We start from the raw sequence: 116078 nt of genomic DNA, 5'->3' as shown, positions 1-116078 counted from the left end.
ATTAAGGATGCCTCTCTGGGCACTGAATGGGGGCCATCTTGTTTCCCTGATTATTTTCATTGGTGGGTTGCGGCGATCGTTCCCCATCTCACTTCCAGATGTCACCAGGCGGCTCTTTGTTCAGGCTTATATTTTCCGTACAGTCTTGGTTGACAACTGTTTCCTGTCAGCCATATTGTTTTTGTTTTCCCAATCCACACTTTTAATTTGCCTCTCGGCTGCACGGATTCTATGGCCCTGCCTGCTCTTTTTATAATATGTAGAGAACTTCTGGTTTGTGGTACAGATCTCAATCAACACTCCACAGGACTCCCCTTTTGTATTATCAAAAGTGGCAAAAAATGTACTGTATATAGATTTTTTTTCCTGTACAAAGATTAAAAACTATTTTATAGGAGATACGAGATTTATTAAAACTGATTTTAAGTAAGCTGGACTCTTTCTCTTTCATGCATGCTGCACCTACATACCTTTACTGCTGGAATTTGCATAGACAGAGGCCAGAATTTCCCCAGCTGTTCTACTCAACTGGCTGTGTGTCAGGACTGTGACTCAGCAAAGCCTTAATAGCTGCCCAGTTGAATTTGCGTCAGTTTGTAGAATACCACTCATGTTGCCTGCTTTGTACAGAAACTCTCATTTGTCAGGAAGGCAAATCCAGGTTGGGAAATTCCTGGAGATTTGGGGGTGGAGTCTGTGGAAGGAAGGGTTTAGGGAGGGGTAACATTAGCAGGGTATAACACCATAGAGTCCATCTTCTCCCAGGGGACTGATCCCTGTAGCCAGGAGATCAGTTGTAATTCCAGGAGATCTCCAGGTAGGACTGCCAACCTCCAGGTATTAGCTGGAGATCTCCTGGGATTGCAACTGATCTCCAGGCAACGGAGATCAGTTCACCTGGGGAAAATGGCTGCTTAGGAATGTGGACTCCATTGTACCCCAATGAATCCCCACCCCTCCCCAATCCCTGCCACCCCTCAGGCTCTGTCCTGAAAAACTCCAGGTATTTACGAAACCAGAGCTGGCAACCCTGTCTCCAGGCCCCACCCAGAGGTTAGCAAAACTACTCATTTGAGTTTGCTGGACCATTTGGATGGGAGGTGGGTAAGAAACAGGGCAACAGTGTGGTCAGGAAGCAGGATGGTTTTTAGGAAGGGTCACAGATGACCAAAGGCTCAGAGCTGGTTCTGTAATGAGGCAATCTGAAACAAATTGCCTTGGGTGGAGGGCAAACTGTGAGAGAGGATCTCTCACCCCACCCCACAATTCTGAGTGCATGCCCATGGTGAGGAATGGGGTCTAAGTCACAGGCAATCTCTGCAGGGTTCACGCAGCCATGGAAGTCTGTACCACACAGTCCCCCTTTTGATAGAGGCGTTTGCCACAACTGTCTGTACTTCATACCGAGATTTAAAAAAAATTCTGACAATGCATTTAGGTTAGAGTACTTTTTTAAAAAATTTCAGCCAATGCATTCTGAAGGAACAGGGTTTGAGTTCTACGGTTTGTTCCCCCTCAGCTTCCGTGGTAGCCAAGGTTGCCCCCAGACATCCACCCACCCCTTTACCCAAGCCCACAATCAAACTTTAATGACGTTTAGCTGCCCAGGAGTGTCTGAAGTTCACGCCCCACACCATCCCCTCACTTTCTGAAACAGAAGGCAGCTCCTTCCGATACAGCCACCCCCTTCCAATGCTTCCATTGTGCAAGTTTATCCCTTCTCTCCAACGTCTCTTGATCTTCAGGAGTCTTGAGATCAGGTGGGAGGGAGAAGAGACTGGCCTGAAACTGGGAAGAAGAAATAGTGTCAGGCCATTTGCAAATTCCCCCCAAAAATCTTTTCACAAAGAGTCCTTGACGAAGCTCCTACAAAAATAGCCTTGTTATGGACTAATAGGTTTGCCAATTGTTCTCTGATAACTGTTTTATAAAAAATTAATTAAAAGACTTCCAGAGGGACAGAAATGTTTGTGCTACAGCCAGGGTTGCCAGGTCCCTCTTTGTCACTGGCGGGAGGTTTTGGGGTGGAGCCTGAGGAGGGGAGTGACTTCAATGCCATAGAGTCCAATTGCCAAAGCGGCCATTTTCTCCAGGTGAACTCATCTTTATCAGCTGGATAATTTGTAATAGCAGGAGATTTCCAGCTAGTACCTGGAGGTTGGCAACCCTAGCTACAGCAGAGTTAAGAGTCCTGTGATATCATGAAGACTAACACATTTTGTGCCATAAAAATTGTCTATAGAAGCCACCTTTCTTCCCTTCAGGAACACAGGGCAGCTTGAATAGGTGGCCTGGGTCATCCCCCCATCCAGGCCCTGACCAGACCCTGGCTTCAGCAAGACTGCTGTGCCAAGTACCTTCCAGTCATAGCCTGGGACCATCAAAGCTTACAACACTATAAAATGGTGAGTCTTTGGAGTGTTAAAGGATTCTTTTGTTGGTAAGAGACACCCCAAGCAATAAATAGTTTCCATAATGGAGGGCAATGGGTATACCTGTACTAGAAACAACACCATGGCAGTTTCCCTCACGATCACCCCTCCGATTGCTTTGGGGCTTCATTTGGATTATGCATGCATTTCCCGACTGTCAGAGGTCACGTCACTCTTCTCGTACATTTCCACGCGTTTTGCCCCCCGTTTTCTGGATGCTGGCTAAAATAGCATCCAGAAAACATTGGCAAAACATGCGGAAATGCGCAGGGAGAGCGAAGTGCCCCCTGACCGCCTGGAAACGCATGCATAATCCAAACTAAGCCCCAAAGCAGTCAGAGGGGTGACCACAAGGGAAACAGCCATGCATAAAAGGCCTATTTCACAGATGGAGTCAGAGGTGAGCAGACCACTGAGTCAAGTGTGGGGAACACCACCACAGCATCTCAGAATAGCATGATTTCCTACAGACCTCATTTTCCCAGATGAATGGGGATCAGCAGCAGACAATATTAAGTGCAAGGGCCAAGAGAAACTCAATGGGACAAAAATCCAACCTTCATCTAAACACAGATGACTCTAAATTTGTTGTGGGGATCAGGAAAAGAAAGTCTTGGGGGCAACCAATTTCTCAGAGTTTTGCCACCCCCCAAAGCTTGCAAGTCATCCCACCCCAATTCTACTCTATGCTGACGATGCAGTTCTCCTGTCCCGCACAAGAATTGGTTTGAAAAGGTCTTTACAAACTTTTTCTGAGTACTGCTCTAGGGAAGGTCTTAAAATAAACCATCATAAATCTAAGATTATGATCTTCACGAAGAGGAGAAAAATGCCTTTTTTTCGCTGGGTATTAGATGGCTTTGAGGTTGACCAAGTCAAGGAGTTTGTTTACCTTGGCATTCTGTTTTCCCATAACCTAAATTGGAATGCCCATCAAAAAGCAGTGTCCAACAAAATTAAACCTGGGGTTGGTGCTATTGTCAACTTTTTTCACACCAAAGGTGGCAAATATATTCCAGGGGCTATTCAGGTTTTTAACCTGAAAATTACCCCAATTATCCTCTTTGGTGTTTCCAACTGGATAACAGTCATCAATGAATCTATAGATCGTCCACTGCTTCAGTTCTTACGAAAACTCCTAAATGCCCCTTGATGTGTTGCTGGCGTTACTCTTTGTTCCGAGTTTGGCCAAATGTCACTTGAAGCTAGGGCGTGGTTGGCCACCTTTAAACTACACATTAAACTGTGCTTTAGCACTGAGGGGTTCCTAGCTTCTCTGACGCATGACCCTTTTAAATCCTCATGGCAAAAGACCTTAGATGAGAAATTGTCATTGTTGGGCTTCTTCGCAGGATATGTTATTAGATCTTGGGAAAACTGAAGCTTTTACCAAAATTAAAAAGCGCATTAAAGAGCTCGATTATAACAGCACTACTTTTCGTGCTCGTCGTGTCTGTTCATCCCAGTTCTTTGGAATACCCCCTCCACGTGGTCTGCCTGCCTACACATATTATTTGACAACTCCTCATCTCTGTAGAGCTTTTTGCTTGGCTAGATTGAATGCTAACCCTTCTATGGTAATGCAGGGCAGAATTCTGAATATACCATACTCAGACAGGATCTGCCCTTGCTCTTCTGGCTCTATTGACTCGTTAGCCCATGCCCTTTTGGAATGCCGCTTTTACAAGGAACTTCGATCGCACTATATTTCCCCCCTTTTAATATACAAATCCAATGCCTCTGTGACTGACATAATGCCTTTTTTACTAAGCGATAGGGACCCCAAGGCTACATTGTCAGTGGCAAGATTTGTTTCAATCCTTATATCCCTCCAACACTAGACATATGCTGCTCAAGATCAATTGATCAAAGAGCTTCTAAGGGATAAAAGGAAAAAGGAAAGTCTTGGGGGTCACGATGGTCAAGCTTACTGAAAATCCTCTGTTCACTGGGCCATGGGAGAGGCAAATCCAGTGTTCCTTCTGAAGTGCCCCAAATAAAGGTATTTATAGACTGCCCCTGTGTACATAAACAGGTGCAGGAATTCCCCTTTTAGACGTGACACCCATGTAGATAAATGCATGTCAAGAACCGCCCCCCTTCCTCTCTTTCTTGCTTTTCACTCAGTCTGCATAAGCACTCACATACATTCCTTAATCTGCAACATTGCCAAATAGAGCCGGTTTCCTGTACCTTGCTACAGCGTTATCTATTACAAAGACCTTCGTGTCCCGGCAAAAGACTTTGCTTTGCAGAATTACTTGTTGATCTCAGTTGCCAAGCATGACATCCATGGGAACAGCAGGATTATATTGTATTGAAATCCATTGTTAGAAATGTATAAAACTTGATGCTTGGAGAACGGCAAGTGTGATTCTCTCTCTTTTTTTTGGCTGGAGAGATTTTGATCCCAGCTTTGTACTGTTAAACTGGTATACCATTAAAATTGCATAGCTGTAAAGTAATTTCCTGATCTCCAGTGCATTATTCTTGATCAGATCTATCTGAGTAACGTTTCTAGGCACAACACTTCCGGGGGGCGGGGAGAAGCCGTGGCTCGGGCAAAGAAGAGCCAGGTGCAAGGTTGAGAGTTTATTTAGCTCTTCTAGGTCGCTGTGTTTTTCACAATTTGCTTCATCTGGGGATCCTCTATAGAAATTTCTCAAGCTCCCGCCTCTCGATTTCTCAGGTTTCTACCTCTCTCACCTGAGACCCCCGAGAGCTATTGCCAGTCAGAATGGTCCCCCAAAGCTTTCTATGTTGCCACAGAGAGGTGCAGGGCAGCAGAGGTGGCATGGAATGGGCACCTCCCATCTTGGCTGCTGCCACTGGGGCCCACTGTCTGGCCTCTGCCCTGCACCTGAGTGACAGCAGTACAGGCAAGAAAAGACTCCCCCCACCCCCCCAAGAGGGCCCTGTATTCAAACATCCTCTAGGACAGGAATAGGCTTCCCTTTCCCCCCTCCCAATCTAAACCTCTGCCATTACCACAAGGAACCAAGGCATGATAGAGGCGAGAGCGTTGCCTTTTAAGAAGCCTCCCTCTGTGGCCTGCTTTCAGTCCTTTTGGTCAACTGCTCTGTTCTCTCTCACTCTCTCATAATACTAGAACAGAGGGTCATCTGCTGAAGCTGGAGAGATTCAAAACAGATAAAAGGAAGTATTTCTTCACACAACGCATAGTTAAATTGTGGAACTCCCTGCCCCAGGATGTGGCGATGGCTGCCAACTTGGAAGGCTTTAAGAGGGGGGTGGACATATTCATGAAGGATAGGGCTACTCATGGCTACTAGTCAAAATGGATACTAGTCATGAGCCATACCTATTCTCTCCAGGATTAGAGAATCATGCTGATTATATTAGATGCTTTGGATCACAGGCAGGATAATGCAAATGCAGCTGTCTTGTTTGCGGGCTTCCTAGAGGCCCCTGGTTGGCCACTGTGTGTACAGACTGCTGGACTCGATGGGCCTTGGTCTGACCCAGCATGGCCTTTCTTACGTTCTTATATGTTCTTATGTAGTCAGAAAAGGATTTGGTTATCCTCTGAAAGCACCGCTCTCTCCCTAACGGTCAGGATGGGGCACAGCTGTCCAGTTATGACTGGAAGAGAGGGAGGACAGACATCTGGCTAGGGACAGACAGGACCGCTGAAAAGCCAGTGACCCACAGGGAGAGAAGTGCAGCCCTCATTATCAAGCTGTGCCAAGTAGCTGGTTGTGTCACGAGCCAGCCCTGACAGAGCTGAGCTCGGCAGACCGATCGTCTTACTTAGAATAGGGCAGCTTCCTGCGCGGGCGCTGGACCCCATTCTATACCAACAAAATCAACAGTTTTTTCTTCCATTCTGCCAACTTTCTACTCATTCCCTACACACAACATTTGATTGGCTGCCTTTCCTCCTTCCTTGCCCCAGCCATTAAAACTTTGCTAACCATTTTCTTCTCTGTTGGTACAATGTAAAGCTCTTGCCACTCACCTCCACCATCCGCTTCATCCCAAGCTTGTGCCTGGGTCTACCCTCTTCAACCAGCACCCCTGCAGTTTCTGGAGAATCCGGTCCTTCTCCTCTGCCTCCCGCAGAACTTTCTGCCAGAGATTAAATAGAACACGTCAGGAAGGATAAGGTCTTTGTCCGAGACATCTTCTCCCACCCTTTAGTTTTATTAACATCCAGTCTAATGAAGAGTTATGATGAACTTGGAAAGCTTCAGGTTCTAAACTTTGAGGGGAGGTTTACTATTACTCTTCAACCCTCATCTTCTTTGGTGGTCTCCCATCCAATTACTAATCAGGGCCAACCCTGATTAGCTTCTGAGCTCTGACAAGAATGGGCTAGGGTGGGCTATCTAGGCTGCTATAGTGTAAATTTGGTTGGTTCTAATAAAAGGTATTACCCAGATTGTGCCCTAGCTAGCTTTCCAGAGATGCAAGTCACATTGCAGCCCCTAGATGGAAGCAAGGCGCTAACCACAGTCAAAAAGTGGGGAATGGTTTGCCAAAGATTAAATTTCAATTCAGACACTTAACCTGTCTTTCCTGCTCTGACCATAGGGGCTGCCAGCTTCCAGATGGGGCCTGGAGTTCTCCCAAAATTAAAACTGATCTCCAGACCACAAAAACCTGGAGAAAAATGGCAACTTTGGAGGGAGGACTCGGCTGAGCTCCCCTCAAACTCCACCCTATCAAGGCACTACCGCCAAATATTCTCCAGGAATTTCCCAAGCTGGAGCTGGCAAGCCTATCTGACCACAGCATAGCAAGGAAATCAGCTGGAGAAATTTTACGATTTCATTGCTACCTACTCCAGCTTCACTTTATTTTCAGAAAGCAGGCGATAGGAAAGATCTTACTTTGTGTTGTTCAATATCTTTATAAATGATTTGGATGAAGGAATAGAGGGGATGCTTATTAAATTTGCAGATGATACTAAATTGGGAGGGCTAGCAAATACGGTAGAAGACAGAGCCAAGATACAGGATAATCTTGACAGGCTGCAGAACTGGGCTAAAACCAATAAAATGCATTTCAACAGAGATAAATGTAAAGTTCTGCATTTAGATAGGAAAAATCAAATGCATAATTATAGGATGGGGGAAACTTCTTAGCAGCAGTGTGCGAAAAGGATCTTGGGGTCTTAGTAGAGCAAACACTGAACGTGAGTCAGCAGTGTGATGCGGTAACTAAAAAGGCAAATGTGATCTTGGGCTGCATCAACAGAAGTATAGTGTCCAGATAACATGAAGTGATGGTATTGCTTTATTGTGCTCTGGTTAGACCTCACCTAGAGTATTGTGTTCAATTTTGGGCACCACAATTTAAGAAAGATGTAGATAAGCTGGAACATGTCCAGAGGAGGGCAATAAAGATGGTGAGTGGTCTGGAGACCAAGTCCTATGAGGAAAGTTTGAAAGAGCTGGGAATGTTTAGCCTGAAGAGGAGAAGACTGAGAGGGGCTATGATAACCATCTTCAAGTACTTGAAGGGCTGTCATATAGAGGATGGCGCCGAGTTGTTTTCTGTTGCCCCAGAAGGTTGGACCAGAACCAACGGGTTAAAATTAAACCAGAAGAGTTTCCATCTAAACATTAGGAAGAATTTTCCAACAGAGCGGTTCCTCAGAGGAACAGGCTTTCTCAGGAGGTGGTAAGCTCTCCTTCCCTGGAGGTTTTTAAGCAAAGGCTAGATGGCCATCTGTCAGCAATGCTGATTCTATGACCTTGGACAGATGATGAGAGGGAAGACATCTTGGCCATCTTCAGGGCATGGAGTAGGGGTCACTGGGGGTGTGTGTGGGAGGTAGTTGTGAAATTCCTGCATTGTGCAGTGAGTTGGACTAGATGACCCTGGTGGTCCCTCCCAACTCTATGATTCTAAGGTCTCAAGTTCAGTCCCCAGTGTCTCTACTTTAAAAAAAACACTCAGTGCCTAAATACATTATGAAGTTATTTTAAAAATCAAACAATAACAATTTTCTCACTCTATTTTAGGAAGTAGAGTATATGAAAATGTTGCACACACTAAGAATGTGAAGGTTTCCCCCTTAGAAAAGAGCAAGAGTCCAGTAGCACCCTAGACTAACAAAATTTCTGGCAGCTCACGTCTTCAGATACAGCTAGAATGTGATTACATCCATCCTTAAGTAGAGGAGTGAGTTAGACACACAATGGCAATGTAAATGTCAAAAGCAAGTAAATGACATCAGCAGCGTGATTGGATTAGGTGTGATATGCAGTGGTAGTAGGCGTGGAGAAATTAGCATTGGTAATGAGACAGAAATCCCATATCTCTGTTCAATCCAGGAGATGCATTGTCTTGAGCTTCATTATTAGTTGTAATTCAGCAGTCTCTCTTTCTAATCTAAGGTTTCCCTTGTGAGAACACCCAGCTGAACACCTGGCAACACCATTCCAGCAAGTAGCAGGTTTTCCAGCTCTTTCACGGCCCCTTCCTAATCTCTCAGAGCCTCCTCAGAGTAGTCCTTCCTTCCTTGCTCACCTCCAGGATACAATCCTTCTCATCCCCCACAGCGTGAAGTCGAGCCAGTTCTGACTGACAGTCTTCTAGCACTGCGGCCCCCTTGGCCAGTTCTGCCTCTGCCTCAGCCAGGAGCCTGCGTAGCTTTTCAGTCTCCTGTGCCCGTTCTCGGGCCTCCTGGGAATGCCGACACAACTGTTCCTATAAGGATAGAGAAAGTTGGAAATGTTGGCCTCTGCGACAGTGTGAAGCAGAGGTTCAAAGCAAAAGAGATTGGCAACTGTTTGGGTCTCCTCTGGACTATCCGCTCTCCATCTTTAGTCCTGCCCAACCTTTGTCATTCGTGATAGCAATGCTGGCCTGCCTCACAGAGCTGTTGTTCAAATACTTGAGGGCAAGAGATGAGCTGTTCTTGGGACCTTCAGGAAAAGCATTGCCTAAAAGAATATTATTGCTAGAACCATGTTTCTGAATTGTCTGTGTCAAGGTGTGAATACATGAAGCTGCCTTATAACAAATCAGATCCTTGGTCCATCAAAGTCAGTATTGACTGCTCAGACTGGCAGTGGCTCTCCAGGGTCTCAGGCAGAGGTCTTTCACATCACCTACTTGCCTAGTCCCTTTAACTGGAGATGCTGGGGATTGAACCTGGAACCTTCTGCATGCCAAGCAAATGCTCTACCACTGAGCCACGGCTCGGCTTCTTGGCCCTTCTTGGCATTCTTTTTATGGGTGCAAAGTGACAGTGCTTGCAAGCAGCCCATGGCTGGCTTAACTCTCTCTCTTGTGTGTATGCTGGAAAGGCAGAAGAGCAGGCTTGAAACCTAGACTTGGCAGCTCTAAGCCCAAAGTCCCCAATCTTTTAGTGCCACCTTCTTTGTTGCTGATACAAAACAGCCCTACTCTTCTTGCTCGACTCCAATTTTTCTCTTCAACCCCCTCTCCTTCATTAGCTTCCAGGCCTCTACCACCATCTGCCTGCTTTGTCCCACTTAGAGTTGGCGTGACTCTGTCTCTTCCCCATGCCAATAGCATATAGCAGAAGTCCTAGAACCTCTAGCAGCAAATATTCCACAATCCGGAAAAAAAAAACCTTATCTGAAACACTTCTGGTCCCAAGCATTTTGGATAAAGGATACTCAACCAGCACCACCTACCCTGGTATTTCAGCACAGAGGGGTAAGGGGCTAGGGATTTGCTTCCTCACCTTGTTCCTCCAATGAAATGTGAAAATTCAGCCAAGAGGGCCAGGCTCCCACAGGCCCCCTCTTCACTCTCTCCCCCACACTCAATTTCTGTCATTACCTGCAGCTCCTTTTCCCTGTTGGCAGCTGCCTCTTCCACCACCTGCAGGCGCCTCTGCCACTGGGCTTGGATCTGTTCCTGGTCAGCTAAGGCCTGGGCCAGCAAGTCTTCCTTCTCCTGGATTCGCTGGAGCAGTCCTGGGGCAAAGTCTGAGCTGGTGAAGGAATTTGCAAGGGCCTTGATAGAGGAAAAAGAAACAAACAGATGTTGTAACTAACATGGCATGAGAATGTATCATGTGTCTGACTGTGTGTCTAGTGATCACAATGCCTGACTATGCTGGTTAGTGGTTAGAGTGTCAGATTTAGACTGGGGAGAACTGGGTTCAACCGACACTCTGTAGGGAATCTCATTAGGTAATGAAGAAGAGCTGGTTTTTATATCCCACTTTTCTCTTCCTTAAGGAGTCTCAAAGTGGCTTATGATCGCCTCCCCCTTCCCTCCCCATAATAGACACCTTGTGAGGTAGGTGAGGCTGAGAGAGTTCGGAGAGAACTGTGACTAGCCCAAGGTCACCCAGCAGGTTTCATGTAGAGGAGGGGGTCAATTAATCATGGGCCAATTAATTTCTCTCAGCCTAGCCTGCCTCAGAAGGTGACTGTGACAATATGACCAGGAGAGGGGGGACACTATGCACTCTGCCCTGAACACCTTGGACAAAAGGTGGAACAAAAATACAACAGTGCCAAATCTTTTTTAAGACAAATGCTCTGAGCAGTTTTTGTGCAGGGCAGATGCTGCACAGCCCAAGAGAGATCTTGTCACTGATATTACACAGAGGGTTTAAATACCCAGGACACTGTCCTTGGGTCTGTCCCCAGGGACTGTCAAATAGACATAACACTGGGAGTTCCCAGTTAAAACTTTATTCCCTAGTGCATGTAGACCTGATCTGGATCAGGCCCCCAGCACACAGATCTAAGCCTCTTCCACCATCCCTGATCGTAAATGGCACCAAAGGTCCTGCTATTTTCCCTGTTGGGTGTACCAATGGGGAGAGACCCGGGAACAAAACTCAACTCCTTTCCAGAAGGAAAATGCAGTGCCATTCTCCGATTTTAAAATTCTCCTGAGGAAGACTGCAGAAACACATCCAGGAAAGAGAAGGACATTCTTTTGAGCAGAACAAGGAATTTTTTAATTTAAAATGTTTTGCTGCACCAGAACAAGGAATTTCTTAATTTAAAAAGTCTATTCTGTTATCTTGGCTTTGCCCTTTCATCTTTTCCCCCCCTCCACAGCCAGGTTTTTCGCCCCAGTCTGGAACCCAGCTTGGGGGGAGGAGGGACACTAGAAGAGACCATTAAAAAACACCAAAAGAAACAAAAGAAAAGCTGTGGATTATTTACAGAGAACAATTTCTCTGGCAAATGCTCTCTCTGTACCTGCATTCTAATACAAAATACATTGTTCCCAGGTTCATACCCAGGTCTACTCTTGGGACCGTCAAGCTAAGGTTGCCAACCTCCAGGTACTGGTACAAAAATAGACACTTCTGTGTATATAATAGTTAAACCAAAATTCACACAGAAAACCTATGTTCCAAGCAATTTCAATATAATTGCAATATTACCATCATAATGCAAAAATAATATCAAAGCACTGGTCATAAATTACAAAGTCGCATGTATTGTTCACAAGTAGGTGCATACAAACAGGTAAGTGTACAATTCTGATTTATAAATATAGGTAAGTAAACACATCACCATGTATATAATAATTCCAACAATATTTTTTCTTCTAATGAATATATTATTGCTAAAGAAGAAGTCAGATAGGTGATGAAGATGGCCGTTTCATTCTTCATCAGTTCCTCAACCTTAATCTTTTCACTTGGTATGTATTTCTTTTTTTTAATCTTATAAGCACAAGTTTAAAGTCCCCATGGGTAGAAAACTGATCCTTCTGCCTAACCAGGCTAGTATATTCAGAAGAAGAAGCACTACACGTTGCTCCACACAGCATTAGGGGAAGTGTGTGTGTGTTCTAAGTGCCATCAAGTCGATTCCGACTCATGGCAACCCTATTTATTAATGTCCTCCAAAACGTCCTATCTTTAACAGGTCTTACAAATTGAGGGCCGCGGCTTCCTCTATAGAGTAAATCCATCTCTTGTTGGGTCTTCCTAAGGGGAAGCACACAGATCAGAAATAGGACTACCACGCCCCTGGTTGGGGCAGGGGAATCCCCCACCCCAAATTCTTGTTCCCTGCAACCACGTGGAGCGGGGTGGGGGGAATAAAAAATTAAATAAATAAAACATTTTAAAAATTACATTGCTGAAATATCATGACAGGGTGCCATTTGTCTGCTTTCAGAGGGCCAACCACCAACAAAGCACCTCTGTTCTGTGCTGGTGCTTAAATGAGTAGCAGGAAAATTGTGGGGGGGGGGATTGTCAGCATCACTTCCAGCTAAAACCCAGAAGTGATATCACTGACACTCTAGGATTTTGCTGATCTCTATTGTTTTCATAGCACTCGCTCACTCCAAGCGTGTACTTTTTACACAGAAAGTCCCAGATTCAATACCCTGGCCTCCCCAGTTCTAAGCTGTAAGTTCTGGGGGAAAGGCCTCTCCCTGCCAAATTTATATATTAATTTTATTCAACTTAAACCCCATTCTCTTTCTCTGGGTAGGGAGTCACTGCCAGTCAGAGAAGCAGTGGCGGACTGGCCAGGGTGTCAGTTTGCCCCATGGCAAGTGGGGCCCCCTTAAACATTAGACAATATGTTAAAAATGTTAATGGCCTTTTAGTAGCTTGAAAATATAATAGAAGTTCTAATACTATTACTGTATGCAACTAAAATTTTAATTGTACCTTTTTTCCACTTATGTATTTTTCCACGTGTATTTTTTGAAAATTGTATTTCTTATAAAACTTAAATGATAGCCTTATAGTTGTGGTTTGTCTCCTGGCAACCACCCAGTCCACCACTGCGGAGAAGTCAATACTAAGCTAGACAGCCTAAGGCAACTCCGAATGCTCGTATCCATGCCCCAGTGCAGTTTAAAGTGACGCAGTCCAGAAAGGGCTGAACTGTACAATATTTCCAAATGTGTTGTTCAGCTCTTATCCCAGCAGCCAAAGGAGGACCGATTTACCTCCACATCCTTATTGCTACTGGTCAGTGCCCCCTGCAGGGCTGTGACTAACGCTTCCTTCTCCTTCAAAGTCAGGAGTAAAGTCTGGTCATGCTGCTGCCAGCATTCACGGGTCGAGGCACAGAGGGATTCCAGGCGTCGGATCTCCTGATCTTTCTGGTGCAGCACCTCACGCAAAGCCTGGGAGGGGCAGGGGAGGAAGAGGGATTATTGGAGCGAGTAGTAAAGCTCACTTTTCACCATTTCTCACCCTTTTTCTCAAACCCAGGATTACTAGAAGATGAAGAGTTGGTTTTTATATGCCGACTTTCTCCACCGCTTAAGGAAGAATCAAACTGGCTTACAATTGCCTTCCCTTCCCCTCCCCACAACAGACACCATGTGAGGTAGGCGGGGCTGAAAGAACTCTATCAGAGCTGTGACTAGCCCAAGGTCACCCAGCTGGCTTCATGTGGAGGAGTGGGGAAACAAATCCAGTTCACCAGATTAGCCTCCGCCGCTCATGTGGAGGAGTGGGGAATCAAACCCGGTTCTCCAGATCAGAGCCCACCTCTCCAAACCACCACTCTTAACCACTACACCACGCTGGCTCTACCTGCTTCCCCCCTCCCCCCAGCATTACATATTTCTTCATCTATTGTTCTATTGATTTATTCTAGAACAGCTGATCCTGCACTGTTTTTAACACCAAGGAAGTATAAAAGAAAAGCATATCTGCCTGAAAAGCATACCCAAGAAGTCGCTGTCTAGGAACAGAAGAGTTAAGATCTCACGCAGTAGTTTGTTGACTTATTGAAAAGAAACTGAGGAAGGCATAGGCACAATGGGAGATATAAGCATAACACAAGCAAGGCCCAGAGCTCCAGTTAAGAGGGGACTACATTTCTCATGACCCGCATTAAAACATGAGGCACGCAGGCTTATCAGAACAACATGCCTATGTGGCCCCAGGGCTAGAGGCTTAGTGGGAAGGAAATGCTCAGATTCTGTTCTTGGTCTTCAGATTCTGCCCATAGTCTCCTGTGTATGGAAACACTGGCCAGACAAGTACCTGAATTACTTTCCCCACAATGCACCGTCAAGACAACCTGTCACGCACACTGTCCTTTATACAGGCCCCTTCCCACCCTGACCCCAGGATCCATTCTCACATGCAGGGTATCCTCCCCTGTGCGGAGGGCGGAATTGAGTCTCGCCAGGTCCGTGTCTTTATCCTTCATCGCCTCCTGAAGGTGCTGCAGCTCCCGCTGCTGAGACTCCAGCACCGAGAAGTGACTGGAAAGGGTTTTCTGTAGTGGGTGAGAAGACGAGACAGAGCCAGGAGTTGCCTTCTTTCACGTCAACCTTCCCAGACCAGTGGCTTCCTTAGGGTCATGAAAGTTACCTCTAAAGCCTGGTCTCTCTCCTTGAGGCGCTGGGCCATCTGCTTCACCAAGGCCTCCGACATGAAGGGCTGCCCCCCTGGGGAGCCCAGGGACTGCAGGAGGACCAGGCAATCCTGGGGGAAGAAGAAGAAGAGTTTGTTTTTATATGCCGATTTTCTCTAAAAGAGACAAGAGGCTTCACATCAGAGGGGCCAGAACACTTCCCTGCATTCCCCAGAATGTTTTATATCATTGCTTCCCTTCTGGGGTTGCCATGGGGGGGGGGGGTGAGCAACAGCGTCCCCCAACTAACAGCTTTTGTGACAAGCCAAAACTCAGCGGATGAAGCCTTCCCCAACACTACATTTCCAGCCAGAGGGGGGAAAGCCCTGCCGTTTAATTTTTGTTTGATGCACTTGTTAAAAGGCCAAAGAAACCTGCAGTGGGGGGAGAGGGAGAGGGTTGGCCAGGTCCTTCTTTGCCACCGGCGGGACGTTTTTGGGGCGGAGCCTGAGGAGGGCAAGGTTTGGGGAGGGACTGATCGCTACTGTCTGGAGATCAGTTGTAATAGCAGGAGATCTCCAGCTAGTACCTGGAGGTTGGCAACCCTAGAGAGGGAAGGTGCAGCAAAGGCCCTGACTGCCTCATTCGCCTATCTCATTTCTCACTGAGTCTCTTCACTCGGTCTTGTGTCCCTTTCTCTTCGCCAGAATTAAAAAAGAAAGTTTGCGCTCACACAAAACTAGCTGATTGCTGAGAAGGCTCCTCCCTGAGAGGCTAGCATTCCATAGGCGGGGTATTTATTTTTCCACATTGGTTACCCCTCATGAAGTCTCCCGCCTACAATCTGAACAGGTACAGTCCAGGAAAGGTAGTCCCATGCAGTGTTTCCTGAATGGGTTTATTCAGCTCTTGTTATACAAGCCAATGAAACAGAGTCATTACCTTTGGCCCTGCTGGTCAGAGCCCCCATGTGGTCTGTGGACAGCAAGGATGCTACCCTTGCCTCTCTTGCTGAGCAACCACAGAACTCAGACTGCTGACTTCAGGTGGAGTCTTCCCTTTGTCTTTGTTGGCCTGCAACCCTGTAGGTATTATCTTTTTGACTCACTTGCTGTACAGAGTCTAACCTTTGAGGTTCTCCATAAAAAGGTAAAGGTAGTCTCCTGAGCAAGCACTGGGTTATTACTGACCCATGGGGTGACGCCACATCCCAACATTTCCTAGGCAGACTATGTTTACAGGGTGGTTTCCCATTGCCTTCGCCAGTCGTCTTCCCTTTACCTCCAGCAAGCCGGGTACTCATTTTACCAACCTCAAAAGGATGGAAGGCTGAGTAAACCTTGAGCCGGCTACCTGAAGCCAACTTTCGTCAAGATCAAACTCAGGTCATGAACAGAGCTTGGACTGCAGTACTGCAGCTTACCACTCTGTGCCACAGGGCTCAAGGTTTTCTACAGATAATAAATATTAGCCACCTGCATCCTGTAATGCTCATTTGACTCCTCTCTCCCCCTCTCACCTGTAACACCCCTTCCTTGCTGTGCAGACTCCTTGTCAGCTGTTGGATCAGCCGCTCCTGGCTACTCATGGCCTTCTTAGGGGGAGTTCCAACCTCCTACACCACAGGCATAGAGAGAAAGACAATGACATATTTCAGAAAGTTCTCTCCCATCTTTGGAGTCAATAGCAGATCAAATGTAAGACTTGGAAGGTCAGAAGGGTACACGCTAGCTAGTAAGAGACATTGTGTGGCAGCACAATGGATAAGGCATCAGACTAAGATCTGGGAAACTCAGGTTCAAATCCTCATTCAGCCACCAAGTTCGCCTTGGGCCAGACGCTTCCACTCAGCATAGCCAACATCCCAGTACAGTTGTGAGGATGAGAGGAAGAGATGCCGCTATCTTAGATTAGCTCAGCCAATATGCCATCTGGAACTCTTTTGATGAATGGTAAAACAAGTGATAATTGTTGATAAAAATGTAAAGCACCATAGAAGTTAGATTTGAGCCCAGTAGCACCTTAAACCCACAAGATTTCAGGGTTAAAGCTTTCAAGTGTCGAATTTCCCTTCATCAGATATTTGAGGGAGATCAGATATCATCAGATATTTGAGGGAGATCTGATGAAGGGAGATTTGACTCTCAAAAGATGAGATTTTCACCATAGCAGCAAACAATACTAAGAACATAAGAACATAAGAAAGGCCCTGCTGGATCAGACCAAGGCCCATCAAGTCCAGCGGTCTGTTCACACAGTGGCCAACCAGGTGCCTCTAGGAAGCCACTAACAAGACGAGTGCAGCAGCACCATCCTGCCTGTGTTCCACCGCACCCAAAATAATAGGAATGCTCCTCTGATACTAGAGAGAATAGGTATGCAGCATGACTAGTATCCATTCTAACTAACAGCCATGAATACCCCTCTCCTCCATGAATATGTCCACTCCCCTCTTACAGCCCTCCAAGCTGGGGGCCATCACCACATCCTGGGGCAGGGAGTTCCACAATTTAACTATGCGTTGTGTGAAAAAATACTTCCTTTTATCTGTTTTGAATCTCTCACCCTCCAGCTTAAGCAGATGACCCCGTGTTCTAGTATTATGGGAGGGAGAAAAAGTACTGCAGGACGTGATGCTGGGGAAGGGCATGACCGCCCGAACAGAATGGATATTTTAGCCTCGTTTTGAGCCACCCTACAATGGAATATGAGTCCCATGGCGCAGTGGTAAGCTGCAGTACTGCAGTCCAAGCTCTGCTCACAACCCGAGTTCAATCCCAACGGAAGCCGGTTTCAGGGCAAAACAAAAGTCTGCCTAGGAAATGTCGGGATGTTAAGTTACCCCATGGATCAAGAATGACCCGGTGCTTGCACAGGGGACCTTTACCTTTTTACAATGGAATGGCTGGATGCAGCGCAAGATCAGGCAGAATGGAGGAATTTTGGCAGGTGTGGCTTGTCTCACTCATAAACTCATGGAATCATAGAGTTGGAAGGGACCACCAGGGTCATCTAGTCCAACCCCCTGCACAATGCAGGAAACTCACAACTACCTCCCCCCAAACGCACCCTGTGACCCCTACTCCATGCCCAGAAGATGCCCTCCCTCTCATGATCTGCCTAAGGTCATAGAATCAGCATTGCTGACAGATGGCCATCTAGCCTCTGCTTTTAAAACCTCCAGGGAAGGACAGCTTACCACAGGAAATAACAGAAAGCACCAAAGAAAGCAAATCTACCTGGCTCGAGTCCTCTCCCCGGTTCTCCCGAAAGCTTCTTAGCTCCTCCTCAGCTGCCTCCAGACGGGCCTTCAGGTTCCCAAAAGCATCTCCGAGGTCTTGGCACAGTGCTCGGTGAGCTTGGAGCTTCAGAAAGGAAGTGGGTTACAGAATTTACTGAGCTGGGAGACAAGACTTTGGAATTTGTCAGTTTACTGCTGGATTGCCAGGGATCAGGCATTGACAGGTTTTAGCTTTCACCTCTCACCGTGAAACCCACCAGAAGAGGAGGGTGCTACTGTTATGCACAAGGACTCAGCTTGCTCCTAGCCAACAGCGGCACAAGAGGTGACTAGCCTCACCTTCTGGGCCTGTACCACCCCCAGCTGGGTCCAAGTTAAGCCCCAAAATTGAACTGGATGGTGCTGGCATTGGCCCAGGAGTTGGTGGGTGCCCCTTGCTTGAAGCAACATAGACACCGTCTATGGCAGCAATACAGGAGACACAGGCTTTTAGGGTATATCGCTTATGTTTAGGGCTTCCTCCTGGCTTTCTTCCTTTTCCGGGTCTGGGTTAAATTTGGACCCATGACACAAAAAGCAGCCCTGCTCCTGTGTCTAATGCAGAGGATGTAAAAGTGAACAAACACGGTCTCTAAGGAGACCAAAGCTGTCCCAGCACTAAAACTCTGCCTGCTTTTGTGCCTCTTACCTTTGACTCTACCGGGATAAAATCATCCTCCATTTCTTCATACACCTCTTGTCCTGAAGGGCTCTCCCTCCGAGGTGTAGACACGTGCCTCCTCCCTATGAGCACTGGGATCTTGCTGCCCTCTGGCACTCTGAGAGGCTTTCTTCTAATGTCCTTCAGGGCCCTCAGAGCCTCCCAAATCAAATCCGACTCCGGCAAGGTATCCAACGATAGCATCGAGCACGACTCTGCATCCCCTAGACTCTGTGACCGGATGGAGACCCGAGATCCGGCGTAGCGTACTGTGGGCATACTCTGAGACTTGTCACGGCAAAGGGGGTAACCAGGAGACAACAAACCCAGCCTTCTTGGTGTCTGGCACACCCACTCATAATCCGAGTCCTCCACTCGGAGCCCGTGGCAACTGCGGCATTGGCGGTTCCGGCACGGCGTGCCCAGCTGGCTGCTGTCAGCATCACCGGCCCAGCACTCATATTCAGAGAGGGCCATGTCATCTTGAAGGAGGCGCTGGTAACGCACATGTGGCAAGTCTGCGATACTCGCCGATATCTCCTGCCCTGCGTAAGACACCGAGTCACTGTCATCCGGGAACCGCCGCGCATGGATGTAGCGCAGGGAGCGGGCCAGCTGGTCTTTTTCTGAGAGCAAGCGCTGAAGGCGGTCAATTGACAGGGCTTGCACCCGAGTGATGACGGTATCAAAACGGTATACCCGGCTCAGTGCCTGCGTGCATTTCCCACACAAGAACTCCCCACGCCCATCGCCACGACATGGAGCCTCTCGGCCGAGCACGTACGAGAGCACTACCAGCAGATCAGGGCGGGTGTTGCGTCCACTGCGACTGAACAGCCATCGCCGATGGTTCCCTCGAAGCACTGACCCGCAAAGGCGGCAGAAATTGTTGGGGCTATCCATGAATCCGGAAGGGTGCGGGAAGAGAAGGGAAGCCTAACTTCTCAGCCCTCCTCAGATTTCTGATTCCTCACGTAGTTCTAAGTTACTGCGAATTTTCACAGTCCTAGATATTCAAGAGTTCACTTGCTCTCAGCTAAAGTTTCTGGATCCGATTTACTGGCTAGTCAAACCTTGTATTTTTTTAATTGTCTAGAATTTGAAGATTAACAACCTGATTACAGGATCCTCATTGTTTGCCTGAATTCCTGTACCTAACAATTAATCCAAATTCTATTTCTATTTGAATTTGGCCTCTAAATTGGCTCCTGACTGAATCTAGAAACTAGATTGTTCTCTTGATGTCCCCCAATCAGCCTTTAGTGTGGGCAAATTCTTGGTTGTTTCTAATATCAGATTCTAGATACTCAAGGATACAAACGGAAAACAGCGGTCTTACCTTAGCAAGATTAGACCTGAGCGGCATCTACAGTCAACATATAAATAATGAGTTTAAAGCTTATTTTTTCAGCTCCTGCATGCCCACAGTGGATTGGCTCAAGTCTGAATTTTTGCTGTTTCCAAATGTTCTTTTTGTTTTAACTACCTGGATCTCAGAAATATCTGTTCCGTAACATTAATCATGACAGAATCTGACTCAATATCTATTTAAATTAGCTGTACTGGATACGAGTCTAGATGACTACTGAATGATAAACTCTGTTCTAGATTACTATTTAGACACCTGCCCTCCACTGATATATGCCATTAATCAAGAATATGACTCAAGGGGGAAAAAGTTAACTGGCATTTCAAGGAAATTAAAACCTAAATTTCTTTTCACCTAGTTTCTCCCTTTTTTGGTAGAATCCCAGGCTTGCAAAATGGGAGTTCTAGGCTTACAAAACAAGGAATTATACGGGTTCTAGAGTAGGTATGTTGGAATGTAGATAATTCTCTATAAGTAGTGCCCACTGCGAATCCTTCACATCATTAAAAACCATCAGAGCTGATCAACTGAAAACGTAGTTGGCTTTCTCCAGATCCCATCTTCTGGACGATTCCCTAAAAAATGTTGGAAAAAACTGCTTCAGATAAAGTAGGTTAACAGAAATCCTTCTGCCCAAACAATACATACTGCTCCTGGTGACAGACAAGAGTTGATGAGCCACAATACACCTATCTTGTTTCATGTGTTTTCACTATCTTGTTTCACGCGCTTCCACATGTTCCCTGAAGCTACCCGGCAGCTGCAGGAAGCTACTTTTTAAAACACAAAAGGAGAACTCAAACAGGCTCAGAACTGCCCTGTGGGGGGGGGGGGGAAGGCCCCTTGCTTTCCCCACACAAAAACCATGCCGGGGGTAGGGTTATCAACTCTGGGTTGGGAAATACCTGGAAATTTGGGGGTGGAACCTGGGAAGGGCACAGTTTGGGGAAGGAAGGGATCTCAGCAAGGTATAATTCCACAGAGTCAATCTCCAAAGTACTAGGGTTGACAGCTCCAGGCTGGGAGCTGGAGATTTTGGAGGCGAAGCCTGAGGAGGGTGGGGTTTAGAGAGGAGAGGGGCTTCAAGGCCATAGAGTCCAATTGCCAAAGCAGCCATTTTCTCCGGGGGAACTGATCTCTGTCGCCTGGAGATCAGTTGTAATAGCGGGAGATTTCCAGCCGCCGCCTGGAGGTTACAGGTAAGAACAGCACATGGGCTCAAATTATTACATTAAAGCATACAATATTTAAACATTTAAACATGAATGCAACCCGCTGTTTGCTCAATCTTCATTATATTCTATATTCAGAATTAAAACATACACTTATCTCAAACCCTATACAATATATTTCTAAAGTGACTAAGCCTCCCAACGCATAGACATACAACTACGATAATTAAACACCATTAGCAAAAATCATAACAAGTAACTTCTATAATAACACCAAGAGCAAAATTCTTAACAACTATAGAAATAACCTTAACAACTATAGAAATGTCCTAACCCATGTGAAAATAACACACCGCCTGTGGCTTAAGTAGTTCTTGCAAAAAAAGTCTCTACTTGCTCTGAGAACGCTTGTTCATATGATTCGATAACTAGAATAAGCGAGAAAAGCAGAGCCAGGGACGCTCACAGATTCCAAACACTCAAATGAGCGAAGAAGCGTGGAGTCAACAAACTTTCTTTAAATGGAGACAGCTGGATACACACCCACCCACCCCGCAGAGTTCACGATCAGCAAGATCCTGAGAAGAGAAGCCCAGCTTGGACGCCACCTCTAGGTTGGTATATGTTTCGATATCTTCATCAGCTGGTTGGTCGTCCTTTCTTTAGATTATTATGCTTACATGGGTAAATTGCCCACTATTTTATAAGGGCACACACAAGCCTCAATAACAATAAAAAATGGACCTCCGTGGGTTCCTTTCCGTTGGTTCATCTGATGAAGCGTTCCCCCGGCTTTGCTTTTCTTGCTTATTCTAGTTATCAAATCATATGGACAAGCATTCTCAGACCAAGAAGAGACGTTTTTTGCAAGAACTACTTAAGCCACAGGCGGCGTGTTATTTCCACATGGTTTAGGACATTTCTATAGTTGTTAAGGTTATTTCAATAGCGGTTAAGAATTTTGCTCTTGGTGTTATTATAGAAGTTACTTGTTAAGATTTTTGCTTATGGGGTTTAATTATCGTAGTTGTATGTCTATGCGTTGGGAGGCTTAGTCACTTTAGAAAAATATTGTATAGGGTTTGAGATAAGTGTATGTTGTAATTCTGAATATAGCATATAATGAAGATTGAGCAAACAGTGTGTTGCATTCATGTTTAAATATTGTATGCTTTAATGTAATAATTTGAGCCCACGTGCTGTTCTTACCTGTAACATAGTTATATTCAGCATAGGTTTATCAATTTCAGTAAACCAACTGAAGATTGGCAACCCTACAAAGCACACATTTTTTCCAGGGGAAATGATCCCCATAACCTGGAGATCAGCTCTAACTCATGGAGATCCTCAGGCCCCACCTGGGGAAGGGCAACTCTAGCCGGGAGTGAAGTTATTTTATTGTGAGGTAACATGTAGTTTGGCTCTATGACACCATTCTAGAGAGCCACTGGAGTACAGGGGCTAAAAACGAGATCCAGTAAAATCTTGGTTCAGATCTCACCTTAGGCATTACCTCACTGGGCAGACTTCAACAAGCCACAATTTTCTTTCAGCGTTAGCACCCCTTCCTGTCTGCAATATAGTAATTGTACAGGTCTGCCTTCCAGCCTTGTTGTGAGAACTTTTAAATCAATGTATGTAAAAACTAAACTGGACTAGGATATGGGAGACCCAGGTACAAATTATGTGATCCCTAGGGATGCCAGGTCCCTCTTTGCTACCGGCGGGAGGTTTTTGGGGCAGAGCCTGAGGAAGGTGGGGTTTGGGGAGGGGAGGGACTTCAATGCCATAGAGCCCAATTGCCAAAGCAGCTATTTTCTCCAGGGGAACTGATCTCTATTGGCTGGAGGTCAGGTGTAATAGCAGGAGATCTCCAGCTAGTACCTGGAGGTTGGCAAGCCTAGTGATCACAAAGCTTGCTGGGTCAGTTAGCCTAACTGACCTCACAGTGTTTCTGTGGTGATAAAATATGGGCAAGAAGACCATTTATGCCAGGGGTGTCAAACATAAGGCTCGAGAGTCGGATCCGGCCCCTTGAGAGCTCTTATCTGGTCCCCATCTCAATCTGGGCTGGCGAGGCATGGCCCAGCCTGACCAAGTGACATTTATGTCATATCCGGCCCTTGCAAAAATTGAGTTCGACACCCCTGTTCTATGCTATGCTGAAACCCTTGGAAGAAGGGCAGGAGAAATTGTAATGAAATCCTATTGTGTTAAAATTTGAGGACTATTGCTCGACACAGGGTAGCACCTACTGGCTGATCACTGTGGCTGCAGCATAACTTCCCTTCTTGCTTCAAAGGGCAGCTGTGTCGGGCTTCCATACAAGAACTAGATTAAAGTCCAATAGCGCCTTCGAGACTAACAATGTTTTTCCAGGTATGAGCTTTTGAGAGACAAAGCTCCCTTCATCTGATATCTGAGGAAGGCAGCTTTGACTCTCGAAAGCTCATCCCCCCACCAAATCTTGTTAGTCTCCAAGCTGATACTGGACTAAAATCTAGCTCTTCTCTTATAGAATATACTAACATCCCTCAGAGAATAAATTTGTCTTTTTGTTTTGCCATCAAGTCATAGCTGACTTATAGCGACTCCGTAGGGTTTTCAATGTTCAGAGGTGGTTTGCCATTGCTTGCCTCTGTGTCACGCCCCTGGCAGTCCTTGGAGGTCTCCCATCCAAATACTATTCAGGGTCAGGGCTGAGAGTGTGTGACTGGCCCAAGATCACCTAGCAAGCTTCCATGCAGCGAGTGGGGATTTGAACCTGGATTTTCCAGGTCCTAGTCCAACACCTTCACCACTATGCCAGCGTGGTGTAGTGGTAAAGAGCAATGGTTTGAAGGGGTGGACTTTAATCTAGAGAACCGGGTTTGATTCCCCACCCCTCCAAATGTGCGGCGGAGGCTAATTTGGTGAACCGGGTTGCTTCCCCCATTCCTACACATGAAGCCAGCTGGGTGACCTTGGGCTAGTCACAGCTCTCTTAGAGCTACCTCACAGGAAGTCTGTTGTGGGGAGGGGAAGGGAAGGTGATTGTAAGCCGGTTTGATTCTCCCTTAAGTAGTAGGGAAAGTCGGCATATAAAAACCAATTCTTCTCCGTCTACACCATGGTGGCTCCTAAGTCTGTCTAGAACACTTTTTTCCTACCCTACTCCATTCATGCGGCAACAATGGATTCCCTCCATTGTATTTTCACAACAATCCTGTGAGGTAAATTAAGCCAAGGGAAAATGACTGGCTCAAGGTCGCCCAGCAAGTTTCCATAGCAGTATGAGAATCCAGGACCTCTGTCTCTCCCAGGTCCTAATACACTGCATTTAATTTTGTCTTTAACTCAGAGGAACAACCAATCATGAAAACACACTGCACTGAAGATACCCGCAGGGCAAGAAATACATTTTCCCAAAAACAAAACACCCAGGTAGTACAAATAAGACCAGAAAGAGATTCTGGCATACACTAACTTCGGGGGAAATTCCAGCTTGCCTCCACCCAAGGCTGTACATGTTTAACAGGTTTAACTTGCAAGCATGCAGAAATTCTGAGCATCTCCACTCCCTTTAAAAAGCACTTTTCCAATCCAGGTGCTTGTTTGTTGTTTTTTAAGTACTTAAATCCTGCAACCTCCTTGAAGTCAAGCATGGCTGGGTCTTAGGCAGTGCCACATGAATGAGAGATCTCCAGGTCTACTTGTCTTGAATTCCATAATACCAAGGAGAGATATAAATTAAATAAAATTAAATCCTCTGGCCATGACCATTCCCTCTATTGAAGTACTCTAGTATAGGGGGAAGAGAACAGAGACATAACACTGATCAATTTGCTAAAGATATTTTGCGTAGAGGGCCAATGAGTACAGAAAAGAATGAAAACCTCACCGTATTTAAAAAGGTAAAGGTCCCCTGTGCAAGCACCGGGTCATTCCTGACCCATGGGGTGACATCACATCCCGACGTTTACTAGGCAGACTTTGTTTTGCGGGGTGGTTTGCCAGTGCCTTCCCCAGTCATCTTCCCACATTTATCCTGCCCTTCCTTCAAGAACTCACAGGAGAATACATTGTTCGACACTCCTCCATTTTATACTCACAACAGCCCTGCGAGGTAGGTTAGGCTGAGAGAGAGTGAGTGTAACAGGCCCAAGATCACGCACTGAGCTCCATGACAGCATGGGGATTTGAACCCAGATCTCCCCAGTCTGACATGCTAACCACTGTATCACACTGGGTCTCACATGGTATCCTATTTTTGTATGTTTTTCATTGCAAATGCACTGCTCTACTAGGTTGATACCTGCACACACAGAATATAACAGACATATACTAACCAGGATTACAACTAGAACCAATCTGACCAGATGTTTGAGTAATTGGTAATAGATTTTACTACCTATACACATGCCTGGTTGGGTTTGAACTGTTTGTATATGTATGTATTTATTTATTTCTGTAAATGTGTGCAGGCTAACATGGTTTTTAATTAACCACTGATGAAGGCCCAATAGGCCGAAACGCGTTTGGTTGTGGTTACAGATGTCAACCTTAGGATATGCCATTGTGCTATTTTAATGTTTTTAAAATATTTTTAACCTTTTCATAGCGCTTCCAATAAATTATATTTACATTGTGTTTGTGTGTATATTTACTTTAATTTTTTCTTCTTCCCCTTTTACCCAACCTCAGGTACCCAGCTACAGGTATAAAGTTGCCATGTGGGTCCAAAACAAAAGCCATGAATACCAAAAAGTGTGCAAGCTTTTTAGCTCTCCAGAAGTCTTCATTAGACTGGATACTGAAAAACAGGGTTGGTGGAGATGTTTCAGATCTTAATAAGGATGCCTATGGTGTTGTAGCTTAACATATGTGACATATTATATTGTTGTGTATAATAACGTACATGTCACTTTAACGCTTTCCCCCCACATTAGAAGTGGTCCCCCATGAAGGAAAAGCATGACAGACAAAAGCATCTGCAAGATACCAGGAAGAAGCCCCTTCCTCTCCCAAGTGCAACAGATGGGCTAGCAGCTATAAACCTACCCAGAGGACAGAAGGTGGCCAGGGTGGGCGAGAAAGCCCAAATTCCCTTCTAGGATCTGGATGAAGAAGTTCAAAAGGGAACTCTGAAAGGGCAGATGGTCCCTGCTTCCTGGGGAGGGGGCAGGAGACACATAACACACAGAAGCCTCTAGCGTAGGCATGAACTGAATGCTAGTCTCCAGAGAGGAATGCCTAATTGAGCGCCTTTAGTTTGCAAAGACAAAAAAAGGTGAACCAGTTTCCTTGGCACCTTGGACGACTGACATATTGGTTGTAGCAGAAGCCTTTGCACACCCCAATGTACCTGAACAGAGGAACTTGGAAAAGTGGATGTTAAGCCCATGAAAATTTATACCAGTATCAATTGCTTAGCCTTCCTAAATACCACAGGACTCTCTGTGGATTTTTCCCAGCCTAATCCAGATTGTGGGCATTCATTTGCAATGCCCACCCACATCTGGTACCAGAACATCCCAAAAGCCCAGGCTATTAAGTCCTCCCCCACCCACTTCTTGGAACCAGGAGCCTTAGTTAGCTGCATATTTCTCCACGGTAGACTCTTCCCCGCTTCCATTTTCTCCTGAGCTGTTTGCTCATTTATTGAACAACCCTTGAACAACCCTCCACCCTAGCATATTTAGCATCCTCTCCCCTTTCCCCTTCCAGATATAGGGCAGATGGACTCACCTTGGGCAGGTGGGGGCAGGAGAATCCCCCTCTCTTAAAGATAATAATCAACAAAACTCTCCCTCTTACCTGTTGCCCTTCCACTACTCCACCCAGAGCAAAGTGTACAGCACACCTGGCAGGATATCTGAGCCGGCAGCTCCGCCTCCTAGGGAGGGGCCCCCAGACAGTAATCCAGCTTGCCTTTGCCTGTCCCTTGCAGAAAGCCAGATCACTCTGGCTCCACCTCTGCCTTAAGCCAGGGGAGTGAAGATTACCGCCTTTTGTACCTGGCTTCTGTGTTCTTCGCAGGCAGAAATCCAGCAGGTGAATCTTTCCTCCTCAGGTTCCCCCAGGCCAGGTTTAAAGAGCTGCACCTGATGAGCAGTGTCAGGGTGCAGAAAACGGGGGGGGGGAGAGAGAGAGAGAGACAGGGATCGACATCCCCAAACTGATCAGCACATTCCCTTCTCTGTGGTTCTCAAACACCCCCCCCACCGCCTTCCCATGTCAGAGGTACCCAGGAGTCCCGCCCCTTGCTAGATTCCTCCACCTATTTCGCCCCCCGTGTCAGTCGTACTTACCTCCTCCTTAAACCCACTTCCCTTCGGGATTCCAGTTGCCCTACTCTAACAAAAACAAACAAACCAGACCCAAAAGAGAGAGGGGGGGGGAGCCCTGGTTCCCACTCATCAACAAGGGGAGTCCATCCCAGCCAGCAAACAACCCTCCCCTTCATTTTTTTTGTGTGCAGCTTACCGATCTGAATCATTCAAAAGAAACAAAAAAACTCCAGGACTCATTCCCGCCCTCCAGTGCCTCCAGTCCAGCCAGTTTTCCCTTTAAAGGGCATCCCCCCCCCTTCCCGCTGCTAATTGCCTTGCGAAGCGGTTTGCAGGCAACAAGCCACTTAAACGGGACATGTGATGTACCGCGGTAAAAGGATTTGCACAGGCTAATCCACACGTCGGCTAACCTTCCCCCGACCCCGGTCTGCTCGTCTGTCCTGCTGAGATGGCTGTTTCCCCCGACCTCTCCACTGGACGAGGGGAGCAACTAGGTTCTTTGGGGCAGTACGAACAACTTTGGATCCCCCAAAACGAAACAAAAAAATCTGGATTGCAGAGCGGTCGATAAATCGCGCCATTCCCATACCCGGCCACTAGAGGGGGGGGTAGCGCGAGCCTTTGCGCTTTCCCAGGGACTAGTCGCTGTACCTGTTGCAAGGTTGCCCAAGGCGTGGCCCTGCTGCTTGCTTGTGCCACGTCGCACTCCACCTGGGCTCTGTTGATTTTGGCTCCAGCAACGTCAACCACCGGTGCTACTTAGTTCTCACACCCCAAACCTTCCTCAGAAACGCACGCTCATCTGCAAAGGACAGAGCTGGGCTGCAAAGGAGAGGTGGTGTCAAGTTTGGTCTGGGGATTTAGGGCGGGGAGGGAGAGGGGCAATTTTCCCCTCTAGGAAATGTTCAGAGGGGCTGTTTGCAGCCAGGCGTTGCCTCCAGACGGCCCAGGAATCCTGGCTCCTTTTGATATTAAATAGATATGAATCTTGGTAATTTTTGCCATTTTTAACCATTTTAATAGCAAATCCGTTTTGTATTTGTCTGACCCTATACTATTTAACTATGTAAATTCGCCTTATTTGATGGTCTATATGACTACAAATAAATTACTGTTTGATTGAATCCTGGCTCCTGTCCTCCTCCTTCACCCTGAGTTTTAAGTAACCGGTGTGAATTCTGTTCTTGTTTACACACAAGGCCCCCCCCCTTTTAATGGGTGGCTTATTTTTATGGAATGTGACAAGCAAAAGGGCCATTGTTTTTTTGTTTTTGCTCTTACATCAGCAGGGAGAGATGCCAGAACTCCTGGGGGGAGCGGGCAAATTACCCCTGTGCAAAAAAACAACTCATTGGTCAGGTTTGGGGGGTTCCTCCTGGCCCCTAGCTGCTGCTCAGACCCTGCCCTCTACTTGCTTTCCCATATTGGAGTTGGAGAGTGAGGCTCAGGATGACAGACAGCAATCCTAAACTCAAAATCCTACTCAGGTCTATTCAGTAGGGCTTCCTTTTAGAAAAATATTCGTAAAATTTCTCTGTTCAAATACTTCCATCATTAAACACTGTATGGAACTGCATTTTGTATCATCTCGGCAAATGATTATAATAAAAAATACTCCCCATTTAAAAATATGTATTAATTTTTTGGAAGGCGGGGGAATCATCACCTGCAATCTGAAACGCGCTAACTAAGGAATAAAAAGGTAAAGGTAGTCCCCTGTGCAAGGACCGGGTCATTCCTGACCTATGGGGTGACGTCACATCCTGATGTTTACTAGGCAGACTACATGTTTATGGGGTGGTTTGCCAGTGCCTTCCCCAGTCATGTACGCTTTACCCCCAGCAAGCTGGGAACTCATTTTACCAATCAGGGAAGGATCGGGGAAGGTTGAGTAAACCTTGAGCCAGCTACCTGGAACCGACTTCCTTCAGGATCAAATATAGGTTATGAGCAGAGCTTTTGGCTGCAGTACTGCAGCTTACCAACTCTGCCCCACGGGGCTCTTGGTGACTAAGGAATAAACCCCCTTAAAAGTGATCCTGACTTTGGAGTAAATATGCTTAGCATTGCATCACTGATAACCATTGAAATTCAGCACATTTTCACCCTTCCACCAAGAGGGGTGTTCACATAGTTATCCCCTCCTTCATTTTGTGTTCACTACAGGCGCCTAAGGTAGGCTAGGCTGAGAGACAGCAAGAGAGCCAAGGCCACCTAATTAAGCTTCATGGCAGCGGGGGGATTAAACCCAGTTTAGGGAGAAATGGAGGACTTACAGAATAATAAATTTTTAATGGAAATGGAGAGAGGTGTAGGGGAAGTTAATATATCATTGATTACATATAATATTTTTAATAACGGTTCCTTTTTTATCTTTTATTGTTTTTGTCAATTGTTAAACTATGTTGGTTCTTGTGGGTTATCCGGGCTGTGTAACCGTGGTCTTGGTATTTTCTTCCCTGACGTTTCGCCAGCAGCTGTGGCAGGCATCTTCAGAGGAGTAACACTGAAGGACAGCCCGGATAACCTACAAGAACCAATGAACTCTGACCGTGAAAGCCTTCGACAATATGTTAAACTATGTGTTTAATATTTCTGGAAAAATTTAATTCTTAATGGGACCATTTAAAGGATACTCTTTGATCTAATCCCTTATCTACACTATTTATCAATTTTATATTAGGTAGTGATTTAATAATGTTAGGTAGGATAAGAATATATTAATTAAAATAGTATTGGGATTAGTTCCGTTAGCAAAAGTTTATACAATTTATTTTTAGATGGAAGAGGGAGAGGGGGAAGTCAATTTGTGATCAATTTAGCAATATTATTTGACTTTTTAGTTTTATTAGCATTTTTTAACATTGGATAAGTGTATTATATGTTGACATTTTAAATCAAGAAAATAAAAAAAAAATTCAAAAAAAACCAGCCACACAACACTGTACTTAAAAAAACCAACCCCTTCCTCTTCCCCTAAGGATGTCAGGACACCGCATGTGGTTCTCCCCTCCATTTCCCCCCCCCTTTCACAACCACCCTCTGAGGTAAATTAGGCCGTTTATAGACTGCAGGTGGAGAAATCTCCTGAAGCGTTCCCTTGCTTAAAAAGTCACCTGCTGGAAGAAAACAGGAGGAAGTGGAAAGAGCTGAAGCCCTGTATCTGTTTAAAGGGGGTGTGTGTGTGTCAGGCCCAGACTCCTCGTCTTGGCCTGACTTTGCTCCTGGCTCTGTCTGGTGACAAGGCCCCGATCACGTGCCTCTGGTTCTCATACATTTGTATATTATATAATAATATTTATATTATATTAATATAATATAATATATATTATATAATACATAATTATAATATATATTATATATAATATAAATATTATATATATTATAAATTATATAATATAAATTATAAATATAAATAATAAAATAAATTTATGAATTTATTATAAAATAATATATGTATATATAATATACATATATATTAATTATATTAATATACATTTTTATATTATCTCTCTCTGCCTAGTAGTGTGGTATGTGTGCCCATCCTGTTTACCACAGCTGCACACCCTTCTTGTGCCTTGCTATGCTTTGTTATGACTTCTACCCTGGAGAAAGCTCATCATGGATTTCACCGGCCCGTGTAACTCCCTGCAATGTATTTTTACCCTGTATGCTAGCCCTATTAGACTAACAAAGACAACATTCAACAATAGCCATGCAGATTAGCTTTGGATTACACACATTAACAGATCACTTCAGGATACAATGGTTCCATATTAACATACCATACCCTCATTAGCACATTATCTTGATACTTACAGGACAATGATTAGCACATTACTTTTGCAGGACAATACTCAGCTCAAACCCAACCCCTTTCTGACTATATATTACTCTTCCTACACCCTTGACACCGAGAGGCACCGTCCTTCATTGTTAATCCTCTGAAGATGCCTGCCACAGTTGCTGGCGAAACGTCAGGAAAGAAAATTCCAAGACCACGGTTACACAGCCCGGATAACCTACAAGAACCTACTTAGGGCACCCTTTGTTTTGCTTGGTATTTTTGAGCGCTCCACAGTATTATTATAAACGTTCACAGGGATTTTTTTTGCTCTTTTGTCTTTCTCATTCCTTGTTTTTCAGTGATGATATAAAGTGGCTGCACTAATTATTTCAATTCGTTTTTTATTAGTGCTATATGTCACATTGTTGAATTGTAGCCCTTAGCGGCTTGTTGATAGATTGTAGCCCCATGTGGCTTCTTATAGATGCTGTATGCGTTAATACTTATTTCATTTATTGACCCAGAGTGGTAACGTTGAATTAAGCCCCGCGAGGCATTCTCCGTGTGTGCTGTAACACATTACTCTCGAGTAAATTTCCTTTTTGCTTTATTTTTTGCTTGTTGATGAATGAACTTTGACTTCGGTCCTTCATTACTTACGAGCCTTGTGATGCCCTCTCTCTTAACCATCTGGAGGTTCGTGACCCTACTTAGGACGCCCTTGGTTTTGCTTGGTATTTTTGAGCGCTCCACAGTATTATTATGAATGTTCACGGGGATTTTTAATGGCCCACACCTGCTCCACACGAAGACTGGGAAAAAGGAAATTGCTGGAAGGGTGACGGAAGAGGCATATTTCTAGCCTCTGCCATTCCCAAATGGAAAATAGGGGGGTTACCGCACTTTATATTCCCAGCGATGTATTAAGAGTTTGAAAATGTTATAAAAAACATTGGGGGTTACCGCACTTTGTATTCCCAGCGATGTATTAGGAGTTTGAAAACGTTATAAAAAATACTGTTCACACTTTGTTTGGCCCCTTTAGCTGTGAAGACGTCTTCCAACCATTTATAAGCCGTGGTATCCAAAAACCCTTTTAAAGCAATGTTTTTAATAACATTTTCAAACTCTTAATACAATGCTGGGAATACCTAGTGCGGAAGCGCCATTGCTTTAAAAGGGTTTTTGGATACCGCGGCTTGTAAAGGGTTGGAAGACGTCTTCACAGCTAAAGGGGCCAAACAAAGTGCGAACAGTATTTTTTATAACGTTTCCAAACTCTTCATACATCGGTGGGAATACACAGAAAGTGCGAACAGTATTTTTTTTAATCACATTTTCAAACTCTTAATACATCGCTGGGAATACACGTGCGGTAACAGCTCAGAAGCGAGTGTCGGGCAGTCTGAGGTAAACTCTGAGGTAAAATTGGTGGTGGCTCAACACCACCATCTAGTGGCTAGGAGCAGCCACTGACAGACTCTTGTACTGTTTGTACTCAAAATGAACTATGAAGTGTTTGGGGTTGGAAGTAATTCTTTTTTTTTAATAAATATTTTTATTGGTTTCTAATATTGAATGGGAATATAGGAAAGGAAAAGAGGGTAAGGGAAAACATTAGCAAGAAAGTATATATTTTTACCCCCTTAACAAGGTTCAAATTGTCATCATTTGTTAACATGATATATTTAATCGTCAACTTCCCTTTCATAACATTTATAAGATTTTATTGCTGCTTTTTGGTTTTAATATATTCATAGAAGATGTGCCATTTGTCTTTATTTGATCTTTGAGTGTCTGTGTTTGAGGTTGGAGGTAATTCTTGACAGGCTGTAGCAAGATCCCAGTGTCCCCTGAAAGACTGACCACTTTTATTCTGCAATAATCTCCCATGATTTAGAGGTTACTAAATCAAATAAAGGTAATAGCCATGTTAGTGCCATAGGGAAAAGTCAAGGGGAAGGGCCGGAGGTCATTGGTAGAGTATCCGCTTGGCATGCAGAAGGTCCCAGGTTCAATCCCCGGCATCTCCAGTTAGAAGGACTAGGCAAGTAGGTGATGTGAAAGGCTGGAGAGCCCTGGAGAGCCGCTGCCAGTCAGAGTAGACAATACTGACTTCGATGGACTAACGATCGGGTTCAATATAAGGCAGGTTCATGTGTTCAAAACCAGTACTCTTTTGAAACCAGTTCGTTATGATCAAAAAATAGCACAAAATGCTGTGCAGAGTTCCCAAAAATTCTTTATCTCACAGGATGTTTAGTACCAAAAGGGGTGATGGTGAAAAAAAATAAAGATGTTTCAAAGCATGGTGGAACCCCTCCCCTGCTCCAAAGCTGCAGTTCGTAACCTTTAATAACTTCATTTATGTCCCAATTTCCTCCCACAGGGGCTCAAAGTTGTATGCAACATTCTCCTCCATTTTATCCTCACAACAAGCCTGTGAGGTAAGTTATGCTTAGTGTGGATGACTGGCTCAAGGTCACCCAGCAAGCGTGAGAGCCAGCGTGGTGTAGTGGTTAAGAGCAGTGGATTCTCATCTAGAGAACCAGATTTTATTCCCCACTCTTACACACGAGCGGTGGACTCTTAATCTGGGGAACCGGATTGGTTTCCCCACTCCTACACACGAAGCCAGCAGAGTGACCTTGGGCTAGTCACAGCTCTCTTTGAACTCTCTCAGCCCCACCTACCTCACAAGGTGTCTGTTGTGAGGACAGGAAGGGAAGGAGATTGTAAGCCGGTTTGATTCTCCTTAAAAGGTAGAGAAAATCAGCATATAAGAACCAGCAAAAACAAAAAAGCTTCTACGGCATATTGGGGATTCAAACCTGGGTCTCCCGCTCATAAGTCAACACTTTACCCAATACCATGCCGGGAGACCAGAACATGGTGCAGACTTTGTGGGTGACATGGTGTGGGGTACAAAACAAACTTCAAGATACATCAAAGGCTACTGGGACATAGAAGAAATATAAATACAGCCATCCTCTTGATGAAAATATAAACCTAGCAGCTACTCTGGTGTCTCCCTGGTGCTGAAACTCACACAAGCCTAACAAGGCAGAACATAAGAGGAAAAAAACGCAGTAGTCTTTATGACAGAACATGATGGTAGTTGTGAATTTCCTGCATTGTGCAGGGGGTTGGACTAGATGATCCTGGTGGTCCCTTCCAACTCTATGATTCTATTGATTCCTTACCATAAAAAACTAATCTCGTGGTTTTTTTAGTGTAAGGACCACCATGGTTTTTCTCCTGCCATCTGCCTGACAAAGGATTGCTGAATATTCAAATCAGTGATGAGTTGGGAGAAATTTCTCCTGATTTTTATATTCTCAAAAGTTGCTTTGTTTTGTTTCTCTGTCCCAGTAGCCTTTGATATACCCCGAACACTGGTTTGACACCCAGAACCAAATAATCCAATTAAATCTGCAACACAACCTGTATTCCATTTTAAGCTCCTACAAATGACAAGCTTGGGACTTTACCACCATGCCGTGTAACATATAGTTATAGCAGAAGAACACAGAAGCTCCCCCTTCAAATTGCAGCTCAGCCACAACTTCTACAGCTGGCTTTCGGCAAACCACTGCATACTACGAGGCCATATTATGTCTCTTAGTCTTCCATATGCAAGACAGACTGACTAGTATTGGCCCCATGGGGTTGTTGTAGGGATTACCCACTGATGCATGTTATGTGTTCTGAACACTCAAGAACTGCTAAAGAAACAATAATAATGAATGCAGGCTTCAAATCTATGGAAGTGAGCAATGTATTGAATGCAAAGGAGGGGTGGTATTTAATAGGGCTCTTCTCTTCAAGCACACAAGCTAGTGTTGACAACCTCCAGGTGGTGGCAGGAGATCTCCTGCTATTACAACTCCAGCCGATAGAGATCAGTTCATCTGGAGAAAATGGCTGCTTTGGCCATTGGACTCTATGGCAGTGAAGTCCCTCCCTCCCCAAACCCCGCCCTCCTCAGGCTCCGCCACAAAAACCTCCAGCCAGTGGCAAAGAGGGACCTGGTAACACAAACACAAAAAAAATCACACACACACACGACATTTTGGGAATGAATTGCTTTTATTCTTATAAATTCAGAAAGACTTCAGGTGGCCCAGACGATAGCCACGGTTAAATAACTGACCTCTCTAACCTTTTGCTTTGAAATAAGTCTCTGCAATCCATTTTGTAACATTGTGCCTGCCTGAACCGGATACCAAATGTAAGGAAAGATGCTTGGAGGAACACTCAAGACAACCCTCTACGACAAGGCCATCCTTGTGAAGGAGAACTAGTAAAACAAGAAGTTTATATGTAGCGTTTAAAACCATAAATACATAAAACAATATCAGCTTTGGTAGGCAAGGGAGATGCTCCCGGCTCAGAAACCCAGTCTTCTACATTTATGCTCAGGAGTAACCCCCATTAGAGCTTACTCCCAAGTAAGAGCAAAGGGAGACATAACATAAAAACAGAGCTAAGAGCGAGCCCGTCAACCACATGGGAGCCCTGCTTTTCAGCTCAACCAACTGTGGTGCAGACTAACAAAATGGCAGCTGGCTTGGTCATCAGCCAGGCCCCTACTCCTTCTTGCTTCAGGTGAGCTTTTTTAATTTTTAAAAGCACCAAGTGACAGTTCAAGCATTTATTCATTTATCTCCTATTGCTTCTCCCCATTGGAACAGAAGGAAAGACTTGTAAAACATACCACTGGCTCTCAGAACTGGGGAAGGGTTTTTTAATGACATAGGAGCTAGACAATCAGTGCTGTACACACTGGCTTCTGATCTAAATTCCCTCCCCGCCTTAGAGTGCAATCTTTAAGAGGAAAGGTACATTAGGACAGAATGCAGTGAGGGCATTTCCTAAGCAGCTCTACTGCTCCAAAATGTTGCATTCATCTTCACTTCAAGCATGCACATTCTTGCAAATTTTGGCTACATTAACACAAACTCAACAAGGGGAAAAAAACGAGTCAGCACACTCGTGAACAACAAAAGATATCAAACCTTTGCTGGTTATAAATAGGAAAGTAACACATGCACGCACAAACACACAGAGGTTGTGATACGTGTTGAAGGGCCATAGATCTCAACAGACACTATTCACAGGTATGTGCTTTGAGAACCTAGGCTATGGAAAACAACCCTCTCAGGGAAAACTCCTTTTCATAAACCTTTCAGTTATTCCCATTTATTCTGCAACACCAGTACCACCCATTCTAGTTTAGTATGTAACATAAACAAGAGTCAAATACCTACTACATTTTTTGTGCTATTACCTGATTGCAAAAAGCAACTTACCAAGCCAGCTTAATTTGAAGACAAGTCCCCAAAAGTACAGCTAGTCAGGGATTAGGGTGTCTGACCACAATGCTCCCAACATGTTAAAAGCAGCCATGCCCCCCCTGTATTAGGACCATGGTGGGCTAATCCCTTTAATCCTTCAGTATGTTTTCAATTGTACCCTGCCCCCCCCCAACCCCAGTCCCAGCTATTCACCCATGGGGTGTGTGTGAGCAGAACTGTAGCGTTTGGAATGCCATTAAAATGTGCACACACATCTGGGCATCCTGAATACTCCCAAACCATCAGCACCCTCTGTTTTTCTAAACATCTGCTCAGCGCACTATTTGCACAATCGTTTCGTTGTACCAAGACGGAGTTACCAGATGTGCAGCAAAGTACTGAATTTACAGTGAAGAGTCCATCAGATTCGGAGAGCAGTTCCACTGTGCTATTCCAATCCTTCTGAAAGCAGGTTGGGTCAAACACAATCAGATGGTTGCTGCATCACGACAGATCTGGCTTTCCCCAGCCACGCAACATAGACTGCACCTTGTTACGTTAACAGCTGGGTCATGTGTCTTCCATGACTCAGCATAGAGATGAAATTCATTATGGTGAGAATCTAAGCTCTCTAGGGGGACAAAAACAGAGCAGAGAGTTTTTAATTCTCATGAATATGATGCTAGATTATTACTGGATGAAATCTCAGAAAACATGGGACAAAACTTGAGTGTTTTCTATAACTCCTTATTTTATTCCCTCCCTTATGTTTAGAGGGGCAGTCACATGTACACATGAAGCTGCCTTATACTGAATCAGACCCTTGGTCCATCGAAGTCAGTAATTGTCTACTCAGGCTGGCATCGGCTCTCCAAGGTATCAGGAGGAGGTCTTTCGCATGACGTACTCGCTTAGTCCCTTTAACTGGAGATGCCGGGGGATTGAACCTGGGACCTTCTGCATGCCAAGCAGATGCTCTACCACTGAGCCAGAGCCCCTCGTTACTTGTTTTCCTTCAACAGAAACTTAATACAGTAATTCCCAAGGCAGGCTGGTGTGCCACTTAGGAATTGCTAGTGTGCTACAAAATTCCCAAGGCTGTAAAGCCCATCCATAGAGGAGGTGGCCTGTTGCTTCTCCACACGATTTCAAGCTCTGGTCTTCTCTGCTTTCAAAATCAGCCTCTACTGGGCAGGCAGGCAGTTTAGTCACAACTCTTCATTGGCCCTGTCAACTATCACGAGACTGAATGCTCCCTACATTACAGCAGAATCTCTCACCTTCAGAGGAGGGCTGTTGTATTTCTACATGAGTCCCTGTTCTAGATCTGTTCGAGGCATGTGCCAACTTACAGCAGAATCTCTCACCTTCAGAGGAGGGCTGTTGTATTTCTACATGAGTCCCTGTTCTAGATCTGTTACGAGGCATGTGCCAACTTACACAAGTGGTCATTGGAATTCTTGAGCTGCTTGTTTGCAGCTCAAGAATCATGGCACTGCAATGCTTCTGAAAGCATGTTGCATGCTGCAGTAAACCTGCAATCAACCAGGATTGCCCCCCCCCTTCAACAAATTCAAATGAGAACCAATGACAGAACACAGTTTCAACTTTTCATTGACCACGGAAGATAAAATAAATATTCACAGAAAATAAAAAAGTTCTGCATTTGCCTCCCATGCAAAAGAACTTGGAAAGAACTTCAAATATTGCACCTAGTAACTCAACAAAAGTATTCTTAAATCATGGGCTACAGTGAACCCCCCCCCCAAATAAACTAGACTGCTAAGACCCATTCAATAGTGGAGGTGAAAATATTATCAGCCCCTTGCCTCAAAAAAGAAAGATTCACCACTAATTTCAAGCACATATTTCTACTGACTTCTCCCATTTTTTGCCATACAAACTAAAATTAGTTCTGAAAAGGGAATCTTAAAGCAGAAAAAAATCTTAATAAGACTTCCCTCCGGAAGAGCTGGGGTGGAAGATTACAAACGACAGGGCCTATTGAGTGGTGACACTGAGGTTGCAGAGCTTTCTCACCTTGTTCCGTCTCCTCTCTGCTTAATGCCTTTAAGCACTGACTAAAAAGGGCCTTTGAAAGGACCCTTTTTTTCGCCCTTGAACTGAAGCAAAGGTGCTTAATTCTCCCATATTGAATGAACTCTTTAGGGAGCTCTCAGACCTATTACATTATATTATGTTTTTTTTTAAAAGGGAAACAATCCCATTTATTTTGCTTACTGATATAAGACATTTGGTAGACCCAATGACTATAAATAGTTCAAATAAATAAAATAAAAAACAGTCGGCCCAGCAGAAGGGCAGTACTGAACATACTACACAGGTAACAAGACAACCTGTTTTCAAGTATTAACTCTTCTAGTTAAAAAGATCTTAACTACGGTAGGCTAGGAAAAGTATTTTCTGGAAAACTTAGAGCTGTATGAAAGGCATTTCTGGTTGCTTCCACATGGAGGTTTGGCTCTAATTTGGCATCCAAACTGGGGTGGGTTGGGGGGGGACAGAGCATCCACACAACATCCCCTAAGTGTGCCCTTTCAGGTTTCCCCCCCACTTTGATGCAACCCCTCCCAAACCTGGTTTGATATAATCTGTTTGGAACGATGGCAGGGAAAGCAGCCATTGTATGAGCAGGAAGGAGTGCATTTTTAAAGATCCCTGCTCATATTTGGCACCATTTCCCTTGTCTTAGCTCCCATGGCCACCATCCTCCCCACCACCACCACGGAAGGGCTTTAAAAAAAATTGGCAAGTGCTTGAGCACAACAACATTATAATGACCTACTTCCACGATCTACTAGCTCCTCCGAGTTCCCAGGTTTTGTTTCAAAGAAAGTAATTAGCTAGCCCTTTTTGTTGTACAGATATATCTCCACAATGAAAAGAGTTAGAAAAATGACAGCCTTTGTGGGGGGGGGGGGAGGCAAGGAAAGTATATGGGAAATTGCTGTGTGGATGCTCTGTAGCTGCTGCAACTGCCTCTGCTTTCTGTGTAGCCTCCAGACAGTTGTGATTCACTCTGCAAATGCCCAGCCCAGTGGGGAATTCCCCAGCCCAAGCCCCAATTTCCTGCACCCTCTTCAAGAAACTGAGGAGCAGAAGAAAAAATGGCCTCCACAGAGTGTTGCTGTGTAGGCCATTTTTTTCTTCTGCGCCTTAGTTTCTTGAAGAGAGTGCAGGAAATTGGGGCTTGGGCTGTGGAATTGGTATTGACCATAGAGATTAGGATAAGCCCAGAAGTGACATCACATCCTCCCTAAACTTCATTATTCCCAGGAACTACCCCCCCAAATCTCCTGGCATTTGCCTAGGCAGTGTTGGAAACCCCTAGTATCCTCCTCCATGTGTACGGCCGTTTCCAAGGCACCCTGAGCCAGAGTTACCGTAGAGGTTAGGTGTTTCCCACTCATTAAAAATGTTTCCACTTGTTGCATTTTACCACCCACCTTTTAAAGGAGTGACCACTCTTCATTTATATGAGAAAAAGTCAAGAGGTGCATCTGAGAAAACCATTAGGATCGGAGGTGGGCTCTAAAACCTGCTTCCTCCGCCATTAAGAATTAAACCTAAATAGGTCTGCATACCCCTGACTTGAGTTCAGTGCCGGATTTACGTATAAGCTAAACAAGCTATAGCTTAGGGCCCCACTCTCTTGGCCCCCCAAAAAAAATTCAAAGGAAAAAAATTGTATTTCAGTTCAACAATTACTTTGATAAAATACATATTTTGTTATGTGCAAATGGCTTTAGATACCTATTAGATCCATAAATTACCATAGAGCATATATTCAACACAAAAAACAGCGACAATTTGTTGTTGACAAATGACAGCTGGACATATAAAGGGCCCCATTACCTTCAATAGCTTAGGGCCTCATCAAACCTAAATCCGGCCCTGCTTGAGTTGTGTTTTTGGGGTTCTCCGGTGAGCATGAGAAGGTATACACACAACTTTGGATGTGTTGCTGTGAAGGTACAAGGAGGCACAGTGAACCTGCCTACCTCATTCCTCCACAATAACATCACACCCATGATAAAGCTGCTCTGTGTATGCTGTGGGCTCCTTACCGATCGCTCCGCTTCATTTCAACAGACTCTTCATTTTGTGTCTAATTTTTATTGTTTTTAAATAGAGTGGATTCACACAACCGTTTTGATGTGGGGAGCGATTCAGCAACACCTTCCTGGGTTGACCGCTTTAGCACAGTGTTTGGTCATGAGAATATTCCACCTAATTTGACTCCCTTGCATCACAGCCATGCAGCAGATTTAAATAGACACGTGCTTTCCCCCAGGAACCTGTGGTTCTGGCAAGGCTGGCTAGGGATCACCCACTGAAAAGTACTCAGCACCTTCAAACTACAATTCCCAGGATGCTTGTGGGCAGGCACAAACCATAACAGCTACAGGGTTATAAAATAAATTTAGGTTTGGAATACAGATGTGCCCTTTAGCGCTCCTCTTTTTAATTAAAGAAAAATTAAGCACATTGCTAAAAAGGAATCCTAAAACAAAATAGCAAACTTTAAGTTTAAATTCAGTGTAAGAGCACCTGCTTACATCCTTCCCTCTTTCACCTCTCACCAGTGCCCGGTTCCTTTTGCCGCCTTCCCAGTGACATTTAGATAATAAACTCCTGCATATAAAACAGGTATGTACAGTGAAAAGCAGTTCTCCTACAATGTCTAATTGGAAGAGACTTAAAAGGTCAACCTGGAGATTTGGGGGCAGAGCCTGGGGAGGGGAGGGGCCTCAGCAGGTCGTAATGCCATACAGTCCACCCTCCAAAGCAGCCATTTTCTCCAGGGGAACTGAACTTGGTCATCTGGAAATCAACTGTAATAGCAGGAGATCTCCAGGTGCCACCTGGAGGTTGGCAACCCTAACCTCACTCAGCACTGCTCCACATTGGCCAGCGACATGAACCTGAAAGTTCATAAGAGGGGTATGAGTAGGGTTGCCAACCTCCAGGTACTATTAGAAATCAACAAATTCTTATTGTGACTACACACATATATATTACAAAAATAGTCACGTTGACCATCAACATACAAAACGCAACATGCATCAGACACAAAAGGTGGGTAATAAATAGGGTGATACACTTTAGTCAATAATATTTCTATGTTTCTTTTTCCACAGGAGCAGGTTTGTATGGACGAAAGGATGTCAGTGGACAAAAGTTCATCAAGAGGATACGATCGTTTCGAAGTCTCAAAATTCAAATCTTCATCTGTCCTTCCTGCATATCACAACAAATACATCCAACAATTGCTATTTTCCTGCAGCACCATTAAAAATCAATAAATAAATATATAACAATTTTTTACTTACATAACAGAAGTCTCATAAATTCCTGTTATCATCCATGTTGATGGTCAACGTGACTATTTTTGTAATACTGTATATACTCGCATATAAGCCGAGTTTTTCAGCCCCAAAAATGGGCTGGAAAAGCCGGCCTCGGCTTATACGCGGGTCAATACGGGGGGAGGAGGGAGGGGGAAATTTACCGCCACCGCTGGGCCTGTGCCGCTTCCTGCCACCAGGAGCGGCCTGGGGCAGCCTCCTGCAGCCGCAGGAAGGCTGCCCCGGGTCCCCCAGGCCCGCGCCACCATTTTTCCCGGCCGGAAGGGGCCTTGGGCCGCCTTCTGCAGCCGCAGGAAGGCTGCCCCGGCCCTCCCCGGCCCCCGCCGCCATTTTTCCCGGCCAGGAGGGGCCTTGGGCAGCCTCCTGCAGCCGCAGGAAGGCTGCCCCGGGTCCCTCCTGGCCGCGCCGCCATTTTTCCCGGCCGGGAGGGGCCTTGGGCCGCCTCCTGCAGCCGCAGGAAGGCTGCCCCGGCCCTCCCCGGCCCCCGCCACCATTTTTCCCGGCCAGGAGGAGCCTTGGGCAGCCTCCTGCAGCCGCAGGAAGGCTGCCCCGGGTCCCTCCGGGCCGCGCCGCCATTTTTCCCGGCCGGAAGGGGCCATGGGAAGCCTCCTGCAGCCGCAGGAAGGCTGCTCCGGGTCCCCCTGGGCCTCGCCGCCGCTTCCTCCCGCCGGTAGCGGCCTGGGACAGCCTCCTGCAGCCGCAGGAAGGCTGCCCAGGCCCCCCCGGGCCGCGCCGCCGCCGGACCCTCGCCGCTGGAGAGCCCTGTCAGGTAAGCCTGCGGGGGGGAGGGGTTATAAGCCGACCCTCGGCTTATACGCGGGTGCCTAATTTTCCCCCATTTTTGGGGAGAAATTAGGCACCTCGGCTTATACATGGGTATATACGGTATATATGTGTGTAGTCACAATAAGAATTTGTTGATTTCTAATAATATTCGCTCCTGTACTGATTTTCTTATCCCCTGGATATTTGTACAGAGGTGTCTTTTTTCCTCCTCCAACCTCCAGGTACTAGCTGGAGATCTCCTGCTATTACAACTGATCTCCAGCTGATAGAGATCAGTTCCCCTGGAGAAAATGGCAGCTTTAGCAATTGGACTCTATAGCATCACCAGCACAAACACACACACACATGCCTGCAGTACGGCATTTAGTCCACCCAGCTAGTTCTTATTGTAGAGAGCGGTCATTCCTTCGTTCTACTGCTTTGTCTGGGGTCTCCCACCCACTATAGACCAAAGCTGCTTCCACACTGGGATTTCCCCCACAGTATTTGGGAGCATCCGGGCAACGTCCTGCCCAATTTGGGCGTGACTCATCCAGCTCCTGTGTTCCCCTCCCCCTTAGAACTGGATTAAAAATGAACCTGCTTAAATCCAGCTCACAGGGAAAACTGCAGGGCAGCTGCAGGCAGAACGTCCAAATTAATGCTCTACTTGCACCTACTACATGTTACTTTTTTTGGTGACTGAGGTCTAGGATTCTCCAATTTTCCCCAAACCTGACTTGCAGCCCCACAGCAGCTGCGGGGAAAGTAATTTTTAAAAGCGGCTGGAGCCTGTTTCTGCTTGTAACTGCAGTGCAAAGGGAGGATGCGCTCCTGCCTCCCTCCTGCAGTGTTGTTTCCCCTATCTGAAATGGCACCAGCAGGGAGTTATTTGCATAACTTCATGAGCGTCTCTCGTACACTGCAGTTCCGAGAAGAATCAGGCTCCTCTCGATTTTTAAAATGACGTTCCCCACAGCTGCTGTGTGGCTGCAAGGAAAGCTAATTGGGCCCAGAGAAACCAGATCGGACCCCCCCCCCCCAAAAAGAGGTAACATATAGTTTGGCCATGATAGTCAGTCTGTCCCATATTTCACAGATAATTGACACAGAAAAAGGGCAAAATGTGAGCCCACAGACCCACAGAGAAGAAACTGACTGTCAGATCAACACGCCACACAAAGAGACAGTGGGAACCTGCCGCTACGTCATTCACCACACAATCACCAAACACAAGAGCTAAGCCTGGCACATCCCAGTCTCCAGAATTTTTGCTACTTCACTCTTATCCCTTCACTCTGTGTAACATACACAAAATCTCTACTCCTTTATTTGTAAGAATAAAAGGTTCCTGCTACAAAAGATTTATCCCAAATCCCACCAAACTCAACCGAACATGCAACTGTAATCCCCAGGATTCCCTTCTCCTTACCCCATTTTGAGGTTAAAGTTAAAACCTGAGTCCTATTGCTTAGGTTGTGTCGTACCTGGATGAAAGAGAATTAATACTGTCAAAGTGCGAAGCCCTAAAGTTTTCCCTTCAAGAGTGAGGGGCTCCCCTAGAGGAAGTCCCTCAAATCAGCTAATAGCTGTCCCTTAAAGAAGATCCAATTTTGAAACCAGTGGAACAAGTTATGAAATTTCTCAGTGTCAATCAATTTTCTTTCATCATCCTGAGATCCTGAATGTGTGCTTCTAGAAGAGGGGAGGAGGGGAAAAATAAGTTATAATTTTTCAGTCAATTTAGACATACGATTTGATTCACTAAACTTAAAAGGTTACTAAAGTCAGAAGGGATTTTTTTGGGGATGCCAGAATAGGAATCATTTAAAAGACTCTCCAAGTTTGTGGCAACGTTTTCAGGGCCCAAAATTTCAACTGGGGGCGGGGGATGGGGGAAGGAGAGGAGTTTCTACAAGTTTCCGTATAAACCTTTATCACAGTTTGGGAACGAGGAATATGACTGTTTCTGCCCTGGATCGACATTTAAATATAATCAAGTTTCTTCTTCTCAGTCTCTCTGCCAAAATTCAACTTCTTAAGAAATAAAAATCCAACAGATGCTACATCCTGTGGAACAGTTCCTTTTTGCAGTTCTTCTCTGCACAGAAATCCCAACGGTAGCCTGGATAGCTCAAACCTGACAAAAGCGGGAAAGAGCCGTGCCTCCCCTGTCCCTACAATGCAGCACTGCGGAATCCCCCAAATCGCTGCCAGCCCCCACCCCAAAATTCCCACAAAAAAGTTTCTTCCACTATGAAAGAAAGGGTCAACCGTCCTAGAAAAGCTACAGGCAACAGGTAGGGATTCTTCTCTGTGGGAGGAGAAGTACCAAGACGAGGTATGAATGTCACGCGTCTCCCTCGAGGGCTCTCTCTCCTCCGCTTGCTCTTCTACGTCAGCCACTGGGAGATGCATTTGTCGTAGACGGTGCGATTAGAGTGCCAATATGTGTGGGAGACGCCGGGCATTGTGTAGAAAGAGATGTCGCCGCGAGCATCCAGGGTCTTCAGACCAAAGGTGTCCTCGAGGTAGACCTAGAGGAGAAGGAAGAGAAGGAGGAGGAGGAGAAGAGTTGGTTATTATATGCCAGCTTTCTCTACCACTTAAGGCAGCATCAACCCGGCTTACAGTCACCTTCCCTTCCCCTCCCCACAACAGACACCCTGCGAGATAGGTGGGGCTGAGAGAGCTCTTAATAGAACTGTGACTAGCCCAAGGTCACCCAAACTCGGTTCTCCAGATCAGAGTCCACAGCTCCAAACCACCGCTCTTAACCACTACACCATGCTGGCAAAGAACATTAAATAGCGGTGACTGGAGATGTGGGAATGTTCATACTTTGACACTTGTGTGCTCAGAAATGAACTCCCCTAAGTCTGGCAAAGGCACCACAACAGTATGCTAAGGCAAACTCTGCCAGGTTAACAGCATGCGCCACCAATCATGGCTGGCCCCACCCACCATACAATGCTCTTCCTTGCTGGTGGAATAGGGTTGCCAAACTCCACGTAACTAACTGGAGATCCCCTGCTATTACAACTGATCTCCAGCTGACAGAGATAAGTTCACCTGGAGAAAATGGCCACCATGGCAACTGGTTTCTATGGCACTGAAGTCCTTCCCCTCCCCAAACCCCACCCTCCTCAGGCTCTGCCCCAAAAACCTCCCACCGGTGGCGAAGAGGGACCTGCAACCCTATGATGGATGCAGGGCTGGCCTCTTCCCAAGATGCACCAAGCAGAGATCAGTGGTTTTCCTAAATCAAATTGCAACCCAAGGAGCGGATGTTCTTGTATTATTTTTGCTTCTATGCTCATTCCCTCATTCTGCGTCCAAACCCCAAAGCTGTTTCTCATGGGTGGCAGACAAGACTGTATGCATGTCCTGTGTCCCATTTCTGTTTGTTTTTAAGTTACCCGGCAGCAGAAGGTCTTCTGATGCACCACCAACTTAAACCGTCAAGCTTTATCCAAGGTGTTTACACCACAGCCTCCAAGAGTACCTAAAACTACACCTGTCTTCTGATCAGCCAAGAACCCCAGAGATCTGATTTTCAGTCCCTTGTGTTACTCAAACTCAGAAGACCTTTGGCTGTAGCTGACTCAGGAATCCTGGCCCCTCAATCTTCTTAGCTGATTGAGTAGACCAATGTACCCTTCTTGCCACATTCCCTCGTTCCAAGGAACTCACCAATTGGGATTTCATTTCCTTCACTGTCTCGTTATCATCATAGAAGGCGAACAAGCTGCAAAAATAAGAGAAGAGTATTACGTTATAAAGCGGGGATGGAGACCTCACACCTTATTTCACCACCCACTCAGGGGCAGATTGGCCATTAAGGCCACTGGGGTAAGTCCTGGTGAGCCGATGGTCTTGACGCCAGGGTGAGATGGGTGGGAACCATCACTGCCATCACCCAGCTGTCCACGCCTTGTGTCAGGTGAGCAGAAGTTCAGAGCAGCTAACATTAGATAAAGCAGAGCATACAGCTGATGCTGCCAAAAATATAAACTTGAGATTAATAATGTCTAAAATACTTAACACTGTCTATTGCCATGATCTGCTATTTCCCTGCTTTCATTTTTAAGAGTAAGTTTCTAGCCTGTTTTGTTGTAGATTTCTAAACGAATTCTAAATGTACAGCTTGCACCTTTCCCCTTTTAACTCTGCAATGAAGAAGGCTAGAGACGAACTTGTTTTAAAAAATGAAGGCTGGGTACTGCTGCATTGCTGCAACAGATTGTAATCGTGTATCTAATTCTAAACTGGGCCACAGAGTGTGGATTAATAGATCTGCACAATGGATCTTGAGACAGGATTGGGGGGGATTTCTCTATAAACTTGAAAAACAAAGCATGCCCACAGAGCTTTCAACAATTTTGGAGTTAGCCAGGCAACCACAATAATGTCGCTGAGCCTTCCAAGTCATAGTGGGGGAGGGAAGGGTAGACTTGAAGGCCAAAACAACCCTGGAAAGTGTCTCATCCCCTCCCCTATCATGGAGGAGGACTCAATAAGGACAAGCCCAGCAAGGACCACCAGAGATTTAGCAGCCACTGAACTCAGCCAAGTGGAGGTCACTGTGCATCCTGACCACACTTCTCCTGGGGAGAGGCTGCCAGGGGGAAGGAAGGAGGGGGGTAGAGGTAAAGATAGGCTGGCTGGTGGGTGGGAAGGGGAGAAGGAAGCAGGAAAAGGGGAGAGGGCTATGGAGGCTTTCAGGGAAAGGAAAGAGAATAGTGGGGGAGGGGATACAGAGGAAAATGAGATGCCCCTGCAAGGCCTTAGAGGTCCCATCCTCCCCGCTTGTAATATTATAATGCTACAATGATCTAAGGTTGGTTAGGTTGGCAGAGAGTGACCTGGCCTTCTGTGCTACCTAGTGAACGCACTCACAGCATAGCAGAGATTTGACCCTGGGTGTCCCAGATCTTTGTCCACTGCTAATAGCCACATCACATTGACTGTCATTATCAATGTAACAAATGGTCAATAAAAATACTAAGTACCCAAAACATTTTCACTGGATAAAAAAAATCTGACCCTTAAAGTTTAGGGCATAGCTTTGGATTTTTAAAATATCAACATGGCTAATAGATTCAGAAAATATAGACTCAGTGGAACGGTTCCTCAGTGGAACAGGCTACCTCGGGAGGTGGTAAGCTCTCCTTCCCTGGAGGTTTTTAAGCAGAGGCTAGATGGCCATCTGTCAGCAATGCTATGACCTTAGGCAGATCATGAGAGGGAGGGAATCGTGGCCATCTTCTGGGAACAGCGTAGGGGTCACTGGGGGTGTTGGGGGGAGGTAGTTTCAAATTTCCTGCCCCCAACCAAGCATCCCTCTCCTCATCAGAGGTAAGAGGGTCTCCTCCCCATCTCCCAAGCCTCACCTGGATTGCCACGGCATGATGACGCCATCATCCGGACCCCCAATCAGCACCAGCTTCCGAATCCGCAGAAGGTTCTTCTTCCAGGCTGCACAGAGTGAGAGGCACAGGTCTCTAAGGCTTGGTCAGCTATCCAACTCCTCACTCACCCATCAATATTCCCCCTGCCACCTCTTCAGTCACTGCTACCCCTTTCCCCGAATCATCCAGCATAAAAAGTTCTCCACCCCTTCACTTGCCAGTAATTTGCAGAATCCTTGCAATATTGCACTGGGCTTTTGCAAAAGGCAGGGGTGGAATTCTATCTCAAGACGATGCTCTCTCACAGCCTTGAACACATGAAGCTGCCTTATTCTGAATCAGACCCTTGGTCCATCGAAAGTCAGTATTGTCTACTCAGACTGGCAGCGGCTCTCCAGGGTCTCAGGCAGAGGTCTTTCACATCACCTACTTGCCTAGTCCCTTTAACTGGAGATGCCGGGGATTGAACCTGGGACCTTCTGCATGCCAAGCAGAGGCTCTACCACTGAGCCACAGCCCCTCCCCTGAGCCTTGACCTCACCCCAATCTGTGACAATGGCTGGCCTACTTTACAGGGATACTGTGAGGATTCCGGAGACGATACAAAGAGCTTTGATGACTTCAGGAAATTCATTTATTTAATTCATTTATTTCCCCACCTTTCTCCTCATTGGAGACCCAAAACATCTTACATGATTTCACGTCTCCTCCATTTTATCCTCACAACAACCCCATGAGGTAGGTGGGGCTGAGAGCATGTGACTGGCCCAGGGTCACCCAGTGAGCTTCCATGGCACGAGTGGGGATTCACCCAGGTCTCTTAGATCCTAACCCAGCATTCTTAACCACTACACAACAATGCCATGTATTGAGGAGGAGGAGGAGAAGAAAAGTTGATTTTTATATGCCAATTTTCTCTACCTTTTAAAGAGAATCAAACCGGCTTACAATCTCCTTCCCTTCTTCTCCCCACAACAGACACCTTGTGAGGTAGGTGGGACTGAGAGAGTTCAGAGAGAACTGTGACTAGCCCAAGGTCACCCAGCTGGCTTCATGTGGAGCAGAGGGGAATCAAACCTGGTTCTCCAGATCAGAGTCCGCCGCTCTTAACCACTACACCACGCTGGCTCCATTGTCCTTCCACCACCACTTTGCTTGAGACCCCACCAACCACCCTTCTGTCCTACCTGCCAGAGACATCAACTAAAATCCTAGTTGCTAAGGAGAGAACGGTGGGCGAGGAGACCACGTGGAGCGGGCGGGAGGGGGTGACGCAAAGGGCTGCAGCCCTCTACCCTCTCAGCCATCTTAAAGAGAGAGGCAATGCCCAGGTGAGAACCTGGAGACTTTACCTGTACACCCACTCTATGAAAAAGAAAAAACCCAGAGAGGAAAAAAGCAGGAGAGGATACCCTGAGGTGGCCACATCCACTAGTGGGCCTAAGCTAAGGAACATCAGATACCTGGTTATGCAGACTCGAGCTACTACAAGAACATAAGCATCGGCTGGAAACAAGTACGTGAGGTTTGCCTACCAAGTACAGCCACTCTTCCAATACCTTTTGCGTTTTGGGGACTGCGGGAGTCTTACCTGTAGCATTGGGATTCAGCTTCTCGTCGTTCAGTAGGGCCAGGAAATTGCTGTTGTTGAGGTAAAGATCTCGATGATGTGGATCTGAAAATATAGAAGTGGGGAAGGGGGGCGAGAGGGGGAGGAGTATTAGAAAGAGACGGAAGAAGTGACGTCTACATCTAGGCACTGCCCAAATGGGGTAGTCCCTGGAAACCTTGGGTTCCACAATGTAAGGAAGAAGAAAGGGTATAAATGCCGCAAGGAGGGGAAAAGATCTTGTTTGTAACATTTTTCTCTTGTCACCCAAAAATGCTAGAACTTGAGGGCATCCAACGAACTTGATGGGCAGTATTTATGTACGTTCTTTATGGTCCACCTTTCTCACTGAGACCCAAGGCGGATTACACAGTTTAAGTCAATATGGTCAACGGGATGTGACATCTTATAAACAATGCAATGGAGTTTTGATTGCAGAAATTTGAAAATTGGAAATTGGAAAACAAGCAGAAATCTGATACAGAGCTGAAACAAGGTTGAAACAAGCATAAGAATTGAAACATGACTCGTTAAATGATGCAGAAATTACCTAGTAGGAGCATACTTACAGCATACTTAACAGCAACATATGACACAGTAGTGTCTATAGTCCCTAATTTCCTTCCCAAAGCATCTTTCTGAACCATTTCCTTACATCAAGTTTAGGACACACAAAAGGAAATACTTGCTTACATAACAAGTGATTAAAATGTGGAATTTGCTGCTAGAGGATGTAGTGATGGCCTCAGGCACAAACAATTTTAAAAGGGGATTAGACAGATTCATAGAGGACAGGTCTATCCGTGGCTAGCAGCTGTGGTGACTGTTCAGAGGCAGCCAGCCACTGAATAACAGTGCCAGGAGGCAACATCTGGAGAAGGCATCAGCCTCTATGCCCTGTCGTTGGCTCTCCACAGCAACTGGTTAGCCGCTGCGTGTGACAGGATGCTGGGCTAGATGGACCACTGGTCTTGACCCAGCAGGGCTCTTCTTATGTTTTTAGGAGGAAGTAGTAAAGAAACTACACAACACAGTCCCCAGCCATGAGGTTGATCACTAATCGAGATCAATCCATTCAATCTAGCCTGCATGGCTAGTTCAACATTTTTTGTCATCCCAAGCGGTCATGCTGTGTCTCCTACCCCACCAAGTCTCCAAGCCTGGCAGCAGCAGCACAATAAAAACAGTTCATGCTTCCACCCGCTACGGGCTGGGACTGAAGCTCACTTCCTAGCTCACTTAGGCCATACCCCTCCCCATCCAGTCTTCCCCACAGCCATAATAGGAGGGACTTGCACCTCTTCAGCAATTGCTACCTGTTTGCACCTCTTCAGCAAGTGCTAAAAAAAGTAAAGGTTCCCTGTGCAAGCACCAGGTCATTCCTGATCCATGGGGTGACGTCACATCCCGAAGTTTCCAAGGCAGACTTTGTTTGCAGGGTGGTTTGCCAGTGCCTTCCCCAGTCATCTTCCCTTTACCCCTAGAAAGCTGGGTACTCATTTTACCGACCTCGGAAGGATGGAAGGCTGAGTCAACCTTGAGCCGGCTACCTGAAACCAGCTTCCGTCGGAATCGAACTCAGGTCGTGAGCAGAGCTTTTGACTGCAGTACTGTAGCTTAACACTCTGCTCCACGGGGCTCCTCAGCAAGTGCTACCTGTTTATAAAGACATGAGAGATGGTCTCTTCCCATCACTGATGGAGGAAGAGGGGGAGGACAGAGGGAAGCAGACAGGGAAGGAACAGGCTGAGCATGCCAGGGGGGCAGCCAAGACAAAAGTCCTGTCAGTTGTTTTTTGTTGCTCCAGAAGGTCGAACCAGAACCAACAGGTTGAAATTAAATCAAAAGAGTTTCTGTCTAGACATTAGGAAGAATTTTCTAACAGTTAGAGCAGTTCCTCAGTGGAACAGGCTTCCTTGGGAGGTGGTGAGCTCTCTTTCCCTGGAGGTTTTTAAGGAGAGGCTAGATGGCCATCTGTCAGCAATGCTGATTCTATGACCTTAAGCAGATCATGAGAGGGACGGCACCTTGGCCATCTTCTGGGAACAGCGTAGGGGTACCTGGGGGTGTTGGGGGGGGGAGGTAGTTTGGAATTTCCTGCATTGAACAGGGGGTTGGACTAGATGACTCTGGTGGTGCCTTCGAACTCTATGATTCTATGGAACCCTAAGCAGCTGCTTGACATGTGAACCAGCCCTGCATGGCCGCAAGATGAAAGCAGAAAGATGCTCACTAACCTACGCACTCATGACAACTCGCACAAAAGTGAGCCAAGTAACACACAGCAGCAAAAAGACAACGTCCTTCCAAACATGAGCAAGACTCATCCAAAAAGTCACATCAGGCCAAGGGAAACTGAACTGGACAAATCACCTGTTTGTCGTATTCCTGATGCCTCAAAAAGGAAGGAAGGGGACAAACTTTTTCATTTATATACCTCATTTGTACATTGTTTGCCTCTCTTCCATTTTATCTAGACAATAACCCTGTGAGGTAAGCTAGGCTGAGTCTGTGTGACTGGCACAAGGTTCCTCTGAAAGTAAGTTTTCATGGCAGATTTAAGATTTGAACCTGGGTCTCCCAGATCTGAGTCTCCACTCTTAACTACTACACTAGCTCGTGAGACACCACGTGCAGCAGAAGTCCAGAAGTGAAGAGAACTTCCAATGGGAACCTACAAGTTTTAGCCAGCAGCTGTCTCTTCTGTAGGATCTTGTGAGCGGGTTTAGTGTGCAACTAATTAATTCATAAAACTGTGCAAACTACTTTCTCTCTACATACATGAAGCTAACTGAACAAATGAATGTGCTAAATCAGTGATAAGTCATATGAATCTCACCATTCCAGTAGTTACAGATAGAGAAATCCTGGCCCAGTTGTGTGTAGCACAAGCGATATAGATTGGATTTCATGTGTTGGGGAAAGAGCCATTTCAGGTACTTGGTGTCTGTATGGAAAACAGAAATGCAGTGAGAGAGGACATTACCCAGCACCATTGCCTTTCCCCAAAACTACCCCAGCCCCGTATTCCCCCCGTTCTGACATGTCTCCATTCCGATTCATACTTTGACCCCAGCCCAGGCCGGCCCACCGACAGAGGCAAACCAGGTAACCGCCTGAGATACCATAATTCCTCCCTTGATCATATACATTTAAAGCTACATTAGCTGCTGAGGCACACTGAGGCAGCGTGTCAGCTGGACGATACTGGTGTAGTGGTTAGACCAGGGAGACTCACATTCAAATCCTGCTGTGGAAGCTTACAGGGTGACCTTAGGCTAGTCACCTTCTCTCAGACTAACCTGTCTCAAAAGGGTAGCTGTGAGGATAAAGGGGAGAGGACGATGTGCTCACTTCTGAGCTCTTCACAGAAAAAGACAGATAAAAACGTGATCAATTATCTTCCGCGTTCAGAGGAACACAGCTGAGAACTTTGCCATTTCAATAGGCCCAGAGCACAAAGATGTAAGAACGTGAGGGAAGCCATGTTGGATCAGGCCAAGGGTCGATCGACTTCACAGAGATCAACCAGAAGACTCTGGGAAGCCCCCAAGGAGGAAAGGGGAAGGAGGATCTTATAATACCCCATCTACCTCCATCTTGTCTATTCCTACTGGCTGAGACTACCCAGGACCTGAAGGAAAAGAATGTTTTTTTCCTAATTCCTGCTACCCAAGATCTATAACTGGCTACGCCAGGGACTAAACCATAAGATCTCTTGTGCTCTGCCACATAGACACAGCACTTCTTAACATAGAAAAATGCCTTATAACTGAGTTGAGAGTACAGGTTCATGTAATTATTCAGGAATGCCAATCCCTATTCGATTGGCAGAGGCACAAAAGGGTACTTTGCCCAAGAACTCCACGGTCTCTGAGCTGGAGATGCAAGAGGATTGACCCAGGGACATTCTGCATCCAAACTACGTTCTCTACCACCACCAACAAACTTGATAAAAACAGTACACCTCTCAGTGCATCCTGACACAAGGGGACAAAGCAACATTTTAATTCACTTAAGAGCCTGGAAGTCGTTTTGGGCCAGCCTCATCCAATCTTTCCCCTACTTACCCCCATATTGTCCCATTTGCGGGGAAGAGAGAGAGATAAAGGTATCCACGTTGTGATCGGGCATCGTGGAGAGGATAGCGCGGCAGATCAGCCCTCCTGCAGGTCCGAGCAAAGAAAGAGTAATTTTAGACTCAGATTACCATTTCCACTATGAACCACCAGGGGGGAGAGTAAACTTGGACCGTTTGTTCTTGGAAGATTCAATATGGCAGCCCTCCAACCTTGCCTTCCAACCTACTTTTTGTCTCTGCCAAGTAAGCCACCTTCTTCTGATTAGTCATGCAGCAGGCCTCTCTACATTAATTAGTGAACTTTGTTAACCCCTGTTCGAGAGACTGCGGGGAGGGGCTACTTTAAACTCTTTATTCATTCTTTCCTCTGTAGAGAGAGACACATTCATTCATTCATTCTTTCCTCTGTAGAGAGAGTTTTTCCTGGGAGAACCCCTGATTCATTTGGGGATAGGAGAAGAAATATCTCACAGATTCTCAATCAGCTGTCTTTCAAACACCTAACAAGAATGTCTAAAAAGTCACTGAATTTAAGAATAATTCCTCTTGCCCTCAAAAGAGGTTGCCAATCTCCAGGTGGGGCCTGGATATCTCCTGGGATTACCACGGCTCTCCAGACCACAGAGATCAGTTCCCCTAGAGAAAATGGCTGCTTTGGAAGGTGGACTCTACGGAATGGGACCCCACAGAGGTCCCTTCCTTCCACCAGCCCCAGCCCCTAATCTCCAGTAATTTCTTAACCCAGAGTTGGCAACGCTACCCCCAACTTGGAAACGGACATATTCCCATGCATTTGGGAAAAAAGTGTCTTCTCCCTATGCCTTTAAAAAAAAAAATGCTCCTTGATCGATTTTAATTTAAATTAAACACACTTTCATAGAATCATAGAGTTCGTCATACAGGTCATCTAGCCCAACCCTTTGCTTAATGCAAGATCAGCCTAGAGCATCCCTGCGAAGTGCTTGTCCGGCCACTGCTTAAAGACTGCCAGTGCGGGGGAGCTCACCACCTCCCTAGGTAGCTGATTCCACTGTTGAACAACTCTTACTGTAAAAAATTTTTTTCCTAATATGCGGCCGGTAGTTTTCTGCCCGCAATTTAAACCCATTATTGCGAGTCCTATTCTCTGCTGCCGACAGGAACAGCTCCCTGCCCTCCTCTAAGTGACAGCCCTTCAAACACACACAAACAAACCTGTTCGGTGACAATTCAGTAAAAAATGTTCCAAATCTTTTAAAGGATGGATGACAACCAAAATTTTAAAATAGCATTTGCGCTAATGTTATTGTCACTATTGGTACAAAATTCAGGTGTTTCAGTGCAATCCTATGCAGAGGTACGCCCTTCTAAATCCATTGAAGTTAATAGGCTTAGAAGGATGTAACTGATGCAATTCCACAATGTAAACTGTGGAACTCCCTGCCCCATGATGTGGCGATGGCTGCCAACTTGGAAGGCTTTAAGAGGGGAGTGGACATGTTCATATAATCTAACAGGCTTGTGTGGCATACGTTTTCCTGGAGTGGAGTCCACCATTGCATGCATGAAGTGTTTATCCTCAGTTGAAATTTGTAAGCAATTTGGGGGTGGGGTAGAATAAAGCCAGGAAGCACAAGAGACACAGCTTGGGACATATTTGTGAAAAGCAGAGCTAAAAGACTGGTTAATAGGGCTGCCAACTCTGGGTCAGGAGCCCCGTGGCGCAGAGTGTTAAGCTGCAGTACTGCAGTCAAAAGCTCTGCTCACGACCTGAGTTCGATCCCGACGGAAGTCGGTTTCAGGTAGCCGGCTCAAGGTCGACTCAGCCTTCCATCCTTCCGAGGTCGGTCAAATGAGTACCCAGCTTGCTGGGGGTAAAGGGAAGATGACTGGGGAAGGCACTGGCAAACCACCCCGCAAACAAAGTCTGCCTAGAAAACGTCGGGATGTGACGTCTCCCCATGGGTCAGGAATGACCCGGTGCTTGCACAGGGGACCTTTACCTTTACCTTTTTTAACTCTGGGTCAGGAAATTCCTGGAGATTTGGGGGCATAGCTGAGGCAGGGCAAAGTTTGAGGAGGGGAAGAAAGATCATCAGGGGTTGAATGCCATAGAGTCCATCCTCCAAAGCTGCCATTTCCTCCAGGGTAGATGATCTCTGTAGTACAGAGATCGGTTGTAATTCTGGGAGAATTCCAGGCCTTGCCTGGAAGTTGGCAACCCTAATGAGTAATCGGTCAACTACTGTTCTCCATGGATGACTGCTAGACTGCTCTTGTACATGTTGGAGCTTTGCACAGTAATGTCACAAGCCACAGCTCTTGCAAAAGATCTTTCGTGGCCTTTGGGTTCCACTGTCTGTTCTTGCTACATAACCATGCCGACAGGTCTGCCAACTAAGGGAAACATTTCAGCATCAGCTAAAAAGCCAGTTGAAATTCACAAAAGCTTCTGCCTCGAGACTTTACAGCGTCACAAGAATGTGTTTTTTGTTTATGTTTCACTGCAAAAGGCTCCTGGAATATTATCATTATAATAGTTCCACGACCAGAATCTTAAGGCTAAAAAGCACACAAAGCTATGTCAACAGGGCTCTGATCCTTCCCAAACCTCATCTGAAAGCTTGCAATGTTTAATTTTCTTTTGAAATTGCGTCGTGGAGGTGTGGGAAGAGCAGGGGAAATGCTTCTGCCTTTGAGCGCTTAAGAGAGGTACGATACACCCTCCTCGGTAATAACGATTACTATGAGCAGACAAGAGGGTCAACTCCAGAATTTGCCAAGACGGCTCCCACACCTCTACCATTCCACCAGTTGTTCAGGAGGTCATTTTTCTAAAGAGAACAGGGCTGGGGCATAGCGAAATGGTCCAGGACGATGCTTTTTATAACATGAACGGATTGTCTGCATTGTTGTCTTCTTTTGTAATTCCATTTTCTGTATTGTTTGGGATATATCGCATCCAAATCCTTTTTCTTCTTGCATTCTTTTTGTAACCTTGGCCCTATTGTTTATTTATTTATTTATTAGGCTTATAACTCACCCTCCCCAGCAAGCTGGATCAGGGTGGGTAACTGGATCAGGGTGTGTGTGTGTTAAGTGCCATCAAGTTGCTTCCAACTCATGGCGACCCTATGAATCAAAGTCCTCCAAAAGGTCCTATCTTTGGCAGCCTTGCTCAGATCTTGCAAACAGAGGGCTGTGGCTTCCTTGAATGAGTCAATCCATCTTTTATTGGGTCTTCCTCTTTTCCTGCTGCCCTCAACGTTTCCTAGCATGACTGTCTTTTCCATATATATAGTCATTAATAAAACCAAACAATAAAACTCTAAAATTCCCAACATGATGGCGCACTGAATCCCAAGTATACTGTAGGCACCATACAGGTGGCAACCCTTCAATCTACATTATTCCCATTCAAGGGAGGGAAGGGGGAGGAGGCCAGTAAAGAGGATGTAGGCGGCTGTTCTCAGTTGTGGGCCTGATGGAGAAGCTCCATCTTGTAGGCCCTGTGGAACGTTTTCAGGTCCCACAGGGCCCTGGCGTTACTGGGCATAGCATTCCACCAGGTCGGAGCCCGGGCCAAGAAAGCCGCAAGCTCTTAGGGCCAGGGACCACCAGCAAGTTCTCGTCGGACGATTACATTGGGTGCTGGATGTCTTACACTGTCTTATTATGTACACGTGTGTCGTCAAGACACAAACGATTTAGGGTGACCCCCCAAGGGGCTTTCAAGGCAAGTGAGAAGCAGAGGTAGTTTGCCCTTGCCTGGCTCTACAGAGCCTTCCTTGAAGGTCTCCCTTCCAAGCACTGACCCTGCTTAGCTTCCGAGACTTGACGAGATCGGGCAATACCATGCTGCCTTCCCTCCCACTGCCTGATTACATTGTTTAATATCGTGTGAAAGGCAGAGAAGAAAGGCAGGATATAAATAAACAAAATCATCGCTGAGTTTTTGCAGAACCTCGTGAGTCAAGATTGGAGAGAGAAGGGTGTCAACCTCTCCACGTGAAGCCCATCTTGATCAGCCCAGGGAGTCTAAAGATTAACGCACTTGCCCACATTACCTTGCGAGTAACAGATGAGGTGGACCCCGTTGACGGCATTCTGCATAATGGGGTATATGACTTGTCGGAACCCCTCCACTTGCATCCAGAGCGGTTTCAAGCTCTCCGTGCGATCGAACAAATCGACAACCGTCACGTTGGTTCCTGGGTGGGTCTGGAGAGAGGCGGGGGAGAAGGAAAAAGAGACAGCGTGCCAGAAGGAGTCAGAACTACACCTGATCCCTGACTTCGGGGGGGGGGGGAATCTTCCTTTGCCTGAGTAATAATGCTCACTCGTGCTACATCTACCATGTGAAAAGCAGCCGGATGGTGCCTGCTCAGAATCCCAAAGCAGTCAAGAAAAGGTGCGCTTACCTTGAAGGCATTCTGAGAAGGAAGGAAATGCCACCTTTTCCTTTCTGCTATCTCTCCTTATCTTACCCAGCCTATCTTCCCTGGCAGGTGGGAGAAGGGAAGCTCTGTCACTTCATCCCCTAGAAATCCAAATTAGTGCCCTTCCAACATCTAAAAGATGTCTGCCGCCAAATCTTTAAGTAGTAGCAAAGTGAGGGGTCCAAAGCGCAGCTGTGCAGCCAGAGTTAAACCCTAACCATGCCCTCCCCCGCACCTCCCCCAAAATTTCAGCCATTTTTCTCCCAGTGGGGCTTTGGGACTAGAAGTGAACCCTTGCTGGGACAAATCATGAAAGATGGTTTGGGATAATAAAGCCAGATAAAGGGATGAATAAGGTAGCCAACCTCCAGGTGGTGGCTGGAGGTCTCCTGCTATTACAACTGATCTCCAAGTGACAGAGATCAGTTCCCCTGGAGAAAATGGCTGCTTTGGAAGCATTATACCCCACCAAAGTTCCTCCCCTCCCCAAACCCTGCCCTCCTTAAGCTCTACCACCAAAATGTCCAGGTATTTCCCAACCTGGAGTTGGCAACCCTAGGATGGATCAGGGCCCTTCTCCCATGCACCCACCAAGACATATGCCCTCTGGCTTTGATAAGTGTCATAGGCTCTTTCTTGAAACCAAGGGGACCCCTACTAACTCTAATGAATTTGGGGAACCTACTTGGTTGGGTTTTTTGTTTTTGTTTTTTAAATGTTTTTATTTGCTTTTAAAGATATGGGGCACAGAAAAGAAAAAGGGGAAAGAGAAGAAAAGGGGATCCACCCTACTCATAACTTCAGAGGGAGAAATAAATGCTGTTTACATTTTGTTTACATTCTTAACTTTTACTAGTATACTCTTGCTACAAGACTGTGTGCTAATCCTCATTTTATACTTAAATGCTTGGTTTCCGTGGATTTTGATAGGGGATGTTTGATAAATTCATCTTTTCTTGTGTAGTACGTGCTCATAATTTTGTAATTCAGTCACCGTGCCTGCTTGGCGCCACCCTTCATGGCAGAACAAGTGGTTTATGACTAAATGCCTGTCTGTCTAGCTGTGAGTTGTCGTAGATACAGCCAAGATAAACGATAGTTTTTGCTTTAGGTCCTCAATTCTGGTGATTTATGCTTCCTCAGAAGGGTTAGAGGCAGCACCACACTGTGCTTTAAACTGCATGTGCTTATCCACGCAGGCGCACAAACACAAACGTTAGAGCCAGTGTGGTGTAGTGGTTAGTAGCGGTGAACTCTAATCTGGAGAACCAGGATTGATTCCCCACTCCTCCACATGAAGCCAGCTGGGGGACCTTGTGCTAGCCACAGTTATCTCCGAACTCTCTCAGCCCCACCTACCTCACAATGTGTCTGTTGTGGGGAGAGGAAGGGAAGGAGACTGTAAGCAGGTTTGATTCTCCTTAAATGGTAGAAAAAGATCAGCATATAAAAACCAACTTTTCTTCTTCTCCTTCTTCTAAGGAGGGGCCATGGCTCAGCGGCAGAGCATCTGTTTCATATGCAGAAAAGTCCTGGGTTCAATAACCCAGCATTTCAGGTTTTTTTATTATAGCAGGTAACGAAAAGGACTCTTTTGCAGACCCCGGAGAGCCATTGCCAAAGGGAGACTGACCTTGACAAACCAATAATCTGGGTCAGCATTAGACAGCTTCATGTGCTTTATAAAGAACTGGTAGAATCTACCTCAGGTACCGCCATAGCCACATGTTGTCACATCCTGAGATTTCACCAGGCCTTCACGCAACTTTTCAGACCTAAAGGTGGCACCTTAAGGGCTAGAAACGTGAAGTCTGTTAAAAATAAAAGCTTATTGAAAACTTGTTCCTGCACTTCAGCAACACCATCTGTACTTGCGCAATGCAATTATAACATACTCACAGCCGTATAAATGGGATGGTCTTTCTGGCAGGCCAGGGCTGGGTCAAAATACTTTGGTACCTTCCAGCCTTAGGCTTTTCTTTCCACAAAGAAAACAGAGGCCCAAAAACCAGCACACAGGAGCGCCCACGCCTCTTCCACAGCACCCTTGACTTTCCAGTCTGACCAGTGAAACCCAGTTTAACCATCAGCTTAATTTTTTTTACACGCCTCACTTAGTGAGCTAGTACCTGCAAGTACCTGCAACCTGCTTACCCTACCTAGTGCCTGCTAGCACCCGCAACCTGCTAAGATTCTGAGTCACGCAGGGCAGGGAAAGATACATTACAACCCATCCCAGCCTCTAAATAGGAGCAGTTTTTTTTCCACATAATCCTCTCATCTGGGTCAACAGTCAAAGCATAAATCTTCATAAGTAACTACACAAGATTTCTGCTGGGATAATTGCTAACATTCAACAGACACAAATAAAAGCCAGTTCCCAATATTCTGCCCCACTATCCCTGTCACGGTTTAGAATGACTAAGCAACAACACCTAGGATAAAATTGCAGAGACCCGGGGCTTAATGTTTACGTTTGGTCCACACATGTAGGGGAATAAGGTGGTTCAACAGATTGTATCACTTTAGACTGAAGGGGAGGGAATCTCATTTTGGAATGGCTCCCCTGTATTAAGATCTCCCTGCAATGAGAAAACCAAGCAAAGGGAGGCGGTACTGCCTTCCTCCATGACATGCTATTTTTATATGTGTGTTAAGTGCCGTCAAGTCATGGCGACCCTATGAATCAATGTCCTCCAAAGTGTCCTATCCTTAACAGCCTTGCTTAGATCTTGCAAATTGAGGGCTGTGGCTTCCTTTACAGAGTCAATCCATCTCTTGTTGAGTCTTCCTCTTTTCCTGCTGCCCTCAACTTTTCCTAGCATTTTTATATTAAAAAAAAATTCAGCGGTAGAATCCCCTGCCTGCCATCTGAAACGGTGCAGTCCATTCTGCCATTCCGTTTCTCCTGCACATGCGAACTCTGCCTTTGGATTCGGAAGAGCAGGTTTAGCCCTTCCTCAATGATGCTAGGGTTGCCAACCTCCCGGTATTAGCTGGAGATCTCCTGCTATTATCGGTACAACTGATCTCCAGCCGATAGAGATCAGTTCACCTGGAGAAAATGGCCGCTTTGGCAATTGGACTCTATGGCATTGAAGTTCCTCCCCTCCCCAAACCCCGCCCTCCTCTGGCTCCGCCCCAAAAACCTCCCGCCAGTGGTGACGAGGGATCTGGCAACCCTAAATGATGCCCTTCAAAACATCCCTTCATTTTCACCTACCCAAGTGCATGGCTGCTGTTCATTCCTATGGGGAAACGAGTCACACTACACTTGTAGGGTTGCCAACCTCCAGGTGGTGGCTGGAGATCTCCCCCTATTACAACTGATCTCCAGGCGAAGGAAATGTTCCCCTGGAGAAAATGGCTGCTTTGGCAGTTGGAGTCTATGGCACTGAAGACCTTCCCCTCTCCAAATCCTGCCCTCCTCAGGCTCCGCCCCCAAAATCTCCAGGTATTTCCCAACCCAGAGCTGGCAACCCTATACTCTTGGCAGATGGGTGGAGCCAGGGGAACACCGGAGAAGGAGATAGATGAAGTCATGTTCTGGGATGTTGAGCCGGCTTGCTGAGGAGGGTGGGCTACAAATTTGAAAATATAAATACATGCCTGGGAATACAGGGCCACTGAGAATTGGGGGGGGGGGGTACAAAATTGGAGGCCTCCAGCACTCTCCAAGAATTTCCCAGCCCAGAGCTGGCAACTTTAGGCAGAGGGAATCTAGGCCTGTGGTATCTATGGTGGCTCATGGCAAAAAATATTTCTAGTGCGATAGGACAGCTGAGAAACAAGGGATGCTGTAAAAAGCAATGTGGTGTAGTTGTGAGAGTGCCTGATTAGGATCTGGGAGACCCAGGTTTGAATCCCCACTCTGCCACGGAAGCTTGCTGGGTGACCTTGGTCTGGTCATACACTCTTACAACAACCCTGCAGGGAAGGTTAGGGTAACAATAAATGGAACAGAAGAGGATGTAAGCTGTTTTGGGTCCCCATTGGGGAGAAAAGTGAAATAGGGTTGCCAGCTCAGGGTTTGGAAATTCCTGGAGATCTGGGGCTAGAGCCTTGGGGAGGGGAGGGTTTGGGGAGGGATCTCAGCAGGGTACGGTGCCATAGAGTCCACCCTCCAAGTCATCTGTTTTCTCCAGGGGAACTGATCTGTCACCTCTGGGTTGGCGAAAAATGAAGTAAATAAAGTAAAAGTAACGGGCCATGAGCTGAAGTGTTCCTTCCTGCCTGTGAGATTTCACCACCAGTGATAATCACAGAATCATAGAGTTGGGAGGGACCACCAGGGTCACCTAGTCCATCCCCTTGCACAATGCAGGAAATTCGCCGCTACCTCCCCCCCCACACCCCCAGTGACCCCTACTCCATGCCCAGAAGATGGCCAAGATGCCCTCCCTCTCATCATCTGCCTAAGGTCATAGAGTCAGCATTGCTGATAATATACAGAAAAGAAGAGTTGGTCTTTATACCCCACTTTTCTCCACCTTAACGAATCTCAAAGTGGCTTACAATCGCCTTCCCTTCCCCTCCCCATAACAGACACCTTGTGAGGTAGGTGGGGCTGAGAGAGTTCAGAGAGATCTGTGACTGGCCCAAGGCTACCCAGCAGGCTTCATCTGAAGGAGAGGGGAATCAAACCCAGCACTCCAGATTAGAGTCTGCTGCTTTTAACCATTACACCACTCTGGCTCTCTAAAGAAAGGGGCTTGTATTATGGCAGCAGTAGGATATGTAATTGTGGCACAGGTTGGCTGCTGTTAAGGTCATACAGACTTCAGATATTGCTTCACCACCTAACATTCTCACTTTGAACTTACGAGAAATCATGAAATTAAAGTCCCTTTGACACATCTGGATTCAAAAACAGACTTCTTAACTTACTGCCAAGAAGAAGCAACTCTAATAACGGATTCCGTTGCCTTTGTTTCCTGGACAGGTTGTAGTCAGATTAAAATGTGTGCTCCGGAGCTTATTCCTGGTACTCACCCATTAGTACATCATAGGAAATGCTAGGCTGGCAAAGTGGGCCCGTTAGCCAAGCCTCAGAGTCAGGAAGTTGCCTTAAGGAGTGAAATCATTGCCTACCCTGTTATTTAAGGTTATGAGTGTTCAAGGCAATGTTAAAATAAAAAACATGAATATAGAATGCAAATTGGACGAATGCCAATAACCAAAGTTAATGCCAATGAATTCTTCCATCTGCATACGTTACCGTACCAGGACAGCAAAAAGAAAAAAGAAAAAAAACCTTAGGAGCAATATATCATTTTGGTTCAGCAAACATTAAAAAATACCAAAAAAAAAGCCTTCAAAACCATCACAGCTTCTGTCTAGAAGAACCCCTAAAGGTCTTCTGTGCTCATAAAAGATCAGTGGGCCATCCAAGAGAGACAGGTTTTTAAAAATCACACCAGAAGGCCAAAAGAGAAGGGGAAAATCCATGCTTCCAATGGGAAGGAGTCCCATAACTTGGAGCCACCGCTTAGAAGCCTCTGCCACAAGTACCCTCCAACCTTACCACTGACAAAGCAGGCTTCTTGCAGAAGGGTACCACTGGCAGATCTCAAACCCCAAGCAGCTATATATGGGTGAACACGGTTGTTGAGGTACTTTGGATCCAAATCACTTAGGGCTTTAGTGCCCCCTAAATACAAACCAGAAGCCCCTGCAGTTGGTAACATACTGATATCTACTACACTGCCTAGCACAATCCTGCTTGCACAGCTAATCTGGATATTCTTCACCAACTTCTGCAATTGAAACAGAATGGTTTCCAAATGGCAAAGGTGTCAGACAAGGATGTATTTTATCTCCCTATCTATTCAATCTATATGCACAACATATAATAAGGAAAGCTGAATTAGATTTAGATGAACACGGAGTGAAAATTAGTGGAAGGAACATTAGCAATCTGAGATATGCTGATGACACCACATTACTGGCAGAAAACAGTGAAGTGTTGAAATGACTATGGAGGAAGGTTAAAGCAGAAAGTGCCAACGCAGGATTACTGCTGAACACCAAGTAGACAAAATGACTGTCGCGGTTCGGGCCGTTAAGTGCCTACACTCTTAGAATGTACCATTTACTAAGAAATGGAGTTATCTTATTCAGCGAGACACCACTAGACCGGAATCAACTGTTCCTAGAAACTTGTTATTGCTTCTAGGACATCTCTTGAATACGCCAGTAAATTTATAATAATGGACAAGAGTAGAAGTATATATAAAAAACACATTTATTTACAATATACAATATATGCTTTTCGGTTGCAAAAGCCTTAAAATATCATATAAGGATAGACATCATTAGTCTTAAACATGTTTATGTAGCAAGTAATCATTCACATTCTCTATGCCTCCATAAAGGAGTATCTTAGTCAGAATATACTCATAAAGTATCCTTAGTGCAATGCACCTTCATTCAGAATATAAGGTTACAGAAATCCTGTCAAAATATGGTTAATTCTTTAGAGAAAGATTTGGTTAGAAACATCCTAACTTAAATCATTCAAAACATCATAACATTTCTGTACAGCAGACACACTATACCTTGCTGTGTCATCTGTGTATGTGCATTGTGCATATCTCACAGAGTACAGAGAATCTCCTTTCCCTTCTCTGGTCTCTTGCTCTGAGGAGGTTCAGAAGTCCCTCTGTTAAGTAGAGGACGTTCTGACACAATCTCAGAGGTCTAGCTATTATCCCTGTGTTCAGGATGCTTCTTAGCATTGGTAAGCCAAATAGGCTTAGTTTGTAAGAATCCATAAATCTGATGGACTCTCAGTGTTCCAATACATGGAAAGATCTCTGCACTTAGATTTCCATTCAAAGAATAGGAATTCTAAGGGTCTCTATCCTCTTCTAGGAATAGAGCAGTCTCACAAGAAGACTGTAAGTAAGATATGTTGAAATATCCAGATCTTGATATTTCAAGATATCTGAGAACTTCTGTCCACGCAAGGATCAGAGTTTCAATGTTTTACATCTCAAGCCTTTTGAGATGGAGGTACTACGCCAGACAGCTGCAGTCTGCCAGCCATAGGACTCTAAAATGCAAGCTGGACTGTGGCTGGTATTTATACTATTTCTAGACCCATTAAGAGTGAAGATTATTCCTTTCCCCTCAGGAACTTTTCTTCCTTAGCCCTTGAAAGGATAATTTTATTCCCTTTCGTATCCAAAACCAGGAGCTTTGGTGGTTTCTTTTCCTGTCTTCTGATATCTTATTGCCCAAATATGGACATCCTTTCCTTTCAGTCCTCTGTGCCTAAAGTATAAATCCTTATTTCTGAGTTTCATGATCAAGTTACATATTTAATTTCTATACCATCCTCTTCGTTAGGACTATACGCATTAAATGAGACTACTTAGAAACCTGTAGCACAACGTTTAACTATATAACTCATGAAACATAATTTTAGCTGACATTGTCACTTTACAAACTGTTTTGTTTACATAAGTTTAGCAGGTTTATATTCTGCCGCTTTCTCTGCTGCATTCTCTGCTGCAAGATTACAGTAGAGCAAGGAAGCATATTATCCTTATGTTGAGAGAATTATTTTTAAGCACACTTCCAACTATTAATGCACTCTTAGTAGATTAAGATTCTGACATCTGGCAGCTAAGGCTTTTACGCTGCCCCTTCAAGGGCAAGCCAGAGTAACTTTAGTAGTTAGCTTTGATTAGAGCTAACCTTGAACTAGCCTGTCAGCATGACACAGAGTTGCCTGTCAGCATGACACAGACTTTCATTATACATTACACAAACCTCTGTATGTGTATGTGTGTTTAAGTTTTATATGGAATTAATTCTGCACATGTTCATAAGATACCATGATCATGTCAGAGACTGCTACACCCTCTCCTATGAACATTTGCAGCATTTATTCCCGCAAAATATTCAACATGTCACAGAAATACAAAAACACAACTTAGGTACTTTCATTAAGTTGTAGAGTCTTTCAATTTTCTTGGATCTGTCATTCCAATTTTTTGAATCCTCCATTTCTTATCTGTTCTCACTCCGAGGCTTAAGGGAGAGAGAGACCCTTAGTTAAAGGGTCCAAGACAGTAAAAGAACTTAATTTTGTATAAAGCTTCTCTGCATATTCTAGAGAAGTACTGATACCAAGTATTGAATACAGCAGTATTCTACCTCATTTTATACATTTAAGAATATGAGATGGGAATCCATGAGCATAACATGCCTCATGAATCCCCCCCATGCTCATGGAATACCATAGAATCAATCACCAAAAGTAAGTAGTAGTGAGAAACAGTATCACTATTACATATCAATACAAATCAAACTGTAATACAGCAGAGCCATTACATGTAGGCTATTACAAAATATTACAAAATAACAATGAAGTACAATGAAGGAGATGCCGTTACATAAGTCTTCATGCCATAATATAATGTCTTCTTGAATCAGTTGTCTTCAAACATTTGCATCTGCAAATCCATAGTTCTTCCTACCTTAGTGGAGGAAAGTATTTAAAAACAATCTGTTAATCATAATTCCAAAGCATTTAACAGTAGCTTTACTTTTCAAACCAGTGTTAAAGCTTAACTAAGCTCATAATTGCAACTGCAATCATACAGTCCTTTAGTGTTACTTCTCTGAAAACACCAAGACCAGGGTCATATAGCCCATATAATTTACAAGAACTTTGACCATGAAAATCCTTGACAATATATAGTTCAAGCAGTCTATGCTTGATACATACAAATTGTGGCATATATGCATTCCTTTTAGCAATGGTTATAATTGCATTGGAAACCTCAGTTTCATAAAAGCTTATTCAGTGAACGAGAAAGAGTAGAGAGTTACACATATCTTATCTGGAGCTGTTGGCTCTGAGCCCAGACACAGCTCTCTTCATTTTTTCTAAAGTCAAGCTTCGGCACAGGAAAAAAGTGGTCGTTTTAAAATGTACTGTAAATGATAGAACGCTCGTTCATTCTCAAAAAAGGTTAATCTCATGTAGATCGAGATGAGCCCTCAAGTTATGTATGATTTCGTAGGGTTGCTTTAAACCCATTCCAGAATTGGTCTTTTTGGCTTTTGGTTTAAAAGCATGGCCAAACGTTTGTCTCAAACAAATTGGAGTTGCAAGGTTAACATTGCAACATCTACAAAAATATGTTCTGGGTTCTTCCCTTCAGATTGACATCCAAAGTGCCAGAAACCATGTTTCCTGGTCATCTCATTGTGAGAACCCACAATTAAATTGGAGCAGAGTGTACTGCTATATGGGCCCATATCTTTCAACATGAGTTTTAATGCAGAATTAGCTAATTCTAAGAGATCATTAAAATCATTTAACACAAACTCTTACATGTCACTGTCACTGTGTGTCAGTTGTGTCATTATGTAATCTTGCATTCTATGACACAAGTAAACATGACATCCTTACAGTTATAGTTCAATTCTGTATAATACTAATACATTCTGAATTGTAACAAACATGAATAGTATATTTATAATATACTCACACACCCATAAATCTTAAGACCTGCTCACTGCGGAGACCAGAAACTTGTGTCTCCCTTAGTGGGCAGCACTCATTATGGGTGAACAATTTATGTTTGTAAAATATAAATGTGAGAAGCTTTCACATTCTTAACATACAAGTATAGGCAATACCTCACATTACATTGTATAGTTATTACATTGAATTAGGCATATAATCAATTATGCCATACATTCCCTGTGGGAAACATATCATTTTTACCTCCAATTACCTGGTGCCACGAAATACTCTAGGAAATATTCTTGTTTACACCCTTGGCGTAATCTTTTTGTATTCAGCTTTCAAAACTCTAGACCATATTATTTCCATCTCTGGATACATATCTTCTTTGAAGCACTTTACTTGCTTGTAGTCATATTTTGCTGAACTGTGAGCTTTTCTCAGCCATGTTAGCCAGCATATGAACATTAGTATATAGAAATCTATACAGTCTTGTTTGACTATTTCTTCTTATCACCAGAGCTTCTTTGGAGTATAAACCTACAACTTTGTTGTGGTTTTCTATGATCTTCCACTTCAAGTTTATCTTCAGGAAGAATAAGATTACAGTTTCTTTCTTTCTGTATCAGTATGTAAAAAATATTATTTCTCATTCTGGTCATCATAATACAATTCTTCTTGTTGTGCTGTTTAGTCTTGGATAATCATCCGCAATGAACTCTTTTGTGGGCCATTCACGAAGTTTTTTTTTTTCCAAGAGAAATAACACAAAAAAGAGTCTCAATGTCCCGTTTACGTAGCTACATATCTTGGACTTCCTAAACTGAAGTCCCTCTCCTTAGGACAGAATGAGGTTAAAGCTTCCAGCTTCTCTTGTATATGGAGCTTCCATAATACAGACTCACTGATCTTTAATTCTTTTTCCAATGGCATTGGAATATACTGTAATATACTGAAGCATAATTATTTCTTGCTTCTTTATCATAAAGCATTTATGCTAGTCTTGCATTTTCTTCTTGGATGCAAAGTATATAAAAAAGTTCACTGTACCTTTATCAAGGCTGTCTTCAATCCTTTGTTGAATGACAAATATGGTTAATATGGTTGTTTCTTCCATATTTCTTCTGACATGAATATTGATTCATCACATTTATGGTATCATCAGTTCCTCCAGCCCATATAAGTTTGCATTTTAGACAGTCTCTGAGGAGTTTGCCTCAAACTCATAAAGGTCTATCATGAGAGTCCTTATTTCAAAAGGTCCTCTATGCAGGGGTTTTGACTTGCTGCAATCCGATGTATATTGTACTGGGTGATATCCCAAAACATCAATTGCTCACAAGCTGAGAAGTATTCTTGCTTCTGAGTATATAAATGGGTTGGATGGATAAACAGTTGTTTTCACGCATAACATATATCACATCATTTTTCAGACATCAATACCTGCTTCTGATGGTTAGTATGGATAACCAGTGTCAAGTCACCAAGCAGGGGTAGGTTCCAGATCAGAGTTAGTCACTTATTCTGGGGGGTGACTTTTCCTGCCAATTCAATCAGAGACTCATCAGGTTAGTCCCTGTATATTCTCTTCTTCAGCTGCACATCTTATGTAGCAGATGGATTCCAATACAGTTCAGATACAGTAGGCCTTAGACATCTGCCCGTTGTTTATAGCTGTGGAGTAAATACAGTTTTACTTACTTCTTTAACAATGATCCCTTTGGGCTGTGTTCCATCATATTATGTTCCACTATGTGGTTTTCACAACTCTTCAAAATATTCTCTTCAGATCATTGTTCAATTATTTTCTTCAAACATATATGGTCCTTTATTCTCAGATGACCTCAGGGTGGTGATGGCATTTCACCAAATTCTTCTTTCACATCTGCTGGAAAGTAAGATCTAAAACACTTGTACTTTCTGAAAAGTATAACATATACTTATATAAAATATCTTCATGTTTCTGAACATTATCATTGGTCTGAGTAACATCAGCTGAACCTTATCCAAATTCCTAGACACCAAGATTCCTTTTACTCTATTTGGAGATAAAAACGAAATATTTTTACAATGAATCATTGTATATTTTCTTTCAATCATATTTTTAATGCATGATATTTACTTAGTAATTACACATTGGGGAACAAATAGGAGTTCAATCATACTACATGTCATTCTGTCCTTTTTTCGCTCCACTTACCCATTACTTAGGGTGTGACAAACGCTCCTGTATTGATGATCATAATTGCCCAGGTTTCAGTTTGTCTATCCAGCAGACAACTATTTGTCCTTAGTACAATAATCTCATAATAGCATAATGAGGAACAGAAAAGTGAGTAGCAGACATCCCTTCAACCACCTGAACACTCGTGGGTTAAGAACCAAGTAAAGAAACATACATTCCATTTCATTAATATTCATTTGTATTCATCATGTCTTACATTCTCTTATATAAGTACATGTTTCAGAAATTCCAGATATTTTCTAATCTGGCATATAGCATTGTATGTGTACCTTAGTACTTCAATTCAACATATCAATGCATTTAAAACCTTATGTACCTTAGTACAACCATCAATACATCTTAATGTATCTTAATATATCTGACTGCATATCATACAGTTATCACATAGAGTTGCTTACTTGCTCAGCCACCTGTAGGCTGTTATTGAAAAGGCTAGTACAGTATAGTAGCCTTCATTTCTCTATAAGTACTTAGAGAAATGCCCATTGGTTTAGTTGTGCCCTGGCTCAATGTACAGTATACAAAGGGCAGTAGATTGCAAAGTAATGTTACCTTTACCTTCACCTTATGAAGTCAGTCAATTCCTGACTGTGGTATTGTCATTGTAGTCACTTCTACAAGCTTTGCAAATATATAGAGCCAAAATCTCCTAAGCCATGCTTTAGGATCCTGCAGGAATAAATACCAATGGTTTAAATTGTGTGTTTGCAAAACACTCTGAATTCGAACCCACGTCTGGATTCAAACCCTTCGCTCTGTCCTGCCGCGGTCGCCAACTGTCGCGGTTCGGGCCGTTAAGTGCCTACACTCTTAGAATGTACCATTTACTAAGAAATGGAGTTATCTTATTCAGCGAGACACCACTAGACCGGAATCAACTGTTCCTAGAAACTTGTTATTGCTTCTAGGACATCTCTTGAATACGCCAGTAAATTTATAATAATGGACAAGAGTAGAAGTATATATAAAAAACACATTTATTTACAATATACAATATATGCTTTTCGGTTGCAAAAGCCTTAAAATATCATATAAGGATAGACATCATTAGTCTTAAACATGTTTATGTAGCAAGTAATCATTCACATTCTCTATGCCTCCATAAAGGAGTATCTTAGTCAGAATATACTCATAAAGTATCCTTAGTGCAATGCACCTTCATTCAGAATATAAGGTTACAGAAATCCTGTCAAAATATGGTTAATTCTTTAGAGAAAGATTTGGTTAGAAACATCCTAACTTAAATCATTCAAAACATCATAACATTTCTGTACAGCAGACACACTATACCTTGCTGTGTCATCTGTGTATGTGCATTGTGCATATCTCACAGAGTACAGAGAATCTCCTTTCCCTTCTCTGGTCTCTTGCTCTGAGGAGGTTCAGAAGTCCCTCTGTTAAGTAGAGGACGTTCTGACACAATCTCAGAGGTCTAGCTATTATCCCTGTGTTCAGGATGCTTCTTAGCATTGGTAAGCCAAATAGGCTTAGTTTGTAAGAATCCATAAATCTGATGGACTCTCAGTGTTCCAATACATGGAAAGATCTCTGCACTTAGATTTCCATTCAAAGAATAGGAATTCTAAGGGTCTCTATCCTCTTCTAGGAATAGAGCAGTCTCACAAGAAGACTGTAAGTAAGATATGTTGAAATATCCAGATCTTGATATTTCAAGATATCTGAGAACTTCTGTCCACGCAAGGATCAGAGTTTCAATGTTTTACATCTCAAGCCTTTTGAGATGGAGGTACTACGCCAGACAGCTGCAGTCTGCCAGCCATAGGACTCTAAAATGCAAGCTGGACTGTGGCTGGTATTTATACTATTTCTAGACCCATTAAGAGTGAAGATTATTCCTTTCCCCTCAGGAACTTTTCTTCCTTAGCCCTTGAAAGGATAATTTTATTCCCTTTCGTATCCAAAACCAGGAGCTTTGGTGGTTTCTTTTCCTGTCTTCTGATATCTTATTGCCCAAATATGGACATCCTTTCCTTTCAGTCCTCTGTGCCTAAAGTATAAATCCTTATTTCTGAGTTTCATGATCAAGTTACATATTTAATTTCTATACCATCCTCTTCGTTAGGACTATACGCATTAAATGAGACTACTTAGAAACCTGTAGCACAACGTTTAACTATATAACTCATGAAACATAATTTTAGCTGACATTGTCACTTTACAAACTGTTTTGTTTACATAAGTTTAGCAGGTTTATATTCTGCCGCTTTCTCTGCTGCATTCTCTGCTGCAAGATTACAGTAGAGCAAGGAAGCATATTATCCTTATGTTGAGAGAATTATTTTTAAGCACACTTCCAACTATTAATGCACTCTTAGTAGATTAAGATTCTGACATCTGGCAGCTAAGGCTTTTACGCTGCCCCTTCAAGGGCAAGCCAGAGTAACTTTAGTAGTTAGCTTTGATTAGAGCTAACCTTGAACTAGCCTGTCAGCATGACACAGAGTTGCCTGTCAGCATGACACAGACTTTCATTATACATTACACAAACCTCTGTATGTGTATGTGTGTTTAAGTTTTATATGGAATTAATTCTGCACATGTTCATAAGATACCATGATCATGTCAGAGACTGCTACATGACTACTGAAGAATTACACAACTTTAAAGTTGACAGTGAAGAAAATGAAATTGTTCAAGATTTTCATCATCAACCTTGGCTCCATCATCAACCAAAAAGGAAACTGCAACCAAGAAATCAGAAAGAGATTGAGACTGGGAAGGGCAGCCATGAAGAAGCTAGAAAAGATTCTTAAGGATGAGTTGCTGGCAACCAAGATCAAGGTAATTCGTGCCATAGTATTCCTATTACTATGTACAGGTATGGAAGTTGGACAATTAAGAAAGCTGATGGAAAGAATGTTGATTCCTTTGAAATGTGGTGTTGGAGAAGAGTTTTACAGATACCATGGGCCACCAAAGAAGACAAATTAGTAGGTTCTAGATCAAATCAAGCCTGAACTCTCCCTAGAAGCTAAAATGACTAAACTGAGGCTATTATACTTTGGTCACATTACGAGAAGACAAGAGTCACTGGAAAAGACAATAAGACTAGGAAAAGTGGAAGGCAACAGGAAAAGAAGACCCAACATGAGATGGATTGACTCTATTGACTCCACGGCCCTCCGTTTCCAAGACCTGAACAAGACTGTTAACAATAGAATGTTTTGGAGGACATTGATTCATAGGGTCCCCAGGAGTTGGAAGCGACTTCACACACACACACACACACACACACACACACACACACACACGGAGGAGATCAAAGTCTGGAATGTAACCTCCATATGCAAAGGCTGCGTATGTCAGAATGCTACTGACTTGGGGTTCATAGTGGGGCAGCTACACCCTTTGTGCAAAGTTTGTTGGTTTCTCAAAAATATCTTGTTGGCCATGGTAGAAAATAGAATGCTGAACAGATGGGTGCCAAGGTCATAGTTTGCCTAGGGCACCCAAAAACCTTGAGCCAACCCTGGATGGGTCACCACCCCAGGAAAATTTGGACTTGTGGGTCATCATGTCAAAAAGGCTGGGAACCCCCGCCTTAAAGGAAGGGTGGAATAAAAATTAGAAACAGATATCCTGTGCCAGAAGGTAAGTGTGCAGCAATGTGAGTCCCACTTACAATTGGTTTGAGCACCCTGAAGCTCCACCCCTAAGTGGAAGGTGATTGGCACAAACAACTGACAAGCAGAACATGAGGTCCTGCCAAGGAATTTGACCTCATCCTGTTTTCTATCTATGGGATGAAGATTTAGAAACAAAAGGGGTGTGCTTCACACATGGGTCAGACATTCCCTTCGCAGAACCTATTTCGAAGTACAGAAAGATGGAAAGGAGGGTATGCCCCAAGCTGTTCATACTCCGGTTGCCTTCACACACTTCTGACGTTAGTTTGAATGATATTCATTTGCTGCGAGAGGCACTCAGGAAGAACGCAGCCCTAACAAAGTCAAAGGTGCTGTGGAACACAGGCAGGATGCTGCTGCTGCAGTTGTCTTGTTTGGGGGCTTCCTAGAGGCGCCTGGTTGGCCACTGTGGACAGACTGCTGGACTTGATAGGCCTTGGTCTCATCCAGTATGGCCTTTCTTATGTTCATTTTCCATTGTTCTAACTCTTCAGGCCTTTCTGTTAATCCGCCACAGCATTCCTCACCGCCTCCCACACCCACAGCCACCCCAGGTTTCGTACCTCATTGATAAAGTCCAAAAGGTCTCCAAAGTCAGAAGGGCTGTCAAAGAGGCCATGAATGACGATGACAGGCTTGTAGGAAGCGGTCAGCGTGAACAAGAGGAGGACGACCAGGGCGCAGAACGGAGCCAGCAGTCTGATGTCGCCTCGGTGCTGCCACATGATCCCTCCAGCTGGGAAAGAGAGAAGGATTAATGTTACCTCCCAGTTTGGTCTCTTCTCCCTGCCTACACCCTTTCCCAATCTTCCTACCTGCGAACTACAACCTGTGTGCCTTCTGTCAAAGGCAGATCATGTCAAACCCAGAGATTCTGCCTGTAACTTTGACAGTTCTGAGGGCCTAACTACGAAATATATTGTTCACAGACCTCTAGAGCAGATGTTCACTGGGAGTTCCAAGCAGGGACTTATTTCCCAGGCATATGGGGTTAGCCCTATGTAAATTTAAAAAGGTAAAGGTCCCCTGTGCAAGCACCGGGTCATTTCTGACCCATGGGGTGACGTCACATCTCGACGTTTCCTAGGCAAACTTTGTTTGCGGGGTGGTTTGCCATTGCCTTCCCCAGTCATCTTCCCTTTACCCCCAGAAAGCTGGGTACTCATTTGACCGACTTCGGAAGGATGGAAGGCTGAGTCAACCTTGAGCCGGCTACCTGAAACCAACTTCCGTCAGGATCAAACTCAGGTTGTGAGCAGAGCTTGGACTGCAGTACCGCACCTTACCACTCTGCGCCACTCTAGGGGCCCTTTAAAGGGCACTGACCCTTTTCTTAACTTGAAACAGCCCTGGGAAACTGCTATTTGTCACCCTGGGGAAACTTATTTGTACACAATGGAGCAAATAGCAGCTCTCCAGGTTAGGAAAACAGGCTGTATTGTGGGGGAGGGGCTTTCCCTTGGTTCTGATCCAATTCAGGCCCCTGCACTCCTGGGAATTATATTTCAGCAAAGAACTCCCAGCACACAGTTGGCTGGCAGGTAGGGTTGCCAGATCTGGGTTGGGAAATTCCTGGAGATTTTGGAGGTGATGCCTGGGGAGGGCAGGGTTTGGGGAGGGGGATCTGTGGGGCATAATACCTTGGAGTCCACTTTCCAAAGCAGCTTTTTTTCCCCAGGGGTACTAATCCCTGCAAACTGGAGACCACTTGTAATTCCAGGAGATCTCCAGCCACCACCTGGAGACTGGAAATCAAACTGCAGAACTAGTGCCAAAATACGGAGGTAACACAGAAAAAAAACGGCACTTATGGCACAAAAGCAACAAACTACAGGGAGTTTAACCATGAATTTCAATATAATTTAACCACTTATATGCAAATACAGAGCAAGAGAACAATGTCCATCTCAAGACGATAGAAATAATAAAGTCCAAGAATGCCAAAAATAAGATAGGTTTCCAGTATTGGGTCCTATTTCACATCAGCTTTTTCAATTCTGGCAATCCAGCGACGATCAATCAAATTCAATTCCACAGAACATACGTTCTATAAAATACATACATGCATATTCATAAGAACAGAACGTGATATACAGGGGCATAATATTATAAATACAAATAAATAAGTAAATGCATACCTACCCAGGACATTGGCATATAGCCACCTAATGCAAGTGGATGGCAAATCTACGTCATCTGCTGGGGGACGGGAGTCCTCCCAAATTTAAAGTAAAACACACTAATTAGAAACAGCTGTAACATATCCAGAGTGTAGTGCTCCAAATAGTAACCTGATACAGTTCCAATTAACACAGTAAGTATCAACATTGGACTGTATAAAAATAGCAAAAAGATGTAAAGCAATAGAAAATTACAAGTGTGTAAATTGCAACACACCGGTACAAGCCATAAGACTATAAACAACAAGAAACTGCAGCAATGCTACAACATACAAGTCATTGCCTAATTAAAGCCTAAAACAAGGCTCAAATATTGAAGCTATGATAATTAAGAAAAAATAGCGAGGAGACAAAAAGTCAGAGAAAGGTACTCCTAAAAAGTGGGTGTTCATAGGAAACTGGACAATTCAAAACTAGTATTTAAACCGTTAGGAGCCAACATATCAAATAAAAATATGAATCTAGCCTCCTGTTGGGCCAGAATACGGTCCACATTTTGAATTTGGTAAGGTCTACCTCGGTACTGCCATACTACAAAAAATTGCATCTCGTGGTCAGCATGTTTCATTTCTTTATAATGAGCAGTGAGCGGCGCTTCCAAATTGTTATTCCTCACTCATGACCTGTGTTCTCCTATTCTAAGTTTTACTGGACGTTTCGTCTTTTCTATGTAGAGTAGACCACACGGGCTTAATAATCCTTAATTATCATAGCTTCAATATTCATAGCTTCAAAAAACGTGTGCGGCAAGCAACACATACCCCAGGGAGGCAACTGCTTCTCACACCCTCAAAACAATGCAGTGAAATTTGCAAGATCCTTATCAACAACATTTTAAAAACAAGATTTAGGAAGTTTTGCTGTCTGCTAGGGTTGCCAACCTCCAGGTAATTAGTTCAGGAGCGAAACATACAACAAGGTGCAAAAGTACAAACTTTATATGCTACAAAAATTCACAAGAATAACAAGGTGTCTATATGAATACACCAACAGTAAGAACAAACATAGTGGCTATATACGAAATCCTAGGGTAACTATGTACTACTAGATCATGGAATAAAGTTACTTTCTCATAACGTGTCTTTCTATGGCAGATAGATAGCCTCCGAACGTGAGGGATCCGGAAAGAAGAAGAGGCTTCACAATGAAGAGACGATTGTTTCGAGTTCCAAAAGGCAACTCTTCATCAGTCCTTCAAAAATCTCCTGTACAATCATATATATAGCAATTTCCCGTTCCGGGTAAAGTTTCAAACTTTACCCGGAACGGGAAATTGCTATATATATGATTGTACAGGACTGATGAAGAGTTGCCTTTTGGAACTCGAAACGATCGTCTCTTCATTGTGAAGTCTCTTATTCTTTCCGGATCCCTCACGTTTGGAGGCTATCTATGTACCATAGAAAGACACGTTATGAGAAAGTAACTTTATTCCATGATCTTGTACATAGTTACCCTAGGATTTTGTATATAGCCACTATGTTTGTTCTTACTGTTGGTGTATTCATATAGACACCTTGTTATTCTTGTGAATTTTTGTAGCATAAAAAGTTTGTACTTTTCCACCTTGTTGTATGTTTCGCTCCTGTACTAAGTTACTTATCTTTTGATACTGGTACAGTGGTGCCTTTTTCCCCTCCAACCTCCAGGTAATAGCAGAAGATCTCCGGCCGTTGATCTCCAGCCGACAGAGATCAGTTCGGCTACAGAAAATGCCCACTTTGGCCATTGGACTCTATGGCCTTGAAGTCACTCCCCTCCCCAAACCCCGCCCTCCTCAGGCTCCACCCCCCAAATCTCCCGTCGGTGGCAAAGAGGGACCTGGCAACCCTACTGTCTGCACGTGGCCTACAAAGGTCAGGCCTACGGAAGCCACCTCTCAAACATCCCAACCGAAGTCCTAATCAATCTAATCCCTTGATCGGAAGGGTCCGGCGCCAAAGACGAGAAGAGACTCCCTTATCGGTTGGCTAACTTCTAAACAGAGGCTGGATGAAGAGTAGAAAATTCTTTTTCAGAGCTTCTCCCAGAAACAGAAGACAACCGGCATCATACAAAACCGCCTTTGGCTACCATTGCAGATGGACGCAAAGTGCTCTCTCTGTCTCTCCTCTGCTGAAATCCTTCGCATTGGGAAAACAGAAGGAAAGCTAGTTCAACTTTATACCGGAAATAACTAGGATGACTGTTTTCAGGACTGTACCTCCTCGGTGCCGTTCAGCCACTAAGAACTCCTGAGGCTACTGGATCCCAGCAACAAATCAGCCTGCTTTCTAGCTAGTGCTCTGAGGGGATCTTGAAGCTAGGCGACTAGCAACAGTGATAGATCTATGGATCTCCTGCCCTTTGAAAGGGTTGCAAGAGCAGATTCTGTCCCCTTCTCCTGAGGTGGAGAATCCTTATCTCCAGTCCTAGAAAATGGAGGGCTGATTCACATATTACAAACACCATGTGGTGAACATGAGGTATTCTGTACTGGGAATTCAATTCCCATGTATGTGTGGGGGGGGGGAGGATTCAGGTTGCAACTGGGGGGAGAAGGGGCTTAAGGCCTTTCCCACCACCACTGCTATCCCAGCCTGAAATGGTCTCAGACCCAGGGGGCAGCTATTAGCCTTACTGGGGACACTTACATGTAGCCATTAGCAACACATACTTTTCCCCAATCAGACAAAATGTGGTTCCCCGGGGCCACATCAAGTAGGAAAAATGGTGTGGGCTGAGGGAAGGCTTCATCTCCTTCTCCGTGGTGCCAACATGAATCAGTCTCGTGCATGCCTGCAAACTGAGTTCCCAGGATGAGTGCCATGTGGTTTTTTTTTAATATGTGCTTCGGCCTTGAGAGGACTCCATTTTCTGACTAGAACACATGAACACATGAATCTGCCTTATACTGAATCAGACAGTCAAGGTCCATCAAAGTCAGTATTGTCTACTCAGACCTGCAGCGGCTCTCCAGGGTCTCAGGCAGGGGTCTTTCACATCACCTACTTGCCTAGTCCCTTTAACTGGAGATGTCGGGGATCGAACCTGGGACCTTCTGCATGCCAAGCAGATGCTCTATTGCTGAGCAACAGCCCATCCCCCCTTTTTTATCATGCAGCACCCCCCTCCCCATCTCCCTCCTTTCCTTTCAGAGCGGCCCTGGAAGAGCCGCCCAACACCGATCAGACGGAGGGGCCAATTTTCTCCTTAGCCAGACTGGCACAAGGTGGGCATGCGCCCTCTGCTCTTAAATGACTTGCAGATCCCCTGTGGTACCCTTCACATCCCTCAGTTTGAGACTCAGTTAAAATGATCTTCACTACAATGGCTCTCATCTAGGGTTGCCAGGTTCCAGGTACTAGCTGGAGATCTCCTTCTATTACAACTGATCTCCAGCCGATAGAGATCAGGTCCCCTGAAGAAAATGGCCGCTTTGGCAATTGGACTCTATGGCATTGAAGTCCCTCCCTTCCCCAAACCCCGCCCTCTTCAGGCTCTGCCCCAAAAACCTCCCTCCGGTGGCAAAGAAAGATCTGGCAACCCTACTCTCATCTCATATACACCTTGAGTAAATGTTATCAAGATAACTTTTAAAACTTTTTTTCTGAATCTGTAACCTATAATTTCCCCAAATAACCTCAACAATCCACCCTCAGGTTTCTTATTAATGCATTTGAGGTTTGGAGCTGCGAGTACATATGCACATATGTGCTTTTTATTTTTTTTAATTTCACAAGTATAATAAATCTCTATTCACTCAGGGTAAAATACCTTAATATGGAAGGGGGAGGGGGGAGGAGAGAAATGAAACATGAGCTATATAGCTATCTGTAGCTGGAAAAAACACACACTCTAGTGTGGGTAAGTATAGTCTCAGTTTAGCAGCACTATTTTTATGGACACACAAGCCTCCACATATAAAACACAGAAGACAGTCAACCAAAAAGTGACAGTTTAGATTAAAGGAAATAACATTTATACAGTTTAACTGCCTTGAACCATGAGGAAAGCAGAGTATAAATGTTTTGATAAACAAAAATAAACCACTGTCTTGTAGCACACTAATAGTTCTATTTTACTCATGTTCTGCATAGATGTGAAAAGCATGCCAGGGCAATGCGCTTCCAGCTCCGCACAGCACTGTCTTTTCCTACCGAACCCAGAAATCCCTTCCCACAGTCTGCCAAACGCCATTCTTCCCAGGGCATCACTGTTCCAGAGTTGCCAAACGCAAGCTCTCGAAACACCTGTGTCAAAGCCACAATGCCAGGAAAAGGCAGCATTTATTTATTTACTATTTTTACGCGCCGCCTTTCTTACTGAAACTCAAAGCAGATTACGCAACACAAGCCCACAACATCCCATACAAAGAGACCTACAGTGTAGATCGATACGATCAATGTGAGGACACACAAATAGGGTTGGCCAGGTCCCTCTTCACTACCAGCAGTATGTTTTGGGGGCGGAGCCTGAGGAAGGCGGGGTTTGGCGAGGGGAGGGACTTCAATGCCATAGTGTCCAATTGCCAAAGTGGCCATTTTCTCCAGGGGAACTGATCTCTATCGGCTGGAGATCAGCTGTAATAGCAGGAGATCTCCAGCTAGTACCTGGAGATGGCAACCCTACACATGAAATGAGCGACATACTAGGATTGCCAAAGTCTGAATGAACATAGCATATTAGACATGATACAGAGTGCGGACATTGTGAAGAAAAGCAATATTACATCAGCAGAAAACAATGACACAACAACAGGATATGCGCAGCAAAAGGATAATACGTTCTAAACACAGTGGTATAATCCACAGTTCCTTTCCCTTCATGAAGCACCTTCCTGAACTATTTGTTATAGTTTAGCCCTACCAGTTAAGTCTGTCAGACTAGGACTGGGAAGGGCAGAGTTCAAATTCCTGCTCAGCCTTTGATAGGGCTGCCAGCTCGGCAGTGGGACCTGGCAACCCTAGATGAGATCCTGAAGATCTGTTGGTAGAGCCTGGAGAGGGCAGGATTTAGGGACAAGAGACACATCAGTGGAGTGAAGTGTAATGTCAGAGTCCACCCCTCCAAAGCAGCTATTTCCTCCAGGGGAACTGATCTCCATAATAGGAGATTGTACTCGGTTTTATACAAATGTATGTTCTTCCTTTTTATATGCCAATAAAAGATTGTGTTGCGTTGTGTTGTATAATAGGAGATCGGTTGTAACTCTGGGAGATCTTCAGACCCTACCTGAGCCAGTCATTCAGCCTAATCAATCTCACAGGGTTGGCAAGGAGAAGCAGAGGGGGAAACCCTGCACAGTGCCTTGGGAGAGGGAAAAAAATACCTATAGCCGTGTTGGCGAACCTATGGCACGCGTGCCACTTCCGGCACGCATAGCCCTCTTTGCTGGCACACGTGGGTGAGCTCCAAAAGGCCTCCTGGGTCATCTGTGCCCCTCCCTCTCTCAGCTGAGTTCCCCCACACACACACCGTGCGTGCGTCGGCGGGTCAGCTTCCTGCCTCGCTCGCACGCACGCGGCTGGCTTCTTCCTCTTCCCCCCCTCTTGCCCTGCAACAGCTGATAGGCGGCGGGGAGGCCAGCAGCAACGAGGTGGGGCCTCCTCCTCTAGGCTCCAGCAGCAGCTCCTCCTCACCGCCTTCCTCCTCCTCGTCCCCTCAGGGGGCTCCCAGCAGTCCAGCTCCAGGCTGCCGCCGCCATCGTCCTCCTCCTCAGGCGCCTCTCCCCCTGCCGTTTTCGCCCACCTCCTCGGGGCGCTCGTGGAAGGCCAGGTGGCCCCTCAACAGCAGCGCGTCCGCCGGAGAAAGGCCTGCCATCTCCCGCCGTCCTCCCCCTCTCCCCCGTTCGCGCTCGTCTCTGACTCCTGCGGTAAGCTTGTGGGGTAGCCGGAGCCACCCTCGAGTCCTCTGGTTTGGGCTTGGCTGCGTGGCCTCTGCCTTCTCCCTCCCCGCCCCCTAAGGTCGCCCGCAGGCTGGCGGGGTCGCAGGTGTTGGCGCGCTCACCCTCGCTCTCGCCGCCTCCTCCTCCCCTGCCCCCGACAGCAGGTGCCCAATGCCGCCGCGCCCGGGCCCAACGTCTCCGCCATCCCGCGCCGTTGCCTCACTGCCTCCCCAGAGCTGCCGGTAAGGGGGGGGAGAACTTCTGGTGTGCATCCTGGAGCAAGTCCTGGGTGGGGCTTGAGGCCCGACCCAGGACACTTCCTTCCTTCCTTACATCCTTTCTTCCCCAGTTCCTTCCTTCTCTTTCCTTTTCCAGTTCCTTCCTAACTTTCTTTCTTTCTTTCTTTTTCTCTGTCCCTCCCTCCTTTCTTTCTTCCTTCCTTCCCCAGTTCCTTCATTTCTTTCCTCTCCCAGTTCCTTCCTTTCTCCATCCCTCCCCCTTCCCCTACTAGGGCTGCCAACCTCCAGGTGGTGGCTGGAGACCTGGCAACCCTAGCAATAATGTCCAGTATTCAGGTTAAATTGCTGTATTGGCACTTGGCGATAAATAAGTGGGTTTTGGGTTGCAGTTTGGGCACTCGGTCTCTAAAAGGTTTGTCATCACTGACCTATAGAAACCACAGGGTTTCTATCATGTCATTGAAAGCTTACACACCTACCCACACACCAGAAGGTACCTATACACGGAAAGCTAGCTATCCGTGACAAAGCTAGGCCCTTCTTCCTGACAAGCTAGATTTCTGGGCACAGGGGTTGTTGTGTTTTGCTGTCGAGTTGCAGCCGACTTATGGCAACTCTGTAGGATTTTCAAGGCAGGTGACATTGGGGGGGGGAGGGGAGAGTTGCCATTACCTGCCTCTGCAAAACAACCCTGGACTTCCTTGGTGGTCTCCCATCCAAATACTAACCAAAGCTGCTTAGCCTCCAAGGTCTGACAAGACTGGGCTATCCTGAGCTATCCAGGTCAAAGCGCAAGGGTAGTAAGAATATCTAATTGGTCTGAGCGGGTGCAGCCCTGACCCAGGTCAGCCGCCATAGCGAGAACTAGATCAATTGCAGCATGAAGCCAGTTATCAAACACGTCGTGCTTCTAATCACAGGTGGTGGGTGAAGGCATTGACTTAGTGTATACGATGTTAAGGTTACTAATGAATATGCTGATGACTCTTGCTATTAAAGCCATAATTTGCATAGTTCCTTGAAGAAGCAGACTGCTTTCAGTCTTTATGGGGCTCGCTTGTTTCACAATTTGACCGGGCTGTTCTTAATCCTGCTCTGGAGGAAGCCCAAAATCACCAGTGGTGGACATTGGGGGAAGAAGAAGAGTTGGTTTTCATATGCCGACTTTCTCTACCACTTAAGGAAGAATCAAACTGGTTTACAATCGCCTTCCCTTCCCCTACACACAACAGACACCTTGTGGGTTCTCCAGATCAGAGTCCACTGCTCTTAACCACTACACCACACTGGCTCTTAACCACTACACCAAACGGGGGGGGGGGTATGTGAACTTGGGTCACTGTCATGTGAACCCAGTTTCCTTTCCACCATTTCTGTCCTGATTGTAACCAAGTGTGTCATTTTATAGTTAGCACTGCAGATCAAGGACTACATTGGGCGTATTCATTTCCTTTGCCCCGCTAAGCCAATCGGTTGGAGGTATGCAGGAAAAAATTCCACCACTGTCTTCTGCTGAAATACCTCCGGCATGCCTCCCACATGGAATACAAACCCAGCACAACAAAACCGGCAATTTCCTTATTGGTGCCTTGCTAAGGTTCCCAGCAGTGCCATGCCCAGCCCACTCCAAATCTTATTTATTTACTTCATTTACACCCCACCTTTCTCCTCAATGGGGACCCAATGCAGCTTACACTGTTCTCCTCTCCTCCATTTTATCCTCACAACAACCCCGTGATGTAGCCTCGGCTGAGACTGCGCGACTGGCCCAAGGTCACAACAAAACCAGCAATTTCCTTATTGGTGCCTATCTAAGGCTCCCAGCAGTGCCATGTCCAGCCCACTCCAAATCTTATTTATTTACTTCATTTACACCCACCTTTCTCCTCAATGGGAACCCAATGCAGCTTACACTGTTCTCCTCTCCTCCATTTTATCCTCACAACAACCCCGTGATGTAGCCTCGGCTGAGACTGCGCGACTGGCCCAAGGTCACCCAGCAAGCTTAGCGTCTGCATGCATATTGGGATCAATCTGAAGTCCCCCACACTTGTCACAGATCCAAACTGATGGTCTGATCCATTCCCCTCCCATGAAAGCCGGCTCATACTGCAAAATTAAAAATCACTCTTCCCACTCTTGCTATTCATCATGGAAAAAGAGACTTCTGTGCAACTGTATCTGGTATAAAGGTAAAGGTAGTCCCCTGGGCAAGCACCGGGTCATTACTGACCCATGGGGTGATGTCACATCCCAACATTTACTAGGCAGACTACGTTTACGGAGTGGTTTGAAATTGCCTTCCCCAGTCGTCTACACTTTACCCCTAGCAAGCTGGGTACTGACTTTACCAACCTCAGAAGGATGGAAGGCTGAGTCAACCTTGAGCCAGCTACCTGAAACCAACTTCCGTTGGGATCGAACTCAGGTCGTGAGCAGAGCTTTTGACTGCAGTACTGCAGCTTAACACTCTGCGCCACAGGGCTCTGATATATCTGGTCTACCACACAGTAAAATTAACCACTGTTCGTGAAGCAACCTGCACTCACACAATCAATCACGCAAGCCACAATTAAATCACCGTTTCATGAAGTGATTGAACCAAATCGCTACGCTGAGCTCTTTGAATGGGAACAACGTAATTCAGCATAGCATTATGCAAGCTTTTAGGTTTCACAGAGACCCTCGTGAGGTAGAATGGAGCAGACTCCTGGGTCTACAACACAGCACCCCAAGGCTCCAGGTATTGAGAACATCTGTGTTCCAGATAAGGGGTTAGATAAAGCTGAGAACACTTACCTTGCCAATAATGAGCTATTTGTAAAACTAGGTTACAAGCCAGTGAAAACATTTGCATTTTATGAAGCACGCAGCATTCACAAGTGGGGCATTACAGACAGATGCGACAGCCCACACATCCCAGATCTGGATTATGAATTCCTAGGCACGCCTTTTGAAAGGGCTGGGTAGATTGGTCTTCCCAACAAAATCAGAAAATGAGTGCTCAGACTGGGAGGGAAACACTCATCAACATCAGAGAGGAGAAAGAGGGGGGAAACAACAGCAGCAGCAGACAAGTGTTGTTAACTATGACCAGAGAAGCTGAAGGGCTTCGGGACACCCCTCTGCTATGGTCACCCAGATGTCAAGCAGGAACCATGCCGCTAAACTCTAGCACTGAGCTCAAGCATGCGGCCTGCCTTAACACCTCACTTGCTCACCTCAGGCATTAGGGCTACCAGGTCCCTCTTCGCCTAGGGTTGCCAACCTCCAGGTAGTGGCTGGAGACCTCCTGCGATTACAACTGATCTCCAGCCGATAGAGATCAGTTCACCTGGAGAAACTCCTGCAAAAGATACCCTTCAAAAAACAAAAACAAGGCAGGCCTGCCACCTTTTGTAAGGCCCAGAAGGGAACCAAGCAAAAAAAAGTTAAGATGTTCAGTCTGCATCGGACTGCCAACCAGCCCACATTTTATTACTTCCCTGCTAAAACCATTCTGTCAGGTAACCAACAGGAAAAGCCAATTAACTCAAAATTCTCACCGGTGCTGCTCATTACCAATTAAGACAAACTCATTAAAGGTCGGGCAGTTAAAGCAAAACTGCCATGGTAGAACAACCGCCGTTTAATTAAAATAACTATGGTCAGTGTGATCATCTGAATACAAGCTCCGCCGCTAATTAAGCCAGGACCTGAAGGCATGTTTAGAAGTCTTCTTTATTTACCACATCTTATCTATGGTTTCACATGGTTGTCCGACCGTAGGCAGCCTGAACTGTTCCCCAACACCACCCCTACCACAATCCAGGTTGAGATACCAGCTGGACCTCTGCAGGGGAGGGGGGAAGGCAAAAATGCCATGTAGAATCACAGAACCATAGAGTTGGAAGGGACCACCAAGGTCATCTAGTCCAACCCCCAGCACAATGCAAGAAATTCACAACTACCTCCACCCCCACACCCCCAGTGACCCCTACTCCATGCCCAGAAGCTGTCCAAGATGCCCTCCCTCCCATGATCTGCCTAAGATCACAGAATCAGCATTGGCGACAATTGGCCATCTAAAGGTAAAGGTCCCCTGTGCAAGCACCGGGTCATTCCTAACCCATGGGGTGATGTCACAACCCAATGTTTACTAGGCAGACTTTGTTTATGGGGTGGTTTGCCAGTGCCTTCCCCAGTCATCTTCCCTTTATCCCCAGCAAGCTGGGTACTCGTTTTACCGACCTCGGAAGGATGGAAGGCCGAGTCAACCTTGAGCCGGCTACCTGAAACCAACTTCCGTCGGGATCGAACTCAGGTCGTGAGCAGAGCTTGGACTGCAGTACTGCAGCTTACCACTCTGCGCCACGGGGCTCTATAATTGGCCATCTAGGCTCTGCTTAAAAACCTCCAGGGAAGGAGCGCTCACCATTTCCCGAGGTAGCCTGTTCCACTGAGGAACCGCTCTGTTAGAAAACTCTTCCTAATGTCTAGACGGAAACTCTTGATTTAATTTCAACCCGTTGGTTCAAATTATCAATTAAGGCAACTTCCGAGCGCACCGCCTTTCCCTCCTCACCGAGGTAACCGCAACCAGCATCTACACATCTAGGGTTACAAAGCGTCTGGGTCGAAAGGGGAAATTTAGAACTTCAAACGCAGAAGACGGTTTTTCAAGCGCCGCCAAATTGCCACAGGGAGCAAGATGATGCTCCCCAAACAGAGTAGGGAGGTTGCTCCAGAACCACAACAGACAACCCCACTGGGACTAACTAGTCTTACCTCGAGGGCGAGGGAAGTGGCAAGATCAAAGCCCAGCCCTCCGCTAACCCCATAGCACTTACCTGAACCAAGGCTGACGCCCTCCCCTAACCTGAGACGCTCACCCAGGGAGGGCTCAGCTACATTGCCGGAGCGCCAATTCCTGAGATTATGAGCCCTTCTCCTGGCCTGGCCCTCCTCCTTCCAGCCAATGACAACGCGTTGCAGAGGACACAGGAATGCCCTTAATTGTTCCAGCCTTTCCTGGTTGTCAACGTGGGTAGCAATTTACTAGCAGCTCAACACAGCAGGCTCCCTGACCTGGAGCAGTTTGACCGTACGCCGGGCTGAACGCGGAGGAAAAGAGAAGATAGTTCCTGTCCAGGAAATGCTACACAGTTCGTACGCCAAGGAGAGCTGCAGAGGGCAGCCGGAGTGCTGTAGCGGTTGGAAGGCCGGACCAGGGTCTCGGAGGGCGAAAACGCATGGTCACTTCCTCCTCCTTTAACCCCTGTTTCAGCCAGGATTCAACGCATGCGTTTCGCCTAACGTGCGTTCGATCCTGGCTAAAACAGGGATTAAAGGAGGATAAAGCGACCATGCGTTTTTGCCCAGAGACTCACATTCAAGGCCCAATGCTTTCATGGAGTTTTGAGCCATACCCTCTCAGTTTAAACTACCTCACAGAGAGGTTGTGAGGGAAACCGGAAAGAGGGAGAGCCAGGTTGGCCTGAGGTAAAGGGTGGGAGAAAAGAAAATGCATGCCTAATCTGAAAGAAGCTCATCTTCAGCTCCTAGGAACCTCTTAGGCCTGCCTACGACAATCACCACCGGAAATCCTGAAACAGGGCTGCCAGCCAGAGTTAGACGACTTTAGGCCACACAGACGTGCATTCAGACCATTAACAAGACACATGAACGCATGAAGCTGCCTTATACTGAATCACACCCTTGGCCCATCAAAGTCAGTACTGTCTACTCAGACCGACAGCGGCTCTCCAGGGTCTTAGGCAGGGGTCTTTCACATCAGCTACTTGCCTAGTCCTTTTAACTGGAGATGCCGGGGATCGAACCTGGGACTTTCTGCATGCCGAGCAGATGCTCTACCACTGAGCCATGGCCCCTCCCTTAAGCTCTCCAGGGTCTCAGCCAGAGGCCTTTCACATCACCTGCTTGCCTAGTCCTTTTAACTGGAGATGCCGGGGATTGAACCTGGGACCTTCTGCACGCCAAGCAGGGGATCTACCACTGAGCCACGGCCCGTCCCACACCAAGACGGCAGCGTAAGTCACCAGGGATCGCCATCTCGCTTGCCCACCGGAGACCACCTTGAAATCCACCCTGCCCAGGAGAACGGGCCCCCCTTCCCTGGTCCCATCTGGCGAGGGAAGCGGTCGGTGGAAGGGCCGCCGTTATATCCGTTCGCCTCACATGGAAAGAGCAACAGCTGTAACAAACAAATTGGCATAACATTTACATAGACCGTTCAAAGTACACATAACCTCATTCAATTCTGTGACTAATCTCTAATTTAGACCACGGTTTGTTATTATCCCTGTTAAGCAAGAAGGCCGAGAGCCTGCCTCAAGGACACTTGTGAAGTAGAACTTCCCAGCTCACACCTGAAGCACTACATTACCACCATAGTTAGAAATCAGCTCTTGGAGACAGAAAGGGTTAAGGCCAATTCACACATGCAGGCCTCACTACTCAGCTGAACATGCAAACTGCTGCCATGGGAATGTACTGTGCTTGAGACAGGGTGTCCAGGCCTTCTCCGAGCAGAGCCACGCAAGGCGCAATGGTCACAGCTGAGACACCAGACTAAGGTGCGTCCACCCCTTCCAAGGATCAACAGCCACAACAGCAGAAGAGAACAGACAGTCCCCGTGGTGATGGGGCAGAGGAATACTTGACGGATAGCTCCTGGAAAGCATCAGCAGCAGTGGAAGGTGAAAAAGAAAAAAAAAGCAAGAGTCCAGGAGCACCTTAAGGACTAACAAAATTTCTGGCAGGGTATGAGCTTTCATGAGCCACAGCTCACGGCTTCAGATACCAAAGACACATAAACCTGGTAACCCTAGATGCCAGGTATCTGAAGAAGTGAGCTGTGACACACGAAAGCTCATACCTTGCCAGAAATTTTGTTACTCTTTAAGGTGCTACTGGACTCTTGCTCTTTTCTACCGCTGCAGACGGACTAACACGGCTACCCATCGTATGGTTCAAGCCTCGCCTCGGCCCCCAACGTGGGTGCCGAGCACAGCCATCCCAACCGAGGGCAAGTCAGAGAAGCCTGGACCTATTTTATTTCAGGCGGGTCGTTTTCCTGATGCTGAGGCTTCACTACCCAAGCCTTGGGGTTCGTTCCTGAGAGGGGAAAAGCCACGCACAAACTCGCCTCGCACTTTTGCTTAAAGAATTCAATAAGGCTTGACTTGAGAGAGACAAGCTCTCACACAACTACAGGCAATAAAAGGAAAATTCAAAAGACCTAGAACTATTAAATATCTGTGCTATCTACTTACAGAGCTGATCTCCCTCACTCTTACGGCAGGTGAACCAAAGGAAGGAAAGAAGGAAAGAGAAGGTTCCCATTGGTGAAACCTCTCCCCTTTTCACCTGATGGGGCAGAATTTGGCAACAGACCCTCATTAGTTTCAGCTTTTGCCTAAAACATCCTAGCTGTGATTCCCTAGGGCAAGAAACTCCCAAGGCCAAATTGCCCTTTGAGCCATCCCAGCTGTTGAGATAGCTTCTTTCTTACACCCTCCCTCGCAGCCGGCACCGGGATCAACCTGTGTAATGTTCCAAGCTTTAGTCGTTGTCAACAAAATATGTGTTAAAATGACACTTGATTTCTTAAAATCAAACCATTCTAAACTATAAAAACTCCATGACAAAGACCCAACTAGCCACCATTTATAACTTCACTCTTTCCAGATTTGGTGGACCCAAAAGGCCCTTCAATGTCAATTTTGACTCCAGAACAATATCCACTGGTATTTCTCCTAAAAGAACCCTTACGATCAGAGGCATGTCTGACCTTCTGGCAAATTTCACAGCTATTAACTCTTAACATCTCTATATACACAGGCCAATAAAAGGCAGAACTGATTCTGGAGAATGTTCTCTTAAATCCAAGGTGGCCAGTCAGGAGCAAATCATGGCCAATGCTTAAGACTTCCTTCCTAAACATTTCTGGGACCACCAGTTGTTTCTTAAAGGTTTGGATGGAACTTTTCTTCTTGGGCAAGTGTTCCCGATACAACAGTTCATTGACCCAGAAAAACCTAGCCATCCCCTTGTTTGTCTAAAAAAGAGTTAATCTTCATTGCTGCCTCTCAGCATTCCTTAAGAGATAAATATGCCTTTAATTGCTGTTTGTAGATCGTAGGTCTGCACACAAGTTGTCCTTTTGAATTTGTGGTACAGCTTCCCTCCCTCCTTCTTGTAAAGGTTGCTTAAAGGAACTCAACTTTAGGTGGGTTTCATCTGATTTCACTTGATCTCTCGTCATAACTGAAAGCTGACAGACTGCTTGCTTTGCTTTCTGAACTTTATATCAAATGTCCAAACCCGCAAGAAACTGAGGATCTCGGCCTTAATGCACCAAGAGAGGGATAGTATCACTCCAGTCCCCTACCTGCACCTTAGCAAAGGTGACAGGCTGCTCTTTAGGTAATAAGGAAAACAAAAACAGCACGGGGTTCGAGATAGTAATGCTCTATGAAGATATACACACAGAGTCAAAAATCAATATGAAACACAATCACTGTATTATAAACTTGATGTATACAAAATTCCAAAGGTCCATTACCTCAGTAGACCTAAAAATATATCCTCACAAAAATACATGCCACGTAATTCCGGGTAGGGAATCAAAAGAACATGTTTCAACTTTGCCATCTGCTTTCAATAGGATTGCCAACCTCCAGGTGGTGGCTGGAGATCTCCCACTATTGCAACTGATCTCCGGGTGACAGAGATCAGTCCCCCTGGAGAAAATGGCTGCTTTGGCAATTGGACTCTATGGCTTTAAAGTCCCTCCCCTCCTTCGCTCTTACGGCAAGTCCGTGAACCAAAGGACAACAGAAGGAAAGAGGAAGTTCCTGTCCATGAAACCTCTCCACTTTTCACCTGATGGGGCAGGACTTTGGCTACAGACCCTCATTGGTTTCAGCTATTGCCTAAAACATCCCAGCTGTGATCCCCTAGGGCATGAAACTCCCACGGTCAAATTGCCCTTTGAGACAGTCCAGCTGTTGAGATAGCTTCTTTCTCACGCCCATCGTGATCTATCTCAGCGGACGGTGACACTGATGGATAACCTTGTATAGATTGCAATGACACTTCAGCCAACCCTGGTTAGCACCGCTGAGAAGCTGGCCATGGTAAACCACTTCCAATAATCTCTTACCTCAAAAACCTTACGATGATGATAGGATGTTTTAGAGGCCATTAATTCATAGGGTTGCCATAAGTCAGAAGCAACCTGACAGCACATAACACATGCATGGAGAGACCATGTCTTCTTTCCATTTTGTGATTGCCACCTGGGCAAAATATTGTTTCAGTCTCTGACAGATAATTGACCCTGATGTTAGTTCATCAGCTATTTGATTTTCATCTTTAATTTCATTTTGCATAGTCTATGGGTGAATAAAATATATTTATTGCTATTAGCATGTGCTGAGTCCTGAAGACCCTCTTCAAGACTCACCATTATGGCTGTTATGACATTCATGGTGATATCCTACAGATATTTACCTGGGTACAAGCCCCACCAATCACAGCAAGACTCGCTTTAGAGTAGACACATGGTAGACGAAGAAGAAGACTCAAATCAGCTTACAATCACCTTCCCTAACGCTCCCCACAACAGACACCCTGTGAGGTAGGTGGGGCTGAGAGAGCTCTAAAAAGTTATTGCTAAAAAGCCTATATATGGCTTATCCAAGATTTCCTAATCTTATAGGCTATCCAACCAAATTTGGTGACCTTAAAAGTGAGAGAGCTCTAAGAGAACCGTGACTAGCCCAAGGTCACCCATCTGGCTTCATGTGGAGGAGAGGGGAAACCAACCTGGTTCACCAGATTAGCATCCACTGCTCATGTGGGGGAGTGGGGAATGAAACCCGGTTCTCCAGATTAGAGTCCACAGCTACAAACCACCGCTCTTAACCACTACACATACGCTGGCTGGTGGCAAGGGTCTGCCACTTTTTACAATTAAAGAGCGAAAAGGTTGCTGTTGCAAGTCCTTTCATTAGGAAACTGCACATGCAAGGTTTCACAATAAGGTAATACATCTATGCAGGAGCACCCTATGCAATTGTTTTAATTCAGGGGCAGAAATCTGTACATGCTTTGCACTTTGAGGGCAACTGCTCCCCTCGTTCAGTTCCCTTTCTGCAAACCACCTCTAAGAAACTCTTGAGTCCCATAAAAAACCCCTCTGCCTGCCATTTTGTTCACATACTGGTAATTCTAGCATCCCACTTGGTGGAAAGTACTGTCAAGTCACAGCATACCTATGGCAACCCCAAAGGGTTTTCAAGGCAAGAGACGTTCAGGGGTGGTTTGCCATTGCCTACCTCTGTACAGCCCTGACCTGGATGGCCCAGGCTAACCTGATCTCGTCAGATCTCAGCTGCTAAGCAGGGTCAGCTCTGGTTAGTTTTTGGATGGGAGACCACCAAGGAATACCAGGGTTGCTGTGCAGAGGAAGGCACTGGCAAACCACCTCTGTTAGTCTCTTGCCTTGAAAACCCCCCAAAAAGAGGTCGCCATAAGTCGGCTGCGACTTGGCGGCACTTTACACACACACACCCCTCTGTATAACAACCCTGGACTTCCTTGGTGGCCTCCCATCCAACTACTAACCAGGGCCGACCCTCCTTAGCCTCCAAGATCTGATGAGCTCATTACCCTAGCCTAGGCCATCCAGGTCCGGGTGTTTCCCGCTTATCCCTCCAATATACCTGAAGAGCTCATTTTCTTTTTAAGATGGCCATATTGGGTACTGGACTGAGCCACATTTGCCTATAGTTTTCAAACTCCTGCTTGTATAGGTAGGGTTGCCAGGTCTCTCTTCACCTCCAGCAGGAGGTTTTTGGGCAGAGCCTGAGGAGGGCAGGGTTTGGGGGAGGGGAGGGACTTCAATGTCCTAGAGTCCAATTGACTAAGCGGCCATTTTCTCCAGGGGAACTGATCTCTATCGACTGGAGATCAGTTGTAATAGCAGGAGACCTCCAGCTAGTACCTGGTGGTTAGCACAGAAACGAATAATGTAACAAAGTGCAAAAAATATATTAATATGCCTCACAATTATACAATGAAATATACTATAATACTCTAATATTACACCTATATCTATCCTAAACTAAAGTACAATGAATAGCACCACAGTTCACATGAAAGTCACAATAGTACAAAGTCAAAAGTCCCTATACAGGTAAGGTGGTGGTAAGTATTCGCACAGGCGAAATAAAATGCTGGTATATCTACTTCTTATTCTTATTCTCTGGGTGTTCTGCCAAGGCAGAGGTTCTTTAAGATTTGGAGGCAATGAAAATACTAGTAGGTGGAGAAGAGGCAATGCTTTACTTATAGAGTAACACAACATTCAGCTTGTATCCACAATACAAAGTAACACAAAGTAATAACACTTTACATGAGTCTCTCTCTCCTCCTTGGCTGCAGAGGCCCCGTGTGCAGCATCCAGAGATCCCAAGGTCAACAGTCTGGTCACACAGCATCCAGCCTGATCTGTGTAGAAGCCCACTGTTTGTCTCCTTTCTTGGGTTTTTCACTCCGGCCAGGTACTTTGGGTTGACTTAGGACACCTGGCCCACAGCCCTGCCTTCCTAATCATGCACACCAGCTGCTGCATGAGCCAGCATAGACTGCCTAATCAACTAGTAAGCACACCTGGCGACCCAACACACTACAGAAACAAACTAAACTAACATTCATTTATATGGAGGAATATGTGACATGTCAACCTAAAACTCCTCGTACAATATTCTTCCGCATATTGCCACTACACTAGGATCCTTCCAAAAGGTATCAGAGCAGGAGAAATATCATCCAGAAGGGGATACGGCCGTTTTGGAGTCTTCAACAGTCCCACTTCTGATCCTATGTATACATAAATATGTCTAACTAGCATATAAATAAATAACAAATTCTTATTAAAACATTATATTTCAATTCTTACTCACAGTGCAGATTTCATAATTCATTCTAACTTTCCAATATCAGATTCTCAGCATCACATAAGGTAATGTTCCATCTTCCTACTTTAGGATAGTTCTCTGAGTTCCCGGCAGGGATACTACAAGGTGTAGCCAGATTCTCCTACAAAGCTACTGTCTGCCTAATGCTATGTCTACTTTTCCAGTACCTGGAGGTTGGCAAGCCCATGTATAGGATCATGCTATCTGTGCCTCCAGCACTGGCCCAAGCACCTTCAATTTAGGATTCCTCTCCCCAGAACTAAAAAGGCATTGTTCTCCTTGCTAATTCACGTGTCACAAACCCTGTAATGTGTGACAGCCTTCTCCCCACATTACAGACGGGGGCCAAGGATGACAAATTGCACATTGCCTAAGGTCACCTAAAATGTACTGGCATGTAGCCAGCTGAAGGATCCTTCCTCCAACTTTAATGGCTCTTCTGCTGGAAGGAGAGCCACTTAAGTCTGAAGAAAGCTCTTTAAGTTGGAGGAAGGCTCCCGGGCTTTGATCAGTTGAGAGGCAAGACACATGCCATCAAGTCAGGTAGCAGAGTTGACATCTGAACCAGAGACATAAGAACATAGGAAAAGCCTTGCTGGACCAGATCAAGGCCCATCAAGTCCGGCAGTCTGTCCACACAGTGGCCAACCAGGTACATCTAGGAAGCCCACAAACAAGACGGCTGCAGCAGCACCTAATATAATAGGCATGCTCATTTGATCCTGGAGAGAACAGGTATGCGTCATGACCAGTATCCATTTTTACTAGCAGCCATGAATATTCCATGAACATGTCCACTCCCCAATTAATGCCTTCCAACTTGGCAGCCAACACCACATCCTGGGGCAGGGAGTTCCACAATTTAACTATGCATTGTGCCCATGGGTGCCATTAGGGCTGCCAGTTCCCTCTTCACCACCAGTGAGAGGTTTTTGCGGCAGAGCCTGAAGAGGGCCCGGGTTTGGGGATGGGAGGGACTTCAATGCCAAAGAGTCCAATTGCCAAAGTGGCCATTTTCTCCTGGTGAACTGATCTCTATCGGCTGGAGATCAGTTGTAATAGCAGGAGATCTCCAGCTATTACCTGGAGGTTGGCAAGCCTAGGCGCCATGTCACCCATTGACCCCTATTTTGTTGCCTGTTGAATGTGTTTAGGAAGTGGGTGGGGCCAACAGAGCTTCCAATTAGCCACTGGAAATCTGCCAGATGAGTGTTTCTTAGCTCAACGTGTATACTTGTGCGTATGCAAAGAAATATTTAAAATATGTCCATCCTGTTAGACAGACTTCTGCCTGAAGTGCTGAAGAGCTACAATCACAGTTATGCTTAACTTCATAGAATCATAGAGTTAGAAGGGACCACCAGGGCCATCTAGTCCAAACCCCTGCACAATGCAGGAAATTCACAACTACCTCCCCCACACACCCCCAGTGACCCCTATTCCATGCCCAGAAGATGCCAAGATGCCCTCCCTCTCATCATCTGCCTAAGGTTATTGAATCAGCATCGCTGACAGATGGCCATCTAGCCTCTGCTTAAAAACCTCCAGGGAAGAAGAGCTGACCACCTCCCGAGGAAGCCTGTTCCACTGAGGAACTGCTCTAACTGTTAAAAACTTCTTCCTAATGTCTAGACGAAAACTCTTTTGATTTAATTTCAACCCGTTGGTTCTGGTCCGACCTTCTGGAGCAACAGAAAACATTGACACCATCCTCTATATGACAGCCCTTCAAGTACTTGAAGATGGTTATCATATCCCCTCTCAGTCTTCTCCTCTTCAGGCTAAACATACCCAGCTCCTTCAACCTTTCCTCATAGGACTTGGTCTCCAGACCCCTCACCATCTTCGTTGCCCTCCCTCTGGACACGTTCCAGCTTGTCTACATCTTTCTTAAATTGTTGTGTCCAAAACTGAACACAATACTAGGTGATGTCACTCCCTGACATTTTGTGGTTGGCTCCACCTGCTGCGACAGCCATTTTGTGGTTGCGCCTACATGTCTGGGTCAGATTTCTAAAGGTGCCTGCTGGCTCAAAAAGGGACCCCTGCCCTAGCTAATACAGTATTTTTATATATACTATTTTGAAAACTGGGAAAGGGTTCCATTACTAGGAAAAGAGATTCGAACAATCTTATCCAAAATTCAGGATTTGAGAAATACAGATTCCTTCGTAGCACAACCAAGATTTTACAATCCTAGGACAATAATTCATTTTGTATTTCCCCCCCCCCAAAAAAAAACCACTTTGGTTATGACTCACTGGAGAGAGAAAAAAACACACACAGGCGATAGGAAGTTATGGTAAATTAGCATCTTGAAAGGTATAATTTAAGTTAACATCAAACAGGCTTGCAATTTGCCATTCGCTTACAGCAAGCAGCAACTGTTCCAAGATGAGCACCCACGCTATGTTGCATCACAATCACCCCTCCAAATATTTAATTTAAATGCTTGGCGTAGGAGTCCACCAAACACTGTCATCTCAGATAATTCAACCAGACAGTTTGTATCTGCAGCCTCTTTGCAATACTTTCTCCACACAAGTTCCAGGAAGAACCATCAGTTGGTTCACGCTCTTCTTTAGCATGGCAGTTACGCCTCATAAGAACGCAATCCCCAAAGGGAAACAATTATATAAAGCAGTGAATAGTATACTATACATAAAGCAATGAATATTTATTACTAACTTGTATTCACGGAAGTAAAAGGTAAAAGAAGGGTCCCTTGTGAAAGCACCGGGTCATTCCTGACCCATGGGGTGACGTCACATCTTGACGTTTCCTAGGCAGACTTTGTTTACGGGGTGGTTTGCCAGTGCCTTCCCCAGTCATCTTCCCTTTACCCCAGCAAGCTGGGTACTCATTTGACCAACCTCGGAAGGATGGAAGGCTGAGTCAACCTTGAAACAGCTACCTGAAACCAACTTCCATCGGGATCGAACTCAGGTCGTGAGGAGAGCTTGGACTGCAGTACTGCAGCTTACCACTCTGCACCACGGGGCTCCTATTCACGGAAGAAATAATAATAATAATGATAATAATAGCATGCCGTTGTTGGGAAGGGCTGTGGCTCAGAGATAGAGCATCTGCTCAGCATGCAGAAGGTCCCAGGTTCAATCCCCAGCATTTCCAGTTAAAGGGACTAGGCAAGTAGGTGATGTGAAAGACCTCTACCTGAGACCCCGGAGAGCTGCTGCCGGTCTGAGTAGACAATACGGACTTTGATGGACCAAAGATCTGATTCAGTATAAGGCAGCTTCATATGTCAATACAATCAATTCATGCCAATCCCTCATGGGGTTTTCAAAGCAGGAAATGAGCAGAAATTGCTTTGCCACTGCCTGCCTGTGCGTAGCAACCCTGGTCTTCCTTGATGGTCTTCCATCCAAGTACTAACCAGAGCCAACCCTGCTTAGCTTCCAAGCTCTGGAAAGACTGGACTATTCAGGACTATGAGGCTGCTGATTATGCAAAATAGGAGTTCATTTATGGGCATTAGCCATAAGTAAAAGGACCTTCCATGTATGGAGGCAACATATTTCTAAATACCAGAAACCAAGGGCAAGCCAGATCCGACGGCTGCCTTTGTCATGTTCTGCCTGTGGCCTTCCCAGAGATACTGCCGGACTACTTCTTGGGGCTGATCCAGCAAAACAATTATTGCATAGTTATTATTACATTTCAAATGAATAATGAATCATCTATGATGTTTGCCAGTTGATCAACTGAATGGACGGGACCTTCCACTATTAAAAGATTGCAGCATCTGAGATGAGACATCTGTGAGTATTCCAGGATCACCCCAAGTTTCTTGATGCGGGATAGTCCCATAACAGGGAGGGGGGCTGTGGCTCAGTGATAGATCGTGCGGAAGGGCCATGATTCAACCCTTGGTACCTCCAATTAAAAGGATCAGTCAGAAGGTGATGGGAAAGGACTCCACCTGGGACCCCAGCTGGACTAGACAGGAGTGACCCCGATAGACGAGTGGTCAAACTACAACAATAACTGGACCAACCACGTCACCATAATCCCCAAGCAACTGGTTCAGTACAGACTGAAGCTAGAGATACAGAGGAAGGATAAGTAGTCATGCAAACAAGGAAAGTGTCAGTCCCATACCCTAAGCCACAGCTGAACTGACAGCCAGTGTAATGTAGTGGTTAAAGTTTCAGACTAGGAGCTGCAAGACCTGAGTTTAAATCCCCACTCCGGCAGAAGGAGAAGAAGAGTTGTTTTTTATACGCCGACTTTCTCTACAATCTCCTTCCCTTCCCCTCCCCACAACAGACACCCTGTGAGGTGGGTGGGGCTGAGAGAGCTGTGACTAGCCCAATGTCACCCAGTTGCTTCATGTGGAGGAGTGGGGAAACAAATCCTGTGCACCAGATTAGCCTCCGCCACTCATGGGGAGGAGTGGGGAATCGAACCCGGTTCTCCAGATCAGAGTCCACCGCTCCAAACCACTGCTCTTAATCACTGCAGCCTGTCACTTTCTCTCAGCCTAACCTACCTCACAGGGGTGTTACGAAGACAAAACAGAAGAAGGGAGAATGATGTTGTAAGCTGCTTTGGGTCCCCAAAGTGGTGGTATAAAAATCTAAAGAAATAAAACTTGACCTGGGTGGAATTAATTGAGCACAGTTCCACAAAAGCACCTATAGAAAGTAGGTTCTTCAGGAATGAACCCTGGAGTTTCAATTTCTTTTATGTCTATGTTTTGCTGTCTCACACCAGTCACTTCCAGCCCAAATTTATTGCTAAAGTTTTGCACAACTTTCTGCCTGTAGCTTTATATATCTCCTCCCCCCGCCCCCAGGCAAGAAGAGGCCTAGAAAACACTCATAACATTTCCAAACAAACTGTCCACACATCCATTCAGAGTAGGGTTTCCAACTCCGGGTTGGGAAATTCCTGGAGATTTGGGGATACAGCCTGGTGTGGGTGGGGTTTGGAGAAGGGAGGGACTTTGGGGGGGTGTAACGCCATAGAGTCCACCCTTCAAAGAAGTCATTTTCTCCAGGGGAAGTGATCTTAGTTGTCTGGAGATCAGTTGTAATTCCGGAAGATCTCCAGGCCCCAACTGGGAATTGGCAACCCTAACTCAAACCCATAATCTAAATCACTCGGATCTGGCCAATGGTGTCATAAATTAAATTTGCTGTAGAGAAAGGAAGAAAAATCTCTCCTTAGAGCTCAAGGGAGAAAAATTTTTCTCTTCCAACTCCCAAAAGCCATGTTACATCTCTTAATATAATGAAGGACACAATCAATTACTAATGTATGGTAAATAATGTATGCTAAACTAGGGTAAAATTGTTAATCTGTATAATACACTTATTTGCACTGAAAAAACCTAGGCCTATGTGCACAAAACTTTATTTAGAAACCTCCTTTAATAGTATTTTATTTTACACTTATTTTATTCTTCTTTCCTGCTCTCCCTTATCATAAGAACAGTCACCCTTTCCCCTATAGGATTGCCAACCTCCAGGTACTAGTTGGAGATCTCCTGCTATTACAACTGATCTCCAGCCGATAGTAGGGTTGCCAGATCCCTCTTCGCCAACGGAAGGAGATTTTTGGGGCGGAGCCTAATAAGGGTGGGGTTTGGGGAGGGGAGCGACTTCAATGCCATAGAGTTCAATTGCCAAAGTGGCCATTTTTCTCCTGGTGATTTGATCTCTATTGGCTGGAGATCAGTTGAATTATCAGGAGATCTCCAGCTATTACCTGGCAGTTGGCAACCCTAGCCAATAGAGATCAGCTCACCTGGAGAAAATGGCGCTTCGGCAATAGGACTCTATGGCATTGAAGTCCCTCCCCTCCCCAAACCCCGCCCTACTCTGGCTCCACCCTAAAAACCTCCCGCCGGTGGCAAAGAAGGACCTGGCAACACTATTCCCCTACAATACTTTAAGGTGCACTCTGTTTAAGAGGGTAACATGTCATGCTTCATCTGGACAGACATAAAATTCTGATCTGCTAACCATTTCCTAAACAAGCAAACACATGTTTAAAAAGAAATTGGTTTCACCGGCAGCAAGCTGAACACAATGGTGCCAGCCTCAGTAATTCAGCCTCCAGTGAAGGTACAATTAAAAAAACAAAACAGCAAGCACAAAAGCTACACCCTTACAGAAATGCAAAACCTACAATTAACACATGATAGAGATCTATAAACTGTCAGACGTTGACCAAACAGCCAAAATTGTGCATCTTCTTACACAGTAACAGATAGGGTTGCCAACCTCCAGGTACTTGAGCCAATGGACAGCGGTGAGGACGAATAACACAAACCAAATAGCAAATGTATGCCAAAGGTGAAATTCATTCAAAGTGCTGTTATCATCTATTGTAACTATAACAAAACAATCATCCACAATATTAATATTCAGTATGCTCAACAGTATAGCAGAAGTCCAAAGATAGAGTCCATATTACAAAATATTCCTTGAGAATGCAGCATATATCTGCTCGGCATCCAATCTCCCTGGAGTATGAGCGAAAAATACAAGACTGTCAATCGGGTACAACGACCTTCCACTTGGACACCATGGTTCCTTTGAGCCCAACGTGTTTATGGGTACAGGGATCCGGTATTCTCCCGTTTCGATTTTGATAAATCTTCAGGAATCAACATGGACTGCTATGTAGCCAGTTCACATGCTGAGAACCTCTGCTCAGTATCGTCCGGCTCACAGGAACCACAGTGTCCAAGTGGAAGGTCATTGTACCTGATTGACAGTCTTGTATTTTTTGTTCATATGCCAGGGGGATTGGAACAGAATATACGCTGCATTCTCAAGAAGTATTTTGTAATATGGACTCTATCTTTGGACTTTTGCTATACTGTTGAGCATATTGAATATTAATATTGTGGATGATTGTTTTGTTATAGTTACTATAGATGATAATAGCACTTTGAATGAATTTAACCTTCGGCATAAATTTGCTATTTGGTTCGTTTTATTTGTCCTCACTGCTGTTCATTGGTTCAACTACACTTTACAGCAGGCTAACTGTTTGTTTATCTACCTCCAGGTACTAGCTGGAGATCTCTTGCTCTTACAACTGATCTCCAGCCAACAGAGATCAGTTCACCTGGAGAAAATGGCCACTTTGGCAATTGGGCTCTATGGCACTGAAGTCTCCAAACCCCAATCTCCTCAGGCTCCACCCCAAAAACCTTCTGCTGGTGGCAAAGAAGGACCTGGTAACAGAACTAGAAATTACCAGGTGAAATGGTCATGTAGCAGGTTTAAAGTAAAGAAATGGTAATCTTTCCTCACCATCAAAAATATAATTGCTCTAAGGAATTCCCCTCCACATAACAGGGTGATAAACAGCATAAATTTAACCCTCAGGAATGACTGTAGATGGATCCCTAGCTCAACATATTGTAGCAAGCAATAACTCAGTTTAGACATCATGCCAAACCACAGTTTGCATCAGCCGTAATTTAGAATACAAACAGTAGTTTGAGCTTCCAAATGTACCGCAGGTGAACCATTGTACAAAGTTGTTTCTGTCTGCTCCTGCTTTCCTCTCAGCTCCAGAAGTGCATTTATTTATATGCTTTACACTCCCTGCCATCACTGCCCTTCTAAATTCAGCTGGCTTACAATCAGAAAAAATATAGGTAGCATTACACTAAAACAAAACTAATTACATTAATTATTAAGTCCACTCCCATTATTATGTGGGGCAGCCTCTGGAGATGGAATGTCCAGTCCCCACCGTGGCTTCTGTACCTTGGCAGAGTGTCAAAATTAGTTAACACAAGCTCTGGTTCCCTAACCAGGCTCAGTCCATTATTTCCTATTCTGGTTTGCCAGGTTAATGCAAATTGTGGTTTGTCAATGCAGACCCCATACCCAGATAGCGAGACCCACTTCTAGGAAGCCTGTAGTCCCACCTCATTCCAATAGAACATTTGCTCATATTCATCCTGTGCCCTTTGTAGACAAGCAGGAACGTGTCCAGAGGAGGGCAACAAAGATGGTGAGGGGTCTGGAGACCAAGTCCTACGAGGAAAGGTTGAAGGAGCTGGGTGTGTTTAGCCTGCAGAGGAGAAAAACTGAGAAGTGATATGATAACCATCTTCAAGTACTTGAAGGGCTGTCATATAGAGGATGGGGCCAAGATGTTTTCTGTTACCCCAGAAGGTCGGACCAGAGCAAATGGGTTGAAATTAAATCAAAAGAGTTTCCATCTAGACATTAGGAAGAATTTTCTAACAGAGCAGTTCCTCAGTGGGACAGGCTTCCTCGGGAGGTGGTAAGTTCTCCTTCCCTGGAGGTTTTTTAAGCAGAGGCTAGATGGCCATCTGTCAGCAATGCTGATTCTATGACCTTAGGCAGATCATGTTCAGTAAGGGAACGCAAACTATTCATCAATGAACCAGCCACACTGAATCACACACATTTTTGTAGCCTGATAAAGCTATCGAAAAGGACTAGAGCCACCAAAATGGAGAAGAATGCATTACGGTGTAAATGTTCTTGGGTAATGAGATGGAAACAAACATACCAGTCATCTCAAAAGCCACACCAAAGAGGAAATGTGGCAGATTAAACCATCCTTGCAACAGCTTCTGTGGGACGCTATCTTTTGTGCAGCGAAAATGCCCAAGATCCTCCCAAACCATGGAAACATCTTTCCAGATATTCCACATATAGGCTTGCTCAACCAAGCTTTATTTCCCCCCAGAAACACCAGCCCTGCTAAGAAGACCTGCCTGCTTTCTGCTTGTGAGGCAAGTGGTTCACACACTGCTCTTTAGCTGTAGCCATTGAACACCAAGAAGTGATCACAAGTATGGGCAGCAGTAAAGTCATATCCCCGGCAAGCCTGTACAGTGAGCTGGTGCAACTAGATGACTGTAACACCACCAGTGGAATGTGTGTTTGTGGTAGCGTATCTGTAGAATAGCTGTGGGGGGAGAGGAGTCAAAAAATGTTCTAAAAACAAATGTGCCTTACAACACATTTACTTGTTTTAGGATACAGACATCTCCCATGTCTGTACCTGGCCCCACTGTGTTGGTTTTTTGATCCACACTCTGGGGGCTGGGTTAAGAATTATTTATAAGATTATTTAGCATTTTTTTTAGGCTTGCCTGTTAGCTGGTGATTCTCTCCTGGATTTTGTTTTGCCTGGTACCATTATGGAACCCAGAAATCTTCAAATGTGGGCTCGGTTTAGGGCTGAAGTAGGCCAGAGCCAACGTTTTTAGTGGAACATCGTCTTACCTTTCAATGGACCTGGAGGAGATGAAAGGCTGAATCCTATAACCACAGCCACTTACTTCCTGTAAAAAGATTTAATGAGCAAACATGCATTCTATGGTTGGAGAGGCACACTGCTTTGTGCCCAAGGGTGAAAAAGTTGGGCAAAAGTTAAGCATATAAAAAGCCCTGCTGGATCACACCAACAGTTCAGGATCCAATTTCCTGGAGTGATCGACCAGACACCTTTGAAGGGCCAACAAGCAGGGCATTTAGAGGTATACATTGTGTACAGAACTAGAGAATTCCATATACGAATCAGGGTTAATAACTGTTGATGGATCTATCCTTCCAGACTGTGCCCCTTCAAAGTCATTGAGGGGCCATGGCTCAGGGGCAGAGCATCTGCTTGGCATGCAGAAGGTCTCAAGTTCGATCCTTGGCATCTCCAGTTAAAAAGGACTGGGGAGCAGGTGATGTGAAAGACCTCTGCCTGAGACCCTGGCGAGCTGCTGCCAGTCTGAATGGACAATGCTGACCTTGCTGGACCAAGGGCCTCATTCAGTGCAAGGCAGCGTCATAGGCCTGTGTGTTCATTTAAGCTAGCAACCATCACTCCTGCGGCAGTGAGTTCCAAATGTTAATTGCCCACTACATTGAAGGAGAATTTTCTCCCTCCCGAATTGACTAACCATCAACTTTATTGGGTGCACCAACTGCTAATATTATAGGAATGTTAGGGGCCCAGAGCTCCATATGCAGCTTTTCAAATTGAGCTGAGTGATATTTGTTTCTTTGTATGAAACACCTGATGGGATGAGATGGGAGGAGGGAAATTTGTTCTTCTTCCCTGGTGAGCCCAATTCTGGTTCGAACCGCTCCAAGGCACCTAGAAGGGTCCAGCCCCCTGTGATTGGGAGCTAAGAGTCACCTGTTCATGGCCTGCTTTTCCCCATAAGTTTCAGCATTCAGAAGTCAAGTTATTCCTTCTGTAACTATTTTTATTGCCTGTTACTATGTCTCCTTGAACCATGCTTTGCTTATCAGACCTCAGGCCTTAAGAACCAGCTTTACTATGTAACATCTTTAAGTAAGTATTTAGCTAGACAGACTTTGTTATTTTCTTGTTGCACAGAGCCATCGACCTTGTAACTTGTGTTTTTAACTCTTTTTGCTTATTTTACACAGCTTTCTTGCTATTATTGGTGAGTTTACTGACCAAACCCTGAACCGCTCATTTACGTTACCAGGAAAGAAAACAGGGGCTCTGTTTCTACAAAGTGGGGATTTGAACCTGGGTCACCCAGGGTCCTAGACTGCCACTCTTTCCACCACACCGGCTCTCCAGAAAGAGAATGAAACCACCAAGGAAGGACGGTGGCCTGAGGAACTTATTTACAGTCATTATCCCCAAAGGGAACGGTTTGTTCCTTTATGTCAGAAATTCCCCGCAAGAGCAAGCATCTGGTATGTGTAGTCTTCTGCTTTCCTAGGGAAGTACAAGAATAGTTCATCCAGCGTGGTGTAGTGGTTAAGAGAGGTGGTTTGGAGCTGCGGGCAGAGGCGGATCTACTGTGAAACTAATGAAGCTTAAGCTTCAGGGCCCCCAATCCTGGAGGCGCCCCCGAAGCAACTTTTTTTTAATGAGTGAATTTCTCAGCAAAATCGATGGGAGTTTTTTAGTGATAGAATCATAAGCCAATGGGTTGAAGTACTTAACATTGACTTTAGAACAGGAGTGGGGAACCTTTTTTCTGCCAAGGGCCATTTAGATATTTATAACATCATTCGGGGGCCATACAAAATTATCAACTTAAAAATTGGCTGACCAAACCCCAAGCAGGCAGCTGCCCCAGAGGACATCCCCCCCCCCCCGGTGCAGGCAAGTAGGCAGGCATCCAACCAGTGGCATCTTGGGCGGTCCTAGCAGATCCATAGCGAACGACTCTTCTGCAAGGGGGGGGGGGAAAGGTTCCTTTTCTCGGCAAAACAAACTCACATCTGCCTTGAATAGAGGCTATTCCTGTCCTGGGAGGGGCAGATCACCACTCTTAGATTCTTCTGAGCTAGAGATCTGCCAAGACCCACGAAGGGCCACAGCAAATGGTTTTGCGGGCCTTAAACGGCCCCCGGGCCTGACGTTCCCCACCCCTGCTTTAGAATATACTCTAATACTAGGCTGACCATACGTACCGTTTTGAAGGGATGCACTAAAACGAATGACGGGCTAGCCGATTAGAAACAATGGGAGAGGCTGCACAGCCCACTGAAGATAATGGGAGCCTGGATTGCCAATTGGCTTGCATGAGCTCCATTGAAATACATTACAGCACAAAAAGAGTTGCAAAGAAAATGTGGAATGGATTTTCCAGTAAGGTCCTTAAACCCAGATACACTACTCTGGGACTGGAATGGCAGCCCATGGGACTAGCACAAGCGTTCTGGGACCAGAATGACAACCCTCAGAGTGGAATGACAGCCCCCGGGATGAGCAGAAGTGTTCTGGAACTGGATTGACATCCGCAGGGGTGGAATGACAGCCCCTGGGACAAACAGAAGTGTTCTGGGACTGGAATGACAGTCCCCCCCCCAGAGTGGAATGATAGCCCCTGGGACTAGCAGAAGTGTTCTGGGACTGGTGGAATACGTGGGGCACAAAATGCCTTGGCTACACCAGCAGTTTTAGTTGTGGTTTTCCACGTTGAGGTGCCTAATTCTGCTGTTACTTGAACATTCAGAACACAGTTGATCATATTCCATGTTCTGCTTCAAATTCCTTATTGCACATAAGAAGAACATTAGAAAAGCCATGCTGGATCAGACCAAGGCCAGTCCAGCAGTCTGTTCACACAATGTCCAACTGGGTGCCTCTAGGAAACCCACAAACAAGATGATGCAGCAGCATTCTCCTGCCTGTGTTGCAATGCACCTAATATAATAGGCATGCTCATCTGATCCTGGAGAGAATAGGTATACATCATGACCAGTATCCATTTTAACTAATAGCCATGAATACCCCTCTCCTCCATGAATACGTCCACTCCCCTCTTAAAGCCTCCCAAGTTGGCAGCCATCACCCCATGCTGGGGCAGGGAGTTCCACAATTTAACTGTGCACTGTGTGAAGAAATACTTCCTTTTATTAGTTTTGAATCTTTCACCCTCCAGCTTCAGCAGATGACCCCACATCCTAGTATTATGAGAGAGGGAGAAAAGCTTCTCCCTATCCACTCTCCCTGTACTTCATGTCCTTTACAGACCTCTATCCTGTCTCCCCCTTAACTACCTTCTTTCCAAGCCAAACAGCCCTAAGTGTTTTAACTGCTTCTCGTAGGGCAGTTGCTCTATTCCCCTGATCATTTCGGTCGCTCTTTTCTGCACTTTCTCAAGCTCTGCAATAAACTTTCTTAGGTGTGGTGACCAGACGTGTACACAGGAGTCCAAGTGTGGTCTCACCATAGATTTGTACAAGGGCAATATGATATCAGAGGTGCATTAATATTTATCATGTTGCTGTAAAATTATATAAAATTATTACAATTAAATACTTTTATTTACTAGAGTGGATATTTCCTATATTTTCCTATTGCACATTATTTTTCTGATTATGGCATCCATGTACTTGTGTTCCTATTGCTGTATAGTTGGGACATATTGAGAAAACATGGCCCCAGGAGCATAAAAAATATTTTCATTTAAGCTCTTGGTTTGAGAAATATAGTGATTAGCTAAAACAACTAAAATATAGTGAAATGTTGTATGTAGTATAAAATAACAGTATTATTTTTAAATTTCTCAATTTGATTTTAGCCAGTCCCCCTTTACGTCTACCTAATTTTTTGTATGGGTTCTGTCACTGAAGAAGCTCAATATGTTTGGGTAATAACACTTTTTTTATCATCTTGCTTTTTCATGATTACAGAATATTACATAACCCCAGTCCCATTTTTGCCATCCCAATGTCCCGTTTTTGTCTCAAGGAAATATGGTCAGCCTATCTAATACCCATTTCACATGGCCTCAAAATGTCCCTGTAATTGGTCAAATTTCAAAATTTTCTTGATAGGCTAGAGCCAATCAGAACCATAAAAAGACATCTGAATTCTCAATTCAGGTTGCATTCATCTCGCTTGTACATTTTAACACCAAAAGATTAGATTTTCACCTCTTTATCCCTCTGATGACCCCCTCCCTATTATTTTTATGTATTAGTTAAATTTGTAGCCCACCCTCATTCCTGGTCAAAGGCAGGCTCGGGGTGGGTGTCATTATCCTAGTCCTCAAGTGCAGCCTACAGGCCCTAGGGAGGCCTATATTAAAGTTGTTACCAGGCTTACATCTCCCAGGTGATTGGTGGAAGAGGATTTGGAGGGCCCTGTGATTGGTGGAAGAGGATTTGGAGGGAAGGCTAGGGCCAATCAAGGGTAAGAGAGTGGTGCCTGGGGAGAAGGAATAAAATGCCTTGCCTGAAAAGGGAGGGGGTTCACTCCTAGGGAGCAGGGTTGGGGGGAGGTTGCTGCAGATGGAGGGAGCCCTCCTCCAGGAAGGGGTGAATTAGCCTGAGGCCTAGTGCCAGGAGACAGCTAGGGACAGTAAAGATAGATGTGTTAGGGTTTTTATTTGTTTGAGTGCCTGCCTTTACTGGTTTTGTCATCCTATTGTGGTTTGAGTTATCATTATTATTAGACCTTTTTAATAAACTGTTTGTTACTCTGCCCTGGGTCCTCATGCCTCATTTGGTCACCTAGAAAGTATACCCTGTTGGGAGAAGCAGCAGCCAGGGGCATGCAGGGTGCTCTTGGGTTAGGCTAACACCAGAGTGGTGGCAGCTACTGAAGATCCCCATTCCTCTCTCTTACCTGACAGCAGGTAACAACAATCATAATAAAATCATATATATCTAAAATTCATAAGTAATCAATAAAAATTATTCAATACAGTTAACAAGATGGTACTCATATAATTACAGGGCCATTGGAGGCCCAGCCAAGTAGCCAAATCCTCATATCAGAAGCCCCGAGGGAGAGGAGAGTGGGGCCAGTAATGATGACAACCTGTGGTTGCCCTCAATTGTAGGTCTGGTGGAATAGCTCTGTTTTACAAGCCCTGCAGAACTTCTGAAGGTCCCATAGGGCCCTGGCGTTACTTGGAAGAACATTCCATCAGGTTGGGGCCAGGGCCTTGCTGGATGTTGCCCTATTGTTGCTGGTTGTGAAGGGGCCCCCATAACAGTTCAAGCTTCAGGGCTCCAAAAATGTAGATCCGCCACTGGCTGCGGGCTCTAATCCTGGAGAACCGGGTTTGATTCCCCACTCCTCCACATGAGCGGTGGAGGCTAATCTGGTGAACTGGATTTGTTTCCCCACTCCTCCACATAAAGCCAGCTGGGTGACCTTGGGCTAGTCACAGCTCTCTTAGAGATCTCTCAGCCCCACCTACCTCACAGGGTGTCTGTTGTGGAGAGGGGGAGGCGATTGTAAGCCGGTTTGATTCTTCCTTAAGTGGTAGAGAAAGTTGGCATATAAAAACCAACTCTTCTTCATTCAGAACGGATGGGAGGAAAACGCAGAAACATGCTTTCACCAGTCAACTGCAACATGTGACTAGCATAGCAGCAAAACAGACTAGAAGCACTAATTCAGGAACTGATATTCCCAAACAGAAATGAAGATCCTGCACTGAAACTTTCATTTTGAGCAACAAAACCCCCCTTGGGTGTTTGCCCACAGCAAATTGGGCAGGCCCAAAATAACCATCACAGCTTGCTTCCTCCTGTGAACTGATCACCTTTCAAAACTACAAACCAGCATTTATTTATTTTTAATTCAGTTAGCAAAAACATTTCATGCAAATTCAACCCTGGCCTAAGCTACTGTCAAATGAGACCCATTACTTCTAAATCAGTCCTAACAACTCCTGGAAGGGAGCACAGTTACTATATTGGGGCGGAGTGGGGAGAGAAATCCAGGTCAGTTTTCCTGTCTTTCACAGCATCTTGAAGCGCACACATTAGCAAGTGACCTTGATTATGCTCCCTTGTTGTGGAAAGGTTTCTCCTGCTGACCGGTGTACATCAACGGCACAAAAGTTCAACAGTAGTCTTGGAGCAATTTAAAGACTAACAAAGTTGTACCGCAGCACAAGCTTTTCCTGTTAAAGGCACCGTTACAGTGGCCACTGAAAAAGGGGTGGGGGGGGGGAAAGAGAAAATGACACGCGTTTTCCAGTTACACCCATTCATCCAATTTAACCAGCCCTCCATTGGCAACTGAAGCCTTGAGAACGGCAAGACAGGATTGGGAGGAGGGGACAAAAGCCCACGCAGCTGCAGGAGAAATATTCCCCTTCGTTGCAAAACTATCCCGAGACAACCACGGAGCAGATCGCCGCACTAACAAGGCGAAGACTCGAGCACAGACGGCAACGCCACGAAGTGCGGCTTCTTCCGTCACTGCAGTTTTGCCCTGGAGGGGAGGAAAAGAGACACATCTGGGGGGGGGGAATTCCAGATGGGTCGCCTGCGCCGGGCAGCAGCAAAGGAGGAATCCAGCAGCAACACCAACGAAATTGAAGCTAGAATGCATGTGATTAGACTCTAAAATGCCGCTGGATTCTGGTTTTAACCTGGTGAAAAGTCGCCCTTCTATGAGTCTCTTAAAGACACAGGAACCATCTGGAACTGACAATCCCATAGAGGGTTGTTTTTTTTTTTAATGTTTTTTTAAACCGAGAAAACCCTTCCTTGTCAACGCTGTAGCCGCTTCCTCAACCCAAAGGTTAATTTTGTTTTACAAATCCGACGTCCCCCCATTCATCCTCTAACCCATCTTCTCCTCCATCCCCCCCCCCCAGCTCCTCCGGATAAAAACGTGGTGCAATTCATCACTTCTCCTAAATGCAACTTTCCCGCGGCCAGCACATGCAATGGGATAAACTAGATTTCTTCCCTCGCTATTAAGCTGCCCGCGCGCTCCTGGCGATCTCCCCCCTCCCCCTTTTAAGGTTCTTGCCTGGATCAATGCACCAGCCGCGTCCCTGCCCCCATCCGCCAGCTGATCTCTCTCTCTCTCTGCGTCCACCTCTCCTCTCCCTCTTGTTGTTTATTTCCCCCTCTCGTGCTAGGGCGCGCGCGTCAGATCCGGGAATGCTTCTCCCACCCCCGGCAACCGTGCCAGGCGTCCCCGGCAACCGCGTTCTGATCCCGCCTCCTGCCACATCACTCCCACCCATTCATCTTGTGACCACGCAGAGGGGGGGGGTCCCAACGTTGGCTCGAGACAGTGGCCATTGATGCACGGGAGGTTTTGCCTTGGATTTGCCGCTCTCTAGATGCACGTTTTCCCCCCATCTGAATTCTCAAAACTCAACAATAAGCCCCCCCATGCAGAGTTTTGAGAAGTCAGATGGGGAAAATAAGCACCTAGAGAGCAGCAAATCCAAGGCAAAACCTCCCATGCATAAGTGGCCAGTCTTTCATCTTTTTGCTGGAACATTCACCCCCAAGAGCCGCAGCGCCTGCGTTGGCAAAAAAGGAATGACCAGGCTGCAAGCTTTTTCCTGGAAGTGCAGTCTATTGAATAAAGTGGAATTTACTTCGTCAGATCTGGTTACGATGGCTCCGTCTCCATGCGGCTGTAACCCCCTCTGTCTGCGTTTAGTGCTTAATTTCTAACATAATTTCAGGCTTGGAACTGAATTTGCGGGAGCCTCACAGATTGCTCTGGAAACTCTGGGTCTTAATTGTAATACTTAATATCATAAAGGTAAAGAAGACATTGTGCAGGGAGTTGGACTAGATGACCCTGGTGGTCCCTTCCAACTCTATGATTCTATGACAAGAGTCACTGGAAAAGACAATCATGCTAGGAAAAGTTGAAGGCAGCAGGAAAAGAGGAAGACCCCACAAGAGATGGATGGACTCTGTGAAGGAAGCCTGAGCAAGGCTGTTAAAGGTAGGACGTTTTGGAGGACATTGATTCATAAGGTCGCCATGAGTCAGAAGCGACTTGACGGCATTTAACATACACATACACAAAGGTAGTCCCCTGTACAAGCACCAGGTAATTCCTGACCCGTGGGGTGATGTCACATCCCGACGTTTACTAGGCAGACTAAGTTTATGGGGTGGTTTGCCAATGCCTTCCCCAGTCATCTACACTTTACCCCCAGCAAGCTGGATACTCATAATATAATCGTGTATATAATATAATAATAATGTTTAAATCTCTGACAAGACCCATGGGTTTTCAATGGGACTGATTTTCTAATAAGAGCTAGATTCCAGTCCAGTAGCGCCTTAGACAGCAACAAGATTTTCGAGGTATAAGCCTTGGAGATAGGATGCTCCCTTGGTCAGATATTTTGACTCTGTCGAGCTTTGGTTCTGTCAAAAGCTTATGCCATGAAAATCTTGTTGGTCTCTGAGGTGTAATCTTGCTATTCTATTGCAGACCGGTAGGGTGACCCTCTGAAACTATTTCATGTGCGTTTAGGATTGCTACTTAGGGTAGTAATCCTACTCCTAGGGTTGCCAACCTCCAGGTGGTAGCTGGAGATCTCCCGCTATTACAATTGATCTGCAGTCGATAGAGTTCACCTGGAGAAAATGGCCTCTTTGGCAATTGGACTCTATGGCATTGAAGTCCCTCCCCTCTCCAAACCCCGCCCTCCTCAGGCTCCGCCCCAAAATCTGCAGGTATTTCACAACCCGGAGCTGGCAACCCTACCTTCTCCTATGCAGCCTGACACAGTATTTCAATGTTCAGTTGAATGCTTTATTGCTTTAAAATTACTTTTTTTTAGCCTCCAGCCTCAGCCCAGAGGCTCTGCTTAGGGTAGGTAAGTAATACAATTCAGTACAATTAGTATTACTAATATAAACATTGTGTTTGTGAAATAAGGGCAAGAATAAAAGGGTAGTTATATATCCTACTGAATTCAATGGGGCTTACTCTCTAGTAAGTGCTTTTTGGACCGGAGCCTTATTTTCCTCCAGTAAACCCGCCTGGCGTTTAGGAGGATCTGCTGTAGTTACTGGGAAGCACTTGCTTCATTATTCACATATTTCAACAGCAGTCAGGCAAGCCGTTGGAAATACATTCAGGGGCTCAGCCCGGCGAGTCCTGCCAGTCCACTCCCATGCCAGCAAGTCCTGATTCTCCAGCACAAAGTTAACTCCCTTCTCAGGAGGAGTTGCGTCACCAGGTGCGGCTGCCTTGGCACATGCCCGGTATTTGCTGGGGAAACAATCAGGAGCCAGTCAAGGGCTTGTCAAGTGGTAAATGTCAAAAAAAGGTGAATGCTCAAGGACCTGTAAAGGATTAAACAAGTCCACTTGCAGAAAAACAAGAGAGGCAGGGAAATGGTACATCTGAGATCTGTGATATGCACAGCCGGGGAGAGAGTGTGATTCCTTTCCTACTGGGTTTTGAGTTGGTAGCCGTATTGATCTCTGGTTAGGGTTGCCAACCTCCAAGTACTAGCTGGAGATCTCTGTCCTCCCCAGGCTTCACCCTCAAATCTCAAGCTCATAAACTTATACCCCCAAAATCTTGTTGGTCTCTAAGGTGCTACTGGACTCAAATCTAACTGTTCTACTGCAGAGCAACACAGATATCCTCTGAAACTCTGCCTATGTAAGTAATTCTAAGGATCAGATCTACATGGCAGCTGTCAGAGGCCTGAGCATTCCATAATAGTATTACATGGGGGTGGGGATCTGATACTTAGAAGAAGAGTTGGTTTTTATATGCCGACTTTCTCTGCCACTTAAGGAAGAATCAAACTGGTTGACAATCACCTTCCCCTTCCCACAACAGACACCCTGTAAGGTAGGTGGGGCTGAGATCGAAGAGAGCTGTGACTAGCCCAAGGTCACCCACCTGGCTTCATGTATAGAAGTGGGGAAACCAACCTGGTTCACCAGATTAGCCTCCGCCGCTCATGTGGAGGAGTGGGGAATCAAGCTCGGTTCTCCACATCAGAGTCCACCTCTCCAAACCACCGCTCTTAACCACTACATCACACTGGCTCAATTGTATTAATTAAAATATTCATATCCCACCTATATATAATAAAATATTCATATCCCACCTCTGTAATATTTTGAGGCATCTTCCAATATTTTGAGGCATCTTCCAATATTTTGAGGCATCTTCCAATAACAGAGTGAAACAACTTCAATTAAAACCATAGCACAGATTTTATTTTACTTCCTTTATACCCTACATTTCTCCCTAATTGAGTTTCAGAGTGGCTTACAACCATTCTCCCCATCTCCATTTCATCTTCACAACTATGCTGCGAGGTAGGCTAGGCTGAGAGTGCACGACTGGCCTAAGGTTACCCAAATAGCTTCCATGGCAGAGAGGGGATTTGAACCCTGACCTCCGAGATCTTAATCTGAAACTCTAACCACTATACAGCACACCCTCTCATAAAAACCACAGTCCACAGCAAACAGCAGCCACTACAGTGCACACAATCAAAGGGTGGATTTACAAGTTTAAAAGCCCATAGGTGGATTGTCACCAGATGTGATTTGGGAGTTCTGTGCTGGGGAGTAAATTCCCAGGAGTGGGAGTGGGCTAGTTGGATCAGGAACGTGGCATACAGTGAGAAAGGTCTTCAGCTCCCCTGACCCATGTCATTTTCATGACCTGAAACTGTCTTGGGGAATTACTATTTGCCTCTTGGGAAAACTTACACGTGGCCACCAGCATACTTAGGTTTCCCCAGAGAAGCAAGCAGCTGTTCCCCAAGGTTATTTCAGGCCAGGAAAACAGTGCCAGGAGAAGTCTAATTCATGCTCTCTCTTCCAGTACACCCGGGTCCCCAGCCTGAATCAGGCTCCCAGACAACAGGGAACTGAGTCCCCAGTACAGATCTCCAGGCAGGATCCAAAGTCCTCATAGCAGCCAAGTGTCTGCCATGAGAATTCTGTAACATGCTTATTGCACCCTTTAAAAGAGGCTTAATGGGATGTTTGTTGCCAGGTGATGTTATCTACCTGAAAAGCTGTAAAAAGGCCTTGAACTGGATGGCCCAGGCTAGCCTGATCTTATGAGATCTCAGAAGTTAAGCAGGGTTAGACCTGGTTAGTATTTGGATGGGAGACCATCAAGTAACTCCAGAGTCACTATGGAGAGTCAGGCAATGACAAACCACATCTGAATCTGTTGCCTTGAAAACCCTACGGGCGAGGTAGACAATGGCACACCACCTCGGATTGTCTCTTGCCTTGAAACCCCTACGGGCGAGGCAGGCAATGGCAAACCTGATCCTGCATTGAGCAGGGGGTTGGATTAGATTGCCCCCTCCAACTCTATGATTCTAGGTAGGCATACCAAGGCTTGCAGTTTTAACCACACTGGATCAGTTCCCAGGCTGCAGGCTGAATTATAAACCTGTGGCTGGGTTTTATCACCTCAGCTTGCAAGCGGGGCCTCAGATGATGGAACGCCCTCTTATTCGTACCCTGGAAAAACTAACATGTTAAGGTAAGAGTCAAGGAGCAATATTTCCCCCCAATTTCCTGCAGCAGGGCTTGTAGAAGCTGGTTGGGTTTTTTTCAGGGGAGGGGGGGTGTCAGACTAGGATCTGGGAAATTCAGGTTCGAATCCCCACCCTGCCTTGGGAACTTGCTGGGTGACCTTGGGCCAGTTATATTGTCAGCTATGACCCTGACTAGTATTTGGATGGGAGACTTCCAAGGACTACCAGGGGTGTGACACAGAGGCAGGCAATGGAAAACCACCTCTGAACATCTCCTGCCTTGAAAACCCCTCCAGGAGTCGCCATGGGTCAGCCATATGACTCAACGGCAAAAAAAGAATATTCTTTTCAAATCCCTTCAAATTCTTGTGGTTGGACAAAAATCCTGCCTGGAAACAAAAAGTTGGCAACCTAGACGGGTTGCCAACCTCCAACTGGGACCTGGAGACCTCCTGGAATGGCAATTGATCTCCAGACTACAGGGATCAGTTCCCCTGGAGAAAAGGGCAATTTTGGCAGGTGGACTCTAAGGAGTTATATCCAGCTGATGCCAAACCCCTCCCTCCTCAGACTCCACCCCCAAATCTCAAGGAATTTCCCAGCCTAGAGTTGGCAACCCTTGAGCTGGGCACTCCCTCCTGCTACATGTGCAGATTCAATGAAAGACCTTGGCCATTTGTGCTCAGGAGGTTTTGCCTTGGATTTGCCGCTGTCTAGATGCACATTTTTCCTGTCCAAATTCTCAAAACTCAAAAATAAGCCGCCATGAGAGTTTTTAGAATGCGGATGGGGAAAATGTAGGTATGTATGGGTGTGTGTTAAGTGCCGTCAAGTCACTTCCGACTCATGGCGACCCTATGAATGAAAGTCCTCCAAAATGTCCTATCTTTGACAGCCTTGCTCAGATCTTGCAAACTGAGGGCTGTGGCTTCCTTTATTGAGTCCCTCCATCTCTTGTTGGGTCTTCCTCTTTCCCTGCTGCCCTCCACTTTTCCTAGCATGACCGTCTTTTCCAGTGACTCTTGTCTTCTCATAATGTGGCCAAAATACGAGAGCCTCAGTTTAGTCATTTTAGCTTCTTGGGTCAGTTCAGGCTTGATCTGATCTATAACCCACTGGTTTGTTTTTTTGGCCACCCACGGTGTCCGTAACACTTTGGCCATTTATTCATGGAAGTATTGTCGAAGGCTTTCACGGTCAGAGTTCATTGGTTCTTGTAGGTTATCCGGGCTGTGTAACCGTGGTCTTGGAATTTTCTTTCCTGACGTTTCGCCAGCAGCTGTGGCCGGCATCTTCAGAGGATTAACACTGAAGGACATTGTCTCTCAGTGTCAAGTGTGTAGGAAGAGTAATATATTGTCAGAAAGGGGTTGGGTTTGAGCTGAGTACTGTCCTGCCAAAGTAATGTGCTAATCATTGTCCTGTAAGTATCAAGATAATGTGCTAATGAGGGTATGGTATTACTCTTCCTACACACTTGACACTGAGAGACACTGTCCTTCAGTGTTAA

At 45.5% G+C, this 116078-nt stretch overlaps 2 protein-coding genes across 2 annotated transcripts; both read right to left on the bottom strand.

The window, feature by feature from the left end:
- Positions 1–6425: 6425 nt before the first annotated feature.
- Positions 6426–19530, bottom strand: LOC130473070 (kinectin-like). The gene is made up of 9 exons (XM_056844599.1): positions 18616–19530; positions 17926–18051; positions 16206–16301; positions 14704–14817; positions 14471–14608; positions 13320–13499; positions 10215–10391; positions 8931–9110; positions 6426–6521 (listed from the first exon to the last, which is right to left on the bottom strand). Exons 1-9 carry the CDS (start codon positions 19528–19530, stop codon positions 6426–6428), a joined length of 2022 nt encoding a protein of 673 aa, XP_056700577.1.
- A 25542-nt stretch (positions 19531–45072) lies between these two features.
- On the bottom strand, positions 45073–110132 carry PPT2 (palmitoyl-protein thioesterase 2). Its single transcript, XM_056862742.1, has 9 exons — positions 110086–110132; positions 74138–74310; positions 57827–57980; positions 53770–53865; positions 52539–52646; positions 49682–49765; positions 48073–48157; positions 46373–46427; positions 45073–45216 (listed from the first exon to the last, which is right to left on the bottom strand). The coding sequence occupies exons 2-9, from the start codon at positions 74297–74299 to the stop codon at positions 45073–45075; spliced, it is 888 nt and encodes a 295-aa protein (XP_056718720.1). The 5' UTR covers positions 74300–74310; positions 110086–110132.
- Between the last annotated feature and the right edge of the window lie 5946 nt (positions 110133–116078).

The sequence above is a fragment of the Euleptes europaea genome, chromosome 1 (genome assembly GCF_029931775.1).
Source record: "Euleptes europaea isolate rEulEur1 chromosome 1, rEulEur1.hap1, whole genome shotgun sequence".
Classification (NCBI taxonomy): Eukaryota; Metazoa; Chordata; class Lepidosauria; order Squamata; family Sphaerodactylidae; genus Euleptes; species Euleptes europaea.
Note: the sequence above shows the minus strand (reverse complement) of the source record. Positions and strands in the feature narration are given on the sequence as shown.

Bases quoted from the DNA above. Each gene is read 5' to 3' on its own strand.
- PPT2 (XM_056862742.1), bottom strand. From the start codon at position 74,299: ATGTGGCAGCACCGAGGCGACATCAGACTGCTGGCTCCGTTCTGCGCC. The intron at 52,647-53,769 runs GTAAGTAGGGGA...TTTTCCATACAG, and splicing joins GCAAATGGGACAATATGGGG to ACACCAAGTACCTGAAATGG. The intron at 46,428-48,072 runs GTGAGGCTTGGG...TTATTTTTGCAG, and splicing joins ATCATGCCGTGGCAATCCAG to CTTGTTCGCCTTCTATGATG.
- LOC130473070 (XM_056844599.1), bottom strand. From the start codon at position 19,530: ATGGATAGCCCCAACAATTTCTGCCGCCTTTGCGGGTCAGTGCTTCGA. The intron at 10,392-13,319 runs GTAAATCGGTCC...TCCTCTATCAAG, and splicing joins GTAGCAATAAGGATGTGGAG to GCCCTTGCAAATTCCTTCAC. The intron at 6,522-8,930 runs GTGAGCAAGGAA...AATCTCTGGCAG, and splicing joins AGAAGGATTGTATCCTGGAG to AAAGTTCTGCGGGAGGCAGA.